At 50.0% G+C, this 138,447-nt stretch overlaps 4 protein-coding genes and 1 pseudogene across 11 annotated transcripts; 1 reads left to right on the top strand and 4 right to left on the bottom strand.

Moving 5' to 3' along the window:
• Positions 1–1,699: 1,699 nt before the first annotated feature.
• On the bottom strand, positions 1,700–2,402 carry LOC142467228 (solute carrier family 25 member 53-like; annotated as a pseudogene).
• A 13,010-nt stretch (positions 2,403–15,412) lies between these two features.
• PRPS1 (phosphoribosyl pyrophosphate synthetase 1) lies at positions 15,413–21,488 on the bottom strand. 2 transcript variants are annotated; one of them, XM_075573043.1, is made up of 7 exons: positions 20,967–21,488; positions 17,400–17,583; positions 17,193–17,291; positions 16,589–16,713; positions 16,319–16,492; positions 16,026–16,185; positions 15,413–15,864 (listed from the first exon to the last, which is right to left on the bottom strand). In XM_075573043.1, the coding sequence occupies exons 1-7, from the start codon at positions 21,086–21,088 to the stop codon at positions 15,772–15,774; spliced, it is 957 nt and encodes a 318-aa protein (XP_075429158.1). In that variant the 5' UTR covers positions 21,089–21,488; the 3' UTR covers positions 15,413–15,771. The 2 variants fall into 2 exon arrangements, with proteins under 2 accessions (XP_075429158.1, XP_075429159.1); XM_075573044.1 differs by having other exon boundaries at positions 20,957–21,095.
• Positions 21,489–40,771: 19,283 nt separating this feature from the next.
• FRMPD3 (FERM and PDZ domain containing 3) lies at positions 40,772–73,862 on the bottom strand. 3 transcript variants are annotated; one of them, XM_075573042.1, is made up of 17 exons: positions 73,388–73,862; positions 64,740–64,854; positions 64,514–64,628; positions 63,438–63,625; positions 60,172–60,274; positions 56,734–56,779; positions 55,428–55,532; positions 54,459–54,575; positions 51,738–51,869; positions 49,362–49,481; positions 49,062–49,198; positions 48,316–48,439; positions 47,707–47,796; positions 47,305–47,484; positions 46,952–47,096; positions 44,852–45,727; positions 40,772–44,596 (listed from the first exon to the last, which is right to left on the bottom strand). In XM_075573042.1, the coding sequence occupies exons 4-17, from the start codon at positions 63,574–63,576 to the stop codon at positions 42,057–42,059; spliced, it is 4,854 nt and encodes a 1,617-aa protein (XP_075429157.1). In that variant the 5' UTR covers positions 63,577–63,625; positions 64,514–64,628; positions 64,740–64,854; positions 73,388–73,862; the 3' UTR covers positions 40,772–42,056. The 3 variants fall into 3 exon arrangements, with proteins under 3 accessions (XP_075429157.1, XP_075429154.1, XP_075429156.1); XM_075573039.1 differs by lacking the exons at positions 56,734–56,779; positions 60,172–60,274; positions 63,438–63,625; ... (1 more) ...; positions 64,740–64,854; positions 73,388–73,862 and having other exon boundaries at positions 40,772–44,611; positions 55,428–55,712; XM_075573041.1 differs by lacking the exons at positions 54,459–54,575; positions 55,428–55,532; positions 56,734–56,779; ... (3 more) ...; positions 64,740–64,854; positions 73,388–73,862 and having other exon boundaries at positions 40,772–44,611; positions 49,362–49,500; positions 51,738–51,825.
• An 18,391-nt stretch (positions 73,863–92,253) lies between these two features.
• On the bottom strand, positions 92,254–113,614 carry LOC142467397 (cleavage stimulation factor subunit 2-like). Of its 2 annotated transcripts, none has more exons than XM_075573033.1 (15): positions 113,258–113,614; positions 111,733–111,811; positions 111,445–111,614; positions 110,698–110,834; positions 109,128–109,247; positions 108,686–108,805; positions 108,379–108,490; positions 108,170–108,219; positions 106,849–106,909; positions 106,363–106,504; positions 105,689–105,861; positions 101,788–101,990; positions 101,583–101,663; positions 101,257–101,382; positions 92,254–94,094 (listed from the first exon to the last, which is right to left on the bottom strand). In XM_075573033.1, the coding sequence occupies exons 1-14, from the start codon at positions 113,313–113,315 to the stop codon at positions 101,260–101,262; spliced, it is 1,629 nt and encodes a 542-aa protein (XP_075429148.1). In that variant the 5' UTR covers positions 113,316–113,614; the 3' UTR covers positions 92,254–94,094; positions 101,257–101,259. The 2 variants fall into 2 exon arrangements, with proteins under 2 accessions (XP_075429148.1, XP_075429149.1); XM_075573034.1 differs by having other exon boundaries at positions 106,849–106,905; positions 108,169–108,219; positions 113,258–113,613.
• Positions 113,449–127,451, top strand: TYW2 (tRNA wybutosine-synthesizing protein 2). Of its 4 annotated transcripts, none has more exons than XM_075573036.1 (8): positions 113,449–113,605; positions 114,283–114,387; positions 123,482–123,650; positions 123,835–124,033; positions 124,481–124,631; positions 124,745–124,854; positions 125,094–125,251; positions 126,400–127,446. In XM_075573036.1, the coding sequence occupies exons 2-8, from the start codon at positions 114,314–114,316 to the stop codon at positions 126,781–126,783; spliced, it is 1,245 nt and encodes a 414-aa protein (XP_075429151.1). In that variant the 5' UTR covers positions 113,449–113,605; positions 114,283–114,313; the 3' UTR covers positions 126,784–127,446. The 4 variants fall into 4 exon arrangements, with proteins under 4 accessions (XP_075429151.1, XP_075429150.1, XP_075429152.1 ...); XM_075573035.1 differs by lacking the exon at positions 113,449–113,605 and adding an exon at positions 113,674–113,972; XM_075573037.1 differs by lacking the exon at positions 113,449–113,605 and adding an exon at positions 122,005–122,094 and having other exon boundaries at positions 126,400–127,451.
• Positions 127,452–138,447: the final 10,996 nt, after the last annotated feature.

The raw sequence follows: 138,447 nt of genomic DNA, 5'->3' as shown, positions 1-138,447 counted from the left end.
GCTGCCGGCATAAGTGCAAGGACCACGTGGTCAGTGCGCTTAATTTCTCGCCTCTGCTTCTCCCCGCTCCACCATAATCAGCGCTGGGGGACACCGCTGTTCAGGGTAAGGCTGGGGCCATGGTATCGGAGACCGGTGCGGACGCGGGCCGCACGCTGAGCGAACAGGCTGCCGCCATAAGGCAATGGTTCGCGTCCATGCGGCTTGCGGCGCGCGGAATTGGGAGGGGGCGCGCGTTGCGCAAGAAATCAGTTGAAACTGATATCTTGGCGCGACAGGCTGGTCACGTGAGCGGTTCGCCCAATGAGGGTGAACCAGCTCTGTGATTGTCAATGGCACCGCCCTAGACACGCCCACGGACGGCGCACATTACTTGGCCGTAAAACGCACCCGAGTGAAGTCACGGACGCGCGCACCTCCGCACGGGCGAAGGCACAATGGGCCCAGCCTAAGAGAGAGAGAGGGGGGAGGTGTTGGTGGTAAGAGGGAGAGGGGGAGGTAAGGTGAAGGGGGGGAGGTAAGGTGGAAGGGGGGCAGGGAGGATAAAAGAGGAAAATGGGGGGGTAAGAGAGAGGGAGGGGGAGACAGAAGGAGGGGAGAGAGAGAGGGGAGAGGGGAGGAGGGAATAAGAGAGAGAGGAGGGGGTAGTAAGGAGAGGGAGGGGGGCTAGAGAAGGAAGAGTGAGAGAGAAGATGGGGAAGAGTGAGAGAGAAGGGGGGGGGGGGTATGTACAGGAGAATCCGGCGAGATGTTATGTTAAGGAAAAGCAGGTGAGAAGAAGAGTATTTGGGGGAGACTGGTGAGTATGGGAGTGCGAGGGTGAGGTGGTGATGGGGGATGTTGCTGGGAACTGAAGCGGAGCTGTGGTGCGAGGAGTAGACGTGTGGGTGGGGGGATATGTGGGGGAGAGAGATGTGGGGAGTGAGTGGGAGAGAGATGAGATGTGAGGGGGAGCATGTGGGGGAGTAGCTGAGGAGGTGCATGTGGGGGAGGGAACAGGCGAGGAGGGGACATGTGAGGGAGAAGCAGATGAGGAGGGGAGCATGTGGGGGAGAAGTGGTGAGAAGGGGAAGAAGTGGGGGTGAAGGCTGGCGAGGAGGTGAAAGTGGGGGAGAAGCTGGTGAGGAGGGATAATGTGGGGGAGAGTTGGGTGAGGAGGGGAGTATGTGGGGGAGAAGTGGTAAGGAAGGCATGTGGGGTGAGCAGTGTTGAGGGGGGAAGTGGGGGGAGAAGCTGTTGAGGAGGGGGTGACATGTGGTGGTGAAGAGGTGAGGAGGGGGGCATGTGAAATGAAATATTTGGTTTATTTGCGTATTGTAAACTTTGTGGTACGTACAGCCAAATGAAGTACAATGAATCTAATCAGGTCCCGCATATGAGTGAGTTTGACACCCCTGGTTTAACCCATTAACAAGTCCCTGTTATTAGGTCACTTTGCTCTTATGTGACTGTCCTGTAGTGTAACCCATTAAACAAGTCACTGTCATTAGGTCACTTTGCTCCTGTAAGGACCCATTTGTAATGATTCCTCATCCTCCAGGACCCTCGATGCCATTGCACTTCACAAGCTGGTCCTCGCTCGGCTTGGTCGAACCCGTTGTCGCTGACGCAGTGCGTGAGGTGCACCCCCCGGTAAGACATGAGGCCTCGCCCCCGGACCCCCGCAATGCGCCCTGCCACAACCACGCCGCACCATCCCTTACCCGCTGGCACACACCCTGCCAACCTCCGCCTGCATGTGGACACCAGGACACTGAGCGGGGACTAGCGCCAGTGAGGTGAGAGCCCCATTGACTGCACCAGACCCCAGAGCTGGCATCCAGGTCCGGCAGCCCCACGGACGCTCAGGGCGTCTCTTAGAGGGTCCTTTGAGAGAAGAGTAGAGAGCGCTGCCCAGTGTGTTGCGGGCGAGGATGGGGGGTGAAGCCTCTGTAGATTACCATGCCTCAACCAGGCGTGGGCCACGGTAGGACCAGAACTTCCCTCAGGGATGGAGCTGGCAGAGGGAACGGATATTCTTACGCCCGTCCTGCAGGACATTCTGTACTCGCTCAAGGGTAGTGTCAGTAGGGTGGCCTCCAACGCCCCTGAGAGGAGGCCAGAGAGGCAGCGATGCTTGGGCCTTGGGTTCCCACCGGAGAGGCGATGCTGGATGGTCCCCCTGTGTCGCGAAGAGCAGGGTGCCTTGCACCGTCTTAGCCAGGAGAGGAGGTCCCAGCCGCGATAGAGGTGGGTGATACCCTCTGTGCCCAGTTGGCGGGTGGCCTCTCTAATGGTCATTGTGTGAAGCTGCTGCCGGAGATAGTCTTGTAGATGGGGAAGGTGAGGACCGTGGAGAGGAAGGTGGAGACTGCTCCCACCGAGTAACCCCCAACTCTCCAACCACCCCTCGCAAGGGGCATCTTTGTCCTCCATACCAGACTGCCCCACCCGGGGCTTCTGCCTTCCAACCAAGGCAATTGTTGTCGGACCTTCAGATTAGTCACTATGTCCCTGTGACTCAGACAATTAGATCGCCAGCTCTGCAAGCTAGGAGAACTGTGTATTCAGCTGCCCCGCACACACTGCTCAGATAAGATTGTCAGCTCTTCAGCACTGTCTACAGACCTGCAAGCAAGGGGAAGAGAGGGATTGAGGGAGTGAGTCTTTGCAGAGAGTGGTGGGTGCAGCGGTCCAGCAGAGGGGTTGGCACAGATATTGTCAGTGTGAATGTATACAGCGCCCGGAATGATACTGATTTAAACATTGCTGGAAGGATATTTCTGTCTGGCAGAGCTTACAATTAAAGGAGTTGAAAACAAGATATAAAAACCCAGGGATCCACAAGAAACCCCTATATAGTGATGGTGAAATGATTAGGATTGCGGCTGGATACTGAATGTTCTAGTTTATAGATATAAATGTGTTTTTTCCCTGCTTAGTTATCGGATACCATTATAATATACACAATTACCTTTGTCTGTCTATATCTATCTATCTATCTATCTATCTATCTAACTATATCTATCTATCTATCTATATATATCTGTCTATATATCTGTCTGTCTATAGCTATATGTCTATATCTATCTGTAACCCCTCTTTATTTCCTTAGATGTATTAACATGTATATAGTAGGGAAGGGGCCCGAGTCCTCCTCCCCTGTACCTGAGAGAGAATATTCAGAGCATATTCAGAAGGTTCTGATGGTGACACCATCTCCGGGGGACGGGTCACAGACGGATGCTCCTCACTGGTTCTGTATGCTTTTAATGATTTTTCCCTATGTAAGGGTACATCTGTTTTCTATATCTTGAGTAAACACATTTATACGTACTTCACCATGGCAGCTTGCGCTTCTCTTTTGTGGATATATTAATCATTCTGTTTATAATTGTTGTAGAGTAGCTCCGCGGATACTCGTAGTCTTTGTATTCAGGAATAAAGTGTGCGTGTAGGTTATAGTGACTATTTCTTTCGTTCCGCCCCTCGGATGATGCGGTGCTAGTCTTACAGTCAGATTTAAGAATTGGCTGCCAACCTATTCTGAGTTTCACAGGCCTGCCCAGACCCTACAGCCCCTTCTAACTATCGCCCTGTCTCCCTCCTGCCTTTTGCTACTAAACGCCTGGAACATTCAGTATTCAGAGCTTCAAGTATTTTTGGCCTACTTATTTCCCGCAACCTAATTGACCCCCATCCGCACAGCATACGCTACAGAAATTGCACTCACCAAATAGCTAGTGACCTCAATATTGCCAAATCTAAAGGAAACTACTCCATTCTGAGTCTTCTTGATCTCTCCTCAGCTTCTGATATTCCTTCACATTCTTCACTCGCTTGGCATCCGTGGCACTGCCCTCTCCCGGTTTTCCTCCTACCTCTCTCACCGTTCCTTCTTTGTTTCTTACGCCAACCCTTCCTCGACCTCCGTGGAACTCTCTGTAGGTGTCCCTCAAGGCTCAGTTTTAGGCCCCTTACTCTTCTCTCGATATACCCTCCCACTTGGTGACCTAATTGACGCCTTTGGATTCAACTATCATCTCTATGCCGATGATACACAATTATATTCATCTAGGCCTGACTTTACACCCGCAGTCCAATCAAAAATTACAGATTGCCTAACAGCTGTCCCTGATTGGATGGCCCTCGTCGCCTCATGCTTAACATGGCTAAGACAGAACTTCTCATAGTCCCTCCTAAACCAGGTCCCATTCTCTGTTACAGTCAATAACACGACTATCCACCCAGTCTCGCACGCACGCTGCCTAGAGGTTGCACTCAACACCTCTCTTTCCTTTTCCCCCACATATAAACACTGGTGCTAAATCTTGCCGCTTCCTTCGCAGTATTGCTAAGAGACGCCCCTTCCCATGTTCCACTACCACTAAAACACGAATGCACGCCCTTGTTCTCTCCCGTATTGATTACTGTAACATTTATTTTTCTGGCCTTCCTGCCTCACGCCGCTCTCCTTTACAATCCAATCAAAATGCTGCAGCCCGAATCATCTCCTGCTCTTCTAGGCGTGAATCAGCTTCCGATCTCCTGAACTACCTCTGCTGCTTCCTATTAATTTCCATAGAAACTGCACAATCTTCCTCCTTACTTTTAAGGCGCTACACTGCACCTCCATATATCTCAACTCTGATCTCTCTTTACACCCCTTTGCACCTCCATATATTTCAACCCTGATCTTTCGTTACACCTCTTTGCACCTCCATATATCTCAACTCTGATCTCTCTTTACACCCCTTTGCACCTCCATATATTTCAACCCTGATCTTTCGTTACACACCTACTTGTCTCTTACGCTCAACCCAAGGTTGTCTCATCGTTTTGTCCATACAATCCTAAAAAGAGCGCTAGTCTGCAGCGATACTGGACAACCAAGACAAGTCTATTTCCCCCACCTCTTACGGATAGGGGCATGTGATGTGCGTCTCACTTGTCCTACGTTCCAGGTCTCAGTACCACTCACCTGTTCTATACACTGCACTAGTGGTCCCACAATTGGCTTACTGGTTGTCTCTCCGATCTTCTCGAACAACCGCCCACGATGATCTCACCAGAATCAATTCACCAGGACCAGCTCTCCAGTCAGCTCCTCTTCCTAAAGAGCGATCGGAGAGCGAACCAGTCACAAGAGCCAGAGTAAATAGATGCGATTTGGAGAACGCCTAAGCGTAGACGCCACGATTACATAAAAAACTGCAGTTTAAAGTACCGGGGTCTACTGCCCAGCATATTCACCTGAAACGCCAATGGAGAAGCCCGCGACTCCACAAGCCTCTTCATTGCCATGCTTCTTATTCAAGTTTCTTTGAGAGTGATCAAGATACCGTTCTTGCTACCAATATATATTTCATATTTTAGTATTACACTATTGGTCTCCCTTTTTTGTTCCCCCTTTTCTCCCCATTTGTAGTTTTCTCATGTTATTTGTAGGTTGTTATATGTTGTGTCTCTGTTGGGTCGGTCTTGTTTGTCCACTATTGGTGCAGGGTAGCGCCGGGGTGCGCAAAGTTTCTGCGCTGCAACCCCCTGCCTGCCCTAGGGCCCCCCTCCCCTTCCTGTGAACTGGCGTCATATGATGTCGTGGGTCATGTGACGTTACGTGACCCCGCGGCGTCATTTGATGCGCGTTACCATGGCGACGCGTCACATGACCCTGCTGTGTCATTTGACGTGCGTTACCATGGCGCCACGCACGTCACATGACCCCCTCGGCGTTGCCATAGCAATGCATCCAGAAGCCAGCTGAATACCGGTAAGTTGAGGTTGCGGAGGCCTCGAGCGGTTCCCCCGGCATTTATTTAAATGCCTCGGGGAAGAGAACTGGGCTTCTGCAACTGCCGCGCACCCCAAAAAAATCCCCCCCCAGTTTGCGCACCCCTGGAGTAGCGCACACTCATTAGGATTATATGGACATTGGACGCTCTTTTGCTCACCTGGAGGGCAGATCAGAGTGCTGCACCTGTGGTGTGGTGCAGATTTAGATGTAATGGTTGTATATTTTGATAGTGATTGCTTTATATTGTTTTATTATTGTGTTATTTCGGCAGTCAGCAACTTGTCGATAGTGGCTGTAGAGTAGTGCTATGAATACTTCTTGTGTCTCATCTTTTTCCCCTTTACCTCTAGACCCCTCACCCATCTTAAACCTTTCCCCCTAATCCCTCCCTACCTATGGAACTCTCTTCCGCTCAATATTTGACCAGTAACCTTCACCTCCCACATTCAAATCCAAATCTTAAAAGAAGCTTCTCATTAAACGATTTGCGCGCTCGCTGGCGCGTCACGTGAGCGGCTCGCCCAACGGGCCCGAACCAGCTCCGTGACGTCATGGCGCGCCCCCCCCCCCCCCCCCCCCGATGACCCCCCTTTGCACGCACCTAGCCGGCCACAAATTGCCCGGCCGAGCAGAACGCGTGACGTCACCGCGCAAGAGCGTCAGCGCGCTCGCTCCCTGCCTGGCCACAGCCATCGATTGTAAGCCCCTTGGAGCAGGGTCTCCTTTAGCCTTATGTAAAACAAATATATATATTTGCCGCCCTTCCTCGTGCAGGGAGCCTGCAGCTGGCAAAAGAATTGGCCGTACGTATGTGGAAAACAGAAAGTGAATCCCTGCGCCTCTCCCATTGAGCGAATAATATATGGTGAAAAATATACATTTTAAACCTAAGTCTGTATGACAAAGGACTTTTGGTTTTGGCAAATTAACTTTTTATGTCACTTTTTATGTCACTTTCCACATCACAAGTAGTGAGTGTCCTAAAACTTGCCTATATGTGAGTGTTGTTACTGATATACCAGTTTTGAATTGCACAAAGTCACAGAAGCATATGCTTTAGTATTTCACATAATTCAGTAGAATTTGTATGCAGGGACCTGCTATTGAGACTTACCTTGACGTTGGTTAGCAGGCTCGTCATTATTTGATCAAAATATGCAACCAAAAGTCTCCTTTGTCTTACAGACTTAGGTGTAAAATGTGTATTTTTACCTTCCCTCCCCCCCCCCCTTTTTTTTGTATTTTTTTTTTTGTATTTATTTTCTTTGTCAATATCATTTTATTACTTTATTATTTATACCATACACAAGATTGTTCAGTTAACTTTCCAGTTCAAAGTGAGTCGCCCGGCCCATTAGGGCCCGAAAAGCCGTGCGATCTCACCAAACCTGTTTCATATGTTTAAATATCTATCAGTCACACAATGAATTATATTTTATGTTATGTTGTACTATATATCTGCAAAACGCAATAAAAAATTTAAGTTATAAAAAAAAATGTGTATTTTTCACCATATATTGTTAGCTCAATGGGAGAAGTGCAGGGATTCACTTTCTGTTCTCCTTTAGCCGTATGTTGTCATTTTCCTGTTGCACTTATTCCCATTGTGTGTAATGCACAGTATATACCAGCTATAGTAATGCACAGTATATACCAGCTATAGTAATGTACAGTATATACCTGCTATAGTAATGTACAGTATATACCTGCTATAGTAATGTTGCAATGCCCTGCACACATGGTTGGTTCTGTATACAATTATAAATACATACACCTATTCTTGTCCCCCCCCCCTCCCCTCCGCCCACCCTCCCCTCCTCCCTCCCCGTCCCCGGCTATGGGTGGGTTCTGCTGCTGGGAATGTACTCAGGGTGACAGTGACAGGGTAACAAAGTGACAGACACCACCACTGACAGGAAACTGACATTTTGATGTTAAACTGGGGTATTTTGTTTCTCAGTGTAACAGATTCGCTTCCCCCCTCCCAACCCCCGGTTAACTGCTTCACTGCCAGAGCCTGCTGAGCTGCAGGAAGCAGCAGTCTCGTTGCGTTTCAAGTGGATTTTCTCGTAGCTTTTTTGCACATGGCACTTCTTAGGCTGAGTCCAGGGTCAGCGCTTACCCGCTGACCCGCGCTGAGGCGCGCTCTCGCTTACCAGTGAGCCCCGGCAGCCGCAATGAGAGCGGCTTTAGCAGGGGCTCATGCACGCTTACGCAAACGTGCGGAAGCGTAGGTCTTATAACATTTTTAGGGAGCGCAGCGCCGGTCACGTGAGCGGTTAGCCCAATGAGGGCGAACCAGCTCCGTGACGTCACTGGCCCACGCCCCCGGACGGCGCACGAACCAAGGCCAGGGAAAGCACCCGCTTTCCCTCAGCGCGCCTCCGCACGGCTGCTGTAACCCTGGTCGCAGCCTTAGATTGTTAGCTCTAGGGTTTAGGAGCATTTTCTGTGTGTGCGTGTTGCACTATGCAGGTAGACATTATTTTACTTGGTCACTTTGTCCCTCTGTGACCCTTTAAATCATTAAACACATCACTGTCACAAGGTCCCTTTGCTCTTCTGTGGGACTGACCCGTTAACCCACTAAACATGTCACTGTCATTAGGTCACTTGCTCCTACGTGGGACTGACCCATTAACCCATTAATCATGTAACTGTCATTAGGTTGCTTTGATCCTACGTGGGACTGACCCTTTAACCCATTCAGTACGTCCCTGTTATTAGGTCTCTTTGATCCTACGTGGGACTGACACTTCAACCCATTCAGTACGTCCCTGTTATTAGGTCACTTTGCTCCTACGTGGACCTGACCCTTTCATTTTGTCCCTATTATGTACAACCATCTTGGTTGTCAAAATCTCCCATCTGCGCAACGGCAACAGATTTAGCAAAGGGGAAAAGAAATCCCATTCAAACATAAAGCATTTTCTCCCGTGTCTAGATAAAATAAATAAAGACCGCGTGGTGTCACCTCTGTGCAGTGTCCCGCAGCGTCTCTCGTCTGCTGCTGCATCCTTCCTAGAAATAGCTTTTATTCTAAGGCTCCCCCCTCTTTGTTCTGATTGGTCGAGGGTTTCAGCATCCTTCCCGGGGGGAATAAAACTGAGCTATTGTTCTCATCGCATAACGGGGTGGGGTCTGTGTGATATGTGGGGAATCCTACCAATACAGATATAGGATTATTCATTATCCAAGGCCTGTAACACCTTATCTAGCATTATTTTTTTTTCTTTTATTATGGCAGCCTGTTTAAGGCATCAGTCTCTCCGACCAAAGTGTACTAATGGCAGCGACATGTTTTATTTTTTTTAAATATTTTTTTATTGAGAAAAAGATATACATGAAGCACACAAAATATATACGTAACTAGCACAGTATATAGCACAAGCAATCACATTGTTATCCAGATAGGCAGTGACATGTTTGTACGGGGTCATTCCCACCTAGGAACAAAACGTACTAAGGGCAGGGACATGTTTAAAGCAGCAAAACATGTGCAATCTTCTGTGTTTTTTATTTTTTATTTAAATAAACCAGTTTTGTAGTATTAGATAATAGTGACTATTTTTTTTAAATTATTATTTATGGCTATTTTTAATGAGTTTTAATATACAGAGCATCCTTTGATATCTATAGCACGTTTTAGCACACCTCCCAAGCAGTGCGAGATCTTTGTAACTTTCCTGTTTGTGATAATTTGTCGCCAATTTTCCCAGCAGTTTGAGCTGCAAAACTGTAACAATAGATCATGTTACCTTTGTAATATTAGGATACATTGTAGCTGCTGAGTGACACTGGCTAACGTATTGATTGAAACTGAAAGGCAGCCATTACGTTAGGCACACAATCAGGATTTTGATAGATTTATAACAGGAGCACCAAGCGATTTCCAGTTTAGGTAAGAATGTAGAATAATACATTGCCACCTGCTTTACATATACAGAGAAGAAAAAAAAGTGGAAATGTAGTATTGCTGCTTTAAGGGGTCAGCCATGTTTAAGGGGTTATTCTCTGCAGTTTCTCCGATTTGTGCTAATTTTGTGGTATATCCCAGTAACCCATACAACATTTTCAGAATAAATGACACTTATTAGGTGTTGGTCTGTGCCTATTAGGGCATGTGACTTCAGCAATCTCACTAACATGCAACAATGATTGTGACTTGTTTTATTCTTCGTGAAGCAGCATGTAATATGACTATCCAAATTGTGTCTGACCGGACCATATTGCAGTAGTAAGGGGTCGAGTGCCTCGTCAGATAAGTACTCTGAAGTACTAATCAGGGAGGACACACCCTGAACAGGCACTGGTGAATAAATGATTGTTTATTAAATAGCCAAAGTTTCAGCCTCCCCACGGGCCTTCGTCAAGATAATCGGCGCCGTGTGACCGCTCAAATAAGCACATTTATAGGGAGCTGAAAGACGCCACGTACAAATGGTGGCCGGCGTCAAACTCGTGGCCATAGTGCGGAAAAGAAACCATGAACATGAACGCGTGCATCAACATCATCACTAATGTACCGTTAAAATGTATCCATCAACATGTCAGGTAGTGAGTGATAACGTAGAAAAAAAGATAAGGGGAGGAAACATCTATAGGGGACAAGTCCAAAATGTGTGACCAACACAGTATGCATCAAAAACCAGAAAAGATGGTCCATTTCCCCCAAAATAAACTAGGGCTCTACAGTTTTCGGGTTGCCAGATGTCCAGTATTGACCCAGACTGTCCTGTATTTCGACACTGTCCAGTAAAAAATGAGAGGAAATACTGGACATGTATGTATATATCGGTATTACCTCTCTGGACAGTGATCTGACCGGCTTGGGTGGGGGGGGGGGGGGGGGGGAGGGGAGAGAGGGGCGCAGAATTTCACAGAGCAAAAAGAGAGCAGGGCTGTTGCTAGGGGGCTGGCAGCTTCCTTCATCATCATTGGCTTGTGCTGGGTAATGCAGCCAATCAGGCAGAGGTGTCAGGAGCCTGGGGGTGGGGTCAAGGAGAGGAAACAGCATGGAGCAGTGGTAGGTGAGAGAGTGTGTGTATGTGTGTGAGCACGTCACACCTTTCACCTTTGTGTCCAGTATATGTGTCCAAGTCACCTGGCAACCCTAGCTCTATTTACAATTTATTTGACAACAGTTTAAATTTATTTTAGAAATAAAAGAGACCAACGTTTCAGGTCCACACAGGAACTTTCATCAGATACCGTGTGACAACTGTCTCAAGAAAAGGATACGTCAGATGTACCTGCATTACATAGGTCAAAAGCCCCGATACATCCCTTCACGCGGTTTGGGCTGCCTGTGAGAGTGGGACGACGTGAGATCCGGTCGCCAGAAGGGAAGGGGCAAGTGTTCCAGGCTGAGACGCGGGATTCACGCGTCCTGCTGATGTCGCCGACACTGTGATGTGTACTATACGGGAGCTGCAGCAGCAGCAGCATTGACGTACGAGGACCCGTGGGATCATCAGTACTATCCCTTTTTGGGTGATCCTTTCTTTTACACCATTTTCATTTGTTCCTCTCTGCAGACTATATGCTTATTTCAGGGGTGCACAAAGTGTAGAACAGGCGCTCCTAGTAGAATAGTGCTAAAAAGTACAATATTTAAATGCTAAATCATCTGTGACTTTAGTGAATTTAAGCGATATTGTTTTACATAATACCCTTTTTCAGAATTTGTTCCCAAACTCAACAAATGTAGAGATCTTCAGAAAACCTGGGGAGCGCAGGTACCGAAAGGGGAACGCAGAATAGAGACACAAAAGTGTCTCTTCAATATTGATGAATTGGATGTAGCAGTGTAGGAATTGCACTCACATTTTTCAGTTTGAAAACTACCACCGCACAACCAGAAATTGCGACGGACGTGCGCACGTCACAACACGTCCTGTCTGAGCGAGGCCTAAGAGACAGAGAACATGGGAGAAGATGAAACCACAGCAGGACTGGCTGCACACTATATCAGCACCTGCACAGGCTGAGACTCCACTAACCCCCACATCCCAGTGTGTAACTTACCCACGTACTGTGTAATCATTATACCCTACCCCCCGTTATTCATGTACTGTGTAATCATTATACCCTACCCCCTGTTACCCATGTACTGTGTAATCATTATACCCTAACCCGTTATTCATGTACTGTGTAATCATTATACCCTACCCCGTTATCCATGTACTGTGTAATCATTATACCCTACCCCGTTATTCATGTACTGTGTAATCATTATACCCTACCCCTGTTATTCATGTACTGTGTAATCATTATACCCTACCCCTGTTATTCATGTACTGTGTAATCATTATACCCTACCCCGTTATCCATGTACTGTGTAATCATTATACCCTACCCCGTTATACATGTACTGTGTAATCATTATACCCTACCCCGTTACCCATGTACTGTGTAATCATTATACCCTAACCCGTTATTCATGTACCGTGTAATCATTATACCCTAACCCCTGTTATTCATGTACTGTGTAATCATTATACCCTAACCCCCGTTATACATGTACTGTGTAATCATTATACCCTAACCCGTTATACATGTCCTGTGTAATCATTATACCCTACCCCGTTATTCATGTACCGTGTAATTATTATATCCTACCCGTTATTCATGTACTGTGTAACCATTATACCCTACCCCGTTATTCATGTACTGTGTAACCATTATACCCTACCCCGTTATTCATGTACTGTGTAATCATTATACCCTACCCGTTATTCCTGTACTGGGTAATAATTTTACCCTACCCCGTTATTCATGTCATGCTTTGGCAATACTGAAATGTTCTTTTGTCATGCCAATAAAGCTTATTTGATTTGATCAAACTATAGTGCAGGTGGTTAAAAGGTAAGATTTATGTATCAATAAAAATACTAACACTCTCCCAGATAAAAGTGTTTATAGACCGCTATCTAAGAAGGGAAAGCAGGGAGATGTAGAAGGGGACAGCGTCTCATCGATCCCACCCCCTCGCTGGCCTGTGTCTCGACGTCACTCCCGAATTCTGTTCTATTTCCCTTTATGCTCCCCCTGGATTGCAGTTGGAGAGTGATTCTGTTTTATTTCCCTTTATGCTCCCCCTGGATTGCAGTTGGAGAGTGAAGATTTGTGGGACTAGTGAAACCAGTCCCCACCAGCTGGGTTTTGAGCAGGGGGTTTGAACTCATTTATATTGTTTTGCACGTTATTGAATCACGTCACAAAGTTTTATAATCATTTGATTTTATTATTAACTCACTGTATAACACAAGTGCACACTAATAGAGCTAGCGCCGTTTCTTTCACCTTCACTCCGCACACCCCGTCACTCCTGGCAGGAAACAGCACGAGAACTTAAAAGCCAGTGAGTGCCCTTCTCTTAATGTGTCCAGAAATCACCACTCTACATGTTTCACATATAGCCTCGTTTCCAAAAGCAAGGTGAAAACGAACCAAACCCCGGCAAGAACCAGGTCAAGCGTCGTCTTCTAGGCATTCCGCTTGAAAGAGGCAATAGTGAGGTATGAAATAGCCATGGTAGGGTATCTTCCCACTAACAGTGGGTCCTGCTAATTTAGTGATTGGGGTTGGTGATTTTGGGGTTGGTGACGCGTCTCCAAGGGGTTCACCAAAAGAAATCTGTAATGACGGATCCCAGACAGTTGATAACCAAAGGACCATTGTGGGATCTTGAGCCCATGTGGGGACAGCACCTTAGCGTGGGTGGTATAGCTGGGACTCACCGCAGGAGGTCCCAAAGTCGCTCAACCACAATAGCAAGGCATTATGGGGCGTGACTTTGGAAGCTCACGGTGTGAGTTATACCCTCTATGTGATCGGCCCACACTGAGGTGCAGTTTGGGGGCTTATTAAGCGTGTGCTCCCCTCACGAGCTCAGGACACTATACTGCCTGAGATCAGTCACTAAGGTTTATTAGCAATATTCTGATGTTCAGCAATAAGATTTATTAACTAGGCGTTTGCAGGACAAATATTTTCTAGCAAGGGGAGCGCAGTGTAACAATAAATTGGGGACCACTGAGCTCATTGGATTTATCTTGTTGGAAACTTCAGAATATTGGATAGCATCAAGCCCCCCTCCACCCCTTTTGAGCACAGCAAGGGGGCTGCCGGATTTCCCCCTCCCGATTCTCAGAGCACGCAAGAAACTATGTGGGGGCCAAATCTCAGGCTAACCAGAAGCTGCAGCATCATCGGTCTGCAGCTCCCTAATGGACGTCCATTTAACCCCCCAGAAAGTAATACCAGTAACTTCACCAGTATGCCGTGAACCAAGGGGTTCCCGGAGCTGAAAATAGTGGTCAGTCAGTGTGGATCGCTTCGTCTAGTAATAACTCATATTGCCCTTAGTGACCCGTTATTATTTCTTCTCGGAATTCCCTGAACACCCGGGGGAGCAAGCGGCAAAATCAGAGCCTCCCGCCCCCAAATGCAAGTTAGTAAAAGGGGTTATGGGGATCCCATCCAGGCGACTGACACATTTGTTTAACCTAAAACCTGACACCTAGAAGTATTAATAAATAATTGTGATTTCCTCTGGCTGCTTACATTAAATACAGATATTGTGTATAGAAAATGCAGGTGGCTCCCAGCACTCAGAAGGTAAGTTTAAACATAACGATCACAAAGGCAGGCATCAATAAGGGAAAAAGTATTTTTTTTTTTTTTATTACCCTAGAGCCGGGGATACCAACTCCCGTCTTCAAGACAACCCCAACAGGTCAGGTTTTCAAAATATCCCTGCTTTAGCGCAGGCGGCTCAGGCCGTGCTTATAGTGCTGGCGACGCAACCGATGACTTCACCCGTCAACGTTATCATTTAAACTGCTAGCGACGGAGACATTGATTGGTTCAGAGACCGTCACGTGGCGACAATCTCTGAAAAATGAAATTTACCCGCTTTCCAAATTTTTGGTCGCTGTCGCCCTTACTATAAGCGCTCGCGACGCAGTCAATTGTTTTGCAGCGACGTCACGTCGCCGGCACTATAAGCGCAGCCATAGACTGAGCCACCTGCACTGAAGGAGGGATATTCTGAAAACCTGACCTGTTGGAGGCAACTAGAGTCAAGAACCCCAGGCCTAGAGGGAATCGGATTCCCACTAAACCCTTTATATGTTTAAATAGATCTCCAACTATTCAGAGAGTGCAGTCTGATCTCGTACATGGTTTACAAATACTGCGTTATTCGTGTAAGTAAACAGAAATTATTATTGTAATGTTATTTATTATTGCCGTACAGTGAAAAGGATCGTTTTAATCTATATACTGTACATGGTAAGTATCTGGAATAACCAAACCTCATGCTCGGGATAGATCCGAAATATGAACGAAAGGCAACGGACAAATAGGGGCTTAATCTCTATTAATGTTAACACTTTGTGGACCAGCTCCCATAGACTGCCCCATCCAATGCGTATTATTAATGGGGGTTGACGGTGGAATCTCTGTATTTTTCGTCCTCTCGGCCTCAGAATTACTTTGTGAAAACAGAAACTGTAGAGCGGACACCCCTTTAGCGGTTTCTGACCGCAATTGGAATTAAAATGGATGCTCTATGCAAGAACCAATAGCCCCTCCCCCAGCAGTGTCAGAGAGACCCCACAGATTGTGTCACCGTTGAGAAACTGCTAACTTTATTTAAAAAATAACACAAAAAAAAAAACAGTCATGTTGACCACTTCACTTTCTCTTACCCTCCACTAGAGGGGGTAACATCATGATCAAGGACATAAAAACGCATAACACTAAATAAAATAATGGATGGACGCTGTCCCTCTGTCACTGGGCAATCTGGGGTTCACTCAAGCAAATAAATAGCCCCCTTGGGGTGGGAGCGACACCCCCTACTGGTCAGAGCGCACAGATTTGGGTATGACAGGGGAGAATGCCCAGCACTGACTCAACTGGCTTCCCTAGGGCGGAGAATGGGGGTCGGATGATTAAGAGGGAGGCAGGGCTTCTTCCAGCGGGGGACGCTATAAGGGGACGTGGCTAAAGAGATAGGAGACCGATTCCCCGTTGTGCGTCCGACGGATAGCTTCTGCCAGGATCATAGAGATGTCGATGACCTGTTGAGAGATGGGAAACTGCGTGAGAGGGACATGGACGGGTCAGGAAGGTAAAGGGCCTCTAACTGGTGTGGGCAGAAGCTATCCCATAAACCCTTCACTAGAGGCGCTAGAACCGCAATGTAAGCGATTTTACCAACACGCACGCGCTGCTCTTGTACCTGGATTTTGGGACAGTGTCTCATCTTCTCCTCCTGGGGGATGGTATTCGTCACTACGACTGCTTCGAAGCATGCGTTATTAATGCGGGAAATGGCCGGGCCCGAGAAAATGCCGTGTGTCAGGATGGCGTAAACCTTGGTGGCTCCAGCAGATAGGAGTCTGACAAGAGGGAGACAGAGTCAAACACACATTCCCGCCCTGTCATGTCCCACAGGCCCTGTGTATAACCTTACGGGGGAGAATCAGACCACACGAGTCACAGCTCCCTTCTGTCTGTTCCACAGCCACTCACTTGTCTGCAGCGTGACAGATGGTCCCACATGTGTCTGCCATGTCGTCCACGAGAATGGCCACTTTCTCCTTCACGTCACCCACCAGCACCATACGGTCAACCTCATTTGCCTTCTTACGCTCCTTGTGGATCAGAGCGAAGTCGACATTCAGACGGTCAGCAATAGAGGTCACCCTGCGAGAGAAACAGAGTATATTACACCATGAAGATGAGACCCATAGCTGGGTGCCCACCCACCTAACACCCCATATTTTATTCTATATTGTCCACCTCTTGGCCCCGCCGGCATCAGGCGAGACGATCGTGCAGGTTTTCCACTCAGCGATGTTCTCTCTGATCCACTTCATGACAGCTGGCTCAGCATATAGATTATCCACAGGGATGTCAAAGAAACCCTGCGAGGGGAGACGAGCCGAGCTGAAGACAGAACACACCTTACCCCAGAGGTGACGGCGCTTTTAGGCTCCCCCACCAGGGAGGCGGTGGTGCTAATGTCAGGATCCCACCCCAGAGGTGGCTGCAGTCAGGCTCCCCCATCCCGGCGGTGGCGCCAATGTCACGCTCCCACACCCCAGAGGCGGCTGTGCTCATGTCAGGCTCCCACACCCCAGAGGCGGCTGTGCTCATGTCAGGCTCCCACACCCCAGAGGCGGCTGTGCTCATGTCAGGCTCCCACCCCAGAGGCGGCTGTGCTCATGTCAGGCTCCCACCCCAGAGGCGGCTGTGCTCATGTCAGGCTCCCACCCAAGAGGCGGCTGTGCTCATGTCAGGCTCCCACCCCAGAGGCGGCTGTGCTCATGTCAGGCTCCCACCCCAGAGGCGGCTGTGCTCATGTCAGGCTCCCACCCCAGAGGCTGTGATGCGCAGTCCTTACCTGGATCTGGGACGCATGCAGGTCCATCGTGATGATGTGATCAGCGCCAGCTACGGACAGCATGTTGGCAACGAGCTTAGCAGAGATTGGAGCCCGAGACTGTGGGAGAAAAAATTAGTGATACAGAAGGGATATGGAGCCTGTCCCTTCCTCAACAGGGTGATAAAGATAGAAGGAAGCTATGGGGCATGGCGTGGCATCCGTCACCTTGTCCTTCTTGTCCTGCCGTGCGTAGGGGAAGCAGGGGATGACCGCAGAGACACGGCAGGCCGAGGCGATCTTGCACGCATTGATCATGATGAGCAGTTCCATTAGGTTGTCGTTGATCTCCCCGCACCCGCTCTGCACGATGTACACATCCTCGCCCCGCACGCTCTCCCCGATCTCCACGCTGGGAAAAAGCAGGGGGCGTGTTACGGAGGCTACCATTCCCAAATATCCCCTCCTCCCCCCACCCAGAATAACCACACCAGGACAAAGGAACAGCACAGGGATTGAAAACAGACACGTGGGATCTGGAAAAATATTAACAATATCACTCCTCATTCACATCCTCTACAACCTTTTTCTACTCACCCCTCCACATCCTCTACTCTGTGTGGATTACCCACTATATACACACACACACTTTTTTTTTTTTTATATACAAACAAAATAATAAATTTTTAATTATATATGTTGTATATATTTTCTTGATATTGCTTGAATACATTTTGTATTTTTTGGACATACTAGAGTGCTGTTTTGAGGGATTCTGTTTGTTTCTTGTTGAGAGAGAGATGGATAGAGATCTATCTATCCATCTATCTATCTATCACACGGCTAAACAAGAGAATGAATCTGCATCGCCACAGCCTCACATGTGGAACAAGGGAGTCCTGTCGGCGAACATTTCTGACTCTGGACACAAGATGAACGATCTGAAGGTGGCTATACTCATAGGTAATCTTAGAACACTGAATGAGAGACTGTTGCATGAATACAAATTTATGCAACTGTTAGTGACACTTAGCGGTGGCCTAAACCAAGACCGCAGTTTCACGAGTCACTACTGACACAAGAGAACTCTTCCAATGAGTGCTAAAGGCCATGTCTATACATACTGCGCTATATGCATGCACACACAGCTGTCTCCTACACATACAAACACTCTACGTAATTCCATCCCTATATACCAATAGGGACCACATAGTATCTACACACACACTTTTAGTAATATATTTACATACATACATACACACACACTTACATCACCAACATTCAAGGACTATTTAACACTTCAAGTCATAAATCGCATTCTACAGGGGGGGTGGTAGGTTTCAGTCACAGGTAACATTCCTATATGCACTGTTTTAAAGTTAAACCCTTGCTTATTCAAGGTACCATCGCCGGAAGCGGAGATCAGTGCATCTCAAAAGCACGCACAAATAAAAAAAATTTGTTAGCCACAGAACGGTATCGTCTATTCGTGATAGAGATAGATAGATAGATATATATATATATATATATATATATATATATAAATAATCGAAAAATAAATAGATGATACCGTTCTGTGGCTAACGAAATGCTTTTATTTGTGCCGAGCTTTCGAGATACACTGATCTCTTCTTCCGGCAATGTTACAATGAATGAAGTAAGGGTATACTTAAAAACAGTGTCTCTTGGAATGTTATCTGTGCTGGACCTTCCCCCGGTGTGGATGTGATATATGGCTGGAGGTGTCAAAAGGTTCCTGAAAGCAAGTGATGAAAGAGTGTGTATGTGTATCAGTGTGAATTAACATGAATGGAGAGCCCACAGTATATACAGTGCTTTACAAAAGGTGTGTGTGGAGTGGGAGCGGATATAAATGGTGTGGGTGGGTGTGGAAATGTGAGAGTTAGTAGCATAACTAAAAGTGTGTGTGGATACTATGTGGTCCCTATTGGTGTATAGGGATGGAAAAACAAGGAGTATAAGTATGTGTGAGAGACAGCTGTGTGTGCATACATATAGCACAGTATGTACAGACATGGCCTATAGCGCTCATGGGAAGAGAGTTCACTTGTGTCAGTAATGACTCATAAAATTTTGATCTCTGTTTAGGCCACTGCTAAGTGTCCCGAACAGTTGCATAAATTTGTATTTATTGAATGAAGCAAGGGTATACTTAAAAACAGTGTCTCTTGGAATGTTATCTGTGCTGGTCCTTCCCCCGGTGTGGATGTGGGGGAAGGACCAGCACAGATAACATTCCAAGAGACACTGTTTTTAAGTATACCCTTGCTTCATTCATTGTAACATCGCCGGAAGAAGAGATCAGTGTATCTCGAAAGCTCGCACAAATAAAAGCATTTCGTTAGCCACATAACGGTATCATCTATTTATTTTTCGATTATTGAAGCTCGGCTAACACGGTACTGATACCTCTACATACATACATACATATATATATACACACACACACACTTTTTTCCATATAAAAAGATCACTTGTGAGCACATTCACATGTCTTAGACAGGTCTGCAACCCTGCTTTTCGCCATTATCCCCTAGCACAGGGGGGCGCAAACTTTTTTCCCTGCGCCCCCCTGCCGGCTGTCCCCTCACTCCCGCGCCCCCCTCCCAACCCCAACTTACCCACGCTCCGGCGTAATGACGTCACGTTGCCATAGCAACGTGACGTCACATGACCTCGCAGCGTCATTTTGACGCCGCGTTGCCATGGCGACACAGGGAGGAAGCCGCCGGAGCCACGGTAAGTTAGGTTTACAGAGGCCCTGCAGCTCCCCCGGCACTTAATTTATGTGCCTTCGGGAAGCGCGCAGGGCCTCTGTAAACCCCGCGCCCCCCGTCGGCAGTCTCGCGCCCCCCCAGGGGGTCGCGCCCCACAGTTTGCGCACCGCTGCCCTAGCATACAGAGCTTCCACTGCAGCAAGGGATTCTGGGAAATGAAATGCAAATGTTTGTCTCAAGACCACATTACATGGAACACCCTTAAGCCAATGCATGCTGCTTTAAACACAGCTTTTAAACACAGCCTGGGATGAGATGAAAAGCCAATAAACCCACTCACAGACTGTTTCGACCTCGTGGGCCTTAGTGTGAGGTTGGTTGTACTGGCTTTGCAAATTATTTAAGTTATGGTCAGTGAAAAGGTGACTAAAACCCTCCAAAGTATAGCATATAAAAATATTACTTGTGAGCACACACACACACACATACATATATATATATATATATATATATATATATATATATATATATATATATATATATATATATATAAAGGAGGCATTGTAATGTAACTGGCAAACGTATGCATCATATAGGCAGAGCGGGGATTATAAATACTGTTCTATTTGGAACTATTTAAGGGTTATTCTGATGGGCTAGCAAGCACCAGGACTGTATGCATAACATACATGTCCCAGGCTGGGGAGAAGCCCTTTGGATAACCTGTGAGATCTACACCCACGTGTTCCCCTCACACTCCGAGCGGGCGCCAAAGTGAACGCCGGGACTTGTAGTCCCCGCCCTAGGCCCTGAGGCAGCGCCCAAACCCCCGCTGTCCCCCCGCGAACTACATCTCCCGGCAGCCACCGCGACATAACGGGTTACTCCTGCCCCCACCTCCTCTCACACGCCGAGCGGGCGCTAAGGTGAACGCCGGGACTTGTAGTCCATCGCCCTAGGCCCTGAGGCAGCGCCCAAAGCCCCCGCGAACTACATCTCCCGGCAGCCCCCAGCGACATAACGGGTCACTCCTGCCCCACCACCCACCTCCTCTCACCAGGTCTCCTGGTTGCTGAATTTCTTGGTGACCACCTTGCCCAGCTCCAGGCCGAGCCGCTCCGCTATCTTCTGGGACAGGTCCTGGTGGGAGCTCCCGCTGAAGATCTTGATGTTCGGCATCTTTGCGGGGGGGGTCAGGTGTCTCCAGCGCGCACGGGGAAGAGAGAGAAAAGCCGCGAGAGACAAGAGGCAGAACACACACGCGCGCGCCTGAATCAAGGGGGAGTGGTCCCGTGCCGGTCTCGCGGCTTCCACCGCGCCTCGGCCAATCGGGGGTGAGAGGAAGCAGCTGGCCACGCCTACACCATCCCTCCTCTATATTTAGGCACCGCTCAACTCCCCTGCTCGTTGCCTGGGAGATGAGGCGCGACGGCCATGTTGGGTGCTGGCAGGTGCCCTCCTCACTTTTGCGGTATGTTGAAGCGCGGACATAGAGTCGGTAGTTAAAAGACATGAGCCCGGTAACTCATGCCTAACATTTTTCACAAGGCCCGGGTGCAACTCTGCACGCACTCCCTCAACGTTATTCTGCGTGGTGCCCACATCCAAGATGGCCGTCGGCGTCAACACGCATAGTGACGTAAAACACCAGGCCCTCCTCCATAGGGTAGCACGGGCTAGATCCAGGAAGTGATTAGTGACTGGCGTTGATAGATTGGTTTTGACTATAACCACCTGCTGCACATAACTTCTATGTTATTTGTGGGTATCACATAAAGCCCTATCTATTTTCAGTATTCTACAATTTTGGAAAACAAAAGGTTACTTTGAGTTACAAGTTATACCTTAAAATGGCATGTCTTTAATCCATCATGATTTAATATCTAATCACCTGCAATTTAAGCATAACAAGAATACATGTACATAGCTAAGAGTGTTTATATGATTATTCTATAGTATGTCATTCCTACTCATTATACGAGAATGTTCGCTCAGGAGTATTGTTGGAGCTCCGATGTCTGATTTGTACTATACGGAAACTAATAAAACAATTTGAAATAAAAAAATCACATGTCTTTGGTTTATTAAATGTAACACTATTTTCGGGGTCAGGCTAGAATGGCTGTAGTGTGTTTTATGTGTTGTCTAAATGGGGGGTTATCTAAGAGCACTTTGACCTGTAAATTGTCAACCAGAACGTGACTCTGGGGTTATCATAGGAACAATCTACCGGAGACTCTCACAGCCACCAGTCTAACTTCTTTCAAGACTGAAAAGTAAGAAAAGAGAACCCTCTCGAAAGCACTCAATGTGTAAGGTAATGAAAAAATGAATTTATATTAAAATCAATTTATTAATAAAGCCTAAAAATCTATATTGGTAGCAAGAATCCATGACCAATAAGTGTAGGGTGACCAGATTTTGAAAATGAAAAACCGGGACATTTTTTTTTTTTTTTTTATTGTAGTACACTTATACTTTACTACCATTAGTCCTTGTTACGTGCGTGTGCGTGGACCTCACTAATCGAACCAACAAAACACCCAGATGTGAATGGTTCTGTACCCATTAACCAGTGTCAGGATGCCCCCTCTTCACAATTTCTAAGCAGCAATCCCGCCTGGGATCTTACCTGATCCGCAGACCCTCAAGGTAATACATTGGAGGGGATGTCTCCCGAGTGAAACTTGAGTCAGATCTGGAGAAAGCAGGGTAGGTTACTTCGGTGTAGGTATACGGCAGTTAAGATCAGAGAGAGAGACGGGGAGGGAGAGAGAGACAGGGAGGGAGAGAGAGAGAGAGAGACGGGAGGGAGGAGAGGGAGGGAGAGAGAGACGGGGAGGGAGAGGGAGAGAGAGACGGGGAGGGAGGAGAGACGGGGAGGGAGGGAGAGAGAGACGGGGAGGGAGGGAGAGAGAGACGGGGAGGGAGGGACGGGGAGGGAGGGATAGAGAGAGACGGGGAGGGAGGGAGAGACGGGGAGGGAGGGAGAGAGAGAGACGGGGGGGGAGGGAGAGAGACAGGGAGGGAGGGAGAGAGAGAGAGAGAGGGGGGAGGGAGGGTTAGGGTAGGGAGAGGGAGGGAGAGAGACGGGGAGGAGGGAGAGAGACGGGGAGGGAGGGAGAGAGACAAGGAGGGAGAGAGACGGGGGAGGGAGGGAGAGGGAGGGGGAGGGAGGGAGAGGGGGAGGGAGGGGGAGAGAAGTGGAGACACACTGGTACACACACACATACTGGTACACACACACACTGGTATACACACACACACACACACTGGTGCACACACTGGTATACACACACACACACACACTGGTACACATACTGGTACACACACACTGGTACACATACTGGTACACACACAAACTGGGTAACACACACACTGGTACACACACACACACACTGGTACACACACACACTGGTACACACACACACACTGGTACACACACACACACACACACTGGTACACACACACACACTGGTACACACACACACACACACACACATGTACACACACATACACACACACACAGGTACACAGACACACACACAGGTACACACACACACACACACTGGTACACACACACACACTGGTACACACACACTGGTACACACACACTGGTACACACACTGGTACACACACACACACTGGTACACACACACTGGTACACACACACACACACTGGTACACACACACACACACACTGGTACACACACACACACACACAGGTACACACACACACACACACACACACACACACACACACACACACACACACACACACACTGGTACACACACACACACACTGGTACACACACACACACACACACACTGGTACACACACAGGTACACACACAACACAGTGGAATACTGACAAAGGCAGCCACGAGCAGGCGGCTCCCCGCCTCCCCCCTGCACCCACCCCCGCGCCTGCACTCATCTCCCGCACCAAGGGGGGGGGGGGTAGATGGGAGCGCCGGGCCCGGGACGCAAAGGTACAAACTGCCGCCCACCCCCCTCCTCCCCTCCCCCGGCGGGCAACCACGGGATCCCTGGGCAGAATGGGGGGACACCACGCAGCCACCACGTACCAACGTACGTTTCGCGCCTCTGGCCCATTACCCTGACGAGAAGCCAGCGGCGCGAAACGTACGTCGGTACGTGGTACGTGATGACGTCGATTCTGTGACGTCACCAGAGAGCGCGGGAACGTGGGTAACGAGCGGCGTGAGACTGGCGTCCTGAACAATCCGAGATAACCAGGTCGTATGTCTCCATCAGCTATATAGCTGAAGCTGAACCAGTAAATCGTACATAGTGGCACAATCAGTATAAACTGGATAACATATCGTGGTTTTATCTGAGTACTATTTAGGTGTATATATATGAGTGATATTGAAACCGTTGGACAGTGAAATACAGCTATACGGAAATAACGCTGCGTAGTCAGCGAAATCACTGTGATCACATGTAAATAAGCACTATACGATTTAGGCATGTATAGGTATACTAATACCTGAAATATTGAAAATATTAAATACACATGCAGAGTAAAATACTTATGCGGTGATATATGCCATAATAGAATAAAGGAGACACACTAAGTATCCACTAGCATTTCAGGAGTAATGTACTAACTACGCATGAGTAGGGGATATAGTGTATACTCTAGACCCTGAACCTTTGGAGACAATATCCTGGTCTACTTACTAGGCGTATCAGGTCCTACACCACTCTGGTAAATATACCTACACCCCCTTCCTCCCACCCCCCGCAGCTCAAACCCCTTTTCCCCCTTTCCGTTTTAGCCACATAGTGGTTGTCCTATTATTTTTTCTTATTTTGTAATAGATGTGTTTAATAAATCTGGTTTTAAACATTTTAATGTATGGCTATGGGGGAAACCCGAAGGATTGAATCTTTCCTAGCCGATCATTCTGGAAACAGTGAGTGCAAATAGGAGTCTTTTTGATCACACCTGTGACCATTTCCCGTACTCTGGTATACCTTATTCCCGTATGCACCCTATTTCCTATATATACACCTATACATTTCCATACAGCCGGAGAGTGGTAGACATCCTTCTATTTGTTGAATAGTGGTTACCCTGATCTCTCCAGTCCTGACCCTGGCTTGTCCACTGATGATGCTGCCTTCTCCAGTCCCGACCCTGCTACGTACGACTACGAACTGCGCAATCCGGATCAGCCTGCGCGGTCTAAGGTCGGTGCTTATACAACCCCATCTCAGCCACGCGGTCCGACCCAGGTTTGTGGTGAGCACAACCGTGACAGGTGGAAACAGGAGAGAGATTCCTTAGCTCACAATTGGGCTGACATAAGGAGAAGGAGGACTGACCAGAGTTTTTCCTGAGCATACAACTATGCTGACAGATGAAAGACCCGACTGTTATTCCTGGGAGTGGTTGGACTGCAAAAGCCTACAGTGGAGAACCAGATAAGACTTTCTTATACATTGCTCCCTGAGAATATGATATATGTTTTTGGGGACTGGAACTGGCTTATCCAGCCAGCCACAGATAGTTAGGGCATATACTGTCTAGTTATTCTCCAAAGTGGAACAGGTTTTTCTTTTATGTTTTGTGTTTACATTGTTTAAAGGAACAGGCAATACAGCCTTAGGTTAATTTCACTCTAAACGGTCTCCATTAGCATTCTTCTGCACACATCTCTTACAGTATCTGGGGGAATTCTAAAAATAAAATGGAATATTCACTTTTGTAACGACAGTCTTCATTGGTGCGTCATCTAGAAGTACTTTTAGTTCCTGTATGAATTCTACTGTTGGATCAGTACTCAATTTGCTATAGAGAACAATATCATTCAAAATTCTGTGTGCCTCAGCGTCATAGTCAATTCTGTTAAGGATACAGCTCCCCTCCATTGTCCGTCTGTCTAATTATAATGTTTCTATTCTCTTGTAGACTTTGAAGAGCTTGGTTTTCTTCTCTATGTTTTAGATCATACGTGTTATGACTATGTTTTAGATCATACGTGTTATGACCTTTCACCATGTCCGTGAACTCATTATCAACTACATTAAAAAATGTGTCAATAAAACACCCTTTTGGCTGGATAAACATTTGACTGTGGTTTAACATTCGTATGTGGACATGATGCTGAATCATTTCTTTTTGACGATGCCTCACCTATATGCAGCCCTGTTTCCTTCTGAATACAGTATGCTACCAATGCTGTATAACCTATTGGCTCGCAGGGCCTAAGCCTCCGCCACGGAGAGCCTGGGGCAATATATATATATATAGGGATAATCTCTTACCAGGTGCAGCGCCTCCACCTGTGACGGCTCCCAGCAGAGCGGGAGTTGTTCCTCACAGGACAATATTACAATACTACGCACACAACATATAAAAGAAACAGTAGCTTTACTAGCGGTAACCATAACCATGCATGTCATTCCAGTCAATGTCACTCTTCAAGGAGACACAATAACTAACGCGTCTCGCAGGACACGACCCTTCACCGTGTTCCCACACCGTGTCCAATACCCCACACCATAATCCCTCAAAGTGAGTGTAAGTGTGTGTGTGACTGCGCAGCGACAAATATGAATGATAATATAGTTGGTGCACTTAATGGATGTTACCTGCCGAGCGCTCCTGCGCTCGGGCCCGCAACAGACTTCGCAAAGGATCCGACGACGCAGAGCTGCCTGTGGTACCTTCCGGGGCGATCCCACCCGGATGGCTGATGATATGCCTGAAGAGGTCTGGTCCCAAACCTCAGGGGTGGTATCTTGACAGTCTCTGGGTCTTTAATAACTTCTCTTACTAATGTGACATGTTCCTATTCTAGGGCCTGTCCCTATATTAAGTCTGACTGACTGTGATTCAGGGCCTATCTGGGCCTGGGGGTATTCGGGCCTAGTGTAGAGGCTACTTGCCTCTCTACACACACGGAGCTCCTACCTCTTCCCCTTCCCGATCTTCTCTGACCAGCGTGCTCCCCTGCGCAACCTCCTATATCTTCCTGCCAAGATCCTGTCACCCTATTGGCTCCCTGGCGTCACCTGGTCTGGCTGAGGCTCATGGGACTTGTAGTCCCATGCTCTAAACCTCCTCTGGTTGGTCCGTGCTTTGCGCGCTACCACAACCACTTCCTGCGCATGCGCGATCTCTCTTCTGTTGCCGTCGCCTACGGGACTCACTGCCCATGCGCGAGTACCAAAATGGCGGCGCCCTGAACACTCGGGCCACAGTGGAGCCTCCGGTGCACCGGAGCGCTCCCTGCACGCCTTGCAACCTTCCCTTACTCTCCCATTGCAACGAAGATAAGGGTGAACCTGGGGGACCTGGGCTACATATAATAACTAGAATTGATGTTACAGGACAGGCTTCATTTCTTAGAAAATGTTGCTTGAGTGTCAAATTTCTGATAAATTTGTGTAGATCAGAAAAGAGTTGAAACCCATGCGGGCCACATGTCTTAGAAAAGGAAAGACCTCTCTGTTCCTCAGTGAGTGTAACTGTAGATACATGCAAATAATCCTACTTTGTTTGGGAGTGTGCAGTTTATATTTTAATCCAGAACCATATACATTTTGTAAACCTTACTACACTATGAGTGCGCCTTTTTTTTGTTTGTCTTTTTTCTAGATATATATAAAATATATATATATTTATATATATAAATTTGAAATCTTGGTTGTGAGTGTCTGTAGATCATTTGATTTGTCCGTCGGTCGCCGGCCCTCCCACGGCTCTCATTGATCAGTGTGTCTCGCCCCCCCCCTGTGTGTCCCGCCCCCCACGGCTCTCATTGGCCGGTGCGCTCTAACCCAGGGGTCCCCAACCCCCGGCCACACTGCTACTGCTGCCTGAGGAAATGCTCCCTGGTGGTGGTGGTGTCAGCTGTTGCTTCTGGGGGAGGCTTAACTGAGACGTGTGAGTATTTGCCCCAGCTCCGTTTTTTACCCCCCCCCCCCCCCAGGTCCGTTTTTTAACCCCCCAGCTCTGTTTTTTGACCCCCGAGCTCCGTATTTGACCTCCCCCCAGCTCCATTTTTGACCCCCCCAGCTCCGTTTTTGCCCCCCCAGCTCCGTTTTTGACCCTCCCAGCTCCGTTTTTGACCCCCCCAACTCCGTTTTTTCACCACCCCCAGCTCAGTTTTTCACCCCCAGCTCCGTTTTGGAGCATCCCAGCTCCGTTTTTGACACCCCCCAGCTCTGTTTTTGACACCCTCCCGCTCCGTTTTTTGAACCCCAGCTCAGTTTTTGACCCCCCAAGCTCCATTTTTGACCTCCCCAAGCTCCGTTTTTGACCCCCCAGCTCTGTTTTTGACCCCCCCGCTCCGTTTTTGACCCACCCAGCTTCGTTTTTGACCCCCCTGACACACACAGTTACACACACACACACAGTGACTGACACACACAGTGACAGACACACTGACAGACACAGTGACACCCTCCCTTCCGCCCTGCCTTCCCCCTCCTGCCCCTGCCTTCCTCCCGCCCTGCCTCCCCCCCCTGCCTTCCCCCCCGCCCCTGCCCTCCCCCCTCTGCCTTCCCCCCCACCCCTGCCTTCCCCGCCCACCCCTGCCTTCCGCCCGCCTTCCCCCCCACCCCTGCCTTCCCCCCCCACCCCTCCCTTCCCCCCCACCCCTGCCTTCCCCCTCCACCCCTGCCTTCCCCCCCACCCCACCCCTGCATTCCCCCCACCCCAACCCTGTCTCCCCCACCCCACCCCTGCCTTCCCCCCTGCCTCCCCCCAAACCCTGCTTTCCCCCCCCACCCCTGCCTTCCCCCACCCACCTTCCCCTCAACCCCTGCCTTCCCCCCCTGCTTTCCCCCTCACCCACCCCTGCCTCCCCCCCCCCACCCCTGCCTTCCCCCTCCGCCTTCCCCCCCACCCCTGCCTTGCCCCCCACTTTCCCCCCCACCCCTGCCCCCCCCAGCCTTCTTCCCCCCCGCCTTCCCCCCCACTCCTGCCTCCCCCCCACCCCTGCCTTCCCCCCGCCCCTGTCATCCCCCTGCCTTCCCCCCCCACCCCTTCCTTCCCCCTGCATTCTCCCCCCCACCCCTGCCTTCTCCCCCCCCCACCCCTGCCTTCTCCCCCCCACCCCTGCCTCCCCCCCCCACCCACCCACCCCTGCCTTCCCCCCACCCCTGCCTCCCCTCCCACCCCCCCTGCCTTCCCCCCACCCCTGCCTCCCCTCCCACCCCCCCTGCCTTCCCCCCACCCCTGCATTCCCCCCCCCCCCCCCCCCCCACCCACCCCTGCCTTCCCCTCCCCCAAACACACCTGCCTTCCCCCCCCGCCTTCCCCCCCCCAACCACCCCTGGTTTCCCCTCCCCCTGCCTCCCCCTCCCCCACCCATACCCCTGCCTTCCCCCACACCCCTGCCTTCCCCCCACACCCCTGCCTTCCCCCCCACACCCCTGCCTTCCCCCCCACCCCTGCCTCCCCCCCCCACACCCCTGCCTACCCCCCACCCCTGCCTTCCCCCCCACACCTCTGCCTCCCCCCCCCACACTAACAACAGATGCTAGATGGCGCTCTACTAAACCCAATAAAACAGTGAAGTGAATCAATAAATCAATAAAACAATATAGTGATATAATAAAGTGAATAAACAAATCAAATAGTGATAAATAATCAATATGTATAAATCGTGAATACAAAGGTAAAAGAACCACTTATCACTCGACCCTGCAGAAAAGACTGTTTCAAAAGTCTGAAGATGCACTGTAGATCGAATTCCAGGGGAGCGTCGTGGATACCCAAAAAAGAAAAATATATAATAGTGTAATACAGTAACACAGTGGTAATCAAAATATAAGGGGTTGCCAAATCACTACTCACAAACGAAGTAGATTTAAAAGTTTTCCCAACATATTGTAGCCCACATGGGCACTCAATGAGATACATAATATAGCTGGTTCTACAAGTTATGTGTTTATTAATAGTGTACTTTCTTTTAGTTACATTCGAAACAAATTCATATTTATCCTGGGCTCGATGAGCACTAGTCTTGCACGTAGTGCATCCAAAAAAGCCTTTGATATTCGGCAACCATCTACTGGTTGTAACATTATTTTTAGACAATGCACTTGGTGCAAGGTGATCTTTTAGTGTTCTTGCCCTTTTAAATATAATCACTGGCTTATCTGGAACCATATCTCCTATAATTTTTAATTATATGCCAGTTTTTATTTACAATGTTAATAATGCTACCGGCTTGTCTGTTGTAATTAGTGATAAAAGAAAAATTAAAATAATTTTTATCTTGTTTTTGTTTCTTTACTACATCTTTTAATAAATCATCTCTGTCTATATCTTCTACCATTTTAATTGCTTGCTGAACAATATGCCTATCATAATTTTTATCATAAAATCTTTCCTCAAGAAATTTGGTTTGAAGCTTAAAATTGACGTCATCTGTACAATTTCTTTTTAATCTCCTAAATTGCCCATATGGCACATTCTGAAGCCAGTTTGGATGGTGACAACTAGTTTGTAATATATAATTGTTCTTATCAACGTCCTTGAAATGTGTCATAGTTTTAATGGTACTTTCTTCAATGTAGATCACCAAAACAAGAAAATTAATTTTATTTTTGCTGTAATTACAGGTGAATTTCAAATTTAAATCATTATCATTAATATATGAAATGAATTTTAAAAGGCTCCCTTCATCTCCTCTCCAAATAAAAATGACGTCGTCGATAAATCTCCGCCATAGGACCAAATTCGCACCCAGCTCCGCAATCGACCAAATATGGTTCTCTTCCCATACTGACATGAAAAGATTTGCGTAGCTGGGGGCGAATTTAGTGCCCATGGCGGTACCACATTTTTTTAGATAAAAACTTTGTTCAAACCAAAAATAATTATGTTTTAATATAAACAAAATGCTGTCTAAAATAAAATTGGATTGTTCATGGGTCATATTAAAATCCTGTGATAATATCTTATCAATTGCCTCAAAACCTTGCTGATGGCTGATGGATGTATACAAGGATGTAACATCACCTGTAACGAGATAAAAAATCATCTTCCCATATCTGTCCTTTGTGTTCTTAAAATATCTGTGGTATCTTTTATATAGGATTTTTGAATCTTAACGTATTTCTGAAGGAAAATATCTACATAGGCTGATAAATTAGAGGTAAGGGAATTTATACCTGCTATGCTGTAGGATCTTTAGGGAGTTTGCAATATGTAACTGTATCTCCCAAGATTCTTTCAGATTCTTTAATATAATCTTCTCTATTTAGTACGACTACCCCTCCCCCTTTATCAGCTTGTTTTAAAACTATTTGTCTTTCTTCAGTTAATACCTTTAAAGCTTCTCTTTCTGGTTTTGTTAAATTATTAGAAAAGGGAGAATTTTTTGACATTAGTTTTTCAAAGTCCTTCACAACCAGATCAGAGAAGACCTCCAAATTTCTACCCTTACAATGACTAGGATAGAATTTAGATGGCATTTTAAGACCTGAGTGGATCACTTTTTCATTTCTTTCTAGATTAGAAACACCTCTGATATTTTCATCGGTTCTAATTTCCACCTCTGTAGATTTAAAAAATCGTTTTAAAGTCAATATCCTCCAAAAATTTTGAGCATCAACAAACAGGCCAAAATTATTTGTACCTGCTGTTGGTGCGAATTTTAATCCTTTGGAGATAATCTCTTTTTCTGGTGTGGTTAAAACCTTTGAACTTAAGTTAAAAATATTATGTGCCTTTCATTTTCTGGGGATTTTCCTTTTTTCCTTTTCTTCTCTTTCCTCGTTTTCCTCGTTTCTTTCTCGCTTTTTTGTGTACTTTTTGTTCAAAGGGGGTTCTTTCTCCCTCAATGGATAAAATCGATTGGAGGACCCCCCTTCCCCTAAAAAATTATTAGTATCATTTTTAGAGTATTTGGAGAAAATGTGTTCTCTTTTTTCCTCTCTTGTTGTGACTCTGTGTGTATCAGTTCTTTCAAAATCTGAATCTTCACTGTCACTCCTCCTTCTCATTTTTTCACTGTGGGGGTTGGATCTTGGAGGTACTTCCGCGGGTCTTGGGGGAGACTTTCTGCGTTCGGACCTCCAATTCCCCCCCCCCCCCCACACCCCTGCCTTCCCCCCCACACCCCTGCCTTCCCCCCACCCCTGCCTTCCCCCCACCCCCCTGCCTTCCCCCACCCACACCCCTGCTTTCCCCCCACACACCCCTGCCTTCCCCCTACACACCCCCACACCCCTGCCTTCCCCCCCCCCACCCCTGCCTCCCCTCCACCCCCCACCTTCCCCCCCCCACCCCTGTCTCCCCCCCCACCCCTGCCCCCCCCCCCCCCACCCCTGCCTTCCCCCCCCCACCCCTGCCTTCCCCCACCCCTGCCTTTTTAAGTTTGCTGCACGTTTAAAACCATTTGTTTTGTTATTTACACAGTTAAAGAGAGTGCTGGCTCTTCTATACCCCTGGCATCATTTTGTTTGTGCCATTCACCTCGGACTTTGCTATTAGTTTGGAGTGCGATTCGTTCCTCACCCCGTGTGTGCGTATGTATGTCTGTATGTATGTATGTATGTGTGCATGTATGTATGTATGTGTGTATGTATGTATGTATGTGTGTGTGTGTGTGTGTGTGTGTGTGTGTGTGTGTGTGTGTGTGTGTGTGTGTGTGTGTGTGTGTATGTATGTATGTGTGTATGTATGTGTGTGTGTGTGTGTGTATGTATGTGTGTGTGTGTGTGTGTGTGTGTGTGTGTATGTATGTATGTATGTATGTGTGTGTGTGTGTATGTATGTATGTATGTATGTATGTATGTATGTACAGTATAAACAACACAGAAAGGACGAAACATAGGAAAACACAGTGAAGCAGGCTGCATCTTTGAGGAGCTGCTGTAAATACAAGCAGAATATTTGGAGGTTAGTGAAGAGGTTAGCCCCAAATAGGAGAGGTCCTCTTGAGAGCGCACCTAGCTGTCATAACTGATACAACTTAACCTTTAATGGTCTAATAAAATAAGCCAAACTGTTAAAATAATTACTGGTGAGATGATGAAGTAATTAATTAAAAGTGTGTGTGGGGAGATGGCAGGGGAGTATAAATTGCATAAATCAAGCAGGGAGCCTTTTTTTGTAGCAGCAGCATGAAATATAATCAACTTGCCGCAGTAAATAAAGACGTTCAAATTCACTCAATAGAGATATCCCCCTGTGTGGCGTGAGGGAGTGCTGGACTCTCTCACCGCTAGGTTACTCTCTGGATTCACAGTGGTAATGTGGAAATAATACATGAAAGCTGAATGAGATCAGTGCTGTGGGTAAGTGCTATTTAATTCTGAAACTTAGTAGTTGCAGTTAATTGGAGTCCCCTCAGCATTAACCCAGTAAACGATTAGTCTGGAAGCTAGTTCTACTGCTTTCCATAATTGACCAAAGATAACGAGCTCAACATTACGGTCGTTAGTACAGTCTGAAAGGAGATCGGTCATGTATAGGTGGGTACGGCAGATACTGTAGCGATGTGAGCTGAGGTCTGGAAGGCAGCGAGTGTACTGTAGCTAAACCTGCAGTTGCTGTTCTAATAGCCGGTTTAATGCCTCATGTCATCACAGTTTCATAGCGAAGTTCTCTGAAAGTTAAAAGTTAGAGATAACGCCTGTATCGACATCCAGCAGCCTGGGGGAGAGCGGTGCTGAGGGAGAGGCAATGGCTGATTGAATGTGAAACTTTGTTGCTGCAGTTGATTAGAACCGTTCCAATAGAAATACTAATGACTAATGTATCAATTCCCTCTTTTTTTTCAACCTTTTTTTTAGTAAAGGAACCCTAGCATTAGATTGTGAAATTCTGGGAAACCCTCTCCCCACCTCCCCCTTCCCATCCAACCTGCCTCCTCCCCCGCCATCCAACCCTCCCTCCCCCCAACTCCCCGCCATCCAACCCTCCCTCCCCCCAACTCCCCGCCATCCATTTCTCCCTTCCCCCCGTTTCGTCCATCTCTTCTCCCTCCCCTCTGTTCCCCTTTACAATCCCTCCCTCTTCCCCCCTTACACTCTCCCTCTTCCCCCCCCCATTCTCTCTCTCCATCCTCCTTACGCTCTCCCCCCCCATATGCTCTCTGCCCCTTACACTCTCTCCTTCGCTCTTTACCCAGAACTCTCCTCCCCTCATTCTCCCCCTCTCTCTTCTACCCTTACACTCTCCCCCTTTCTTTTCTACCTTTTTTCTTCCCTGAGGGGCAGCCTGTTCTCCAAGGTCACGGCGACCTTCCCTTTATCTTGCCTGGAAAGTATTTCTGATCAGGTAGCCACAATTTTATTTTCAGGGCCTCAAGCGCGAAGTATACAGATAATATCTTTAAAAAAAAATATATATATATAATATAGGAACCAGCACACGTGAAATTGAATAAATGTCAAATACCTTATTATTGGACCAAGAAATACTTGATATGTTACAAGATTTACGACCTCAGAGGGTTCTTCAGAGGCTATTATACTGTATACAGTTTCCTAGTGAGATATCTAGTTACAATGGATATGGGGAGGAAGTGAGATGAAATGATAATGATGCTGGCAGCTAGTGTGAAAATGAACCGAGAAGGCCTAAGAAGCCACACTAATGTAATGTAATGGGGACCTGGACAATCAGGAGACACAAGAGTAAGATGTGTGTGTGTGTGTATAATCAGGGATGGGAAAATCCTAGGCGCTTAAACTGTATCCCCAGGCGCCTGTGCTCTTACCTATCAGTAACCACCGCGACCGGCAACAGCGATCCCAGCATGAGCGGTACATAAGAATAATATCCCTGGCACACATTTCCTTTCCCCAAAGTCAGGGGTTTGCAAATGCCATGGATGCACTCATCACAACAGCTTGATTTGTCGGGACACGTTTCATACATCCCCACTGTGGCAAAAACCATGTGATTAAACAGACTGAGCTGATCTTGAAAATCAGTTGTATATCTCAATACGCGTCCCTGTGGTAAAAACGACGTGGGGAAGAGCGATCGCTGACTAAAGGAAAGACGGGCATTGCAGCGTTCCAGCACCGGGACTGCTATCGGGCAAAAGCTCACACCAACCTGTGGCTAGCCAGTTTGTGGGCTACAATCCATTGCAAGCCAGCGATGCATGCCTACAGAGTGAGTGAGATGTCCTCCGAGAGGAGGTGACATGTCTTTACTACTGCTCAGATGCAAAGCATTTTGGATATATACCTTAGACACCATGTAGTCTTAAGCCAGGGGTGAGCAAACTTTTTACACCGAACCAAATTTATATGACCTTTTTTTATTAATCGGTATAACATTTTTGAAACAGTAAAATATGACAAATGTTATTGGTTTGTTTTTAAATAAATCAGCATAGTGGTATAAGATAATACCGACTGCAATTTTTTTCTCCCTTCCCCCATCCTCTCCCTGATCCGTTCTCCCCTCCTCTTCCTCATCTCGTCTTCGTCTCATCTCCTCTCACCCCTCCTCCTCATCATCTCAGTTCTCTCCATCTCTTCCTCTTCATCTCAGCTCTCTCGCCCTCCTCCTCCTCCTCATCATCAATTCTCTCATCAGCTCTTCCCCCCTCATCATCAGCACTCCCTTTCTTCATCAGCTGTCTCCCCCTCCTCCATGCCTACCTTTAAAGCAAGGTGGTGATAGAGGCGGGCTTCGGGAGATAACGGCGATGGGCTTCCAGACTTAAGCAGAGGAGCAGCTGGTAGAGGAATTAGGAGTTGCACAGAGGCAGAGCAGGACCGCCGGAGAGGAGCGCGCCCCAGTGGTCCGATCCTGAAGTATTTCTTACTTCCGGTGTTGATGCTGCTAGAGCGTGCTCTTCCCCGGCTGTCCTGCTCTGCCTACATGCAAATCCTAACTCCTCTGCCGGCTGCTCCTCTGCTTGAGGCCACGCTAAAGGTGGCGGTGTCGCTACATGCGCGCGCACTTCCGGGACTCTTACCTGATTCCCTATTGTAGTTGCTCAAGTGCCCGCGGCGCTGTAGCGCGTCGACGCTGCTACATTTTGGCCCGACAAGTAAATCTGTGATTTCGGGCTGCAGTCGCGTGACGTCAGCGTCATGTGAGCAGGTTCAGCCAATGAGGGCGAACCACCTCCGTGATGCGTCCATGACCCATTCTCCAAGACCCCGCCATGCCCCCGATCGCCTCCCCAATCTCCTGCAGCCTAGTGCACATATCACTGGGGCTGTAGGAGTGCGCGCGGGGCACGCACAGTAGTGCGCGCCCACGCTGCCACCATGAGTTCGGCCTAACTCTGGCGGCCTGCCGCCGCTATCAGCTCACGCCTCTATCACCACCCTGCTACACTCTGCACCCCCCCCACCTACGAAATGTTGCGCCACCCCATTTCGCGGTCTAAGCAACGTAATGTTAACCTATCGCTATCTTTACTGCTACACTATTTATAAAAGGAACAAATGAGGTGCAATCCGTTGATCCTAGAGATATTTTCAAGGTACCGGTGGTGTGTGAGAGATGCACGCCCACCAGTAAACGGATAATGCAGAAATAAATGGTGGGTATTTATAATACTTAGGACGGAGTGTGGGAGTACAGAGAATTCAGAATTACATAAATAAACCATTGGCAGAATTGTGTATGTGTGTTGTGTATATGTGTGTATGTATGTATATCTTTATTTATATAGCGCCAACAATGTACTCAGCCCTTCACAAAGACAATACAGAGAATTATAATAATACAATAAGTGAGACAATAGAAAAGGAAATCCCTGCCCCGGAGAGCTTACAATCGAAGTGGGATCTTGGGAGACAGTTACAGCAGGTGAGGGAATAAGTGCAGTAGATGGCAGTGCTTGGCCACAATGGTTGGTAGGAGTGACTGTGTGTGTGGGACAATAGCCATGAGTGCAGGCTGTTGGGAGGCTTCTTTTACGATGTGCGTTTTAAGGCTGGTCGGTATTAAATTAGATGGGTTAACACCATTAGCAGGGAAAGAGGTGGCAGGGAGGTGTGGGTGAGAGCAGGTGTGTATATGGCTGGGTCTAGGATTAGGAGAGATATCCCCCGCAGCAAGAAAGAGGAGGTAGACAGAGGAGAATAGAGGATTTGTGGGGGTGCTTTTTATTTAGGGGTGTAGAAGTTGTTGGGAAAGAGATGTGTAAATAGTGGTGCAGTGTATGGGCACAGGCATAGATGGAGGGGAGGAGCGATGAAGAAATGTGGTCAGAGGGGAGTGGGGAAGTTGGTGAGAAGAGAAAAGTTTACAAAGGAGTGAGTGAAAAGACAGCAAATCGGGATGGCATAATTAGAGGCCGGGAGAGAGGCAGGAGGTGAGAGTTCCCAGGTATTGAGATATCCGACGGGTCGGGGGAACAGTTGCTGGGTCCCAGCCCCGTAGGCGCTGTTCTGATTGGGCGGTTTGAAGTTCCCACTCTAGTCTTAACCCGCCCCTGTCACACCTCCAACTCTGATCGGCCATCACAGGTGAGTCCTCGCTCTGCTGTCATCTTGATAAAGGTCCAATCGGGAACCAAAACCTTGACTCAATTACTATGCTTTAATTAAGAAATATCCAAGTGTGTAGAATATTTATTATTGTGTGTGCTTGTTTGTGTGTGTGTGTGTGTGTGTGTACATATACACTGTCTTGTTCTATTCTGCACCTTACTCGTGTCCCTGATTGTCTACATTCCCATAACATTACATCAGTGTCAGCTCTGTTCATTTTCACACTAGCTGTCAGCATCCTTAACATCTCATGTCACTTCCTCCCCATATCCATTGTAACGAAATATCTTTCTACAAAACTGTATGTAATATCCTCTATTTCTATATTTCTGCCACGCCTGATGAAGAACCTCGAGAGGTTCGAAAGCTTGTCACAGATCAACTATTTGTTGGTCCAATAAAAAGTATCACACTATCTACTCCTTCTCCGTGCTTTGTCATTTCACCATATGGAAGAAAGGACCAGCACGGCGCCCCACCTATCTTTACCCGAACCATGTACTGGAATGGATCGACGTTTTGGTCCCCAATGGACTTTTCTCAAGATCAAGTCAATAGTCAGCTGATTGCACCTAATATATTATAATCCCCAATGACCAAAATGATAGCATTGGTGCCAAATGGCGTCAGACTGGTTGATGAACATAGGTGAGAACAATAAAGTGGTCCAAAAAATCAATAACTTCCCTTTATTATTCTCAACAGATCTTCACCGACCCGTCTGACGTCATTTGGCGCTAATTTTACCATTTTTTCCCCACTGACAATTATTGTATATTTTGTGTTATCAGCTCACTGTTTGCTTGGTCTAGGGCAGGGGTGCGCAAACTGCGGGGCGAGGCGCTTACAGAGGCCTCGCGCTGTTCCCCAAAGCATTTAAATTTAATGCTGGGGGAATGCGCGAGGCCTCTGTAAGTCCTCTTACCTTGTCTCCGAAGGCGCATCGCTATAGCAATGCGTGGCATCGTGTTTCCATGGCAGCGCGACATCACATGGCCCTGCTGTGTCATTTGACGCTGGAGACAAGGTAAGAGGGAGGGGAAAAAGTTTACGCACCCCATGTGTAGGGAATGGTTCCCCTGGGGACCTAAACGTCGGGCTAAATGTTTGCTTGTTGGACTTAATAAATAAAAAAAAATTCTACTACTGTGCTGGTATTTTGGATCATAGCTGTGATCCTTATAGACTCAGTTACCCTCTTTTTACCGTGCACCACATCTGCCTGTACAGGCACCCTACCTAGTGTGTGCGGCCATCTTGCCTCGCTATATATAAAATAGCAGTGGACTGGACATACCGCAAGTAGAATTGACCATCGTTGGAACAAGATAATAACTCGACTGGAATCCAAGAGAGATTAAAAGACCAAGACAACAACTGGTCTATTATCCACACCCCCAAGTCACTATTTATACCTATATGCAGTAGCTTGTGGCCACACCTAGTGCACCCCAATTGCACTTAGGTGCATGTGCATTTGCACATTTTTTTCAATTAACCAAAAGTAAGATGGGAGGATGAAATCAGAAAATGTGTTGGAGCGACGTGGAGATGTGACGCTTGTTACTGCTGTACCTGGGAGTTCATTGGCGATGCCTTCATCCAGCAGTGGATCGACATAGGAGATAATGATAATATGATATATATATATATATATGTTTAATATGTATTAAAAATGCCCTTTCTCTTGGAGTTCTTAAAGCATAATTCAGCATAAACCTTATTAAATACCAATTTAAAATAATATAAGAGTGGTTGGTGCTAAATACACTCCGACACATATAATATTTAGTTTTTTTGCCTAAGAATTCTGATAAAAGGTAAAAATTGGATGCCACATTTTTTAAATGTTAGAACGTGGAGTATAATAGACAGTGGTGTGAACCTTAATGATGTTGGCGTCTGTCCTGTCATTATTCCCAGGCCTGTGATCCATCCGTCCATCCATAATGTGCTTTTTATTCCATTTTAATGCCTCTTTGCCTGGGCTCCGGCTTCACCCCGCTGTGTATAAACAAGGCTAATTTCTATATAATGTGTTTCATTTAAATGTAAATGAGGGTCACAGCCAGGCGCTACCTCCGGACTTAATCACTTAATTGGGTACCCAGGCCAGGGCCCTGCCAACCGGTATGCCATCTGTGTGCCCAGCTGCAGAGGAAAAAAGGTCACCTAGTTGTTGAGCTGCTGGTCTTAGAGGTGGGAAAGGCAGAGCCAGCTCTCAGTCTGAAGCAGGACACTTCATCTCCGCTTCCTGGGCACCAGAGATTAGATTGCAAGCTCTTGTGAGAGAGGACATAAATAAGACAGTCCTGAGCAGAGAGAGAGAGCAGACCTGAGATAGAAGGACAGCAATGAGACAGCTCCGAGCAGAGAAAGAGAGAGAGCAGAACTCATATAAATAGCACATACACGAGACAGCTGTGAGCAGAATGGAGCTCATATAAATAGAGCAGGGAGGAGGGAGGCAGATACATATTGGAGATTACCCCTAGAGCAGAGTACAGGCATACCCTGCATTAACGTACGCAATGGGACCGGAGCATGTATGTAACTATGTAACACAGGCATACCCCGCATTAACGTACGCAATGGGACCGGAGCATGTATGTAACTATGTAACACAGACATACCCTGCATTAACGTACGCAATGGGACCGGAGCATGTATGTAACTATGTAACACAGGCATACCCTGCATTAACGTACGCAATGGGACCGGAGCATGTATGTAACTATGTAACACAGGCATACCCCGCATTAACGTACGCAATGGGACCGGAGCATGTATGTAACTATGTAACACAGGCATACCCCGCATTAACGTACGCAATGGGACCGGAGCATGTATGTAACTATGTAACACAGGCATACCCTGCATTAACGTACGCAATGGGACCGGAGCATGTATGTAACTATGTAACACAGGCATACCCCGCATTAACGTACGCAATGGGACCGGAGCATATATGTAAAGTGAAAATGTACTTAAAGTGAAGCACTACCTTTTTTCCACTTATCGATGCATGTACTGTACTGCAATCGTCATATACGTGCATAACTAATGTAAATAACACAATTGTAACAGGCTCTACAGTCTCCCCGCTTGCGCACAGCTTCGGTACAGGTAGGGAGCCGGTATTGCTGTGCAGGACGTGCTGACAGGCGCATGCGCGAGCTGCCATTTGCCTATTGGGCGATATGTCCTTACTCGCGAGTGTACTTAAAGTGACTGTCCTTAAACTGGGGTATGCCTGTACTGTAAGAGAGCTGTGATGCTAGATAGTGGAAGGTTACAGACATCCAGGCGGGAAAGGAAAAGGGCATATCTCAGATAGGAAAGTACTTAGCACTCTGTAGTAATTAAGTATTCACAATAACCAGCAGACAGGGCAGATTTTGGATAACAACAGATTGACACCTTTTAATCTTTTTCCAGTCAGTGGAACAAGAAATAAAGTCTCTATATAACTGAAATATATATCTATATATATGTATATTTATATATATATCTTGGTATTTATACTTTGTGTTTCTATACATACAATTTACACAGGATGCCCCAAATATTCAGGTGGGGGGGCACGGTTTTCTGTAGCAGGATCACAGAGCTCGTGTCTATAGGGGAATTAGTTTTTTGGGGAAGATTTAACCTTATCCATGCCAGAGGGGCCAGCGACCCATTGGTTAATGCAGCAGTTGTCCCTACTCCCTATAACATAATTCTAAAGCCTTTATGATACCCCATATAACCTCTCCCTATAACTCTCCCTATTGCCCAATATAACCTGTCCCTATAACATCTCCATTGCCCCATATAACTCCTCCAATTGCCCATATAACCGCTTGTTATAGCTCCTCCCATTGCACCATATAAACGCCCCCTATTGCCCCATATACCTGCTCTCTATAACTCCTATTATTACCCCATATAACCATTCCCTACAGCTCCGTCCTAAATATCTGGCTGACTCCCTTTAATCTATAGCAGAACACATAACCTTATAAATGTATACATGCCTTCAATGACCCTATTAAAATCATATTAACTTCATAACTAAAAAGATAACACTATAATGTAATGACACCTCGGGGGCGCCTCTGCTGCATTAACACCTTTTTTCCTGCCACGTATCGCTACGCACATCACAGATACGAAGCGCTCATCAAGACCCTCTTCCACCTAAGGAGAGTTTACTGGGCTCACTGGCACTCTCTCTTCTCTCTTTTGAGGGGGATTATCCTGCGGGTTGGTGGAAGGGTACGGGAACCCCCCTACCCCCAATTTTTGGGGCACCTCAAACCCTTGGCTGCTAGAAGGGGTTAGGTAAGGAGCACAGCGTGTCACAGTGGGACTGGTAGCAGAATAGTTTTATACAGTAGGTAACCCTACTCCTGCAGCTCATTAAGGACCTGTCTTTCAGCTGATGCCTCTCACATGAAAGAGTGTCTTTGTATGGTGTCCCATTCACCAGGCAGCATCAACTGCATTCAGGTATACAAGTGTGCAGGTCGTAGTATTTATTGTATTGTCCCTTTTTACCCCCTGGAGGTTTCTGTCCAGAGCAAAGGCCAGAAATGTGCAGCTTCCATCCCAGAGGCAGCAGTACTAATGTCCAGATCTCTTCCTCCAGCTGTATACCGGGTGTGAGATTTAATCTCCCTGGGCTCTCCCGGCACTTCTACTTGCTCATTAGGGTCTTCATTGAGCGGGAGAAGGTGCTGACTGCTGTGGCTACTGTAGCCGACTGCTTGGCCAGATGCCCCACCACTGTCCGGCTCTGTCCCAGTGTCCGGGCGCTGGATTCCTCGGCTGCCCTCAGCAGGAAGGTGTAATTCCTGACCACCTCCTCCACCTTCCCCAGAAGTTCCTGCCGCTGAGCGTCTGACCGCACTACAAACACCAGTCCCACAAAGGTCTCAATCAGGCCGCACAGCACCTGAAAGCTGCAGGTTACTGCAGTCAGCATGTGGTCTGGGCTCTTGTCCACCCCAGCCACCCTCCTGCAGGATGCCCGGAACTCCTTGAAGCGCAGTGTCAGCTCCTGCTTGCGCTGGGCCAGCTGTGCAGTGCCTGGTTTTGGTTCCCCGATCTCAGGGCTGACCAGGCACTGGCGCAGGACGGTCAGCAGCTCACTGGTGTCCAGCTGCACAGACAGGAAGCCATCAGGCAGGGAGTAGGAACGGCCACGAAGTGCGTTGACCTTAGCCAGGCTGCCTTCATAGGAGGAGATGCGCAGGTCAATCTCCTGCGTTTGACTATCATCCGGGCCACTGCTCACGGTAGCGTCCAGCACCTGCAGGGTCCGGCTCACCACAGGGGTTGCCTCCACGTCCAACCTCATGCCAGGCAGGATCTGCATGGGGATGGAGTAGGACAACTCGTCCCTCTCACTCCCGTCATCTTCAGATGTGCACCTCCGGCAGTTGAAGCAGTGACGAAGGGGGCAGCACCTCTCCCCCGATGCTGCCCCCTCCTCCTCTGGGGGCTTTGCCTGGGACAAAAACCTCTCCTCTGGCCGTGGGAGGACCACCGGAGCCTTCCGGTCTTCCCTGGTGCCCAGAGCCTCGGGTGTTCTGTTCTTCAGTGCTGTCTGGTCACCATCTTTCTTCTGGGCCCTAACGGGTGGGAGTATGGTGGGCGGGTCTTTTGCAGGGGGCACCTCGGTTTTCTCCCCATCTCCGATGCTGTATCTCCGTGCCAATTTGGTGCACTGGGCGGTGCCCTCTAACCGCATGGTGCAGGTTGCTAGGCACGAAGTCACTTTGTCGGGGCCCCGGGACTCCAAGCTCGATGAGCGCACAAGCCTATGGCCTGGGTGGCCTATATTCCCCACCTGCAGCCTGGCCCTGGGTTCTGGCTCCAGGGGAGGGTTGGGGGGAATCCGGATGCCACGTATAATGCGTTTGCAGTCGCAGCTACGTCGTTGCTCGCGGGACATGCCAGGTACCTTCTGCAGGGGACTACTGCGCACCTTGCAGGAGCAACGGTTGGGCACCAGAGGACAGGGCATCTCCTTGTTCTGGCTGCCCGTCTTGCTCCGTGGCTTCAGCAGCTCCTCCAGGAACTCCATCTCATACTGCTTCACCTTGCGCAACTGAGCCTGCCTTTCATCAGTCTCCCGCCTCATGCGGGTTGGGAAGGTGGCAGAGAAGAGGCTTCGCAGCCTGAAGGGGGCACGGGCCCTGGGCTTGGCTGGGACATCGTTCTCCTGTGGCTGAATCGGAGCAAGCATCTTCTCTGGGTCCCTTGTGGTTGCGACCGGAGTGGTATCTGGTTTGACTTTGGTGCTCTCTACGTTGAGCATTATGCTGCTGAGCACCATGGGTATCTCTTCTGCCTTGGTGCTCTTGCCAGGTGCCTCCTGTCCTGTGCTAAGCTTGGGAGAGGCAGGAGAGTCCACGTGAGGTTTGGGCATCTCCTGATTCTCTGGGCGCTCCCGACTCAGATGCTGCTCTTCCAGGCTTCGGGCCGAGCAGGCCTTGGCATGGAGCCTCTCGTCATCTGTCGGGGACAGGTGAAAGACATAATTTCCACGGCTGTGAGCCTCCTCCTGCCGATTAAGAGGTGGTTCACCCTGTGTGAGCCGGCAGCCACATGGAGATGAGCTGACCGGGGACTCTGTGGCTTCTCCAACCTCTTTGTCCTTCTGGGGTGGAGCACAGGTGCTGGGCATTTTGAGGGCAGAAGCAGATGAGACTGGCATGGGAGACCCCTCACTAAAGCTCATGGTGGGTCTGTGGATCATCTTTGTTGGGTTGGGTGACTGCTTCGGGGTTACTGGGATGGGTGCACCAGTTGGGATATCTATGGGATTTGCAGGAGATGCCATGGGCTTGGCAGGAGATGCTAGTCTGGAGATGCCATTGTTCAGCAGCGAGCCCATGTTGGGGAGGGCTGCAGGCAACTCCTGCTTGGGCCCGCCACCCTCGGGGCTTTGCCTCAGGAGGTCAGGTTTGAGGAGGGGGCTGGTCTCCCGACACCCCAAGGCATAAGGGGAGGTTAATACAGTCTGGGCGGCACAGGTCTGGATGCGAAATGGAAGGTCCTTGCGTGAGAGAAGGGTCTCCTTGTTGAGGTGGTGGGCCAGGAAATAGGCGGCATTGTGATGCTGCTTCATGGCCATCACCATCTCTGACACATCTGTCAGCTCTGAGGAGTTGGTCTCGTGGCCGGAGTCCAGGGAGGAGTCGGGGGTGATAGCTGCGAGGACGATGAGGCCTGTAAGAGAAAAGACTGCAGGGTGACACAGACAAAGGGAAGTTAATGGACATGGTGTCTGTCCCTCCCCTCTCATGGTGCCACAGACAGATGGGAGTTAATGGACATGGGGTCTGTACCTCCTCTCGCAGGGTGACATTGATGCAGACAGATGGGACCTATGGGACTTGGAGTATGTACCACAGGGTGACACCATGACACAGATGGGGAGGAGCTGTAAGACATGGAGTGATATTTTGGGTGTGCCATGGTTACCTGTTGTAGGTTGTGGCGCTGGGTTGGGAAAGTCCTCAGATGCTGCTAGAGCCTCCAGGGCCTGCAGAGTGGACACCAGAGCATCATCCAGCTCCCGTGCGTGGTCCCTAACCGTCCGAGTCTGCACGTTGTCTATCAGGGTGACAGGCAGCTCCTCGTACACGCGTCCCGGCACCACAATGCCCTTATCCTGCACCCTGACCTTCTCCTGCTGCCTCCTCTTGGGCTCCTCCTCATCCGAGCTGTTGTCCCCAAATCCTGGGGGAGGGGGGGCTGTGGCAGGCTGAAGGGTCGCCCTGTCCCCTACCTCCTTTTCCCCTTCCCTCACCACAACCTCCTCCTCCCTTTCTTCCTCCTCCTCCTCCTCCTCCTCCCCCTTCGTGTTCTCAGGAGGCGGCAGGGACATGAGGTCCACTGCATTGTCCTTGCAGGTGGAAGATACGCATGGGTTCCTGCACCTTCCCCCCCCGTAACCCCCCAGCCGGCTCTTTATCTTGGCCTTGCAGGAGTCGCAGTAAAACTGGGTGCTCTCCAGCTTCACCTGTGCGTCCATTGTGAAGGAGCGGGACCTGCTGACCTCGGGCGGACCCCCATGCCCGGCCGGGCTAGGCTGACTGGAAGACCCCTTGGGTGTGGGGTCAGACTTTGTCCTGGGTCGGGCCTCCTCCACGATGAGATTCTGGTTGATATCTCGCCCCTCCTTGCCCCGAAGGTGGAGGTAGCACAGGCCGACAGGCTCCGAATCCTTGGCGGGGGCAGAGGGAGTGGGGGCCAGGCCCCTCGAAAGGGCGGAGTCTGAGGCAAGGCTGGGCGGGGTTGCCGCCTTGGTGCTGGTGGGTCCGGGTGTGCGTGGCACTGTGGGCACACTGATGTAATCTATGGGAGGGACAGAGAAGGCACCCAGTGAATAAATGATTGCTTGTTAAAACCCCCATCACATGCTCTTGAAACATTCACAATGGTGCCCATATTTTAAGATGCCACAGAGACAAATTAATTTGCGGTGGTATTTCTCTGGGGCTTGAAACCCTAATCTAATCTAATTTAGTGAAGGGCAGGCTCAGTCATTGGGAGGGCAGGCTCAGATATTGGGAGGGCAGGCTCACTCATTGGGAGGGCAGACGCACTCATTGTGAGGGCAGACTCACTCATTGGGAGGGCAGGCTCACTCATTGGGAGGGCAGGCTCACTCATTGTGAGGGCAGACTCACTCATTGGGAGGGCAGGCTCACTCATTGGGAGGGAAGACTCACTCATTGTGAGGACAGACTCACTCATTGGGAGGGCAGCCTCACTCATTGGGAGGGCAGCCTCACTCATTGGGAGGGCAGACTTACTCATTGGGAGGGCAGACGCACTCATTGGGAGGGCAGACACACTCATTGTGAGGGCAGACTCACTCATTGGGAGGGCAGGCTCACTCATTGGGAGGGCAGGCTCACTCATTGTGAGGGCAGACTCACTCATTGGGAGGGCAGGCTCACTCATTGGGAGGGAAGACTCACTCATTGTGAGGACAGACTCACTCATTGTGAGGGCAGACTCACTCATTGGGAGGGCAGACTCACTCATTGGGAGGGCAGACTCACTCATTGGGAGGGCAGACTCACTCATTGGGAGGGCAGACTCACTCATTGGGAGGGCAGACTCACTCATTGTGAGGAGAGACTCACTCATTGGGAGGGCAGGCTCACTCATTGTGAAGACAGACTTACTCATTGTGAAGACAGACTCACTCATTGTGAGGACAGACTCACTCATTGGGAGGACAGGCTCACTAGCATGACTGGCCCAATCTACTTCCAGGGAGTATCACCGCTAGGGGCAAAATTATTGGGGTCTGTCTGAGGGGTGGGGAGGACATGGGGGGTTTCAAATGTACAGGGGTCCTGTCTGCCTGAGGGGGGAACATAGGGACTCTTGACTGAGGGGGGGCATGGGGGGTTCCTCTGGAGAGGGGGGGATACAAGACGGGATCTGTTTGATGAGGGTGGACATGAATGGATCTGTCTGACTTGGAAAGCGGTGCACGGGTCTGTCTGTCTGAGGGGGGATAAGCGGGGTCCGTCTGTCTGAGGAAGGGGGAGATGGGAACCATACCTGCCTTGATAATCTGAGGGGGGGGCAGTTGGCCTGCGGCTCGGTAGAAGATTGCTTTCTTGGGGTCCACCAGGAGCCTGTAATATCCGGCAACAAGACAGGCGAAGCTGGTAGCCTCAGGCCACTCCATGAGCAGGACCAGAGGCTGGGGAGAGAGAGGACAGGGTTAAATGGAATATATAACCCCATAACTGTCTTTAGGTCACTTTGCTGCTATGTGGGACCAACCCGTTAACCCATTAAAACACATCACTGTCATTAGGTCACTTTGCTCCTACGTGGGACTGACCCTATATCCCAAAACACACATCCCTGCCATTAGGTCACTTTGTAGCTCCGATGTTTCCCTTCACCTTGCTGTCGGTGACACCGGTCTCCACTCGTGCCACTCCCAGGGACTCCCGGAACAGCTGGACCTTTGTCACCTGGCTGAATTCGAACAGGACCGTGGTCAGGTTAGTTTTCAGGTCGATGACGTGGCTGATGCCGTGGCGGGGACCCACCAGAAGTGTGGTAGCTGGAGTCTTCTCATCCTGAGAGAGGGTGGCACAGTGACACAGATAGGGGACCTACAGGAATTGGAGGATGTCCCTCCCACCTCAGGGTGACATTGACACAGACAGAGGGGAGCTATGGGACATGGAGTGTGTCCCTCCCCCTGCAGGGTGACACAGACAGAAGGGAACTATGTGACATGGAGTCTGTCCCTGCCCCCGCAGGGTGACACAGAGGGGGACACTGAGAGGTGACATTACCATGGCCACAGTATTGAACAGGATGCCTGCGAAGGTTGGCAGCTCGTTAAGAATGCGCAGGTAACGAAGTTTGGCCTGAATCACCGACACCTGCAGGGACAGCAAGGGACATTTCAGCGAGGTGAGGAATCTGTGCACAGAACAGCCGCGCAGACACCGGGCGCAGCCGCGCAGACACCGGGCGCAGCCGCGCTGACACCGGGCGCAGACGCAGGGCGCAGCCGCGCTGACACCGGGCGCAGCCGCGCAGACACCGGGCGCAGCCGCGCTGACACCGGGCGCAGACGCGCAGACACCGGGCGCAGACGCAGGGCGCAGCCGCGCTGACACCGGGCGCAGACGCGCAGACACCGGGCGCAGACGCGCAGACACCGGGCGCAGCCGCGCTGACACCGGGCGCAGACGCGCAGACACCGGGCGCAGACGCAGGGCGCAGCCGCGCTGACACCGGGCGCAGACGCGCAGACGCGCAGACACCGGGCGCAGACGCGCAGACACCGGGCGCAGACGCAGGGCGCAGCCGCGCTGACACCGGGCGCAGCCGCGCAGACACCGGGCGCAGCCGCGCTGACCCCGGGCGCAGACGCGCAGACACCGGGCTCATCTCACCTTGTTCCCAGACACCTGGTTCTGGTGAGCTTTGAGGTGTTGGGCCAGGGCCTTCCGCAGAGACTTCTCCTTATAACCCTGCAGGAGGGAGGGAGGGAGGAACGGGTCCAGACCCCATTCCTTCCTACAGAGAGAGGAGGGGGTACGTGGGAGGGCGTCTGGGGTACGTGGGAGAGCATCTGGGGTACGTGGCAGGATGTCTGGGGTGCGTGGCAGGATGTCTGTGGTACGTGGGAGGACGTCTGGGGTACGTGGGAGGACGTCTGGGTTACGTGGGAGGACGTCTGGGGTACGTGGGAGGGTGTCTGGAGTACGTGGGAGGACGTCTGGGGTACGTAGGAGGGTGTCTGGGGTACGTGGGAGGACGTCTGGGGTACGTGGGAGGGCGTCTGGGGTACGTGGGAGGGCGTCTGGGGTACGTGGGAGGGCGTCTGGGGTACGTGGGAGGACGTCTGGGGTACGTGGGAGGACGTCTGGGGTACGTGGGAGGACGTCTGGGGTACGTGGGAGGACGTCTGGGGTACGTGGGAGGACGTCTGGGGTACGTGGGAGGACGTCTGGGGTACGTGGGAGGACGTCTGGGTTACGTGGGAGGACGTCTGGGGTACGTGTCAGGACATCTGGGGTACGTGGCAGGACGTCTGGGGTACGTGGGAGGACGTCTGGCGTACGTGGGAGGATGTTGGGGGGGGGGGCGTACGTGGATAGATGTCGGGGATACGTGGGTGAATGCAGGTTGCCCTTACTCCACTCCCCGCAGTGAGATCTTCTGCCCGGGGCGGGCGGCGCTGACGCTGATGAAGATGTGCAGGGCGCTGAGACCCAGGAGCAGCTCCGGCTTCAGATCCACCCCCAGTCGCTCCCTGATTACATCATTGCGGCTCTGACGCGGGAGAGAGGCGGAGTCAGGCCAAGCCCCTCCCACCATGGGGTGACAAAGGTGACCTGTGACTCACCCGGTCTTTCCCACTCCTGCTCTCCACAGTACCCGTATATAGGGACATTACCTTTATATAGACACATCACCTGTACACAGAGAACATTACCTGTATATAAAGGTACTCGAAGGCCGCTGGGTCCGAACGCAGTACTTCCGCTGGATCTTTGGGGAAGTAACAGACTCGGAAGAGACATTTCATCCCCTGATAGTGAGTCCTGTGTACGACCTGCAGTTAGAGACATTACCTGGATATAACGATATTACCTGTATATAGAGACATTACTTGTATATAGTGACATTACCTGTATATAGAGACAACACGTTAGGTTATAAATTCTCTGGGGGCAGGGATTTCCTTTCCTATTTTAGCAATATATTAGAAATCCCTGAAATCTATTGTCTCTTCTTTACTGTATATAGTGGTGACCCTATATATACTGTATATTTAAAAAAAAAGAAACAAAAGTGTGACATCATAACAAAGGTGAAGAAACTAAAATGGCGGTGGGCCGGACATGTCGCAAGAAGAAGAGATTAAAAGACAAAGACGACGACCAAAACTAAGATGGGAGGATGAAATCATTACATTTGTTGGAGCAACCAGGAGAAGAGAAGCTTGCACCGGGAGGACCTGGGAGATTAATGGGGGGGCCTTCATCCATGAATGGGTCGACAAAGGGCTGAGTATGTAACTCACACAGCTCGGCCAGCACACAATGAGGACTTGGGCTGGAATCTAATTTGGGTTAGGTGAAATGCTGGGGAGCACTGGGGAAGTGGGGAAGAGCGAGGGCTCAGGTCGGGGTAACATGTACTCCAAAAGTGGAGCCATTGTTCATCTCCGACACAGAGGCGCCCATCTCTGAGGTAGATATCAGGCTGAAACTGGGAACCGAGGCCTGGGTCCTATCCCCACCAGTTCAAGTCCCATTTGGGCAGTTTGAATTTCCCTCTCTCTTCTTAAGCCCACCCCTCTGGGCTGTCCTAAAGTGCTGTCACCTCCCATGGCCCTGGTCTGTCTCAAGTGAGACCTCCCACTCTGATTGGCCAGAGAAGACAATCTCTTTGCTGATTGGTCGGCACCTGGTCTTCCATGGTTTCAGATGGAGACTGGGAAAGTATGTAAATCAATCAGAGCTCCACAGTTATTCCGCGGTTCGTAGCTTGGTGTCGGAGACTAGAGGGAAATTGAAACCTGCAAGCGAGTGGCTATAACCCCAAGGTACTGAGAAGCTCTGAGGCGGACGGATCGTTGAAGATATCATTGTGTTGATTCTATTGGTTCCGGCCTACATAAACACTGTTTATTTAACTCCTTCGTTCTGTCTGATGCTTGCGATCTCGGTGTAATCGCCTGGTCTTCCGTTACAGATTTTCTTTGGTGTCAGCGGTGGGATCACTTGGCTCAACACTGAATTTTTTGCCGGCATTTCAGGACTGAGTTGATCTCAAGTTAGAGATTGCAGAACAAGATGTTTCAAGGGCACTGTACTAAGTAACGCCGCGGAGGAGCCGCGTTGGTGCCACAGGGGGGGAGGGGGGAGAGATCTGGGCGTCTGTACTGCAGACCCCGAGCGCAAATGCTTTTTTCTACGCGCTGTTTTTGAGTGTATCGGTTTTATTTTATACTATAAAGAACCTTACAGAATGATGCTATGTTCTTGTTCCATTTCCTCTGTTCCAGAACCATGTGAAGATCACCACTATTTTAAAAGAGCCGGAAAATGCCCTTCTTCCTGTGAGTGCATACTGTGTTTCACCAGATCACTGGGATAGTTTTACAGTAGGGCCCCGCTCATACGGCGGGTTCCGTTCCAGGGCGCCGCAAAGCGGAACCGGCGATTTTTGGTGTTACCTACCCTGCGCATGAGCAGATTCAGCAGTCCCCCTTCTGCGCATGCGCGAACTCGACAGCTCCCCCTTCTGCGCATGTGCGAACTCGACAGTTCCCCCTTCTGCGCATGCACGAACTCTGCCATCTCACTTCTGCACATGCGCGAACATGGCGGCCCCCTTCTAGGTACCGCTTAGTACCGCCGTATTGGCTGATCGCCGAGAAGCGAAACGCCAAGAAGCGGGGCCCTCCGGTATTGTGTTCCAAACGTGTTGCACTGTTTTCTGTTTTTAATTTGGGGGTTGTGCTCCAACTTGGCTCAAGATATATATTTATATATATATCAGCGCAAGAAATAGGAAAGTGTGTGCTCTCCCTCCCTCTCTCTTATGTTCCCCCTCCCACACTATCCTTCTCTCTGTCTCTAACTCTCTCACCCCCACTCCCTGTCTCCCCTCTCTTCTGTTCTCCCCTCCCTCTCTTTCCCTGCTCTATCATCCTCCCCTTCTCTCCTCGCTCTCTCATCTTGTCCTCCTCATCTCCCCCTCCACCACCTATCTTCCTCTACTCCCTCTCCCTCATCTTTCTCCCCCCTCCCTCCAACCACCACACCCTATCTCCCTTTACCTCCCCCCCCCCCCTTCTCACATGTGCCAGCGGTTGCTTATCCTGAAGCAGTAGAAGTTTCTGGGTCTGATCCGACGCAGAATATTCCAGGACCAGAGCAAAGTGTTCCCGGTGCCTCAGGGAGAGGCGGTCCTGCAGGGTTACCATCACATCCTGTATACAGAGAGATAGGTATATATATATATATATAATCAAAAAATAAATAGATGATACCGTTCTGTGGCTAACGAAATGCTTTTATTTGTGCGAGCTTTCGAGATACACTGATCTCTTCTTCCGGCGATGTTACAATGAATGAAGCAAGCAAAAGCTATACTATAAACAGTGTCTATTGGAATGTTATCTGTGCTGGTCCTTCCCCCGGTGTGGATGTGTTATATGGCTGGAGGTGTCAAAAGGTTCCTGAAAGCAAGTGATGAAAGAGTGTGTATGTGTATCAGTGTGAATTAACATGAATGGAGAGCCCACAGTATATACAGTGCTTTACAAAAGGTGTGTGTGGAGTGGGAGCGGATATAAATGGTGTGGGTGGGTTTGGAAATGTGAGAGTTAGTAGCATAACTAAAAGTGTGTGTGGATACTATGTGGTCCCTATTGGTGTATAGGGATGGAAAAACAAGGAGTATAAGTATGTGTGAGAGACAGCTGTGTGTGCATACATGTAGCACAGTATGTACAGACATGGCCTATAGCGCTCATGGGAAGAGAGTTCACTTGTGTCAGTAATGACTCATAAAATGTCGATCTCTGTTTAGGCCACTGCTAAGTGTCCTGAACAGTTGCATAAATTTGTATTCATGCAACCGTCTCTCTTTCGGTGTTTTAACATTACCTTTGAGTATGGCAACCCTCAGATCGTTCATCTTATGGCCAGAGTCAGAGAAATGTTCGCCAACAGGACTGTCCTTGTTCCGCGTGTGATGCTGTGGTAGCAGCCCTACATAGGTGAGACAGGGCAGGGGCTAAACAAGAGAATGAACCTGCACCGCCACAGCATCACACGCGGAACAAGAGACAGTCCTGTTGGCGAACATTTCTCTGACTCTGGCCATAAGATGAACGATCTGAGGGTTGCCATACTCAAAGGTAATGTTAAAACACCGAAAGAGAGACGGTTGCATGAATACAAATGTATGCAACTGTTCGGGACACTTAGCTGTGGCCTAAACAGAGATCGAAATTTTATGAGTCATTACTGACACAAGTGAACTCTCTTCCCATGAGCGCTATAGGCCATGTCTGTACATACTGTGCTATATGTATGCACACACAGCTGTCTCTCACACATACTTATACTCCTTGTTTTTCCATCCCTATACACCAATAGGGACCACATAGTATCCACACACACTTTTAGTTATGCTACTAACTCTCACATTTCCACACCCACCCACACCATTTATATCCAGTCCCACTCCACACACACCTTTTGTAAAGCACTGTATATACTGTGGGCTCTCCATTCATGTTAATTCACACTGATACACATACACACTCTTTCATCACTTGCTTTCAGGAACCTTTTGACACCTCCAGCCATAAAACACATCCACACCGGGGGAAGGACCAGCACAGATAACATTCCAATAGACACTGTTTATAGTATAGCTTTTGCTTCATTCATTGTAACATCGCCGGAAGAAGAGATCAGTGTATCTCGAAAGCTCGCACAAATAAAAGCATTTCGTTAGCCACAGAACGGTATCATCTATTTATTTTTTGATTATTGAAGCTCGGCTAACACGGTACTGATACCTCTGTATGTGTGTGTGTGTGTGTGTGTGTGTGTGTGTGTACAGGCAGTCCTCGGTTATCCAACGGAATCCGTTCTGGAAGTAGCGTTGGATAGTGAAACCATTGTAAAGTGAGTTCCATGTTAATTAGGAGCGGTGAGCGTCGGATAACGCATTCCGGCGTCGAAAAACGGCCCATAGGGAGGCATTGTGTCATGGAACAGGAATACCCCTGTCTGCATTTCTGTCTCACCCCCCCTTGTCCTTGCAGCCCTGCTTGTCAGCATGCTTAGTGGCAGCTGTATGTATTTGGTTCTACATGCAACTCCAATGCTTGTGTGATAAGACAGAGCCATTTCCCCCTTCCCAGCAGTTTGCTGCATTAAGATGCTACATTTTGCTACATGTTGCAGCTTCTCCAGGCACTCCTGTGAGTTGCCATGGCAGCCCCAGCCTTTCTCCCAAATGGGTTAGTCTGCTGTCTCCCCCTCTGTTCTGCCCACAGATGGTCTGTCCCCAGACTATCTTACACCCAGCATACACTGCTTCATCCTTTCCACCATTTTCCCTGGATTCGTGAGTACCTCTCTGTAAACCCTGTAATGGTGCTGAAGGAGAATCTTTTCACCTCCCTTGATCACTGAGCACACACAGAGACACCTACACCTCTACACAAGAGACTGTACCTTATCCTGTTTTCCCTCAATAAAACCAAGAAAAGAAACAGATCTTGTCGTGCTTAGGAAAGAGGGCTAGTTGGCACTATCTGAGCTAAGACATAACCACGTGATCCTCTAGCTTCCAGAATACATTGTAAAGCGTTGGATATGCCATTCGTTGTAAAGTGAAACGTTGGATAACGAGGACTACCTGTATATATATTCAGTATATACAGATAGGGTGTATATATAGAGATAAAGAGATACACACACACCAAAAGTGTGTGTGTATATATATGTACAAACAAAGAGGGGGGTGTATATAGGGGTTCTGGAGTCACGTGACTGGCCTTGACGGTGGTTCGTCCATCGAAGGTGAAGGATTTGATCTGCCCGTTTTCCAGGAAAACCTTCAGCACGTTGGGGATGAGGAGGAGGGGAGGGGAGTCCTTCATCTTCAGCATGTCCTAAAGGGGTTGGTGGGGAGGTGGGGAGATGGAGAGTGGTGGGGAGAGATAGGGGTGAGGTGGGGAGGGAGGGTGAGGGGGGAGAGAGAGAGGTGTGGACAGGGAGAGAGAAGAGAAAGGCGGAGAGATAGAGAGAAAGAAAGGCAGAGGTCACAAAAATGGGGCCGTCGCTCACATAAGGGCCGCTGTGCCTCCACAGGGTGGGAGCTGTGGCTGGCTCTCCTCCCCCCTCCCCCTCACCACGAGAGTTCATAGATTTCGCGCCAACGGGGGAGGGGAAGGGGTGACTCGCGTCGGCTATTTAAACCCTGCGCACGCTCAACCCCAGCATTGATTTTGTTTTTTCCCACCCCCCCATCCCATTGAGAATGTAATGTCGTGTCTAACCATGTCTTATGAATCTGTTATCAGATCCATCGTCACAGCTTCGGCGGTCAGCCGTCAGGCCAGTCACCGTAGGGACACCGTGAAAACCCGAAATGAGGCTCTACCCGATGCGCATGGGCCCCAGATAGCGTCCCCCTGAAAAAGATCGTGCGGGCCGGAGGCGCCGACGCAGGAAGTCGGGCGCTGTACCCCTGGCACCAATCTTAGGAAGCTGGGCTCTCTCCTATGCGGGTAGGCCCAGGCGGCCATGATAAGGGGGAGGGAGAGGAAAGAGAGCAATGGAAAGGTAAACAGAGAGGGAGACAGAGGAGGAAGGTAGTGAGAGAGGAAGAGAGGTATAGAGAGAAAAAGGGGGAGTTGGAGAGAGGGGAAGATGCACAGTGGGAGGCGTTATATAGCGCAGTGGGAGGAGTTATATAGCGCAGTGGGAGGAGTTACACCCTCTGAGACGGGGGTGCTACTCACGGCGTTGGGCTGTCCCACGGAGACGAGCTCAGAGAACCGCACCCTGCCCGGGTTGGATCGCAGCTGCTCCTTCTTGGCAGCGCTGATAAACGCAGACTTGGGCGACTGGAACAGGATGGGGGAGGGGGCCTGGGTCAGACTGGGGGGTCACAAGAAGCCTAAACAACCCCCTCCCCCCCTCCCCTCCCCCCCACACAGTGCATAAACAGCACAGAGATTCACAGTGGGGCAGAATTTAAAAGCCCCAATATAAAACCTACAGGATACACTAAAACCAGTGCTGTTTTATTTCCAGATCCTGCGGGGGCGAGGGGGTGTGGAAGGGGAGGGGGCGAGGAAGGGAGATGGGGGGGTAAGGGGGTGAGATAAGGGCGAGGAAGGGGCGAGGGGGTGAGGAAGGGGGGAGGAGGACCGAGGGGTGGGAAAAGGGGCGAGGAAGTGAGGAAAGGGGAGGGGTGAGGAAGGGTGAGGGGGTGGGAAAAGGGGCGAGGTGGAGGAAGGGGATAGGAGGTGAGGAAGAAGGCGGTGAGGAAGGGGCGGGGTAAGGAAGGGAGAAAGGGGTGAGGAAAGGGTGAGGGGGTGAAGAAGGGGGTGAGGAAGGGAGAAGGGGGTGAGGGAAGAAGGTGGTGAGGAAAGGGCGAGGGGGTGAGGGGAATAGGTGGTGAGGAAGGGCGAGGGGGTGAGGGGAATAGGTGGTGAGGAAGGGGCGAGGGGGTGAGAAAGGGCAGAGGGAATGATGAACGGGGAGGGTTGAGGAAGGGAGGAGGAGAGGAGGGGGTGAGTAGGAAGAGAGGAAGGTGCGAGAGAGGGAAAGGGGCGAGGGGTGAGGAAGGAGCGAGGGGTGAGGAAGGAGCGAGGGGTGAGGAAGGAGGGTGGGGGGGACTCTGTTCTTCTTCAAACATGGGGATGGGGGGTCTGTTGCTAAATTAAAACAGCAAAAAAACAGCATCAGATTTAGCACAGGGATCCTATTAAAAAATGTTTTTACCAGGATGTTTTATTTGCTGCTGAATCTGGTGCTGCTATGTCCCCCCTTCGCACACCGCCAGCCTCGGACCGATCGGCCGCACTGCCGGATTTGGAAGCAGCACCAGATTTATGCTCAGGGGAAAATCCCGTTGTTTTGTGCTGTAGGATTTCCTAATCTGGTGCCGTTTTTCTTGGAGCCTTCTTAATGATAAAGCTCATGAGGGTCGGCCATTTTTAAAGTCAACTGCTACTATGATGGTAACCCATCATCTGGGTGCCTTACTGCTGCCAGGGCCCTAATACCCCTGATACCAACATATTTAGGGCTCGTGCTTGCCTGGTGGGGATGGAGCACGGTCAAAGTGATTGATTCTCCCGCATTCCTGCAGCAGTGGGAGAAAAAAAGATGGCGGGCACCTCATTATCCCTCTGTACAGGGTATATACATAGAACAAGGCTGCAGGTCCTTCTGTCTGTGTCACCTGTGTCACCCTGCTGTGGGAGGGGCAGTCTCCGCTCTGTCTGTGTCACCTGTGTCACCCTGCTGTGGGAGGGGCAGTCTCCGCTCTGTCTGTGTCACCTGTGTCACCCTGCTGTGGGAGGAGCAGTCTCCCCCCTCTGTGTCCCTGTGTCACCCTGCTGTGGGAGGGGCAGTCTCCCCTCTCTGTGTCACCCTGCTGTGGGAGGGGCAGTCTCCCCTCTCTGTGTCACCCTGCTGTGGGAGGGGCAGTCTCCCCTCTCTGTGTCCCTGTGTCACCCTGCTGTGGGAGGGGCAGTCTCCCCTCTCTGTGTCCCTGTGTCACCCTGCTGTGGGAGGGGCCGTCTCTCCTCTCTGTGTCCCTGTGTCACCCTGCTGTGGGAGGAGCAGTCTCCCCCCTCTGTGTCCCTGTGTCACCCTGCTGTGGGAGGGGCAGTCTCCCCTCTCTGTGTCCCTGTGTCACCCTGCTGTGGGAGGGGCCGTCTCTCCTCTGTCTGTGTCACCCTGCTGTGGGAGGGGCCGTCTCTCCTCTGTCTGTGTCACCCTGCTGTGGGAGGGGCCGTCTCTCCTCTCTGTGTCCCTGTGTCACCCTGCTGTGGGAGGGGCAGTCTCTCCTCTCTGTGTCCCTGTGTCACCCTGCTGTGGGAGGGGCAGTCTCCCCTCTCTGTGTCCCTATGTCACCCTGCTGTGGGAGGGGCAGTCTCCCCTCTCTGTGTCCCTGTGTCACCCTGCTGTGGGAGGGGCAGTCTCCCCTCTCTGTGTCCCTGTGTCACCCTGCTGTGGGAGGGGCAGTCTCCCCTCTCTGTGTCCCTGTGTCACCCTGCTGTGGGAGGGGCAGTCTCCCCTCTCTGTGTCCCTGTGTCACCCTGCTGTGGGAGGGGCAGTCTCCCCTCTCTGTGTCCCTGTGTCACCCTGCTGTGGGAGGGGCAGTCTCCCCTCTCTGTGTCCCTGTGTCACCCTGCTGTGGAAGGGGTCGTCTCTCCTCTCTGTGTCCCTGTGTCACCCTGCTGTGGGAGGGGCAGTCTCCCCTCTCTGTGTCCCTTGTCACCCTGCTGTGGGAGGGGCAGTCTCCCCTCTCTGTGTCCCTGTGTCACCCTGCTGTGGGAGGGGCAGTCTCCCCTCTCTGTGTCCCTGAGTCACCCTGCTGTGGGAGGGGCCGTCTCTCCTCTGTCTGTGTCACCCTGCTGTGGGAGGGGCAGTCTCCCCTCTCTGTGTCCCTGTGTCACCCTGCTGTGGGAGGGGCAGTCTCCCCTCTCTGTGTCCCTGTGTCACCCTGCTGTGGGAGGGGCAGTCTCCCCTCTCTGTGTCCCTGTGTCACCCTGCTGTGGGAGGGGCAGTCTCCCCTCTCTGTGTCCCTGTGTCATCCCGATGTGAAAGGGGCAGTCTCCCCTCTCTGTGTCCCTGTGTCATCCCGATGTGGGAGGGGCAGTCTCCCCTCTGTCACCGTGTCACCCTGCTGTGGGAGGGGCAGTCTCCCCTCTGTCACCGTGTCACCCTGCTGTGGGAGGGGCCGTCTCTCCTCTCTGTGTCCCTGTGTCACCCTGCTGTGGGAGGGGCAGTCTCTCCTCTCTGTGTCCCTGTGTCACCCTGCTGTGGGAGGGGCAGTCTCCCCTCTCTGTGTCCCTGTGTCATCCCGATGTGGGAGGGGCAGTCTCCCCTCTGTCCCTGTGTCACCCTGCTGTGGGAGGGGCCGTCTCTCCTCTCTGTGTCCCTGTGTCACCCTGCTGTGGGAGGAGCAGTCTCCCCCCTCTGTGTCCCTGTGTCACCCTGCTGTGGGAGGGGCCGTCTCTCCTCTGTCTGTGTCACCCTGCTGTGGGAGGGGCCGTCTCTCCTCTGTCTGTGTCACCCTGCTGTGGGAGGGGCCGTCTCTCCTCTCTGTGTCCCTGTGTCACCCTGCTGTGGGAGGGGCAGTCTCTCCTCTCTGTGTCCCTGTGTCACCCTGCTGTGGGAGGGGCAGTCTCCCCTCTCTGTGTCCCTATGTCACCCTGCTGTGGGAGGGGCAGTCTCCCCTCTCTGTGTCCCTGTGTCACCCTGCTGTGGGAGGGGCAGTCTCCCCTCTCTGTGTCCCTGTGTCACCCTGCTGTGGGAGGGGCAGTCTCCCCTCTCTGTGTCCCTGTGTCACCCTGCTGTGGGAGGGGCAGTCTCCCCTCTCTGTGTCCCTGTGTCACCCTGCTGTGGGAGGGGCAGTCTCCCCTCTCTGTGTCCCTGTGTCACCCTGCTGTGGGAGGGGCAGTCTCCCCTCTCTGTGTCCCTGTGTCACCCTGCTGTGGAAGGGGTCGTCTCTCCTCTCTGTGTCCCTGTGTCACCCTGCTGTGGGAGGGGCAGTCTCCCCTCTCTGTGTCCCTTGTCACCCTGCTGTGGGAGGGGCAGTCTCCCCTCTCTGTGTCCCTGTGTCACCCTGCTGTGGGAGGGGCAGTCTCCCCTCTCTGTGTCCCTGTGTCACCCTGCTGTGGGACGGGCCGTCTCTCCTCTGTCTGTGTCACCCTGCTGTGGGAGGGGCAGTCTCCCCTCTCTGTGTCCCTGTGTCACCCTGCTGTGGGAGGGGCAGTCTCCCCTCTCTGTGTCCCTGTGTCACCCTGCTGTGGGAGGGGCAGTCTCCCCTCTCTGTGTCCCTGTGTCACCCTGCTGTGGGAGGGGCAGTCTCCCCTCTCTGTGTCCCTGTGTCATCCCGATGTGAAAGGGGCAGTCTCCCCTCTCTGTGTCCCTGTGTCATCCCGATGTGGGAGGGGCAGTCTCCCCTCTGTCACCGTGTCACCCTGCTGTGGGAGGGGCAGTCTCCCCTCTGTCACCGTGTCACCCTGCTGTGGGAGAGGCAGTCTCCCCTCTGTCACCGTGTCACCCTGCTGTGGGAGGGGCAGTCTCCCCTCTGTCTGTCACCCTGCTGTGGGAGGGGCAGTCTCCCCTCTGTCTGTCACCCTGCTGTGGGAGGGGCAGTCTCCCCTCTGTCACCGTGTCACCCTGCTGTGGGAGGGGCAGTCTCCCCTCTGTCACCGTGTCACCCTGCTGTGGGAGGGGCAGTCTTCCCTCTGTCATGTGTCACCCTACTGTGGGAGGGGCAGTCTTCCCTCTGTCATGTGTCACCCTACTGTGGGAGGGGCAGTCTCCCCTCTGTCACTGTGTCACCCTGCTGTGGGAGGGGCACTCTCCCCTCTGTCACTGTGTCACCCTGCTGTGTGAGGGGCAGTCTCCCCTCTGTCACCGTGTCACCCTGCTGTGGGAGGGGCAGTCTCCCCTCTGTCATGTGTCACCCTACTGTGGGAGGGGCCGTCTCCCCTTTGTCGCCCTGTCACTTGTTACCTGACCAGCTCTATGAACCTCTCCCTCGATGCGTCGCTCACATCCTCCTGGTTAATGGCCAAGATCTGATCTCCAGAGATGAGCTTATTCTCAGAGGGTCCTCCTGCAGCGACGGAGGGAGCAAGCACTCACACCGAGGAGGGGAGAGAGTGGAGGAGAGGGAGAGACAGTGAGAGGGAGAGACAGTGAGGGAGAGAGTGAAGGAGGGGGGACAGTGAGATGGAGAGAGGGAGACAGTGAGAGGGAGACAGTGAGGGAGAGAGTGAGACAGTGAGGGGGAGACAGTGAGGGAGAGAGTGAAGGAGAGGGAGAGACAGTGAGGGAGAGAGTGAGACAGTGAGAGGCAGACAGTGAGGGAGAGAGTGAAGGAGGGGGGGGGACAGTGAGAGGGAGACAGTGAGGGAGAGAGTGAAGGAGAGGGGGGACAGTGAGAGGGAGACAGTGAGGGAGAGAGTGGAGGAGAGGGAGACAGTGAGAGGGAGACAGTGAGGGAGAGAGTGAAGGAAGGAGGGGGACAGTGAGGGAGAGAGTGAAGGAGGGAGGGGGGACAGTGAGAGGGAGACAGTGAGAGGGAGACAGTGAGGGAGAGCATGAAGGAGAGGGAGAGACAGTGAGAGGGAGACAGTGAAGGAGAGAGTGAAAGAGAGAGACCGTGACGGAGAGAGTGACGGTGAGGGGCAGACAGAGAGAGGGAGAGACAGTGAGGGAGAGACAGTGAGGGAGAGCGTGAAGGAGAGAGACCGTGACAGAGAGAGTGACGGTGAGGGGCAGACAGAGAGAGGGAGAGAGTGACAGAGAGGGGGAGACACTGAGAGAGAGAGTGACGGAGAGGGGGAGACACTGAGAGAGAGAGTGAAGGCGAGGGAGAGACAATGAGGGAAAGAGAGTGACCGCAAGGGCGAGAGAGACAGTGAGGGAGGGGGAGACAGTGAGGGAGACAGTGAGGGAGAGAGTGAGACCGTGACGGAGAGAGTGACGGTGAGGGGCAGACAGAGAGAGGGACGGAGAGGGGGAGACACTGAGAGAAAGAGAGTGACCGCAAGGGAGGGAGAGACAGTGAGGGAGAGAGTGAAGGCGAGGGAGAGACAGTGAGGGAAAGAGAGTGACCGCAAGGGAGGGAGAAACAGTGAGGGAGAGAGTGAAGGCGAGGGAGAGACAGTGAGGGAGGGGGAGACAGTGAGGGAGAGAGTGAAGGCGAGGGAGAGACAATGAGGGAAAGAGAGTGACCGCAAAGGAGGGAGAGACAGTGAGGGAGGGGGAGACAGTGAGGGAGGGGGAGACAGTGAGGGAGAGAGTGAAGGCGAGGGAGAGACAGTGAGAGGGAGACAGTGAAGGAGGGAGAGACAGTGAGGGAGACAGTGAGGGAGAGAGTGAAGGCGAGGGAGAGACAATGAGGGAAAGAGAGTGACCGCAAGGGAGAGAGAGACAGTGAGGGAGGGAGAGACAGTGAGGGAGGGGGAGACAGTGAGGGAGGGGGAGACAGTGAGGGAGAGACAGTGAGGGAGGGGGAGAAAGTGAGGGAGAGACTGTGAGGGAGGGGGAGACAGTGAGGGAGAGACAGTGAGGCAGGGGGAGACAGTGAGGGAGAGACAGTGAGGGAGGGGGAGACAGTGAGGGAGAGAGTGAAGGCGAGGGAGAGACAGTGAGGGAAAGAGAGTGACCACAAGGGAGGGAGAGACAGTGAGGGAGAGAGTGAAGGAGAGAGACCGTGACGGAGAGAGTGACGGAGAGGGAGAGACAGTGAGAGGGAGACAGTGAAGGAGAGGGAGAGACAGTGAGGGAAAGAGAGAGACCGCAAGGGAGGGAGAGAAGGAGAGGGAGAGACAGTGACGGAGAGAGTGAAGGAGAGAGAGACAGTGAGAGAGGGAGACAGTGAGGGAGAGGGAGAGACAGAGTAAGGGATGGAGAGAGAGATCGCAAGGGAGGGAGAGACAGTGAGGGAGGGGGAGACACTGTGAGGAATGGAGTGAGAGATAGTGAGAGACAAGAGTGAGGGAGGGAGAGAGAGAGAGAGAAAGGAAGAAAGAGAGGGAGGGAGGGAGGGAAAGACTCACAGAGGGAGAGAGTGAAGGAGGGGAGAGACAGTGTGAATGGATGAGTGAGTATGGAACAAATTAATGTGAGTGGATGAGTGAGTGCATGAATGAGAAAGTATGTAATGAGGGATGAATGTGAGTGGATGCATGACTGAGTGTGAGTGGATTAGTGAGTGTATATTTGATGAATGTGATTGGACACATGTGTGTGGAATGAGTGTCAGTGGAGGCGTGAGTGTGAGTGAGCATGGAATGACTCTGAATTGATGAGTAAGTGTGGAATTAATTCATTTGAGTGGATGACTGAGTGCAATGGATGAGTGTGAGTGGATGAGTGAGTGTAGATGACTGCATATCGAATTAATGAATGTGGGTGAGTGAGTGTGAGTAAAGAGTGGATATGGAATTAATATGAGTGAATAAGTACGTGTGGAAAAAATGAGTGTTAGAGTGTGAGTAAGGGTGAATTAAAGAGTGAGTATATGATGAGTGATTGAGTGAGTGTGCAAAGAATGAATGTGAGTGGGCACGCACATGCGGAATGAATAAATGTGAGTGAAAGGGTGAGTGTGGAATGAATAACTGAGTGGATGAGTAAACAAATGATTAAATTAACAAATTATTGAGTTAGTGTGAATGAAAAAGTGTGTGAGTGGATGAATAGGTTAGAGAATAAATTAGTGTGAGTATGGTATGAAGTATTGTGAGAAAATGAGTGAGTGTGAGTGAAATTAGTGTAAATGAAAGATTGAATGAGTGCAAGTAAAGGAGTTAGTGAACGAGTGAGTGTGTAAGAGTGAATGAATACATTTGGCATGAGTGTGTGTGAGTGGATGAGTTAGTAAAACAGTGAGGATTGAGTGAGTAAATGAATGTGATTGAATGAGTAAAAGTGAATGGGAGTGAAGAAGTGTGTGTGACTGAATATGTGTGAGGGAATGCATGTAAGTGAATTAATGTGTGACTGCATGAGTGGGTGTGAGTGAATGTTTGAGTCTGAGTGGGTGGGTGAATGAGTGTGAGTGAGAGTAAATGAGTGAATTAATTAATGAGTACGGGTGAATGGATGAGTGTGAGTGAATGTGTGTGTGTGTGAGTGAGTGAATTAATGAGTAAGAGTGAGTGGATGAGTATGAGTGAACTAGTGAATGTACCTGGATAAGTGCGTGGATGAGTGAGTGTGGGTGGATGCATGAGTGCGAGTGTATTAGTGAGTGTCCCTGGAGTTACCTGCAATGACGGACCGCACCACGACCGGCCGCGTGCTGCCCGCTACAAACCCGAAACCGCAGCCGGGATGGCGCAGAATGATCACCTGACGCAGAGACTCGGAGATCAGCTGACCACATTCCATAGCACCCCCCCGCATCACATGACTGCGCAGAGAGAGGGACAGGAGCCACTGTCACTGTGTCACCCTGTGGGGGAAGGGACAGACTCCATGTCACATAGGTACCCATTCTGTGTCACTGTGTCACCCTGCGGGGAGGGACAGACTCCATGTCCCATAGGTACCCATTCTGTGTCACTGTGTCACCCTGCGGGGAGGGACAGACTCCATGTCCCATAGGTACCCGTTCTGTGTCACTGTGTCACCCTGTGGGGGAGGGACAGAGTCCATGTCACATAGGTACCCATTCTGCGTCACTGTGTCACCCTGCGGGGAGGGACAGACTCCATGTCCCATAGGTACCCGTTCTGTGTCACTGTGTCACCCTGCGGGGGAGGGACAGAGTCCATGTCACATAGGTACCCATTCTGTGTCACTGTGTCACCCTGCGGGGAGGGACAGACTCCATGTCCCATAGGTCCCCTCTGCGTCACTGTGTCACCCTGCGCAGGAGGGACAGACCATGTCCTACAGTTCCCCACTTCCCCTCTGTCACTATGCGGGGGGAGGGACCGGCTCCATGTCCCATACAGTAGCTCCCCTCTGTCTGTGTCACTGTGTCACCCTGCGGGGGAGAGGGACCGACTCTACGTGACATAGTTCCTTTCCTTCTGTTTCACTATGTAACCCTGCATGGGGGGGAGGGCAGGGGGACAGACTCCATGTCACATAGCTCCCCTCTGTCTGTGTCACTGTGTCACCCTGCGGGGGGAGGGACAGACTCCATGTCCCATAGCTCCCCTCTGTCTGTGTCACTGTGTCACTCTGCGGGGGAAGGGACAGACCCCATGTCCCATAGCTCCCCTTCTGTCTGTGTCACTGTGTCACCCTGCGGGGGGAGGGACAGACTCCATGTCCCATAGCTCCCCTTCTGTCTGTGTCACTGTGTCACCCTGCGTTGTGACATTATCCGTACCTGGACAGCGGGAGGATCGGCTCACTCTATGCTTCTTTCACAGGACATTCGGGATACATGTCCGAAATGCGTCCCTGTGTGACACGCCTGGTCCCCCGCGTGTGATGTCTCAGCGCTGTGTGTACAGTATATATATATATATATATATAAATATATACAGTATATACTTATCCCAAACAGCATCAGCAATCTGCACACTCCCTGCATGTCAGTACAAGGCCTGTACCTGCTCAGGGTCGTTCCTCCACGTCCATCGCGGGCCATTCCTAGACCCATGGGACACCCCAAAGGCAATCTCCGCCTACTTCAGGGCGACCCGCATATTACAAGGAGCTGAGGGGCTGTGAATGAGAGAACATCATACATTTAGATATATACACACACATATATATACATACATACATATATATATATATATAAACCATACGATACCGTTTGAAGCACGAGATCAGGAGACAGCACTCTGGTAAGTTTGATCACAAGTTTAGTATTGAACAAGACACATAACCCGACGTTTCGGTCCCCCAGTGGGACCTTTCTCAAGGTGGTGACACCAGGGGGACCGAAACGTCGGGTTATGTGTCTTGTTCAATACTAAACTTGTGATCAAACTTACCAGAGTGCTGTCTCCTGATCTCGTGCTTCAAACGGTATCGTATGGTTTATTATTGCTTTATGGGACAAGCACCCAATTTTTTCTACTTGCAAGTGGAGTGCCGGCTGCTTCTGTGGATTATATATATATATATATATATATATATATATATATATATATATATATATAATCCAAAGATATAGTATATATATATATATATATATGTGTGTGTGTGTGCTCATTTGCATGTCATTTCCCAGAATCCCTTGCTGCAGTGGAAGTGCTGTGTGCTGGGTGATAATGGTGAAAGGTGGGGTTGCAGATCTGCCTAAGACATGCAGATAAGCATACAGTTGTATTTACATTTATATATATATATATATATACACACTATATATATACCTTCCTCAAATTCTTATCTGACTACCTCAAAGTGGCGGGAAGGTGGAAATCAATACCCGGCTAAAGTGAGGCCGGTATGGAAGTTAAGGCCTCAACCCCCAAATATGGAACACCCCAAAGAGCAATGGCCCGCATTCTCCGGGGGCTGGAATGTCCCTGGATCTGATAGTGTTCAGGAAGAAGGCAGAGGGGGCCAAGAATCCCTGGAGGAAAAACAAAAGCTGTCATTCAAACCTAAACCTGGCTACCGACAACAGCCGGACTCTCTCCAGTGAGCAGAACTGGGAGGTGAACTTGTAAAGGTTAAATGGGATATAAGAGTCTGCTTCAACATCAAGTCACACAGACAATGACTGAAGTGGAAGACTTCTACCAAGAAATCAACCAACTTAGCAACAAAGGAAATTGTAAGTATGGTTACGGTAACAGGAGTGAACGTGGGGACAGATTGGGAGAATTTGCAGAACGTGAAAACACATCACGAATTCATTCTTCAAGAGGAATCCAAATAGTAAATGGCCACGGGATGGACCCAATAGAGTCAGGAATGAAATGGGCTACATTCTAACTAATAAGAAACAGGTGATTGAAGACTGCACAGTCCTTAACCGTTTTGACACAAGGAGAGACCACAGATTGGTTCGCTGCCGATTACATCTAAATGTGAAGTTGTAAAGAAGAAAACTGAAAAAAAAAAAGACAAAAATAATCATCAATAACCGCAAGAAAAACAGCAGAGAATTTCAACAAGGACTGAAAAAATGGCTTCAGCGTGCTCAAAATGCACGGGGATACTTAAACAATTATCAAGAACTTATGAAGATTGTATTTGAAAGCGCAGAAAAAACTGGAGGAATCACGGACAAAAAAAAGGATAAGACAATATCCGATGAGACAAAACGATTAATGAGGAGACGACAAGGAATGAAGCAATCGCAAGACGCAAGAATAAGAATTGGACATGCAGAGCCGTGCGAGGCGATCCGCAAACGTATAACTGAAGATGTAAGGAACCGTAACTGTGATGCGGTGAGGAAGACAACTGAAGATAACAAATGCTTGAAGAAGACAGAGCGGCAAGTTACGATTGGGAAGAAGTAAATCATTCCACTCACACAGGTGGATGGGTCAACAATAAAAGATTGTGCACTTATCATAAAGAAGGTTGAGGACTTCAATCTGAAATTGTACGTGAACACAGATAATACCGGGCGAAATCCAGCAGAGGACAAGCAAGTAGAAGCCACTGATGAACCACGCGTCCTTCTAGAAGTGGCCAAAACAATCAAATCCATGAAGAATGAGAATGCTTCTGGGGCAGATGGAATTACAACTAGGGCCGGTGTAAGGGTATTCGGCACCCTAGGGCGAACCTACAGCCCTGCCCCCCCCGCCCGCCCCCCAGACCTTTCAGATAAAAAAAACATTATTATAGCTCCATTCTCTCTCACCCCCCCCTCCTCATCCTCTCTCGTCTCACCCCCCTCCCACTCCTCCTCTCTCACCCCCTCTCACCCAATCACCCCCCTCCTCCTCTTCCTCACACCCTGCCTCTTCTTCCTCACACCCCTCCTCCACCTCCTCTCTCGTCTCACCCCCCACTACTCCTCTCTCACCCCCTCCTCTTTCATTGCACCCCCTCCCACTCCACCTCAATCACCCCTTCCCCCTCCTCTCTCACCCATCCTCCTCTTCCTTTCTCACTCCCCTCTTTCTCCTCTTCCTCTCCCCCCTCCTCTTATTCTCATCCCCCTCCTGCTCTACTCTCTCACCCCCTCCTTCTCTTGTGTTGTGTCCACTGCGTAATCCTGCTTGTTCTCTCGGTTGGACAAAATCAAGGATCTGTTGTAGCCAATTAGTGAGTGTATATATATATATAAAAAAAGTGACAAAAACCCTCCAAAGCAAAGCATGTAGCTGTGGAGGCTTTTTGTCACTTTTTTTACTCACCATGACTTAACTAAGTATGGTAAACCCCATCCTCATTGCTTCAGCTTTGCATAGCCAGTAATCAACCCCACACTGATGAGACCCATTAAGGTCGAAACAGCTGTCTGTGGGTGGGTTTATGCATCTAAACCCTGGCTGTGCTTAAAGCTGTGACCATGCAGCAAGCTTAAGCCTATAGAGAACCATGTTTAAAATGGTTTTGAAGCAAAAAGTGGCACTGTGTGCTCATTTGCATGTCATTTCCCAGAATCACACACACACACACACACACACACACACACACACACACACACACACACACACACACACACACACACACACTGAAATGGCGGTGTGCAGGACAAATCGCAAGAAGAAATGACCATCGTTGGACAAAGATGAAACTCAACTGGATTCCAATAGAGATTAAACGACCATGACGATCAAAAGTAAGATGGGAGGATGAAATCAGAAAATGTGTTGGAGGAGAAGAGAGGCTGTAACTGCAGTAATTGGGAGATCATTGGGGAATTGGGGAAGCCTTCATCCATGAGTGGAGAGACAAGGGCTGAAGATGATATATATATAAATATATATATATATATATAAAAATATTACACATTTTAACTTATGGTGGGTGAAAAAGGCGTCAAGAAATCTCCACCGTATAGCATCTAGCAAATAAAAAGATCACTTGTGAGCACATTCACATGTCTTAGACAAGTCTGCAACCCTGCCTTTCACCATTATCACCCAGCATACAGCGCTTCCACTGCAGCAAGGGATTCTGGGAAATGACATGCAAATGAGCACACCGTGTCACCTTTTGCCTGAAATCCATTTTTACATGGAACCCTTATAAGCTAATGCTCGCTGTTAGCAAAACTTTTACACACAGCATGGGAATCAGATGCAAAGCCAGAGAAACCACTCACAGACATTTTTTTTTTTTAATTCCCTCCCCCGTGAACCCAAGCCCAGCTTGGGTGCTCTTGCATGAGACTGTCCTCCCGAAGTCGAACAAGTCCTGTTATTGCTCCCAAGGCTCTTCAGCCCGATGGCCAAGACATCCCGAGGGCTTCTTGATGACATCCTCCTCTTCTTTTCTTCGGCCAGAAGGACCGCAAGAAAGTCCAAGACTTTAGTTTTCGGTCGGAGCCGACTCACCCAGGTCATTTTCTCTCCGAAGAGAGACGGTGACTAGCCGTGCATCACTGCATCTCCTTTCGCGCACACACACACACACACACACACACACACACACACACACACACACACACACACACACACACACACACACACACACACACACACACACACACACACAGTAAGTGCTATGTGTAAAGTGGGTGCACTGCTACAGCGACCATAGCAGGACACCAAGTGCTGTGTGACGGTGCCTGAGCACCCCAGCTCTGATGGGCCGTTTCAACCTTAATGGGTCTCATCAGTGGCGAAAAAAGTCAGCTGCAGACCGCGTGCAGCGGGTCCTCAGCCTTAGACAGGTCTGCAACCCTGCCTTTCACCATTATCACCTAGCATACAGTGCTTCCACTGCAGCAAGGGATTCTGGGAAATGACATGCAAATGAGCACACCGTGTCACCTTTTGCCTGAAATCCATTCTTACACAGAAACATATATATACCATCCACTCAAATACATTTAACTTCAATTTTTATGAAGGATTCTATGGGCAGAGGAGCACAGGGTGTGAAACTCAGCCTCTCCTAACCTCGCCTCACCTAGTCTCGCTTCTCCTCGCCTCTCCTCGCCTCTCCTCATCTCGCCTCTCTCTGCCTATCTTCTCCTCGCCTCTCCATGCCTAGCCTCGCCTCTTTTCACCTCTCCTAGCCTAGTCTCTCCTCATCTCGCCTCTCCTAGCCTCTATCGCCTCTCCTCACCTCTCCTATCCTTGCCTCTCCTAGGCTACCCTCTCCTCTCCTCTTTTGCTGCCTCTCCTCGCCTATCCTCTCCTAGCCTCCTCTCTCCTCACCTCTCCTAGCCTCCTCACTCCTCCCTCTCCTAGCCTCCCTCTCCTATCCTCCTCTCTCCTAGCCTCCTCTCTCCTCCCTCGCTGCCTCTCCTCGCCTATCCTCCCCTCCTCTCTCCTATCCTCCCCTCGCCTCTCCTATCCTCCCCTCTCCTAGCCTCCTCTCTCCTACCTCTCCTATCCTCCCCTCTCCTGCCTCCTATCCTCCCCTCTCCTATCCTCCTCTCTCCTCGCCTCTCCTCATCTCGCCTCTCTCTGCCTATCTTCTCCTCGCCTCTCCATGCCTAGCCTCGCCTCTCCTCACCTCTCCTAGCCTAGTTTCTCCTCATCTCGCCTCTCCTAGCCTCTATCGCCTCTCCTCACCTCTCCTATCCTTGCCTCTCCTAGGCTACCCTCTCCTCTCCTCTTTTGCTGCCTCTCCTCGCCTATCCTCCCCTCTCCTAGCCTCCCCTCTCCTAGCCTCCTCTCTCCTCCTCTCTCCTAGCCTCCTCTCTCCTCCCTCGCTGCCTCTCCTCGCCTATCCTCCCCTCCTCTCTCCTATCCTCCCCTCGCCTCTCCTAGCCTCGCCTCTCCTATCCTCCCCTCTCCTAGCCTCCTCTTTCCTCCCTCTCCTATCCTCCCCTCTCCTGCCTCTCCTATCCTCCCCTCTCCTATCCTCCTCCTCGACTCCACTCTCCTCTCCTCTCCTAGCCTCCTCTCCTCCCTCTCCTATCCTCCCCTCGCCTCCTCTCTCCTCCCACTCCTAGCCTCGCCTCGCCTCACTGACTTCTCCAGGCCTCTTGGAAATGAATGCAGAATGGAAGTGATAAGCATACAAAGTGCAGGTAATTTAGCAACTTTTAGAGGAAGATTATGAAAACAGAATAAACTGTCAGGAATGAATTGAAAGGGTCGAATTAGATTAACACTTTCTATCAAATGTTGCTTTGGTAATATTGGAAGACACGTAAAAGTCTATTAATTGAGTAAAATTAAACTTACAAGCCTGCAGGAGATATTTTGTTTTGAATTTTGTATATACCACGCACACTACTTTTTACTGTTGTATACATATAGTACTACTATATACAAATTATATATATGTATATTTACACATACACAATATATACAGGTGCCTATCCCCCTTCTCTCTGCCTCTCTCCCTCATATCCCCCTTCTCTCTCCCCCACCTCCCCCCACACCTCTCTCCTATGTCCCCCCTCCCTCTCTCTTCCTTGGGTCCCAAATACACACACACACATAGATATACACCCGCACACAAACACACACACACACACACACACAGATATACACACACATGCAGAGGTACTGTATACACATAGATACACACGCAGAGATACACATGCGTACACACACCAGCGGTGTCCAGTATTGAACTGCACTGTCCTGTATTTGGACACTGTCCAGTAAAAAAGAATGGAGGTAATACTGGATGTATGTGAGAGAGCCGGGCTGTTGCTAGGGGGCTGGGCAGCTTCCTCCATCCTGATTGGCTGCTGCTGAGTAATGCAGCCAATCAGGGGAGGTGTCAGGAGCCTGAGGGTGGGACCAAGGAGAGGAGGAAACTGCATGGAGCAGAGAGGTGTGTGTGTCTCAAGCACGTCACACCTTTCACCATTGTGTCCAGCATTTTTGGAGATGCCAACTGGCAACCTTACATACACACAGATGTACACACACAGAGAGATAGAAAACACACACACACACACACACACACACACACACACACACACACACACACACACACACACACACACACACACACACACACACACACACACACACAGAGATATGCACTCAGATATATACACACACAGAGATATGCACTCAGATATATACACATAGAGATAGACAACAGATACAGACACACACAGAGATATACACACAAAGAAACACAAAGATAGAAAACACACACACGTCCTTACACACAGAGTAATACACACAGATAAATAAATATAGAAATACACAGATACGCACACACACACACAAAATATTCACACACACACACATATATATATATATATATATATATATATATATATATATATATATATATATATATTATATATATACACAAAATTAAACACACATAGCTTACTACACAAAGACTTAAGTAACATTTTGCAGCAGTAAACCAGCTCCTGAGTGCCTTATTGTACCTGTAACATCTTATTGTGGTAACCCACCTCCTGAGTGTCTTATTACCCCCTCTAACATCTTATTGCAGTAACCCAGCTGCTGAGTCCCTTATTGACCCTGTAACATGTCATTGCTGTAACCCAGCTCCTGAGTGCCTTATTACCCCTGTAACATCTCATTGCAGTAACCCAACTCCTGAGTGCCTTATTACCCCAGTAACACCTCATTGCAGTAACCCTGCTCCTGAGTGCCTTATTACCTCTGTAACACCTCATTGCAGTAACCCAGCTCCCGAGTGCCTTATTGCCCCTGTAACATGTCACTGTAGTAACCCAGCGCCTGAGTGCCTTATTACCCCTGTAACACCTCATTGCAGTAACTCAGCTCCCGAGTGCCTTATTGCCCCTGTAACACCTCATTGCAGTAACCCAGCTCCCGAGTGCCTTATTGCCCCTGTAACACCTCATTGCAGTAACCCAGCTCCTGAGTGCCTTATTGCCCCTGTAACACCTCATTGCAGTAACCCAGCTCCTGAGTGCCTTATTGCCCCTGTAACACCTCATTGCAGTAACCCAGCTCCTGAGTGCCTTATTACCCCTGTAACATCTCATTGCAGTAACCCAGCTCCTGAGTGCCTTATTGCCCCAGTAACACCTCATTGCAGTAACGCTGCTCCTGAGTGCCTTATTGCCCCTGTAACACCTGATTGCAGTAACCCAGCTCCTGAGTGCCGTATTGCCCCTGTAACACCTCATTGCAGTAACCCTGCTCCTGAGTGCCTTATTGCCCCTGTAACACCTCATTGCAGTAACCCAGCTCCTGAGTGCCTTATTGCCCCTGTAACACCTCATTGCAGTAACCCAGCTCCTGAGTGCCTTATTGCCCCTGTAACACTTCATTGCAGTAACCCAGCTCCTGAGTGCATTATTGCCCCTGTAACACCTCATTGCAGTAACCCAGCTCCTGAGTGTCTTATTGCCCCTGTAACAGCTCATTGCAGTAACCCAGCTCCTGAGTGCCTTATTGCCCCTGTAACACCTCATTGCAGTAACCCAGCTCCTGAGTGCCTTATTGCCCATGTAACACCTCATTGCAGTAACCCAGCTCCTGAGTGCCTTATTGCCCCTGTAACACCTCATTGCAGTAACCCAGCTCCTGAGTGCCTTATTGCCCCTGTAACACCTCATTGCAGTAACCCAGCTCCTGAGTGCCTTATTGCCCATGTAACACCTCATTGCAGTAACCCAGCTCCTGAGTGCCTTATTGCCCCTGTAACACCTCATTGCAGTAACCCAGCTCCTGAGTGCCTTATTGCCCCTGTAACACCTCATTGCAGTAACCCAGCTCCTGAGTGCCTTATTGCCCCTGTAACATCTCATTGCAGTAACCCAGCTCCTGAATGCCTTATTGCCCCTGTAACACCTCATTGCAGTAACCCAGCTCCTGAGTGCCTTATTGCCCCTGTAACACCTCATTGCAGTAACCCAGCTCCTGAGTGCCTTATTGCCCATGTAACACCTCATTGCAGTAACCCAGCTCCTGGGTGCCTTTCTGCCACCAGAGCCGCTTAATAAAAGAATATTGTCTCGTCAGTCTACATTAAATGCAGGCAGTGGTTCTAGAGTGCGGGGGGGGGAGGGTGTATTGGGGTCTTAACACCTTCCAGCAACGCATGGGGTTAAAGGCACAGTATTATGGGTTAAATGACATTTTACCCTTTAAATATGCAGCTGTCAATACAAAATACAATACAACATACATAAATACACACACATACACACACACAATATATATTTATACACACAAACAGTATTTACCTGTCAGGTGCTGGGTGCAGGGTAGGGGTCCCACTGTCTTCTGTGGTGAGTAGGGAAACCCTTTAATATGTAACAAGGGTCATCCTAATATATGGCTTGTGGATGCAAAGGGAGACAGTGCAGGGGAGAGAGGAAGGGAGGGAGGGAGAGGGATAGAGGGAAAAAAGGAGAATGGGGGGTGGGGAGAGGGGAGAAATAAAAGGAGGGTGAGATGGGGAAAGGAAGAAAGGAGAGAAAGAGGTGGAAGATGGTGAAAGAGAGGAGGAGAGAGGGAGAGGGAGGGAGTCATTCATTCGTTTCTCAGAAACAGAATATAGAGAGAGAGGCAGACAGAGGGAGGAGGGGAGATGGGGAGAGGGAGGGAGGAGGAGGGGGGATTGAGACTCTCGTGTGCACTGGTTTGAGAGGGGAGGGTGAGACAGGGAGGGGGGAAGAGAGGGATGAGAAAAGGAAATAGATTAAAAAAACAAGAAAGGGATAGGGAAGGGGGGATGTATAGAGAAGGGGGGAGGAGATGGAGAGAGAATGGGGGGGGGGAGGAATGAGGGAGGGGAGAGAGATGGAGGGTGGGGAGGACTGATATGGGTGTAATTCCTTCAGGGGCTGTCTGTGGATATGTCAATACTGTGCAGAGAGGTGATAGATGAGGGGGGGGAGAGAGACGGAGAGATAAAGAGAGAGGGAGATGGAAAAAGAGAGTGTGTCTGTGTAGATATGTCTGCATGTATGAGTCCCTGTAAATCTGTATGTACAAGTCTGCATGTATATAATTATCTGTATGTATATACCTGTGTACATCTGTGTATGGGTATGTGTATGTATATGAAATGGGTGAAAAATCAGTGATATTAATATATATTTGCAGGTGAGATCGTTATTTATGTCCCAATGAGACCTTTATCCATATGTGTGTGTATATATGTAGGTGTCTATATACGTGTATGTCTATATAGATATATGTATGTGTGCGCGTGTATATATCTCTTGACCTTTGTACCCTTCGATTTCTTGCCCCTTCCTTAGAACCCGCGACACCCCAATAACTGCCGACACCTTAGCTAGGTTCAAATGGCCACAGCTTTTATTAACCGTAACAATCATCACATATGCATCTTCCCTGGACCTGGTCAGCATGTATCCCCAAAACATGTAGACGCAATCATCCTTTCCGCCGTTCGTGACCCACCCAGTGAGCACTCCCGGGTCTAAACCCCAGGGGTTCTAAAACTGTCTCCCTCAAACCCCATTTGCATTCAACCCAACTGGGCAAAAAGCAGTTCACATCCTTCCACCACCGAGGCCATTTGCGCCCTCAAACTTGTCTCTCCACCCCACCAGCAGCATAGCCATCTTTAACCCATCCTAACATCCCATATTAAAACTATCCAGAATTATCTCTGAGAGATGAACTCCATCCTCTCGATATATATAGACCAACCTCCTCGCCCTGGATTGATCTCAAGAGATCTGCCACCCCGGGGTTGAGTTTCCTCCTGCTCCTATCAACAGTGTTCCGAACCCGAACCCCCCTGCAGATCAGAAAACCCGACAGCTTTCCATATGGCCTCAGCTCTCTACTTGTCACAATGGACATGAGTCCTACACAGGTCCATGCACTCACAGAACAGCCACCTCAGTCAACAAAGACATCATGAGAAGCAACCTGTTCAAGCCCTACTCACATCCCAACTTAATCAAATCCTCCTAACGTAACTCCTAAACTGCCCTGATGCCTATCTCCCTATCTTCTTGATAATCTCCTGCACCCTGCCCAAATGGGCAGCCACAATCCAAAAAATGAGATCCAAACAAAATTGGATCCAACCCCGCTACCCTCAGACAGCTTTTGAATACCCTGACAATTTGAAATCTCGTCAGTTTCATGAATCAGCGATGGGGGGCTGCCCTCAAGGCTGAACTTCTAAATGGTCTGTCGGCAGCCTTAAAGATCACATTATACTCCCTTCCAGCCAGGTTCCTTTTCCCTTCTGGCCGGTTTTAGAACTCCTAATTAAAAAAAACAGGTAACCACCTTCCATACCAAGATGTCCTCTGCTCTTAGACCCCTTGGCCAGCTTTTAGTCATGCTCTCCCACACGAAGCGCCCCCAAAAATGCCAAAGCAGATGCTGCTCTAATCAGCCCCCCTCAAATTCCAAAACACAAACTTTTTTGGGTCGCTTTCAAAATAACACAAAGAACTCCAGGTTAAACCAGTCTCCTGAAATCCACTCTCCGGTTCCTTTCCTTCCCCCTGCCAACTTCCTCACCAGAAAGTCCTCTGTGTGATCCTTCCAGCGTAATAAACCAAGAATGAATGATATCCCGGCTAGTTGTTGCTCCACCAAACTGGCTGACGTATTTTCACTGAACCTGGCCTGGAAGGAAACCTGCAGTCTAGTAGTCCAAAACAATCCTCTACGAAATACACCACCCCTCCCCCCTCCCCCCGACTCTTCTACAAATTCCTGCCACGCCAACCAGGCCCTTGCGTTCGCCGTCCAAGTCGCAAGCATCAAGGACTTCTTTACTACCTCCATCAGCCCCCCAAACCCATTTGCCAGTGCAAGCATGGATAATCCAATCCCACCAAAGCGGCTCCCAGAAGCAGCTGCCAAAATAAAGAAAATATCTGTTTATACAAAGCATCCACTATTGTGTTTTCCACCCCTGGAACATGACATGCCCTGAACAAAACTTTCCCTTTCGGACACCTAAGCACCAAGTGCCTCAACGGTCTTACCACTGGCGGTGAATTTGCTAATCACGGCCTCCACCACCTCCAGATTGTCAAACCGAAACATAAACTTTGAGTCTTGTAGCTCCTCACCCAAAGTTTAACAACCACCAGGAACAACTCTAGAATGTCAGGCTCCTTATCAACCTTGTCTCTTGTACTGGTGGGGGCACTGGCGGGGAATAGTAATGTAAGTGGAGCAGTATCGGGGCGACATGAGTCGTTGGGGCAGCCAAAGCAAGCAGAGCAGGTGGCTGGAGATGCTGTGGAGAAAGTAGTTTCGGATAGGAGTTTTAAGGAAACTTACTTGTGTCTAGCGAGTGCCCCTAGGTTTTCATCTTCCTGTGACAACAAAAGAAAAATGTTGGCTGGTGAAATGTGAAAGTTTGGACATTGTTGCTGGGGTATAAAGAGTTGTTGGAAAAAGAAAAAGTGGTAAAGAAAGGATGAGGAGAAGGAGAAGCGTTCTTGGTCTTAACGAGCGTAGTGGTGGTGAAAGCTTTGCAGAGTTGTTTTAAATATCTGGACACAATCTGGGAGGCTTCTAAAGTTTACGGGGCAGTCGCCTGGTGGATGTATAATGAGGGTTTTAGGCAGAGAATGGCGGGTCGGAAACACGGGAGGTGGAATTTGAAGGACATGGACCTGTGGCTGTTGCGTATGATGCCACAGGATCCGTCTTCCTTTCAGGGCTGGGCCGGCAGTCGCCGCTCTTAAGCAGGGAGTGTGTTGGGTGTTTAACGAGGGAAAATACAAGTGGGGAGCATCCTGCCGTTTCAAGCACGAGTGCTTATCATGTGGAGGGGGCGGCAAGTTCAGATGCTTCAGGAAGTGGAAGGTTAATTGTGGAGGAATGGTAGGAATGGAGGCTCTAATGGAGGCTGCTAGGAAGGGCAACAACTCTGGTGAGGCTAGGCACGATGGGTTAATGGCGTGACCGCTATCCTAGTAGGGCATTGGCTGAGCTCTTTTCAAACGGGTTTTGAATTCTGAAAGCAAACAGATTTCCCTGAGGAATTTGAGATCAGTGAGGAAGCAGCCGGGGGTAGTCAGGGCTTAGGTGGGGAAGGAGGCGGCAATCAGGCGTATGGTAGGCCCCTTTAAATCTCCCTGGCCAGGGCTGAGGGTGGTCCCCAAGAAGGAATCATTTCATTGATCCACCACCTGTCTTACCTGAAGGGAACGTCCGCAAATAACGCCACTGACATGGATCTGCCTCAGGTGACCTACGTGTCCTCCTCAGGTGACCTACGCATCCTCCTCAGGTGACCTACGCGTCCTCCTCAGGTGACCTACGCATCCTCCTCAGGTGACCTACGCATCCTCCTCAGGTTACCTACACATCCTCCTCAGGTGACTTACGCACCCACCACAGGTGACCTACACATCCTCCTCAGGTGACCTACACATCCTCAGGTGACCTACGCATCCTCCTCAGGTGACCTACGCTTCCTCCTCAGGTGACCTACGCATCCTCAGGTGACCTACGCATCCTCCTCAGGGGACCTACACATCCTCCTCAGGTGACCTACGCATCCTCAGGTGACCTACGCATCCTCCTCAGGTGACCTACGCATCCTCCTCAGGTGACCTACGCATCCTCCTCAGGTGACCTACCCATCCACCTCAGGTGACCTACCCATCCTCCTCAGGTGACCTACGCATCCTCAGGTGACCTACGCGTCCTCAGGTGACCTACGCATCCTCAGGTGACCTACGCATCCTCCTCAGGTGACCTACGCATCCTCCTCAGGTGACCTACGCATCCTCCTCAGGTGACCTACTCATCCTCCTCAGGTGACCTACGCATCCTCCTCAGGTGACCTACCCATCCTCCTCAGGTGACCTACGCATCCTCCTCAGGTGACCTACCCATCCTCCTCAGGTGACCTACGCTTCATCCTCAGGTGACCTACCCATCCTCCTCAGGTGACCTACGCATCCTCAGGTGACCTACGCGTCCTCAGGTGACCTACGCATCCTCAGGTGACCTACTCATCCTCCTCAGGTGACCTACGCATCCTCCTCAGGTGACCTACGCTTCCTCCTCAGGTGACCTACCCATCCTCCTCAGGTGACCTACGCTTCCTCCTCAGGTGACCTACCCATCCTCCTCAGGTGACCTACGCATCCTTTGCTAAGGCGGTGGATGTGGATATGGATTGTGGTCCCGGCTCCTTGATGGCAGAGGCTGTTACCGGTGCACCGTCTGTTTTCATCTACTGGGTTGTTATTTTCTTCTTTGTTTTGTTTTCTAAAATATATTTGTAGTGAGTTTTCTTCCCAGGCTTTATACATAACAGAGCAATACATTGTAATTTTGCATTGCATACTATAGTTATAGTCGTTACAATTGTTCATTGACATATATTCACATTTATCACCACACAATTGGCTTTTGTACACCCCTTATATAATTACGCATTTACTATTTCTCCAGGCATTTTCAGTTGCTTGTCACTGTGTTGTTTTATTGGGGTTGGCGCCAGATTATATAGTATTCATGTAATATTTGTAAACATTTTTGGTTGTAACTTTGAACATGAAAATGAAACATTCAATTGTTAAACTGTCTCCTAGAAGTCTCTCTGTCTGCTGTTTATGAGTTTATCTTAAAGTTATTTTCCCAATCCTCCCATGAACGTTTTGGCAGGCCCATGAATGTTTTGGCAGGCCCATGAACATTTTGGCAGGCCCATGAACATCTTGGCAGGCCCATGAATGTTTTGGCAGGCTCATGAACGTTTTGGCAGACCCATGAACGTTTTGGCAGGCCCATGAACGTTTTGGCAGGCCCATGAACGTTTTGGCAGGCCCATGAACGTTTTGGCAGGCCCATGAACGTTTTGGCAGGCCCATGAACGTTTTGGCAGGCCCATGAACGTTTTGGCAGGCCCATGAACGTTCTGGCAGGCCCAAGAACAGTGAGGAGCACGGCCACGGGAGACCAGGTTATTTACACCTTTTTACCAGGATCATTCATTAAGCAAAACATGGTAGAGAAATAAATTGTAATTTATTCGGCATAAATTCGAAATGACGAAAAGACACACTTACTGGGGGGTCTGGGGTCGAAAACGAGACTTTCCTAGGTGCAGGGAACTCTATGGGAGAGTTTTACAATGACCGGGACTTAGCCCGGAATCTTTTGGAACTCAAATCGGCATAAAATCTCAGCCACGGCTGCTACGTTCGTTTCTGAGAACTTGGTCCCTCGTGACCGCGAGTCAGCCCAAATCTCCTGGAACTCAAATCAGCATAAAATCCCAACCGCGACTGCTACGGTTGTTTCTGAGAACTTGGGCGCAGAAGTCGGGACTTAGTCTCCGGTGGGCAGGCTTCTCAGGTTTGAAATCGAAGCCGGTTGCTTTGCTATTACAAACAAAGCATCTTTGAAAAGCCCGCCCGCGCTCTTTCGGCTCTGACTCAAGGAGAACACACAATCTGATTGGCTCCCGGCTTCTTATAGTATTCCCTGCTTCATTCACAAAATAGTAGCAGACCGGACAGCCAATCAGCTCGTGGGAACTTTCTCAAGCAGCCAATCAGAGCCAAGCCGGGTAGAAAAGCCGGGTTAGCAGGAAAATTGAAATAGCTAACAGACATGCGCAAGCTGCCACATACACGCCCCCCCCCCCCCCCCAGCTATCCCAATGCCACCCGCTGGGCAGGCGCCCCTAAGTCTGGCAGAACAAGTGGAATCCCGGAGGACTGCCATTGATCTCCGGACCCAGTGCTCCGCCTTTCCCCGCTAACCAAATGCTGTTCGCACCTCTGGGCATCCTCTGGCTGCTTTGAACTCCGATGTCCAGCAGCCATACTGGCGCCTATGGGTTTGGACAGGCGGCCTATTTGGACAACGGTTCCGAATGTTTAAACACATTAAAACTACATTTTAATACACTCTGAGCCTCTGGGTACAGGGAACAGAAAAGGGAAACATGTTCTCTTTATATTTCTGTCTACATGATGTCCCCTCCATGCTTTCCCTCTGACTCAGGTTGGACTCTCAGTCCCCCCAACCTTATATACGGTTGGGTACCCACAAACCATATATTGTTTGTGGGTCACCTTGGCACTAGCTGGGGTACCCCCATTAACCTAGGGATTCCCTCAGCGACAGGGATACATGTTTTATCCCTGTGCCTCATTCTCCTTTCCGAGTTATGCTGAAGCAGGGCGCCCTAGTGGTGAGTGGCGCTTACGTTTTCAAGGGAAGGTATTGCCGGGACAATGTGCCTACATGTATCCGAGAATCAGACATGATTCCCGGGTACATTTATTGTGGACCCGAGACAGAACATAAAACACAGACAAAGCTCAGTTTTAGCACATCCAGTGAAACTCATACACGGTACAGTGCCTAAATATATATGTATAAATATCTATTAAGTAAAATGGTCTTTTAGTAAGCCCCTGAGCCAACTGCACGGCAGACCACAATTCAGGGGTCCCTAACGCTAATATAAATTCTTAATAACCTATGTAATAACAGGAAGAATGATTTTCTGATTTTCTGCGTGCTTGCAGTATGGTTGTGACAACTCTAATACATAGTGCTTTTCCTGGTAATGTACAGGTTAATAAAAGCTTCAATCAGACTTAGAACTTTGCAACTAATATTGACAGATTTACTATAAATCATTCTTCCTGTTATTACACAGGTTATTAAGAATTTATATTAGCGTTAGGGACCCCTGAATTGTGGTCTGCCGTGCAGTTGGCTCAGGGGCTTACAACAATTTTGGCCAAAAATGTTAAACTAAAAGACCATTTTACTTAATAGATATTTATACATATATATTTAGGCACTGTACCGTGTATGAGTTTCACTGGATGTGCTAAAACTGAGCTTTGTCTGTGTTTTATGTTCTGTCTCTGGTTTTAAATATATATTGCCATGCCCAGTAGCACTCCTCTGTGACACTCATATGCTTATATATATGTTGTGGTTATTTTGGGGGTTCAATAGGAGCTTGTTAGGTGTCCAGTATGTTTTACATTTATTGTGGACCCGGTAACTCCGGACCCCAACCTCCTAGGCACATTCTGTCAACAGTTCCTCTGCAAACCCCCCCTTGAAACTCATACCCTAGCAATCCCTGCTTGATTGCTCGCCCAGAAAGGGAAAAACACAAAAACAAGTTTTTATTACACGCAGTATAATGCAGTAATACAATGTTACTGGGCTCAGGAGCTAACTCTCTTGGACCCTTATACAGGGAGCAGGGGTAACCAAATGGGCTTGACCTTTATTATATGGCCTGGTTACCCCTCCTGTCACAAACCCCTCACAACAAATTTGGCTCTAAGCTTCTCGTTGCCTACAATGGCATCCAATCCATCTATTTTGAAAAATTCTACTAATCTTGGATTCCAGGATTGAGATGTTTGAAGTCGTTTTTTTATCCAAAGGTTTGTGATACATTTTCTTGTGGCCATTAAGATTATTTCCACACGTTCGGGTATTATTTTTTTAGTCTTTTCCCCCTGCTGCCACTTTGCCATATTGCCCAATAGTAATGGGATAGGGTGTGACTTTAAGTCTATTCCCAACCTGACATTTATACATTGCCTTACTGTTTCACAGAAAACTTGACTAACTTTACATGTCCAAAAATTGTGCCCGATACCTGCTTTATGATGTTGGCACTTAGGGCGTGGAGAGGGGGACTTGTTAAACTTGCCTCTTATACACTCTGACATGAATGCTCTATGTACTATTTATAATTGGGTTTCTCTCCGTGTTATGGATTGGACGCGTTTATATACCCTGTTTAATCCTTCGTGGATTTTGTTTCGTTCACTATGTCTGGTACATCTTTTGTCCATCTCCTCCTGGCTACCTCCTCTGTTATTTTGTCCCTGTTAACGCTACAGTTCAAGCTGCCGTTTAAATTTTTTTTTTCATTTGTCTTCATTCAATATGTGCATCAATACAGTCTGCACCCTGAGAAGTGATTAGCTAAGTTGCCGATCGATCCGTTCTCCTGTAATCGATCGCTGAAGATTCGGCTCGTTTTTTTTTATATATCACTGTTAGGGCTGCAGAAGATTACCCAAGATGCAAAGTTCTGTGTGGGAGATCATGTGACCAGGCAGGCACTAGATACAATTGGTGCACTGCAAGAGAGGGCAAAAGGGGTGTGCCACAGCCTGTTCCAGAGCCTGTTTCAGAAGAGGAAGGGGATGTGACTTTGTAAATGGTTGCTATAGAAACAAAAAATGCTTGTTACATTAGAATACATGAAAATGTCATTAAAATAGTTTGTTTAAAAAAAAATGCTACAAGTATTTTCTCATAGTGCAGAACTGATTTATTTAAAAGAAAAGAACATGTAGGATATTGCTTTAACTGCAGCTTTAAGCATATATGGGTCCTATGGAGAATTTATTTTGTTTTGGGGCTCGTATCAGTTGATCTAGTTTACTTTCATTAAAAGTTAAAGGGTCTATTTTTTGTAGCGTGTTGAAGAAAAGCCTGGTCTGTAGTTACGCAAAGAAGTTCGGTTTAGGAATGTGAAACCCTGCGCGTATTCCTTCAAATGATTTGACACACTGGTGGGTAGTGTCTGAAATGTGTGTTGAGGGTAATTATTCCCGTTTCTTTCCATTGTAGAAAGGTGCTTCCCATGCTCCCGGCTGGGTGTTCTGGGTTATTACAGAGGGGCACAAATACTGTTGTAGATTTACTATGCTTGCACTTATTCCTTCCTGTTCTCCAAGCTATTCCCGTAGCTTTCAATAAGAGAGGGGACGCTAGGTGTTTCGGGATCGTTTGTTCCCCAGCGTGGACTAACGCAGTTGGGATCCATTTATCCATGTATTGTTTTTCCATTTCGGGAATTTTAAAATTGCTGGTATTGGCCATCCAGTCTCTTATATATCTAAACAAACATGCTGTTATAATATTTTATATTTGGTAGTGCTGCGCCTCCATCCCTAATGCCCAACTGCAGTTTATTGAAGCTAATTTTTGATTTCTTCTTATTCCATACAAAACTGGTAAAAGATCTATGCATTTCCTGGATATCTCTACTTTTGATGGATATCGGTAGCATCAGTAGTGGATATAGCAGTTTTGGAAATGCCATCATCTTGATCAGGTTAGCCCTACCCCAAAACGATAGAAATAAGTTCTCCCATTTTTTCATTTTACTCTTCACCTTTTCTATGATTGAAGTTATATTTAGTTTATATAGATTATTTAGGTCATTTGGGATGTGTATTGCCAAGTATTTGATTGGGGTATGTGCCCATTCGAACGGTTTTATGTCTATTTTCTTTTTTTATATCTGGATCATTCTTTATCACCGGGAGTACTTCAGACAAATTAAAGTTGATTGTGTAGCCAGAGAAGCTTCTGAACTGGTCAATAGCTTTGACTATTGTGGGTATGGATGTTTTTGGATCTGATACAAATAGCAGCATATTATCCGCAAACAGGGATATCTTTGATTCCCATGTGCCAATTTGGATACCTTTAAACTCCTTCATCTGGTTCAAGAACGCTGATAAGGGCTCCAAGGCCATGATAAAGAGTAAAGGGGACAGTGGGCATTCTTGCCTCGTACCTCTTCCAAGTGTAAAATAGTCTAATTGTTGATTGTTTACCATTAATGGCGCTTCTGGTTTGTTATAACTTTGTCTAATTGTGTTCAGAAAATTCCCTTCACTTCCAAAAAAATTTAATTTATGGAAGAGATGTATCCATGAGATTTGGTCAAAGGCTTTCTCTGCATCAAGTCCTAGGATTAGTTCGTCCTTTCTCTAATTTTCCCTTTTCTCATCTAGCGGGTGGTTGTTATAATAGTCAATGATAGCTAATACCTTTCTGACATTCGTGACTGAATGTCTGCCAGGAGCAAATCCCTTTTGGCTCTCGGATATCAATATTGGTATTTTTTTAAATCAATTCGCTAATAGTTTGGTCAGTAATTTAAATCTTGTTTCAAGAGGGATATGAGTCGGTACAAGGCAGGACCTTCACAGTCTCTTCCCTTTTTTGTATATCACCTTGCTAATAGCCCCGTTAAACGTTTCAGGTACAGGATTACCACATAAGACATCATTGAATACTTTTTTTTGTGGATTTATCAGATCCTAATTCATTCTTTCCCTCATATACATGTGCTTTCTACTCTTTTTCTTTCACAAATACAATTTTTATATATATTACATAACATTCACATAACATTACAAGTTTACAATACAACATTTACACATACTTATTCACGCTTCACATCCCGGGCAACGCCGGGTCTCTCAGCTAGTTCTCTTATAAAACCCTGGAGAGTAACCATCTGGTCCAAGTGCTTTACCCTTCCCTAGGGAGCTTATAGCTATGTATATCGCTCCAGACTTAATCTGTTCATTTAATGTTTGAATATCTTTCTCTGCTATCTTTGGTAGGCTTAGATGCTGCCAGAACGAGTTTCTATTATCTATGTTACCTTCTCTAGCTTCGTAATGTTGCTCGTAGAAATTCTCACATTCTTGTAATATCTGTGGGGTTTTTATGAATCTGTTTCCCTGTTTGTCTTTAATAGCTGGCACAATGGTAGGGATATATGACGGTTCAGTTAAATTAGCGAATAGTTTTCCGGATTTATTCTCAAATTTTAAGGATTTCAAATTATTAAATGATCCTGAATTCCATTTTCATGCTCCAGCCGTGATTTCACGTATTTAGCTTTGTTGGAGCCTGATGGGTATCCTCTGAATATATGGAAAGCTCTGGTTAGTGCGTTTGCCGTGGTTACTCTCGGTTAATTCGTTTTGCGTTTATGGTAAGCAGTGCAATGTATTATTTGTCCTCGCCGAACCACTTTCCCTGTTTCCCAAAACAGCTTGGGCTGGGATTCGTGGCCTTTGTTGTCTACTACGGTTATCCCATGTTTTCTCCCTAAAAACCTGAAACTCCCTATTTGTTGCTAAGGTTGCCGGAAATTTCCATGCACGGTTTGCTTGAGACCGCCGGGTTCCAATCTGATGTCAGGGGTACTGGTGGGTGGTCAGAGAACGCAATCTCTCCAATTTGTACTGTTAATCAGTTCTACCATTTTCCTGTCCACCAGGATATAGTCTATCCTAGAGAATACTTGATGTGGGTAAGAGTAAAATGTGAATTCGCTGTCCATGGGATGGAAGTGTCTCCAGCTTTCGATTATATCTAATGAGTCATACATGTGTTGGAAACTCTTGTTTCCTACTGGTTTTGACGATCTAGATTCTTTAGCACCAGATTTGTCCATTAGATTATCACGGTATATATTCAGATCTCCTCCGAGAAGAGTTGGGGCCGGTTTGAATCCTATAGTCTTGCTCACTAAATCTGTGAAGAATTTAGGGGAGTGCTCATTACTATCCTTCTACCCGCCACCGTTATATCAATCATGACCATTTTACCCTCCTCATCTTTATGTGTTGAGTACAGAATATATTACAATCCTGTCTGGAGCAGTATAGCTACCCCTTTTCTCTTTCCGTCATAGGACAAGGCCCAGCATTTATCTATCCATGACCTCTCTAATTTTGCATGTTCTAGGTCACTTAGATGAGTCTCTTGCATGACGGCTACGTCTACTTTGTTGATTTGCAGCTGGCAGAGTATTTTTGCTCTCTTTGTTGGGGAATGAATGCCTTTTACATTCCATGTAGAGATCTTTCAATTACTCGTGGTACCTTTCTCTGGAGGATGGTAAACCATTGCAACCTCTGACCTTCTTGCAGATGTTTCCAGGCCACTTATCTCATGATGTAATGCTCCTTATAGGGAAGAAGACACATCAAGTCACCATGTCAAATCACCATATTAAGAAGGGCACATAATAGAAAGAAGACATTTTAGATTATCCCATTGGCATTCTTTCCGCATGGGCCCTCATATTTTCTTCTGCCCACCCCACCCTCCTCCCCCAAAAGGAGCTCCACCCACAAATGTATGTAATAATTCAATGCCATATTCAATGTGTTGGTTCAACTTTTCCTTACTAATAGACACTGTAACATCCCTTGGGGTTAATCCCCCATGCCCTCTGGCACCTAGAGAAGAGACGAGGGGAGGAACGGGCACTGGAATCAGGTCTCATCCTCTCCTCTTGTTGGTTTGTCAAGTGACTCCAAAGTCTTTAGTGCCAGAATTGGGTCTTCAAAATTTCTTTCCCCCTGCTCCATTTGGACTCTCCGCCTTGCAGGATACATCAAGGCAAACTTAATGCCTTTATGCCATCGATAATGAGAAATCCTGGAAGATTAGGATGTTAGTTCCACCCAGTTCCAACTTTGTTTTGGATTTGTAAGCCATGAAGATCTGGTTTCTTTCTGAGAAATCTTAGGAAACGGGCAAATCGCTGGTCTTGGCCTTTCACCCCTTTTCTCGGGGGGCCGATGCAGTGATATCTTTCAATTAGAATTCCTTTTTGTCCTGTGGAGATTTCTAGGATACTTGGTCTGGTTTGTGAAATGATTCTGAATAGTTGTTCCCCCAATTTCTCCTCCGGTATTCCAATGAATCGGAGGTTGTTCTTTCGTTGCTTATTTTCTTGATCCTCCAACTGCCCGGTTAGGCTAGATATCTTTTTATCCATTATTTCTTTGTCTTTCTGTGCCTTATGTAATTTATCCTTCGAATCGCCGCTTCTTTGCGCCAGCTCTTGACGTCTGTGTTTGTGCAATCCCAGCTGTTGTTGTATACCTTCCAATGTTTTCTGGATCGGTTCTAGTTTAGAGTCCAGTAAACTTGCTTGTCTGGTGATTGCTTCGCAATGAGACACACTTCGATCATCTGGATGCTCAGCCATATTTTCCGCTTGTCCTCCTTTTTTGTCACTTGTCCTCCCTTCCTCCGTCCCCTTCCCCTGTTTATCGTTTTGTGTGGATCTCATTGTACTCGGGTATTTGGTGACAAATTGGTCCATATACACGTGTTTTGGAGGGTTAGAGCCGTTTATGGTGTACAGTACTTTATCAGATCTATCTCCTTCCCCGTATCAGTTTGTAGGTCATCTCAAGGTTGCATGGCTTCACTGTGTGGCATTATCTACCTCCTTTGGTTAGGCGTTGCAAGTTTTTATTGAGATTTATTGTCCTCCACATTTCGGTGACCCCTCCCCGTCCCCACACCTCCTTGTTGTTTGTGTGTGTGTCTTGATGTGTCTCTTGATGTATACAGGTTCTGGCGTTGTGCTTTTTTAAAAATCTTCTTTAAATTCTCACTGTGGTAATCTGGTCTGTCCCCAGTGACCGACTTTCCCTGCTGCAGCTCAAGTTACCCTCACATTGTATTGCAGGCCTTAGCTGCGTGTGTTCAGCAGCCATTTTGAGTTCACTGCCTTCAGTTTAGCAGAGCTGGAGTGAAATGAGAGCCGAGGAGGAGGGAGAGAAGAAAAGGATCGGGGGTGGGGCGGGGGAGAGGGTTTCGGGACCTACTAGCGTTTTACTGATTTATTCTTTACAGAGATGCAGGCTGTTTCTGCACACTGGAGGGCCCATGGGAACACGGGGGGCAGGACTGCCACAGGCATGGTCCTCCTGCCGCTGCGATCCGCTCCCTCACCGCCACAGCCCCCTCTGTCTCAACCACCCCTCCCCAGTCGCAGTTCAATAATTTAGTTCCATGTTTCCCCCGCTCTTGGGGGGGTGGGTCCCAGAGCTACAGGTTAGGGCTGGGATTCTCCCTGCTCCACGGGACCGGGCCTATCTCTGGGTGCGAGCCATTTTATTTAATATGGTGCTTGAGCGCGGGGCGGCAGCGCATGGCTGACCCTGCTCTGATGGCCGTGGTCTGCTGGCACCCACCTGACCCGCCAGCACCTCCTCTCACCTCAGTCCGGGTAGCATTCCACTTGATTCAGGGCTTTCCTCACCCCAGCGCCGGCTGGCTAACTCTGTTCACCCAGCTGCTCGGTCCCACATGCTCGGCTGCTAGGCCTCACTGCCGTGCCGATACTCAGCACTGTTAATTATTTCCCTTCCTCCGAATAGTTGGTTTGTTTTGTTCCCCAGGTATTCCTCCTCAATACTCTGCGTCTCCTTCCAGTTTTATTTACCTATTCTAAAGGATGGCAGCTGGTGGGGGATTCCGGCCCTGAGGAGCTCCTGTCCCATGCGGCCATCGTGCCCGACTCCAGAACGGAAGTCGCATTGGTTTTTTTTTAGGTTTAATTTTTTTGTTGGTTTGTTTTTGCCTATGGGTTGCTCGTATTTCTATTTGGAAACTTTTAGCACGTTGCTAGAATAGGTGGTGAAGGAGTGGGGGAGTCATTACCTGGATTACTTTCTGTTTGTAGGGTACCAGCAGGTACTTGGGGTATGTGGGGTGTTGCGGGCGCAGGAAATTACGGAGTGATTTTGGGTCCTCTTAGCGACAGAAAAAACAGAAGGTCCAGTCTTGGAGTTTTTGGGGGATAGAGGTTGATTTGGTGCAGATAATTTTCCAGCTGCTGAAAGGGAAGCTCAAGGTAAGAGTATGGAAGGCTTTGCTTTGAGGGCTAAAAAAACCCAACAATCAGGCAGCTTCAGTCTTTGTTGGGTCATTTGCCTGTTGGGTAATACCAATGGGTCAGGTGTTTTACCAGTGTCTGGTAGGAGCAATGGCAAGGCTGAAGAGTCTGCATCACTTCAGTAGGGTGTCGCAGGACATGCGGGATGATTTGCAGGTATGGGGAGAGGTGTTCAATCTGGACCTAGAGCTCTTCAAGGACGCGGCAGGGTCAATAAGTTTCAGCGCAATATTTGGGGACAGGTGGTAACCACTGTGCTCATGTATGGATGTGATCCTAAGTTTGAAGATAATTCAGAAGCTTCAGACAATGTGATGTCGTATGTATAGATGTATGCCGAGTATTACCCAAAGAGACAAGGAAAATAGTGAATGGGGTTGAACCCAAGCAAAAAAGTCTGTGACGTGATCACAAGGGTGACAAAATTAAAATGGCGGTGGGCTGGACATATCGCAAGAAGAAATGACCATCGTTGGCCAAAGATGGTACTCAACTGGATTCTGAGAGATTAAAAGACCAAGAAGACGACGACCAAAAGTAAGATGGGAGGATGAAATCAGAAAATGTGTGCGAGCAATGTGGAGAAGAGACACTTGTAACCGCAGTAGCTGTAAAACCATTGGTGAGAATTTCATTCAGCAGTGGATCGACGAGGGCTGAAGACACCTGCTGTCTCAAAGTCTCCCACTTACATTCTAAGATCTCCAGGGCAGGAACTTCCTTCCCTATTGTCCGATTTTGTTTGTTGCATTGATTGTATGATAATATATTAAGCCGGTTAATGCAGTAGTATGTTACAGGGTAATAAGGCACTCGGGAGCTGGGTTACTGCAATGAGATGTTACAGGGGCAATAAAGCACTCGGGAGCTGGGTTACTGCAATGAAATGTTACAGGGACAATAAGGCACTCAGGAGCTGGGTTACTGCAATGAGATGTTACAGGGGTAATAAGGCACTCAGGAGCTGGGTTACTGCAATGAGATGTTACAGGGGCAATAAGGCACTCAGGAGCTGGGTTACTGCAATGAGATGTTACAGGGGCAATAAGGCACTCAGGAGCTGGGTTACTGCAATGAGATGTTACAGGGGCAATAAGGCACTCGGGAGCTAGGTTACTGCAATGAGATGTTACAGGGGCAATAAGGCACTCGGGAGCTGGGTTACTACAATGAGATGTTACATGGGCAATAAGGCACTCAGGAGCTGGGTTACTGCAATGAGGTGTTACAGGGGCAATAAGGCACTCAGGAGCTGGGTTACTGCAATGAGGTGTTACTGGGGCAATAAGGCACTCGGGAGCTGGGTTACTGCAATGAGATGTTACAGGGGCAATAAGGCACTCGGGAGCTGGGTTACTGCAATGAGATGTTACATGGGCAATAAGGCACTCAGGAGCTGGGTTACTGCAATGAGATGTTACAGGGGCAATAAGGCACTCAGGAGCTGGGTTACTGCAATGAGGTGTTACAGGGGCAATAAGGCACTCAGGATCTGGGTTACTGCAATTAAGTTTTACAGGGGCAATAAGGCACTCAGGAGTTGGGTTACTGCAATGAGGTGTTACAGGGGCAATAAGGCACCCAGGAGCTGGGTTACTGCAATGAGGTGTTACAGGGGCAATAAGACACTCAGGAGCTGGGTTACTGCAATGAGGTGTTACAGGGGCAATAAGGCACTCAGGATCTGGGTTACTGCAATTAAGTTTTACAGGGGCAATAAGGCACTCAGGAGTTGGGTTACTGCAATGAGGTGTTACAGGGGCAATAAGGCACCCAGGAGCTGGGTTACTGCAATGAGGTGTTACAGGGGCAATAAGACACTCAGGAGCTGGGTTACTGCAATGAGGTGTTACAGGGGCAATAAGGCACCCAGGAGCTGGGTTACTGCAATGAGGTGTTACAGGGGTAATAAGGCACTCAGGAGCTGGGTTACTGCAATGAGGTGTTACTGGGGCAATAAGGCACTCAGGAGCTGGGAAACTGCAATGAGGTGTTACAGGGGCAATAAGGCACTCAGGAGCTGGGTTACTGCAATGAGGTGTTACAGGGGCAATAAGGCACCCAGGAGCTGGGTTACTGCAATGAGGTGTTACAAGGGTAATAAGGCACTCGGGAGCTGGGTTACTGCAATGAGGTGTTACTGGGGCAATAAGACACTCGGGAGCTGGGTTACTGCAATGAGATGTTACAGGGGCAATAAGGCACTCAGGAGCTGGGTTACTGCAATGAGATGTTACAGGGGCAATAAGGCACTCAGGAGCTGGGTTACTGCAATGAGGTGTCACAGGGGCAATAAGGCACTCAGGAGCTGGGTTACTGCAATTAAAATGTTAGAGGCAGCAAGGAGCCAGGTTTCTATATGAATAACTATTACTATAATCTTACAATACTACAGGTATTTACGCTCTCGCTGGGTGAGTTCTTCTCCTGGAAGGTTTGGGAAGGAGGGGTTACAGTCCCCAGTGATTACAGGTGACAGGTCTTAGTGGATGTGACAGCTTTGGGCTCAGCTGGAGCAGCCTCAGCATAATAAACAAGTTTATTTGCAGCTTGATCTGCTATCTCCTCTCTCTCCCCCCCCCCCACCCCTTATCTCCCTCTCTATCTCCCATGTCTCTCATCTCGCACTGTACTCTCACTCCCATTATCCTCACCCTCCCTCTTTCTCCTAGACCCCCATACTGTATATAACGTGCCGACACACAGTAAAGATTGTTACTTACAGCTGGTTAAGACTCCAAGAATATAACCATTTATCAATAACAAAATGCACATATCTAAAGAATAGCAAGAGGAAAAAAAAACACATATACTGCCTTATAATAACAGTAATACAGAGATAATAACAGGGATACTGTCCACGTTATAAATAACAACACATACTAATATTAACTGGCCACATGCTATAAATAAGAACACAGAGATTAAAAGTATTCATTGACTACAGTAAATAAGCCACAATAACATTCACCACCGACAGGTTGCCAGGCTCCCTCTGGTGGTTGTTCCTGCTATTGCAGGTCTCACTTCTTGCTACCCTGTCTAGAAGTCTAGATCCTGATTCCCCCTCCCCCCACCCCCCTCTCCCAGGCAGCAGTCACAATGAGAAGGTTGGTGCTGAGTATTGTAGAATACTAATGTACCTGAGTTGGATATCACCTGTACAGCGCAGAGTGTCAGCGAGTCCGTGTCTGTATTACACAGTGTCAGTGAATCCATCTATCACGCACATTAGTGTCAGCTCCTTGGTTCAGTGAGTCCCTCTGTATTAAATACATTTGGGAGCCCCCAGATCTGGAGACCAAATGTGAGAAGAAGCTCAGATCCCTGCTCCAGAGCGTCGCTGGCAGGACGAGAGACGCTCTGTACCACTATACAACACAGAAAGTGAAGGGCACGGGACGCACCGCCGGAGCAGAACTAGACCGGAGAGAGGGTAACTTACAAAAATAGACTTTATTCACTCATTTGAACAAGTGACCGGCAAAAAACCAGAGCCGACATGTTTCGTGCCCACAAACTTTATCAGGGCTCATCAAGGGAGCACGAAACATGTCGGCTGTTTTTTTGCCGGTCACTTGTTCAAATGAGTGAATAAAGTCTATTTTTGTAAGTTACCCTCTCTCCGGTCTAGTTCTGCTCCGGCGGTGGGTCCCGCGCCCTTCACTTTCTATACAGCAAACCAGCCGATCAGCACACCGGATCAGCACACCGGCGGCTCCCTGCAGCAAACCAGAACTGGAGTTATTCACCCTCCATAACCGCGAGTCTCTTCTTATCTATAAAGATACAGTCTAGGATATAGGGCGACGGGGAAGGCTACAGTTATGGACTCAAAGTTATCTAGGTGCCATTTCTATTTGTCGCTGGTTTGGGAAGGCTCTCGATAGAGCAGAACCAGCCAGGCACCATCTTTTCTGTTTATAAACAAACTGTAACCCCAAGACTGATACTTACATCATCTCTATGGGAAGCTGACAGGGATAACTTTTTATCAAGAAATACAAGCACTTAGGAATAAACATTGTTTCTTGTTTATATGAAGTTTTCCAACAGAACTGTTGTGATCATCTTTTGAGTCCCATGTCTGGTCTTTTTCCCCACTATACAAAACAGCCTGTTCGTGATCAGTGTATAGATACGCTGCATCATTATACCGCACCGCCTGTGCATGATCAGTGTATAGATACGCTGCATCATTATACCGCACCGCCTGTGCATGATCGGTGTATAGATACGCTGCATCATTATACCGCACCGCCTGTGCATGATCGGTGTATAGATACGCTGCATCATTATACCGCACAGCCTGTGCATGATCGGTGTATAGATACGCTGCATCATTATACCGCACCGCCTGTGCATGATCGGTGTATAGATACGCTGCATCATTATACCGCACCGCCTGTGCATGATCGGTGTATAGATACGCTGCATCATTATACCGCACCGCCTGTGCATGATCGGTGTATAGATACGCTGCATCATTATACCGCACCGCCTGTGCATGATCGGTGTATAGATACGCTGCATCATTATACCGCACCGCCTGTGCATGATCAGTGTATAGATACGCTGCATCATTATACCGCACAGCCTGTTAATGATCATTATATAGCTACTCTCCATCATTATACTGTACGGCTTGCTCATGATCAGCGTATAGCTACTCCGTATCATTGCTCATGACATCTTTCTGTGTCCCCTCCTGGTCACCATCACTTCTCCCTGTCACTGTCACATCTAAATCCAGCAGCGTGGCCGCCCGTCCCTGGTCACCATGAGAAGGTGTTAAATGGACCAGAGCTTTATATTAACACATCAGGTTAAAAGGAAGTAACTGCAGTAATAAAAGCAGCGTGTGCTGGGGAACACATTACTGCGCTTTGAGGCCATACTGTAGTACGGTATGAGACCGCTGTTAGAAACAGTACAGAAGATGTTATTTTGCCGAGTGCTTCTCTGCCACAGCAATCTGTTCTTGTGCAGCCGCCTCTGGGGTGGGATCCTGACATTAGCACTGCCCCCTCAGTTCAGCACAATGAAGTCCTGATCTGCGATACAGCAGCTGTTACAAAATTAGCAATAGCAGCCATTTTTAAGGAACGCACAGAAATGTCAACATTCCCCCGAAACAGAAAGCTGTAAACACAACGAAGTACGTGGTCAGGGGTGAAATAAAAACAAACCGTGGCCACATTGAATAAACACTTCTAAACTAGTGCCTGTAGCGTTAAGAAGAGCCACACTTGTTATAGTGACGCCCAAAGTTTATTGCGAACCACTGAATACGTCCAAAGTAAAACACGGAACATGTTGACAACGGGGACCGGAGGTGGTGATACGTGCATGCGTGCTAAACCCGATGCTTTGCCAGAAAGGTTTAACGGCAGAGAGTTGGGGGATCGGGGAGTGATGCTGGCCGGCTGGGTTAGTCTGTATCGAGGTCTCCAGCTCCCGCCAAGGACCTGAAAGGGGAGATGCAGGAGGAAGTGGGGTTAGTGGTATGTCTTCAACTCCTCCCCATCCTCTGGCACATTTCTACCATACTTTAAGCATGCGGTGGTCATACCTAGTCTCACAAACAGCACCTTTTTGACCCAACATGCCTTATGGACCACCCCCTGGTCTCCCGATTGCTAGAACGTCTCTCCTCCAGCAATCAACTTTCCTAGTTCCCATGCCCTGCTGGGCCCTCTGCAGTCTGGCTTACAGCTCACTCACTCAGACTGTCCTCACCGACGTGGCCAATGATCTCCATGAAGCAGAAGCCCAAAGAAATGTCCCCTTACTTATCCTGCTCGATCTCTCTGCTGCTTGCCATATTGTTTACCACTCACTCTGTACTCTCACGAGCCAAAACAAAGCTCTATCCTGGTTCTCCTCATACCTCTCCCACCGCTCTTTTTCAGTTTCGTTTGCCAACAGGTCCTTGTCCCCTGTTCTTCTCTTCCACTTTCTCCCAGAACAGTATCCACTTTTCTTAAATAACTCTCCACTCTTCCCATCAAATTGCAGATCCCATACAAAGTTCTCCTCCTCACCTTGAGGTGACGCGTGTGTATGGTATATGACACCACAGCACGCATGTATAGTGTTAATGACTTTATAAAAGGAACAAGTCCCAAATACCTCACTATGGAGTCAAAAGTAAATCTCGTGTTATGGTAAGGTGGTTGTCTCCCTGTGTGGTCAAACTTCATATACATAGAATAGAGCAGTAGAGACGCAGCTCTCTACCCCGGTTTCAGTAACGCTCCTGGTTTGTGGGATATCCAGGTTCCCGTCACACAGGACCCCGCACACTGGGATAGCGAAGAAGAGTTACCTATATAAAGGAACAGCCCACGGAGCGGCGTTTCGGGCCGTACACGGCCACTTATCAGGAAGGTGTGTCGTGCAGTTTACATAGCCCCCGGATCAACCGGAAGTGACCTCATAGCTATCGGAATGGGATGACATCGCATCGCTTGGTAACCCCGGCAATGGCGTACCTACTCCACTCCGTGATATCTTCTATATACCCCCGAGGGGTCCCAGGTGCAGAGGCGCCATGAAAACAGGGACCTGTATATAATCCATTCCAAACGTGTAAAAAGCGTATGGCAGACATGACTAATTGTGGTTGCAGTCTTATAGAGAGACTACCACCGCACAGATATAACACACACACACAAACCGAGTATACTATAACGGAGTGCAATCTAACTGCGCAGAACCGGTGAATCAACATCCAATAAATGATCATATAATCCTCCCATTTTGATCTCTTCAGAGGTATGTAGTAAATGATCTTCAAACGATGGTGCAACAAGGAAAATCCTATATCCCAATAACAACAACAACTATTATCATACCACAATTAGAAAATCTCAATCATTGGTTAAGATTCATATCCATAATTCAGAAAGTTATTTATCTAAAACGTATATCATCTATGGGAGAAATATATCCCTCCAGTTTAATAGCACGCCATCATTTGTAATTATTTTACATGTACGTATGGTACACCTGAATGAAAAATAAGGCTCCAAGCTGGGATTTTATCCCCAATTATAACACACACAGTTTTTTAAAATATTTATTATACCGGAAATACCAATATGTAAAACAATCCTCTAGAGGCGAACATTAAATCATTTACTTGAAATCAATATTCGACATGGAATATTTGGGGGGAAAACAACCCTTTGAGCACATTTCTTTTAGAGGGGTCGGATAAAAATGTAATTTCTAAAACCTGTGTATAAAGGGGGAGCGAGCGTTGGTCCTGATGGACTACGCCCAATATAGGGGTGAAATTATGAGACAATTTACCAATACCGAACATTATCAGCCTCTGACTCTGGATCCTACAGTCCAAACCAAGGACGAGATAGATAAGGTGATTCATGATGCGTCTATGGATAATCTGATAGATGAGAAATTGAAATATTTTTGACTACCAAGTGCCCAGTTAGAGCAGTACTACATACCCTCCCGAAAGGTGCAAAAGGATCCCGTTAATCCTCCGGGTAGAGCCATAGTGGCTGGTACGGACTCTGTCTTGCAGGCATTGTCGGTCTACCTGGATATAATCCTTAGACCGTATGTCGAAAGGAGTGAACCATTCTTGAAGGATACCGTGCATTTTATGAGATGCCTTAAAGATTTTGGTAAAATTGAGGAACAATTTTGGTCACGATGGATGAACAAAGTCTATACATCTCAATCCCCCAAAATGGGGGATTGAATGCGGCTGATGAAATTATAGGTGATACTGATAAACCAGGATTTAACAAATTATCCTCAAAAAGGAACTACTTTACGTTTGAAAGTACTTTTTACGTACAAAAGCAGCGAACTGCTGGTTGGAACATAGCCCCCCCCGAGTATGCCAATAGATTGGCCATGTTCGAAGACCATATGGTCTATAGAAACTGGGACTTCATGCTGCACTGCCTCATGTGGATGAGGTACATCGATGACGTCTTCCTCCTTTGGCAGGGCAGGATGCAATCCCAAGTTGGTTTTGTGAATTCCATCAACGTTTCTTACCCCATGACCAAGTTTACAACGGTAGCAGACTACAAAAAAAATGAATTTTTGGGTTGTTTCGATTAACAAAAAGGCTGGACACTTGGTGACATATCTATGTAAAAGAAACAGATAGCTAATGCCCAGCAAAAAATTATTTCTTTCATACACGGTCCATCAAGGAAGATCTACCACGGATTAAAAGAATGGTCAGATCCTACTATTTTAGAGATCAGATTACAACAGATTGCAAAACAAATTCATAGATAGGGGACATAAGCAACAGACGATAGTGAAATGAAAAAAATAGAACAGTTAGAGACATTATTAATATCAATAAATCGAATTAACGACAGAATGGGGGTAAAATTCAATTTGTGTCCAAATATATTTCTAATAAGCTTCAATCAGACTTAGAACTTTTGCAACTTATATTGACAGATTTATTATAAATCATTCTTCCTGGCAATGCACAGGTTATTAAGAATCTATATTAGTGTTAGGAACCCTTGAAACGTGGTCTGCCGTGAAGTTTGGCTCAAGGGCTTACAACAATTTGGCCAAAATGTTAAACTAAAAGACCATTTTATTTATTAGTTATTTATACATGTATATTTAGGCACTGTACCGTATATAAGTTTTTCTGGATGTGCACTGAGCTTTGTCTGTGTTTTATGTTATGTCTCTGGTTTTACAAATATATTTCTGCATCAAGATAAATAAAAAAATTCCATCTTGAAACATTGGAAAATAATTGATAAGTGACCCAATGCTACGCAGTATCCTTCAACATCCCCTCTTTTCTTACAGTGGAGGGAAGAATTTGAGAGACCAACGATGGGTAAGACCAGTGACGGATAATACACAAAGTTCTCACACTCACAAAAGTAAGGGCACATTTCCATGCCTCAATTGCGCCCATTGAATTCTGTGATCAAGGGAGATACATTTAGACACCCCCCCCCTAGATTGGGGAAACCATATACATTTAAGAATTTCTGTGATTCTGTTTGTATCATTTATTTACGGTGGTGCTCATGTGGGGAATGTTATGTGGGGAAGAACATTCGACCCATTCAGGGACGCATATCAGAACACAAATGTAACAGACAAGCCCCGACGACAGACTGTGGTACCATTGATTCTCCAGTGGCCAGATACTCTCGAGATATGACACATGGAGTCAGTCCATTAAAATGTCAAGTCATCGATGGGGTATTGCCACCCAAGAGGGGAGGAGATAGGAAAATGACTCCGTAGAAAAGAGTCCCAAATGGATATTTGAGCTGGACTGCCTATTCCCAAGTGAGTCACTGGATTTAATGTTGTTCCTATAAAAGAAATGTGCTCCGAGGGTTATTTCTCTCCCACATATTCCATGTCTAACAGCGATTCCAAGTAAATGATTTCATGTTCGCCTCTAGAGGATTATTTTACATATTGGTTGTTAGTGGAGGAATTTCCTGTAAAATATATATATATATATATATATATATATATATATATATATATATATATATATATATATATATATATATATATATATTACATATCAAATAGAAATATATATATATATATATATATATATATATATATTACAATTTGATATGTAATGTTGGGTAGTGTGGGGATAAAATTCCAACTTAAACCCTCATTTTTCATTTCAGGTGCACCATATATACATGTAAAATAATGAATAACGAAGGAGTGTATTACAAAAAACTGGAGGGCTTTATTTCTCCTTTCGATGATATTATACGTTTCTGAATTATAGATGTGAGTTTTAACCAATGAGATAATGAAATAGAAATATATATATATATATATCTCTATCTCTATGTCACAGACTAAAATGTTCTAATTGTGGCATGATAATATTTGATGTTGTTATTGGGATATAGGATTTTCCTTGTTGCACCATCGTTTGAAGATCATTTACTACATACCTATGAAGAGATCAAAATGGGAGGATTATATGATCATTTATTGGATGTTGCTTCACCGGTTCTGCGCAGTTAGATTGCACTCCGTTATAGTATACTCGGTTTTTGTGTGTGTTATATCTGTGCGGTGGTAGTCTCTCTATATAAGACTGCAACCACAATTAGTCATGTCTGTCATACGCTTTTTACACGTTTGGAATGGATTATATAAAGGTCCCTGTTTTCATGGCGCCTCTACTGGGACCGCACGGGGGTATATAGAAGCTATCACGGAGTGGAGTAGGTACGCCATTGCCGGGGTTACCAAGCGATGTGATGTCATCCCATTCCGATAGCTATGAGGTCACTTCCGGTTGATCCGGGCACTCCGAGGGCTACGTAAACTGCACGACACACCTTCCTGATAAGTGGCCGTGTACGGGCCCCAAACGCCGCTCCGTGGGCTGTTCCTTTATATAGGTAACTCTTCTTCGCTATCCCAGTGTGCGGGGTCCTGTGTGACGGGAACCTGGATATCCCACAAATCAGGAGCGGTACTGAAACCGGGGTAGAGAGCTGCGTCTCTCCTGCTCTATTCTATGGTATAAATGACCCCCGTGGCGCGCGTGGGATTGTAGTTTCATGCTGTGGTCCTGGGTGTTGGACGTTGGGACGTGGCCCCCGTTCTTACCCCTCACGCTGGCCCCGTAGATTTCTGTGGCCCCTGGGACGTGTGCCCCATTCTTACCCCTCACGCTGGCCCCGTAGATTTCTGTGGCCCCCGGGACGTGTCCCCCGTTCTTACCCCTCACGCCGGCCCCTTAGATGTGGCCCCCGGGACGTGTCCCCTGTTCTTACCCCTCACGCCGGCCCGTAGATTTCTGTGGCCCCCATTCTTACCCCTCACATCGACCCCATAGATTTGTGGCTCCCGTTCTTACCCCTCATGCTGGCCCCGTAGATTTCTTTGGCCCCGGGACGTGTCCCACGTTCTTACCCCCCACGCCGGCCCCATAGATTTGTGGCCCCTGGGACGTGTCTGACGGGGGAGGGGTGCCACGCGAGTAATAAAGGGGTCAGCCCCATTAGGCTCCCCCTTCCACCGTCTGGGAAGTGAGGGGTTAACCAGAAATGTACTGATAATACATATGTTCCCCTGCTTCACAACCAAAAGGTGCTTCCCTTGGTTATCCTATTCCCACATTTAGAGGGAATTCCTGTTTTTTTATTCCCCTGCCTCAGGGCAAACTGTGTTCTGTGTGATAGAAATGTATATGGGTACAATTATTGGTGTTTGTGCCTTTGCAGTGTATGTACCAACCACATACACTGGGATCAGGCCCGGAGGGAAAGGGTTAATTGCATTTGCAGGTTTATGGCCCTTTGTCCCCTTTCCCGCCTTTTCAGGCTCCATTTTGCAGCTCGTCCATAGGCCGCCATTAAAGCCCCATGCAAGTCAATGGGAATTTCAGTGGTTTGGGCCCGATATCATAGAAGACCTGCAGGTGGCGCCCGAGAGGAGGAGAGGTGGTTCCCCATAGAAAGTGAATGGAGTAATGCATTCCAAAGGGGATTCCTTGAAGCCGACCTCCGGCGACAAGCTGGCAGCCAACCAGATCGCAAAACCGCAAGAGCGGAAACAATGTCTAAAAGAGTGTTTCCCATTGAGTTCAATGGCGGAGTTGCTCCATGAAAAGCCTATAGCGGCGGAGCCCATTGATTTCAATTGAAGAGTGAAATGCAGGGATTTCTTCTAGCATAGCGGAGAATCCTGCATTAAAGTTAATAGGGGATTTTAACTTGGTTTTGGTATCTACGGTTCTGGGGGTCGTGGAGGGCTGATATTTGGCCACTATAGCAAGGGTCCTCCGGCATGAGGACCTGGCAAATTTCAGCCCGCTCAGACCCACAGAACGGATTATTTTAATATAAGTATGATTGTGAAAATGTACTATGTTTTTGGTCTAGGGTAAAGCCCGGGAAAGCTAGAGGGCCATATGGTATGTTAATGCTCAGGGGGCGACAAGTGGTCTACAATAAGCCCCCTGATCAAAGGCTCCCCCACCCTGCTTGTGTATGCTAGCAGGACTTGGGTACGTGTGTAAAGTGTTGTGTTTCACACCTCGAGACAAAAGGTTTTCCTGTTAAGGGACCCAAAAGGCAGACTGGGTGACGCCAGGCTTTTGGGAGGGGGGCTAGGAAAATGAGCCCCAGATTAGAATAATGCCCACCCCTGTGGGCAGGTATTACCTTGCTTCTCACGTGAGGTGGCGGTAATTGATAACCAATGCCTGGCACCCAATGTTACGGGATAGGGCTGAAACCCCTTATAAACGAGTGTAATCCCTATGCCCAGTGTCTTCGTTTCAACATCTGAAAGAATCCCGATTACCTTGATGAATTGCTAATCCTGTCTTTGATTACTTCATTGCCCCATCCCACGTAAGTGCCATATTCTGTATGTTATTTGTGCAATCTTGTGTGTTCACCTTCTTTAGGGAATAAACTTAATTTATCATATCTTAGTCGTGTTCAATTTAACCCAGTGATATCTGTGTATATTATAACCCTTCACAAGTTACCGTGACAGTTTCCCCCGTTCTTACCCCTCACGCCGGCCCCGTAGATTTGTGTGGCACCCGTTCTTACCCCTCACGGCGGCCCCGTAGATTTCTGTGGCCCCCGTTCTTACCCCTCACGCCGGCCCCGTAGATTTCTGTATCTGCTCTTTCAGGATGAGGATGCTCTGTCTCTGCTCGGGGGGCAGCATGGCGATCTGATCCGGGGTGAGCTGCAGCACCTGCATAATCAGGGCGGCCTGGGGGGAGGGGGGGTACGGGGACAGGAGGGGGACACTCAGTACGTTATCCAAACTAAAATCTGACCGGTCACACGACTTCTATCCAACCTACAGGTCAGGTCAGTGTGCCCTACGTGGGACTAACCCTTTAACCCATTAAATAAGTCCCTGTCACTAACCCTTTTAGCGGTTACACGGACGTCTACTTCAATTCTCACCTTCTCGTGGTCCTGATTGGTGACCTGGTTCTGTCCGGGGCTGAATCCCCCCTGTGCCGATGCTCCCTGGATGCCAGGGATCTGAGGAAATGAGAGAAGGTGACAGTCCTGTGACCTATTTCAAAGAGGTGTGCACAGGGTGACACAGTAACAGAGGGGAGCTGTGTGACATTGAGTCTGTCCCTCTCCCTGTTCGTTTCCAGACCTGTCTGGGTGCTTGTGGTCCCATCGGCCCCTGTGGTCCCATCGGCCCCTGTGGTCCCATCGGTCCTGGACCCTGCGATCCCATCGGTCCTGGACCCTGCGATCCCATCGGCCCTGGACCCTGCATTCCGGACATTGGGCCCCTAGGAGCAGGGCCCCTGGAGTCCATGGGTCGGGGCTCCATCGCTCTGGGGTGTCTGCCACCTAAAGAAAGAGAATGAGCTGAATGACATGAATACAGCACAGGCAACGACCAGTGCCAGCCTCCCCCTCACACATAGCAGCACCACTCACACAGCGGCAGTGCCAGCCTCCCCCTCACACAGCGGCAGTGCCAGCCTCCCCCTCACACAGCGGCAGTGCCAGCCTCCCCCTCGCACATAGCAGCACCACTCACACAGCGGCAGTGCCAGCCCCCCCCCCCCCTCACACAGCGGCAGTGCCAGCCTCCCCCTCACACATAGCAGCACCACTCACACAGCGGCAGTGCCAGCCTCCCCCTCACACATAGCAGCACCACTCACACAGCGGCAGTGCCAGCCTCCCCCTCACACATAGCAGCACCACTCACACAGCGGCAGTGCCAGCCTCCCCCTCACACATAGCAGCACCACTCACACAGCGGCAGTGCCAGCCTCCCCCTCACACATAGCAGCACCACTCACACAGCGGCAGTGCCAGCCTCCCCCTCACACATAGCAGCACCAATCACACAGCGGCAGTGCCAGCCTCCCCCTCACACATAGCAGCACCACTCACACAGCGGCAGTGCCATCCTCCCCCTCACACAGCGGCAGTGCCAGCCTCCCCCTCACACAGCGGCAGTGCCAGCCTCCCCCTCGCACATAGCAGCACCACTCACACAGCGGCAGTGCCAGCCTCCCCCTCACACAGCGGCAGTGCCAGCCTCCCCCTCACACAGCGGCAGTGCCAGCCTCCCCCTCACACATAGCAGCACCACTCACACAGCGTCAGTGCCAGCCTCCCTCTCACACAGCGGCAGTGCCAGCCTCCCCCTCACACAGCGGCAGTGCCATCCTCCCCCTCGCACATAGCAGCACCACTCACACAGCGGCAGTGCCAGCCCCCCCCCCCCCTCACACAGCGGCAGTGCCAGCCTCCCCCTCACACATAGCAGCACCACTCACACAGCGGCAGTGCCAGCCTCCCCCTCACACATAGCAGCACCACTCACACAGCGGCAGTGCCAGCCTCCCCCTCACACATAGCAGCACCACTCACACAGCGGCAGTGCCAGCCTCCCCCTCACACATAGCAGCACCACTCACACAGCGGCAGTGCCAGCCTCCCCCTCACACATAGCAGCACCACTCACACAGCGGCAGTGCCAGCCTCCCCCTCACACATAGCAGCACCAATCACACAGCGGCAGTGCCAGCCTCCCCCTCACACATAGCAGCACCACTCACACAGCGGCAGTGCCAGCCTCCCCCTCACACAGCGGCAGTGCCAGCCTCCCCCTCACACAGCGGCAGTGCCAGCCTCCCCCTCACACAGCGGCAGTGCCAGCCTCCCCCTCACACAGCGGCAGTGCCAGCCTCCCCCTCGCACATAGCAGCACCACTCACACAGCGGCAGTGCCAGCCTCCCCCTCACACAGCGGCAGTGCCAGCCTCCCCCTCACACAGCGGCAGTGCCAGCCTCCCCCTCACACATAGCAGCACCACTCACACAGCGGCAGTGCCAGCCTCCCCCTCACACAGCGGCAGTGCCAGCCTCCCCCTCACACAGCGGCAGTGCCAGCCTCCCCCTCACACAGCGGCAGTGCCAGCCTCCCCCTCGCACATAGCAGCACCACTCACACAGCGGCAGTGCCAGCCCCCCCCCCCTCACACAGCGGCAGTGCCAGCCTCCCCCTCACACATAGCAGCACCACTCACACAGCGGCAGTGCCAGCCTCCCCCTCACACATAGCAGCACCACTCACACAGCGGCAGTGCCAGCCTCCCCCTCATACATAGCAGCACCACTCACACAGCGGCAGTGCCAGCCTCCCCCTCACACATAGCAGCACCACTCACACAGCGGCAGTGCCAGCCTCCCCCTCACACATAGCAGCACCACTCACACAGCGGCAGTGCCAGCCTCCCCCTCACACATAGCAGCACCAATCACACAGCGGCAGTGCCAGCCTCCCCCTCACACATAGCAGCACCACTCACACAGCGGCAGTGCCAGCCTCCCCCTCACACATAGCAGCACCACTCACACAGCGGCAGTGCCAGCCTCCCCCTCACACATAGCAGCACCAATCACACAGCGGCAGTGCCAGCCTCCCCCTCGCACATAGCAGCACCACTCACACAGCGGCAGTGCCAGCCTCCCCCTCGCACATAGCAGCACCACTCACACAGCGGCAGTGCCAGCCTCCCCCTCACACATAGCAGCACCACTCACACAGCGGCAGTGCCAGCCTCCCCCTCACACATAGCAGCACCACTCACACAGCGGCAGTGCCAGCCTCCCCCTCACACATAGCAGCACCACTCACACAGCGGCAGTGCCAGCCTCCCCCTCGCACATAGCAGCACCAATCACACAGCGGCAGTGCCAGCCTCCCCCTCACACATAGCAGCACCCCTCACACAGCGGCAGTGCCAGCCTCCCCCTCGCACATAGCAGCACCACTCACACAGCGGCAGTGCCAGCCTCCCCCTCGCACATAGCAGCACCACTCACAAAGCGGCAGTGCCAGCCTCCCCCTCACACATAGCAGCACCACTCACACAGCGGCAGTGCCAGCCTCCCCCTCACACATAGCAGCATCACTCGCACAGCGGCAGTGCCAGCCTCCCCCTCACACATAGCAGCACCACTCACACAGCGGCAGTGCCAGCCTCCCACATAGCAGCACCACTCACACAGCGGCAGTGCCAGCCTCCCCCTCACACATAGCAGCACTACTCACACAGCGGCAGTGCCAGCCTCCCCCTCACACATAGCAGCACCACTCACACAGCGGCAGTGCCAGCCTCCCCCTCGCACATAGCAGCACCACTCACACAGCGGCAGTGCCAGCCTCCCACATAGCAGCACCACTCACACAGCGGCAGTGCCAGCCTCCCCCTCACACATAGCAGCACCACTCACACAGCGGCAGTGCCAGCCTCCCCCTCACACATAGCAGCACCACTCACACAGCGGCAGTGCCAGCCTCCCCCTCACACATAACAGCACCACTCACACAGCGGCAGTGCCAGCCTCCCCCTCACACATAGCAGCACCACTCACACAGCGGCAGTGCCAGCCTCCCCCTCACACAGCGGCAGTGCCAGCCTCCCCCTCACACAGCGGCAGTGCCAGCCTCCCCCTCACACAGCGGCAGTGCCAGCCTCCCCCTCACACAGCGGCAGTGCCAGCCTCCCCCTCACACAGCGGCAGTGCCAGCCTCCCCCTCACACAGCGGCAGTGCCAGCCTCCCCCTCACACAGCGGAAGTGCCAGCCTCCCCCTCACACAGCGGAAGTGCCAGCCTCCCCCTCACACATGGAAGCAGTGCCAGCCTACTCCTCCCCCCAAACACACACACGGCTGCAGTGCCAGCCTCCCCCTCACACATAGCAGCACCACTCACACAGCGGCAGTGCCAGCCTCCCCCTCACACATAGCAGCACCACTCACACAGCGGCAGTGCCAGCCTCCCCCTCACACATAGCAGCACCACTCACACAGCGGCAGTGCCAGCCTCCACCTCACACATAGCAGCACCACTCACACAGCGGCAGTGCCAGCCTCCCCCTCACACAGCGGCAGTGCCAGCCTCCCCCTCACACAGCGGCAGTGCCAGCCTCCCCCCTCGCGTGAGCACCGCGGCAGTGCCAGCCTCCCCCTCTCAGTCTGACAGCGGGGGAGAGATCAGTAATTAAGCGGAGACCTCCTCACCTCGTCCGTCCAGGGGGGGCCCCCGCGGGTCCATAATTGGAGTCCCTCTCGCCTCTCCCATCATAGCACGGGGCGGGTCCCCCATCGGACCCCCTCTTATCTCATGAGGGTCTGGGCCTCGCTCGTAGTGTAACGGCGGCCCACCCTGCATGGGGGGAGCCATGTAACCACGGCTGAAGGGGGGGGAGCGAAAGAGAAAGAGAGGGAGAGAGGGGGGAGAGCGCAATACTTTATAGGGTCTCAGTTTATAGGACGGCGCCTCCCATCATATATTCCATTTAAACAATAGGAATTTGTTAATAGGGTGTGTCTCAGTTAATAGGGTGTCTGAGTTTATAGGACGGAGCCTTCAGTATAATATTATATAATAAAGATATTGAATCTTCCCAGATCCCTTAACGAGACCCTAACAAGCGCTTAAACAGACAATATGGCCACAGTGGGTAAACGTGGGTTCAATCCCCGTGTTCTCTCTCCCCTTATGACTTTGGGTAAACCCCTTTATCTTCCTGCGCGTCTGGCACCTAAATTAGAGTGTAAGCTCCGTGGGGCAGGAACTGTACGTACAGCGCTATAACCACTGTCAGTGCCATAGAACACGTATTCCGGGCAGGGTAACATGCAATATTGGGAGGGGGTTAGGGGGGCAGGAGTGGGGCCCTGCCACCTCTTACCTGGGGGGCTGCTCATCGCCTGTCACTGTGATCAGTGTCCCTCCACGGCTGTCGTTGGGACCATCTCCCAGCAGGCCGCGAGGCGGGATGCTGGAGGCCGGGGGGCCGCGCTGAACTTGGGCACGGGGGTCAGGGGCGGGCACTGCAAGGGGAGCGAGAGACAGCCTGGGTTACCGGGTAAATCCCTCAAGGCGTCCCAAGGACCTCAAGCTACTGTTTGTTAAAGGGGCTTTTATAGGGTCTGTGTGTCAGTTTATAGGATGGAGCCTCCATTGAATATCCCATTTACACAATGGGACGTTTATAGGGGCTGCATCTCGCCTTATAGGACGGAGCCCCTGCTGTATATTCGGTTTCCCCAATAGGACTTTTGTGGGATCTGTCTCTCAATTTATAAGCCGGAGCCTCCATCGTATATTTCTGTTAATGTAACAGGGCTGTATAGGTGTTGAACTGCTGAGCGCTTTCAGCATGCAGAGCAGGTACCTGTTACTCTCTCTATGAGAGTCAGTCCAGGGGGGGCCGCGGGAGAGTGCAGGCTCCCTCCGATAGGCAGCGTGGAGAGAAAGAGAGAGAAATTAGTCAGGTACAGCACGCATCGGAACCCATTTTATATTAGATTGTCAGCTCTTCTCCCTGTATTGCAGCGGTATCCCTCTGGATATTAGAGTGTACGTTCTCTGGGGCAGATCTCCCCACCCCCTGTATTGTAGCTGTAAGCCTCTGTATATAGCCTGCAGCTGCCTATGCTGGACACAGACCTACATTGCAGCACATAATATACAGATAGATGCCATTAACCCTTTCCCACCAAGAGGGAGAAGAACCGTCACCTCCTGTGATGTCATTTGTCCCTCTGTGACCCTTTGGGGACAGAACCAGGGGGGGGGGGGGGGTGACAGAAGTAGGGTGGTAATAGGAAGTCTCCCTTTCTTGAACAGTGAGGTATCCCCAGAAAGATCTCTGCTGCTGGATCACTTCGTTCCGTTGCATCCCGCTCATATATAGGATGAGCGCAACGTTATGGGACAGGACATCAATGTCCGACACCTAGAACGTCCTGTCCAGAAGTGACCCCACCAATGTGCCGGCCCCATCACGGTACCTTCCTGTCCGGCTTTTATTAGTGGGAATTAAACACATACAGGGAATAAGCAAACCCAAGATCCAACATGTGGTAGACGAGCCACGGACGGGAGAAGCAGTGGCGGACGTGGAAGATACCCCGGGGAGAGAAGCTGGAGGCCCCAAACAGAGGGGTGGAGGTCTCAGCGTTGTCCGGTGTATGGCTGTCAGTGTGAGGAAAGGGATCAGCGGGTATACATGGCACAGGGAGAGGCTGGCACTGCCCGGCGATCTAATGCCACTTAACCACCAGACCTACTGATGCCACCTTCACAACGGCCAACATAATGCAGGCTGACCTTCACCAAGGCTTCCGGGAACATTTAAAATGGCGGAAGCAAAGTGGTAAGAGCGTTAACGGGTTCAAGTCCCAGTGTCCACGCTCCTTCCTTTTGTAGGGTCTGTGTCTCCGTTTATAGGACAGAGCCTCCATCTTACATCCTATTTATCCAATGGGACTTCTGTAGGGTCTGTGCCTCCGTTTGTAGGAGGCGGCCTCCAGATGTTTACAGGATCTGTGTCTCAACCGATATAATGGAACCCTTAATACGGCAGCAGATGGGTAAGAAGGAAACACAACCGCCGAAGTGTCTGCACCTGAGAGCTTCTGGCTCCACCCACTTTGCGGGCTGATGATGTCAGTGAGGGTCAGACACATTACCTTTCTAAATAGGTTTTTACCTTGGGCTCGGTCCATAGGAAGAGGGATCCCAAGTTGAGGCTGCAGTGCTCCTATGGGGGAGGAGAAGGGGGTTAGGACCTTCCCTACGATGGGATAAGAGGGCGCCTCACGGGGGATCCCCATCATTTAATAGGGTCAGTGACTCCTCCCTACAATGGGATAAGAGGGAATCTCATAGGATACCTATGAAAGGTAATAGCGTCACTCACCTAGTATGTGGGGCCCTGGGCCGGGGTTCCCCATAGGTGCTGGTGCTGGGCCCCCTCCCTGCATGGAGAGCGACTGCAGCATTGGGGGGGCTCCGTTCACATGCAGCGCACTCTGAAAACAGGACAGAGAAGGGATAAAACCTCAACACGTGATCTGTCATAAAGAGAGAGCGCTCAGCCAGGTTACCGCTGTATAATGATGCAGAGTATCTCCCTACACTGAATGAACACGCAGCGCTGTATAATGATGCAGAGTATCTATACACTGATTATTATAGTGCATCTACCCCAGGACACAGGCACTTACCCCGGGCTGTGACTGGGCTCCTGGGGCATTCTGCTGGTTGAGAGGCTGGTTGGGGCCCTCTACGGCCTGCAGGTTCCCGGGCATGAGATGAGGCAGCAGGGTGGGACGGTGCAGAATCTTCTGCAAATCGAAGGCAAATATATTCAAGAAACATGAAGTCTGCCCACACCCACAGGGTGACCGTGAGACAGGGGGGAGCTATGTGACACAGGGTCTGTCCCTCCCCCGCAGGATGCACAGTGACACAGACAGAGGGGAGCTATGTGACACGGAGTCTGCCCCTCCCCCCGCAGGGTGACACAGTGACACAGACAGAGGGGAGCTATGTGACACGGAGTCTGCCCCTCCCCCGCAGGGTGACACAGTGACACAGACAGAGGGGAGCTATGTGACATGGAGTCTGTCCCTCCCCCCGCAGGGTGACACAGTGACAGGTTCTCACCACAGCGATTTCGGGGTCCACGATCCTCATGACTACCTGCGCCTGTAGCAGGGCGTACGCCAGCTGAGGGTTCTGCAGCAGCATGTTCCGAGCCTCCTGGGGACTGTTCTGCACACACAGCTAAGGGCAAAGCAGGAAAACTTTCATCATACAGACGGCACACACAGGGGGTACACCCTAACCCCACAAACTACGGCTCATCCAGAGGGACAGGTGCTAACAGACAGTCCTGGTTTTGCCGGTTTATGAGTTGGTAGACAGTAGGGGGAGCGCAAAACATTGAATCGTATATGTAAAAATAAATAAAAAGCAAATATAGTGCAATAGAATCTATACAAAAATGGTGTTAAATCTGTGCTGGAGAGGTCTCTGAATTCACAACTCGCATTCTTTCAAGTAATTAAGAGCATTTCCCACCAGTGGGAATAGAAGAAAATGAGGTGTTCTGCAGATCAATTCCTCCTTTGATAAGGTGTAGTCACTCGGGGCGATATGTAGATGGTATGTCAAAGGTGGGGCGAGAAACCAAGCAGTGCAAACCAATAGGATATAAACTTGATCTAATCCAAAAAACAATTGGAAATTCACCTACATTTAAAAAAAAACAAAATACGGGCACATAAAAAAAAAAAAAGTGAGTGCTGCTCTTGGGCTCTCACCTACGCGTTTCGCATAGATTGCTTCGTCAGGCGTCTCCCGACGAAACAATCTATGTGAAACGTGTAGTCCCCGAGAGCAGTCTGCTGCTCTCACCTGTCGCATCCGAGATCCGCCAGTATCAGAAGCCCCACATACCGGAAGTGACGCGACGGCGGAGAGACCCGAGTGAAGGAGGGTGGCGAGAGCCCGAGAGTAGCGCTCGCTTTTTTTTATGTGCCCGGATTTGTTTTTTAAAATGTAAGTGTATTTCCAATTGTTTTTGGATTAGATAAAGTTTATATCGTATTGGTTTGCACTGCTTAGTTTCTCACCCCACCTCCTTTATGACGTACCATCTACATATCGCCCCGAGCGACTACATCTTATCTAAGGAGGAATTGATCTGCAGGACACCTCATTTTCTTCTACTCCCACTGTGGTGGGAAATGCTCTTGATTACGTGAAAGAATGTGAGCTCTGAATTCAGAGACCTCTCCAGCACAGATTTAACACCATTTTTGTATAGACTATACACTATATTTGCTTTTTTATTTTTTTTCACATATACGATTAACCGTTCTGCGCTCCCCCTACTGTCTACCAACTCTCCACCAAGAGGGAACACTGTGGCCCGTTCCCAAGAAAGGGGGTTTTGAGCAGCATTTTTGTTCCTATCTTTTCACTATCTACACAAACCACTGTCCCCATTTGTTTATTAGTCATTCACGTTTGATCATTATCACTGGTTATTATCACTTTATTCACGTTCTCTGTGGAGCGCGGTTTTAGTTTTTCTCTTGCTCTGCAGGTTTATACCTGGGATAAAAAAATGGCCGCATGAAAGCCGGCGGAGGCGCGGTACGGGGGATGAGGATAGGGGAGGCTCCGCCGGGGGGCAGGGGGGATAAAGGCTCCGTGGGCCTCTTCTCACCTTCATCTGTTTCATGAGTTCAAACATCTGCTCAGGGGGCAGACTGGCCACTGCGCGGCTGATAGATTCAGGGGCGTCCTCAGGGGACATGGCGTCACCAAACGGGGACTCGATAATGGGAGCGCACGTTCCCAAACCTGCCGGGGGGAGAGTGAGAGACGGATACTGAAAACTTATTTCAAAGAACTAAACTCCCCGGTCCCACATACATTTACCCGGTTAGAAATATTTTCCCTGTAGCTCCAGTCACTATAGAAAACCTCACTTCCTCTATTGTCCTAGTCCAGGGGTCTCCAAACTCAGTCCTCAAGAACCGCACACAGGCCAGCTTTTATGGATATCCCTGTTTCAGCACAGGTGGCTCAATCAGTGGCCCAGTCAAGCACTGAGCCACCGATTGACCCACCTGTGCTGAAACAGGTATATCCATAAAAGATGGCCTGTGTGCGGCTCTTGAGGACTGAGTTTGTAGACCCCTGTCCTAGTCCCTATAGAAATCCTGTTTACTTCCTCAATAGCCCCAGTCCTTTAAGAAATTCCCCTTCAGTTAAGGGGAGGGGGGGGGGGGGGGAGTAAGAATTAGTTTTCATACAAGGGATGCCTTATAGGACATGGGGCATCAGGGCCCTATTAATTCCTTTGCTGACCCAAACTACTCCTCTGCTGCCAGAGTGTCCGGCACCTAGAGCAGCAGAGGGGTTAGGACCCATTAAAAGTCCCCATTATATTTAAAAGTGAGAGACTGACTCTTGAGCTCCTCCTTGTTCTTCTCGCTGGCTGCGTTGTCCACTCGCAGGGCTCGCCCGCTGAACTCCCGCCCGTTGAGGTTCCGCATGGCGCTGAGCGCCGTCTCCTGGTCCTGATACTCACAGAACCCATAACCTTTGGGCTTTCCCGTCTCTCTGTCATACACGAGCCTGGGGGGACAAAGACATGAGGAGGTGACACTTGTCACCCTTCGGGGGGAGGGACAGACACCATGTCCCATAGCTCCCCTCCGTCTGTCATATTTCGGGAGGAGAGGGAGGATCTCACCTAAAACTGACCACAGGTCCCACCTCGGAGAATATATCTTTCAGTTGCTCCTCTGTGGCCTCGTACGGAATGTTCCCCACTGAGAGAAGAGTAAAGGGTTAATGTGCCCATACGCTCTGCTGATACCCCCCCATAAACTCCCTGCTCATAACCCTTCATCACAGATACTCCCTGCTCATAACCCCCCCAATCCCAGATACTCCCTGCTCATAACCCCCCCAATACCAGATACTCCCTGCTCATAAACCCCCCATCCCAGATACTCCCTGCTCATAACCCTCCCATCCCAGATACTCCCTGCTCATAACCCCCCCATCCCAGATACTCCCTGCGTATATCACCTCCATCCCAGATACTCCCTGCTCATAACCCCCATCCCAGATACTCCCTGCTCATAACCCCCCCATCCCAGATACTCCCTGCTCATAACCCCCCACATCCCAGATACTCCCTGCTCATAACCTCCCCATCCCAGATACTCCCTGCCCATAACTCCCCATCCCAGATACTCCCTGCTCATAACCCCCTCATCCCAGATACTCCCTGCTCATAACCTCCCCATCCCAGATACTCCCTGCTCATAACCCCCCCATCCCAGATACTCCCTGCTCATAACCCCCTATCCCAGATACTCCCTGCTCATAACCCCCCCCCCCATCCCAGATACTCCCTGCTCATAACCCCCCCATCCCAGATACTCCCTGCTCATAACCCCCATCTCAGATACTCACTGCTCATAACCCCCATCTCAGATACTCCCTGCTCATAACCCCCATCTCAGATACTCCCTGCTCATAACCCCCATCTCAGATACTCCCTGCTCATAACCCCCCATCTCAGATACTCCCTGCTCATAACCCCCCATCTCAGATACTCCCTGCTCATAATCCCCCCCCCATCCCAGATACTCCCTGCACATAACTCCCCATCCCAGATACTCCCTGCTCATAACCCCCTCATCCCAGATACTCCCTGCTCATAACCTCCCCATCCCAGATACTCCCTGCTCATAACCCCCCCATCCCAGATACTCCCTGCTCATAACCCCCTATCCCAGATACTCCCTGCTCATAACCCCCCCCCCCATCCCAGATACTCCCTGCTCATAACCCCCCCATCCCAGATACTCCCTGCTCATAACCCCCATCTCAGATACTCACTGCTCATAACCCCCATCTCAGATACTCCCTGCTCATAACCCCCATCTCAGATACTCCCTGCTCATAACCCCCATCTCAGATACTCCCTGCTCATAACCCCCCATCTCAGATACTCCCTGCTCATAACCCCCCATCTCAGATACTCCATGCTCATAACCCCCCCCCCCCATCCCAGATACTCCCTGCTCATAACCCCTTTCCCCCCCCCCCATCCCAGATACTCCCTGCTCATAACCCCCCATCCCAGATACTCCTTGCTCACAACCCCCCCATCCCAGATACTCCCTGCTCATAACCCCCCACATCCCAGATACTCCCTGCTCATAACCCCCCAGATATTCCGAGGGGGGGGGGGTGTCTCTCACCAAACACGGAGCGCAGGGATCTGTCCACCGCCGGGTCCCGCACACACAGCCCAGCCATCCTTCCTAACTCACAGGGACACTTCCGGTCTGTCAGAGAAACCTTTCCCCCGGGAACAGCGGCCACTTCTCTTTTCTAACGGTACTACTTCCGGTCGGACTCCGTTTTGACTTCACTTGCGCTTCCTGTCCGTTCTCTTATCCCTTCCCATGGATTTTTCCGGCCCGTTACCTTATCTCTTCCCACCGGGGTTTCCTGGCAATCGCTTTATGCCTTCACCCCAGAGATTCCGGTCAGCGCGTTTACTCCTTACCCCGGGGATTCCGCTTACCCCTTCTCCTGGGTTTCCGGTCAGTTCCCTTATCCCTTTGGGTTTTCGGTCTCTCCTCTTATCCCTTCCCCCGGGATTTGCGGTCTCTCTCTTGTGGTTCCAGGTTCCTGAGAGTATGTAACGTGACCTGTCCTTAGGGGCAAGAAGGAACCTGAGAGAGAGTGAAGGGTGACAGTGGATCCCATTGGAGGGCAGTCTCACTCACACTGGAGGGTAGTTTCACTGAGGGGCAGTCTGACTCATTGGAGGGACAGACTCATAGGAGCGACTGGCTCTCTCATTGGAGGGACTCGCTCACTCATTGGAGGGACTCGCTCACTCATTGGAGGGACAGACTCACTTATTGTGAAGGCAGTCTCCCTGCGGGACAGTCTCACTCTTTAGAGGTCAGTCATATAGGAGGGCAGTGACACTCATTGAAGGGCACACACATTGTGGGGCAGTCACTCTTTGGAGGGCACACACATTGGAGGGCAGTCACTCTTTGGAGGGCAGTCACACTCATATTGAGGTCACTCAATGGAGAACGGTCTGACTTGTCAAAAGGCAGTCTCACTCACACTGGAGGCCAGTCTCACTCATTTATAGTCTGCTTTTCTAGTGTGGTCCCCTGACATCTCTGTCCTACAGACTGGGGACATCTTGGAGAATATCAGCCGGGTTCCATATAATTCTGCGTTTTATACCCTTACTCAGATTGGGCCCGCAGCATCTACTCACCCTGAAGATGGAGCCGGGAGAAGATAGAGCTCCAGGGATCCCAGCACTCCTCACTGAGTCCTCCTTCTCGCAGAGATACAGGTACCCACAGGAGGGAACTGCGTTTTAGGGGGATAATCCATTGGAAAGACAGAACCATGTAGAGTGCACTCAAAGAAAAGATCTCCTGATTAATTACATCAAAATTATAAAAACTTTTTATTTTATCTAAGACTCATAATAAAATCAATGGAAAAGAAACAAACTGAGTGTAAACTCACTGTAAGTAAAATGTCCCTAATGGTGATTGTGACATAAGGGGCAAAGTGGCTCTTCTAAATAAAGGGAAAGCTCAGCTATTGCCCCATCATCTGGATGGATATACAGGGTAGCCCTGTATATTCCTCCTATCGTGACTTATCTAGCCAAGTGTGTGATAATGATTGCACCGTTAATTATTGCTGAACTATTGGTGTTGGTGTATAACTTCATGTTCTGGATGCCCTTGGCCTGCTAGACAGGTAATACACTTACTAAGCCTACACACCCAGGGATCCAGGTGCAGAGGGTCAACAAGGAGATTGTGGACAATGGAGGGTGGTGATGGGCAGTCCTCTTGTCTGGGAGCCGTTGGTCTGATTAACAGGACCATTGTCTGCCCAGACAGAGAGGAGCCTATCTCATCAGGAGATAGTGAGCCGGCATTTGGAATAGGAGGAAGTAGGCGCTGCTCCCATTTGCTAGTTCGTAATTCCCACCCTATAAGATTTGCAGCCGATTTCAGTACCGGTGTGGTTGCTGCCCCAGTCGGACAGATCGACTAAGTACGGTTCTCCGAGGTTGTGTCGGAGCGACCCAAAAGTAAGACTGTGTGCTCTGCTGCAGCGGAAAATTTTAACTTTCTGCTCCAGGAATTGCAGCCAGTGATGCCTCCGGACTTTAAGTTTATACAAGAGTGGAAGCTGCACCAGAAATTTTATTTGACTTCAGTGTCCTGTCTGGTGCTTGATCCCATGAAAGAGTCCTGGTCTCCTGTGACAGGCTTTTCTTCTCGCCTTTTAAGCCAAGATCTCTGGTGAACCATCCTGAGCAGGTTGTACCCCAGGATCGAGGCCACGGGTGGTAATCAGCCAAGGCCGGGATCCTGTACCCCCATCTCCCCACATCAGTTTATACAGGGTAGAGGGTCCTTGTGTCGGCAGCTGCCCCTCGACACAGGTTTGTAGGGTGATTACTGCCCCAATTACAGCCTGGCATCCTTGCTGGGCATAGGTGACCCCCCCCCCCTCCCCGGCTCAGCTGCATCTTCCTATTGGGTGGGGATGATCCATAGGTGGGGATCTCTTGGGTTACAGGGGCAAGGGATGCCGGAATCATGGTAGGCAGAGTAGGGGTTCTTGTACCAGACTCCCCACCATGAACCTCATGGCCATTAAGGTGGCCCGTCCGTGTCTGACTTGTTCGAGTTTGAGGACCCAGAGAGCAGAGCCGATCTCCTTGAATCAGGGCTGCGGGATACAGCTCTTAACTCTGTGCCCAGGACATACTTGAAAACGAGAGGTAACTCTCAATGTATTACTTCCTGGTAAAATATTTTATAAATTAATACAGCAGCGGTCGGTGCCATCAGGGATTTGTCGTAGTCACATACAAAGTTCACCAAATCACAACCCAACAAAATGTCTATATCCAGGCCAGGGAGCACCCCATGGTTTCTGATCCTGCTCCCCAATAGTGGTGCACACGGGCAATTTGCAAGCTTTACCTGGATGCCGTGTTTGGGCAGAATATGCTCCGGGTTTACCATGTCCAGGTGAACCAGGGAAATTGTGGCTCTAGTATCCATCAAGCCGGCATATTTTCTATTCCCGATGGTCACTGGACGGATGTACCGCTACCGGGAATCGTTGAAGTCCATACGAACGGTGGCTACTCTGTACACCCTGTCAGTCACAGTACCCATCTGGGTTATGTAGCCTGGGTCGGGTGTCGCCTGGGCGCCCGGTACAGGTGCGTCCGGTTGGTCCTGCAGGTGGGGCCCGGTCCCCTCGTAAGCAATCGACTGTGCTGGCGTGGTGCGGGTACCGGAAGTTGGGAGCATCAGAACAGTCCAACCATAGGTGTCCCGTGCAGTTTCACCTGAAGCACCACCTTTCCTGGGCAAAATCGGACGTCCGGGATTGGGTGTTGGTACTAACCGAGCTAGGTCGCCGTGCAGGGGCAGCAGTCCTGGGAGCGGCCACTGGCGTAAGGAGGGGGGGTCTGGTGTGGCCAGCTGCAGGTTTCCGCCAGAGTTGAGGCCGGGCCATCATGAAGTCATCCGCTAGTTTGACCGCTTGAGTAAAGGTGGTAGGTTTCTGGTCTGTTACCCATTCCCTGACCTCAGGGATGCAGCGTAGCAAAAACGGTTCTTTCACGATCCGGTCCAACAGACTCGTAAAAGAGCTCACTTCACAGCCCGTGACCCATTTTTTTGGTGTGGTGAGCTTGGGCTGCAACGTCCATGTGAGAGTCCTGGGATCGCTTCTCCAGTGCTCGGAACTGAACATGGAAAATCTCTGGGGTAATCTCGTATTGGGCGAGCAAACGATCCTTCACCATGGCGTAATCGTCAGCCTCCTCCCGGTCCATCTCTCATGCGCCACCACCCCTTTCCCACTCAGCTAGGGTCCCAAATACTTGATCCAGTCCGCCTCCGGGAGTTGATGCAGGGCGCACATATGCTCTAGGGACCAGAGGAAGCCATCAATGTCATCCTTGTCCTCGTTGAACAAGACAAAGCTGCTGTGTCAGGCATGGTGGCCGGCTGGACTGAGAGCTGCGATCTGACCCAGGACTTCATAGAGATACCGGCGATCAGGGTCGGGTCTTTGCTTGAGCCGCCAGGTACAGAATGGTGGCCAGCTGGAGTTCCGGGGAAGCCTATTCTCTAGAGCGGCCAGTGCCTTGGTGAGCTGGTTGTCTGACTGTTTCGGTGAACCGCCTTGTTATCTCATGTACCGCCTCATCATCAGAGCTGGAGTTCGAAGAGTCTTCTTGTCTTTCTTGGTGCGATCCTCAGTCCGCAGTCCATAACCCTCACCATAAGCAATTCCTTAGACCAGGATTTGTAGGTCGAAGCCATCATCTGGATCGGGTCGTCCTCACATCTAGGAAGGCTCTGGCGGGAGATAACTGAAGTGACCAGAGTGTCGGGGACTCGTAGCCCTGCGATCTCAAGAGTTTAAGACCTACTTAGTCCGAATTACCTGCAAGTAATTCAGCCTTCGATCCCACTACTGCCACCAGAAAAGCCTGTCACAGGACACCAGCACTTTTTCACAGGATCAAGCACCAGACAGGATAGCGAAGTCAAATAAAAGTGTTTTTATTCTGGCGAGAGACAGCAGACCCTCCACAAATCACAATAGAGCTCTATTCCGTCTCTGGTCCATACAAGGGGAATCCTAAACAGTCTAGTTGTCCGGCGACAGCGAAATGCCTTTCCCGGTGCAGCTTCCCCTCTTGTATCAGCTTAAAGTCTGTAAGTATTGCTGGCTGCAATTCGTGGAGCAGCAAGTTTCAATTTCCCGCTGTAGCAGAGCACACAGCCTCGCTTTCAGGTCACTCTGGCACAACCTCGGAGAACCGAACTTAGTCAATCAATACAAATGGGTCAGCAACCACACCGGTACTGAAATTGGCTGCCAATCTTATAGCTGCCCCGTCTCCATAGCCAAACATGTAGAACGGGGTAGCGACCAATCACCACACAGATGCTAGGTGGTGGGCCAATCACAAGACGAGGGCTCGTTTGGGTTGGCCAATGGGAACAGGCAGTGTGACATAGAGGCAGAGGCAAGGAGGGTGGGAATTACGAACCAGCCAATGGGAACAGCGCCTACCTCCTCCTGTTCCCAATGCTGGCTCACTATCTCTTGATGCAATAGGTGCCTCTCTGTCTGGATAGACGATGGTCCTTTTAATCAAAAAACGGCTCCCAGACAAGAGGACTGCCCATCACCACCCTCTATTGTCCACAACCTCCTCATGGGACCCTCTGCACCCGGATACCTGGGCGTGCAGGCGGAGTAAGTGTATTATCAGTCTAGCAGGCCCAGGGCATCCAGAACACAAAGTTATACACCAACACCAATAGTTCAGCAATAATAAACGGTACAATCATTATACAAATGCACACTTGGCTAGATAAACCACGATAGGAGGAATATACAGGGCTACCCAATATATCCATCCAGACGATGGGGCGATGGCTGGGCTTTCACTTTATTTAGAAGAGCCACATTGCCCCTAATGTCACAGTGATGACCTTATAGGTCATATAGAGCCCGAGTCTCTAATATGGTTACCGTTGTTAGGCTTACTCAGTGTTGTCTTTGTCTCATTATAATATTGTATCTAGAATTGTAATATCTGTGTAATTCAAGCCCTCTTACTAAATTATTTAAACCCTAAAAGTCTGTGTCTCAAATCATTGAAAGACAGAAATGCCCAGTGGTTTGGGGGTGTTTTGGGGTTTTGTGTGTCTCAAATCATTGGCCATCGTTTTCTCGCTCTCTCAATTCTCAGTCCTGTTTAAAATAGTGCAGTGAAAGTAAGCCCCAAGTGGGGTAAAACAGAGTGATTTAAGTCACATTTGCGCGTGACAAACAGCAACCACAGAGATAAGAATAATTCATTAAACATTAAAAAAAAGAGGGAGAAAGGAGAGAGATTTCGAATCACTTGCGTGAAGTTTTGAGCTACCGATGATCCTACTGTACGTTTGTCAATTCGCCGTATCCACGGTAGCAAAGCCTACTGTGTTACTAAAAACCAGACACTTTGCACCTATATTGTCGCTACAACTTGGCTGAATATGAACATTGGGATAGCTAGCTAGAGGCGACACACAGCAGACTGATTCTTCATTACTAATTTGCTGCTATGTTGTGGTTAAATCCTAACTCTAGCAGCATACATATTAGTACATATCCCTAGGCTCCTATCAACCCCTTCATCATTTTGTGTAGTATCTAAGAGAGAGACAGAGCTGGCGTTTGGAACCTAACCACCCCTGCCTCCCTGCCCTCAAGCAAGACAACACTATGACCCGATGCGCGTTTCAGTCCTGACTGGAGAGAATATTTAAAACCAGAGACAGAACATGAAACACAGACAGAGCTCAGTGCACATCCAGTGAAACCTATACACGGTACAGTGCCTAAATATATATGTATAGATATCTATTAAATCAAATGGTCTTTTAGTTTAACATTTTGGCCAAAGTGTTGTAAGCCCCTGAGCCACTACACGGCAGACCACATCTCAAGGGTTATTTTGGGGGTTTAATATGAGCTTGCAGGTGTCCTGTATGTCTGACTGGAGAGAAGTCAATCACAAGACCATTGTTTTTTTTACCTCAGATCCTCTTTTCTAAATATAAAATCTATGATGCTACAGACTAGCCGATATATTGGTAATGCAGGGTATAGTTTAACATACCTCCTTACTGTATTATAGTATGTAGTGGCAGCGTTCTTTATATTCATACCCATTTACATAACTGTGTGTGTTTCTCAATTCTCATTATTCAAGCGATCATTATATTATTACACTCGTGTATGTATTAAAAACACATCAACAAGCCTATTAATCTCAAAATGCTCTATCTACTTTATCTACACGTTTGATTATATGTAGGTATTAGTTATTGATATATATATATATATATCAATCAATCAATATCTATCTATATATATATATATATATCAATCAATCAATATCTATCTATATATATATATATATATAGATATATAGATATATATCTATATATATATATATATATCCCACGCAGAGTGGGGGAAAACGCAGTCAATCTTAGTCTCACCGTGTGTCTTTATTGCATTAAAAAGGAGAGCAAGAGATATATTCGTCTAACCTTTCATGATACAGATTTACACTATTGGTATCCCCAATCCTATTGGTTGATATTGAGACTCAATTGATCTGATTCATTGTCCTGTGAAAGCTGTATACAGGATCCCTTCATTCATCCCTTGCGGGGAAAGGGCTCACAGTGTGTATATCCACCTAGATTCAGAGCAAAGTATTATCCCAATCGCCGCTCCAAATCCCTAAAGGGATGTGATCTATGGCATAGAACAGGGGTGGGCTACACCAGTCCTCAAACGCCACCAACAGGGCAGGTTTTAAGGAAGACTGAGCCATTGATTGAGCAACCTGTGCTAATGCAAGGATATCCTTAAATGTGACCGGTTGGTGGCCCTTGAGGACTGGAGTTGCCCACCCCTGCCATAGAAGGTCAGATAATCTGAATTACCAATGTGACCTCATTGATATGTTTGACAACTGGTGTATCTGTCCATTTTGAATTGGCCTTATGTGTTCTAGCGCCCGTCTGCGTGATTCACGTCTCGTCTTCCCTACGTATTTTAACCCAAATCTGCACTCGGCCGTGTACATTATTCCAGTAGATTTGCAATGTATTACATTGCGAATCTCAAAACTTCTGCTGCTGTTCCAGATCCTAATTGCTGTGGAGGGGGCCATATAGTACCGGCCTTGCAAGCTCCACATCTGTTGGACCTCTGTGTTTTAGTTTGTAGCCATGTTCCATTTTTAGATTGAGTACAGTGGCTATGGACCAGACGATCCTTCAGGTTTTTGGCACATCTGCTGGTCATTGTTGGTGTCTCGTTAAGGACCTCTGTCAGGTCAGTGTCCTCCACGAGGATGTGCCAGTGTTTGGCTAGTATGGTCCTATTCCATTGGTTGTTATATGTACCACCTTTCTAGTGTCTTTGGTTACTGTTTTGTTGTAGAGCAAAGTACTTTTGGGGATTGCTCTTGCCTTTGTATATTCCCTTGTAATGCAGCCGTTTGTCTACCTCCTGGTTAGGAACCTTTCAGTCATTAGTTTTGCTTGAGTTTAGAACTATTGTTCCGTGGAACAGCTCCTCCTAGGACCTGGCCTACAGGGATTCGGTGGATAAGGGAAGGCAGGTGATGGCTGCTCGCCTTCAGAAAGCTTGTTGGTGGCTGTTTCCTTTCTATATGTAGAGGTATGTAAGAGACAAACATTATTCTTCACCATCTTGAGATCTAGAAACCTAATTTGTTGGGGATTGATCTCTGAGGTCAGTCTTAAATTGTGATTTGTTTTTATTCATTGCTGTCACAAACTCCTGAAAGAGATCCACAGTACCACTCCAGAAGATGAACACATCGTCAATATATATCTCAATAACTGATATCTATGTATAATCAAACTTGTAGATGAAGTAGATACAGAGCATCGTGCGATTAATATGCTTACTGATGTGCTTTTAATACAAACACAGGAGAGTAATTGCCCAATCTGGGGCTTACTTTCACTGCAGTATTTTAAACGGGATTGAGAATTGAGAGATAACTCGATGGTCAATGATTTGAGACACAGACCTTTAGGGTTTAATCATTTAATAGGAGGGCTGGAATGACACATATTACACTTCTAGATACAATATTATAATGAGACCAAGACAACACTGAGTAGCCCTAACACGGGTAACCATATTACATAGACATGGGCTCTATATGACTTATAAGGTCACCACCATTAGTTACATTTTACTTGCAGTGAGTTTGCACGCCGTTCGTTTCTTTTTAATTGATTTTATTATGAGTCTTGGATAAAATCAAATATTTTTTTCATGTGTACCCCCTCTATTTCCACAGTCTATATGTGCCGTGACGTGGCTTGAGTCCTTCCTCCCACAGAACACCATCATTGGAGCCCTTGAATGAAACCAGAGAAGATAATTACTGGTGATTTATGACCCATGAGCAACCTTAATCCAGCTGCCCTTATTCCTTATACAAAACAATATATATATATATATATATATATATATATATATATATATATATATATATATACACACAGTGGTTGACAAATCACCAAAAAATCTACTCGCCACACAAAAAAATCTACTCGCCACCTAGTACCAAACGTGTGCTGCTTGGGCCAATATTTACTCGCCCGGGGGTTAAATCCACTCGCCCGGGGCGAGCAAATGTATAGGTTTGTCGAACACTGTATATATATATGCAACGCACACTATGCAAGGACGGGATGCGAGGAGCCTTTGGGAAGCCCCAGGGCACAGTGGCTCAAGTGACCATCGGACAGGTCCTCATGTCCATCCACACTAAGACTCAAAACCAGGAGCACGTTATCCATTTTATTAGACCCAGTGTCTGATGTGGTTGTCACTTAGGTCAACATTGTTGCCAGCACTGCGTTGGAGCTCTTATCTCACGTATTGGCGTGTTAAGGGTTAAACATTTGAGAGGTGCGTGGGTAATTTGTAAAGGATACTCAAGTTACAGGAAAAGACCTCCCGGCTGTCTGTTAACCAGCCGGTGTTAAACAGCCCAGCAAGTATCCGGAGCTCTCTTACTGTGGACTCTTCTCGTAACTTCTCTCTGTGTGTATGAGATGTGTTTTTGCTCCTGTCTCTCACTTTTTCTCTCCTTGGCTAGCCTCCTCTTTTACCATCTGTGAGTGTCAGGCTGTCTGTCTCTGAAGCACCTCACTGTCACCTGGGATGTCTCTCTGTGTGCCTCTTAGGCTGTCACTACCTATCTCCGTGTCTCTCAGACAGTTGGTCTCCATCACTTTCTCTCAAACGGACAGTTTCTTTCAACATTCTTTCTTTTTGTCTTATCCAATCCCATTTCTCCTGTCGTGTTACCAGGCAGAACAGGGACAATGTCTCTTGTTCTTTATCGCATGATGTGATAGGTGGAGCAGATTAATTATGTATTGTCCACAGTATACATATATATTCGTAGCAGGGGCTACACATGTAAATAATCAGAAGGCAATTTGAGTGCACTATATAGGGTTCTGTTATTCTTGTGCATATGCCCTGAGTTGAACCCCTCCTTTACTAAAATATACTGAGAAGTTAACCAAGTGGAGCAGGGCATCTTTATAGTTTATATGGATAATCCTTTGGCCAGTGCGATTGAACAGTGAAGAGATGCAATTGGTCAATGGCTTCTTGGGACTGGCCAATGAAGAAACAATTGGCCAATGGAGAGATGTGGTTATCCATTGGATCAGTGTTATTGGCAATGGAGTGATGGTGATTTGTTAGTGGAGTGTTCTGATTAGACGATAGTTCCTGACTCTTCCTCCTCCCTTCAGGGAGTACCTGGAGAGGCTGGGTGTTCTGGACGGGCGTTACCGAGCGCAAAAGCTCCCGGAGGGGACAGTGGCTCTGCCTGTGCTTGAGGACAAGCTCAGCCCATCCCTTATGGAGGAGCTGATGAGAAGTGTGGTCCCAGGGAGTTTCTGCAGGGAGACCCAGATAACGGTGAGCATGGTGGTGGTGAGGAGAACGGCCTACAACTGCTGTTACATCACAGGCATGGACCAATCCTGCTTGCAGCTCATAACATATTGAGGTCAGGGGCACCTTCCTCTGATGGGATAAGAGAGCGTCTCACACACGGGATTCCTATAAATTATTAGTCAGTGGCCACAATTTTATTTCCCAGAATCCCGTGCTCTCCAAGCGTGCCCGGGTCCAGTCTCCATCCCAGAAGTTGCGTCAGGACCTGTATGAGCTGGTGGAGCAGCACGGCATTGTTTGGGGAAGGGACTTAGAGCGTGACCTCCCCCACACGTGGCAACGTCATGGGGACCTCATCATGCTCAGCGAGGACTGCTTCAGGGACCCCGCGTGGAGGAAGCTAGGTGCGTATGAAATGGATGAAGTGATGAGCAACCACAGGGGGGGTTGACAGTGAAGTTTGGGGTTCGAGTGAGGAAATTGAAGTTAAGGCGATTTCTGTAGGGTCTGGGGCTATAGGGGATTAAAGGTTGTTTCTTTAAGATCTATGACTACAGGAGGAGTAGCAGGGAGTTATTTAGGGTCTGGCGCTACAGGGGAAGTAAATAGGACTTCTATAGGATCTGGGGCTACAGGGGACATAAAGAGAATTTCCATAGGGTCTACGGCTACAGGGGACATGAATGCGATATATATATATGACTGGGAAGTAAATGGGATTTCTTTAACAGTGAATTGCTAGCGCCTCTGGCAGAGAAAGGGTTAAGCCTGTCCGACCACTTTTGTACACTTCTGTCCCTATTATTGTACGAGTCCCTGTCCCTACTGTTCCTATTTCTGACTCCCTGCAGGTCCTGAGCTTTGGTGTGCCGTGGCCTCCTCGATGGGTTGCAGACGTTTGGCGAAGCAAGGCAGGGTGCGTGGTGACGGGGAGCGGTCCCCCAGTGTCATTCTGCTACTCGGGGACAGCAGCTGGGTGGAGCACGTGGACAATGGCATCAGGTGGGATATCTGTGGCCGAGTAAGTGAGCGTTATAGGCAGGCTTTAATCAACCTCTCCACTGCACCACATGGCTCTCTGTGTCCTCTCTGATGGTCTGCGTCACTGTCCCCAGATACAGCTTTGATGTCACCAAATGCATGTTCTCAGCAGGGAACGTAGCAGAGAAGCAGAGGGTGGCGTCACTCTGCTGTTCCGGGGAGGTAGTGGTGGATCTGTATGCAGGTGAGAAGTGTCCTGTGCCCCGTGGAGTCTGTTCCTGCCCCACGCAGAGTGACATACACAGAATAGGGAAGGAGAGAGAACGTGGGATTGAGTGACTGAGGGAGTGTGCTGGTGTGAGAGAGGAGCGGAAAGGATGAGAGAGAGAGATGGGAAAGAGAGAGAAGACAGTGAGAGGAATGGAGAGAGAAGCCTCTCGGGATAATAATTACATGGGACCATATATATGATTTGTGTCTCAGGCATCGGATACTTCACTCTGCCGTTCCTGGTCCACGCCGGCGCCTCCTTTGTCCACGCCTGTGAGTGGAACCCCCACGCCATTACAGCGCTGCGGCAAAACCTGGAGCTTAACGGGGTGTCAGAGAAGTGCCAGATCCACGAGGGCGATAACAGACAGGTAACAAACTCCCATTGGCCCATGTTTACTAAACTGTGCTCTGCCCCAAGGCACCTTCCGGCGCTGGAAGACATTCTAGACTTGAACATGAAGGTATCATCTAGCAAAGGCAGATGTATTACGGCAAACACTTTAAGACTTTGGTAAATCTGGGCCATAGTGTTTATACCACGCATCATGACACGCAGCCACCTCTGGGGTGGAATGCTGCAAGATTTCTAACAGTAGAACAGGAAGTCACCCTGATGGCCAGGAAGGGACAAAGACATCAGTCATGTCACACATCTGTCAGCTCTCTGTATATAGCAGAAAGATGTCACCAAATGATCCAGCAGTAGAGATACTTCCAACACTGGGGACACTACTGCTTAAGAAGCTCAGTCTGAAAGGGAGAGTTCATTGGGAAATCCAGCTTCTTACACCCCATCCTGCTGTGACCAACTGGTCCTTATCACAAGTTTACAATGTAATTTTGGTGGCTAAGGCACATGGAGATAAAGTGACTCAGGTCACAAGGAGAGCCGATGCTGAGATTCAGACTTTAAAGGCAGTGATCTTACCCTTCCAGACCATATAAACTCAATAATAGTATTGGAATTATAAAATGGGACAAGATCGGGTCGGTGGTGCGTGTGGATTGGAGGACAGTAAGAAAACAAAGCACTACTTCCAAGCAGAGAGATGAAGTCAAGCCAGGTCAAATAGAGTGTGTACCCATAGAAAAAAATGTATCAATTTATTGGATCTATTTAAAAAGCAACATAATGGGGCAAACAGACCCCCACCACGGTGGTGCGTGTGGCCTTGTCAGGGGGCCTTGTTCCTCCTATTTGTTTAGAAAGAATCAGAATGCTCCCTTCAGCAAAGCTACAGTACTGGCTACTCTAAGTGATGGAACTCTGACACAGGCTGACGTCACTAGTACACCGGCCCCACCCTCTCAGCTCTCAAATGTCCCATTGACTTGCAGTCCGTGGGGGAGATTGGGCAACAGCCTGAGCCAATCAGAACTCATGGTTCCGTGAGGAAGGCTGGTCTGTAAGGATGGAGAGATGTGATCTGTTGGGTGGAGGTGCCATCAGAAGCCACTGATGGACCCCTGAGTCTGTTGGGTGGAGGGACATAATGTCATTTTTTTTTCTCCCCAGCTGCCGCTCCGAGACGTGGCTGACAGGGTGAACCTGGGCCTGATCCCCACCTCGGAGCCGGGGTATCCTGTAGCCTGCAAGGTCCTGAGGAAGGACACAGGAGGGGTGCTGCATATCCACCATAATGTAGACTGCTTCCATGGCAGGCGGGGCTCTGCGGCGGGAGGAGGGGGCGAGGAGGAGACAGTAGAGGATTCTGGGAGGAGGGCGGCATGGAAGGAGTGGGCAGAGTCAACGCAACGGAGGTTCCATGCCACACTGGAGGAGGTCCATGGGAATCCGTGGCAGACTGAAATCATGCGGGTGGAAAGGGTGAAATCCTATGCCCCCCACGTGGACCACGTGGTCCTCGACTTGGACTGTCGGCCGAAGCCAGCGCCGTGAGGTGCGACCATATTTATTTCTCCCCAGTGCCTCCTGGCTCTTTAGCACCTCCAGCATTGAACTCGTTAAGAACAGCAGCCTCAGTTAACAATATATATACACAGTATACATAGCAACTGCAATAAAAGAGAAAGCGCTCAGCCATGTAACCACTTCCCTGCCATGTGTATTGTCCGTTTCATAGTATTAAATGTTTTAAAGAATTCCTGTCCCAAATTTCAAGCGCCCACAAATACATTCCTCCCAAATACACACACCCCGCGCCCCTGCCAAATACACACACCCCGCGCTCCTCCGGCCGCTCCTCCTTCTCTTACCGTGCACCCCAAAACTGGAACAACCTACCGGAGACTCTCACATCCACCACCAGTGTAAGTTCTTTCAAAACTAAGGCTGTCTCACATTTTAATCTGGTCTGTAACTGTTTCATTCACCCATCTTATACTATATTAGTGAAAGCACTGTATGTTTGCCTGCCTGTCTGGATGTCCGGTGTCCCTAGCGGCAATCTCATTGGTCCCTTGGGCCGCCCGCCCCCGCACACCTCTCATTGGCCTCACACACTCACACCACCCCCTTGGCCCGCCCCCCACACCTCTCATTGGCCTGAGGCGGAGTGACGGGCCAAAGGTCCAAAAAAATAAATAAAACACACACACACACACACACCTCTCTCCCCGCTCCAAATCACCTCTCCCCCCTCCCCAAATCACCTCTCCCCCCTCCCCAAATCACCTCTCCCCCCTCCCCAGCGGCATCACCTCTCCCCCTCCCCAAATCACCTCTCCCCCCTCCCCAGCGGCATCACCTCTCCCCCCTCACCGCTCCAAATCACCTCTCCCCACTCCAAATCACCTTTCCCCGCTCCAAATCACCTTTCCCCGCTCCAAATCACCTTTCCCCGCTCCAAATCACCTCTCCCCGCTCCCCAGCGGCATCACCTCTTCCCCCTCCCCAGCGGCATCACCTCTTCCCCCTCCCCAGCGGCATCACCTCTCCCCCCTCCCCAGCGGCATCACCTCTCCCCCTCCCCAGCGGCATCACCTCTTCCCCCTCCCCAGCGGCATCACCTCTTCCCCCTCCCCAGCGGCATCACCTCTTCCCCCTCCCCAGCGGCATCACCTCTTCCCCCTCCCCAGCGGCATCACCTCTTCCCCCTCCCCAGCGGCATCACCTCTCCCCCTCCCCAGCGGCATCACCTCTTCCCCCTCCCCAGCGGCATCACCTCTTCCCCCTCCCCAGCGGCATCACCTCTTCCCCCTCCCCAGCGGCATCACCTCTTCCCCCTCCCCAGCGGCATCACCTCTTCCCCCTCCCCAGCGGCATCACCTCTCCCCCTCCCCAGCGGCATCACCTCTCCCCCTCCCCGCTCCAAATCACCTCTCCCCCTCCCCAGCGGCATCACCTCTCCCCCCTCACCGCTCCAAATCACCTCTCCCCCTCACCGCTCCAAATCACCTCTCCCCGCTCCAAATCACCTCTCCCCGCTCCAAATCACCTCTCCCCCCTCCCCGCTCCAAATCACCTCTCCCCCCTCCCCGCTCCAAATCACCTCGCCCCCCTCCCCGCTCCAAATCACCTCGCTTCCCGCAGCTGCCACGCGGCGCGTAAGATGGCGGCTCCCCTTCCTCCCTCGCGGCGCCGAGTCAGACGGTGGCGGCGCCCGGAAGTACAGGTAGGTGTCGCTCCCCACCTCCGGCGCCAAACGGAACTGAGAAAGGGCGCATCAACTGAGGTGTGTGTGTGTGTGTTTGTGTGTGTGTGTTTGTGTGTGTGTGTGTGTGTGTGTGTGTGTGTGTGTGTGTGACACTGTCCACTGCCCCCCCCTCCTGTCCACTGCCCCCCCCTCCTATCCACTGCCCCCCCCCTCCTATCCACTGCCCCCCCCTCCTATCCACTGCCCCCCCCCTCCTATCCACTGCCCCCCCCTCCTATCCACTGCCCCCCCCTCCTATCCACTGCCCCCCCTCCTGTCCACTGCGTCCCCCCTCCTGTCCCCCCTCCTGTCCACTGCCCCCCCCCTCCTGTCCACTGCCCCCCCCTCCTGTCCACTGCCCCCCCCCTCCTGTCCACTGCCCCCCCCCCTCCTGTCCACTGCCCCCCCCTCCTGTCCACTGCCCCCCCCCTCCTGTCCACTGCCCCCCCCCCTCCTGTCCACTGCCCCCCCCTCCTGTCCACTGCCCCCCCCTCCTGTCCACTGCCCCCCCCCCTCCTGTCCACTGCCCCCCCCTCCTGTCCACTGCCCCCCCCTCCTGTCCACTGCCCCCCCCTCCTGTCCACTGCCCCCCCCCTCCTGTCCACTGCCCCCCCCCTCCTGTCCACTGCCCCCCCCTCCTGTCCACTGCCCCCCCTCCTGTCCACTGCCCCCCCCCTCCTGTCCACTGCCCCCCCTCCTGTCCACTGGCCCCCCCCTCCTGTCCACTGCCCCCCCCCTCCTGTCCACTGCCCCCCCCCTCCTGTCCACTGCCCCCCCCCTCCTGTCCACTGCCCCCCCCTCCTGTCCACTGCCCCCCCCCTCCTGTCCACTGCCCCCCCCTCCTGTCCACTGCCCCTCCCCTCCTGTCCACTGCCCCCCCCCCTCCTGTCCACTGCCCCCCCCCTCCTGTCCACTGCCCCCCCCCTCCTGTCCACTGCCCCCCCCTCCTGTCCACTGCCCCCCCCCCTCCTGTCCACTGCCCCCCCCCCCTCCTGTCCACTGCCCCCCCTCCTGTCCACTGCCCCCTCCCTCCTGTCCACTGCCCCCCCCCTCCTGTCCACTGCCCCCCCCCCTCCTGTCCACTGCCCCCCCCCCTCCTGTCCACTGCCCCCCCCCTCCTGTCCACTGCCCCCCCCCTCCTGTCCACTGCCCCCCCCTCCTGTCCACTGCCCCCCCCCTCCTGTCCACTGCCCCCCCCTCCTGTCCACTGCCCCCCCCCTCCTGTCCACTGCCCCCCCCTCCTGTCCACTGCCCCCCCCCTCCTGTCCACTGCCCCCCCCTCCTGTCCACTGCAGGAAATGCAGGGGGAGGAATCCATGCCTTTGAGGCGCCTCCCCCTCCCTTTGACGCCCCCCCCTCCCTTTGACGCCCCCCCCCCCTCCCTTTGACGCCCCCCCCCCTCCCTTTGACGCCCCCCCCCCCTCCCTTTGACGCCCCCCCCCCTCCCTTTGACGCCCCCCCCCTCCCTTTGACGCCCCCCCCCCTCCCTTTGACGCCCCCCCCCCTCCCTTTGACGCCCCCCCCCCTCCCTTTGACGCCCCCCCCCTCCCTTTGACGCCCCCCCCCCTCCCTTTGACGCCCCCCCCCCTCCCTTTGACGCCCCCCCCCTCCCTTTGACGCCCCCCCCCTCCCTTTGACGCCCCCCCCCTCCCTTTGACGCCCCCCCCCTCCCTTTGACGCCCCCCCCCTCCCTTTGACGCCCCCCCCCTCCCTTTGACGCCCCCCCCTCCCTTTGACGCCCCCCCCTCCCTTTGACGCGCCCCCCCCCTCCCTTTGACGCCCCCCCCTCCCTTTGACGCCCCCCCCCTCCCTTTGACGCGCCCCCCCCTCCCTTTGACGCCCCCCCTCCCTTTGACGCCCCCCCCTCCCTTTGACGCCCCCCCCTCCCTTTGACGCCCCCCCCCTCCCTTTGACGCCCCCCCCTCCCTTTGACGCCCCCCCCTCCCTTTGACGCCCCCCCCCTCCCTTTGACGCCCCCCCCCTCCCTTTGACGCCCCCCCCCTCCCTTTGACGCCCCCCCCTCCCTTTGACGCCCCCCCCCTCCCTTTGACGCCCCCCCTCCCTTTGATGCCCCCCCCTCCCTTTGACGCCCCCCCCCTCCCTTTGACGCCCCCCCCTCCCTTTGACGCCCCCCCCCCTCCCTTTGACGCCCCCCCCTCCCTTTGACGCCCCCCCCCTCCCTTTGACGCCCCCCCCCTCCCTTTGACGCCCCCCCCCCCTCCCTTTGACGCCCCCCCCCCTCCCTTTGACGCCCCCCCCCCTCCCTTTGACGCCCCCCCCCCTCCCTTTGACGCCCCCCCCCTCCCTTTGACGCCCCCCCCCTCCCTTTGACGCCCCCCCCCCTCCCTTTGACGCCCCCCCCTCCCTTTGACGCCCCCCCCCCTCCCTTTGACGCCCCCCCCCTCCCTTTGACGCCCCCCCCCCTCCCTTTGACGCCCCCCCCCCTCCCTTTGACGCCCCCCCCCCCTCCCTTTGACGCCCCCCCCCCCCCTCCCTTTGACGCCCCCCCCCCTCCCTTTGACGCCCCCCCCTGCCTTTGACGCCCCCCCTTGCCTTTGACGCCCCGCGCGCACACACTGACTGACTGCCGCACGCACGCACACACTGACTGACGCGCACACAAACCCTGACTGACGCACGCACACACTGACTGAGGCACACACTGACTGTGTGTGCGTCAGTCAGTCTGTGTGTGTTTGTGTTTCTGCCTCAGACTCACTGACGCGCGAGCAAACACACAGTGACTGACGCACACACGCTACATGAAGCTGTAAAGGAGGGAGGGAGGGGGGGGACTGGATTGATGTGAATGGGGGACAAACAGAGAGAGGGGGGAGGAGAGAGAGGAACGGGAACATTACATCCCGGGCAACGCCGGGTCTCTCAGCTAGTAATATATATTTTCTCTAACTGTGCATGCAATGTCTTGTATATAATGAATACCCTGCTCATTTATGTAACTGTATTTGGAACCATGTATTATTTGTCATATGTGCAGGACATACTTGAAAACGAGAGGTAACTCTCAATGTATTGCTTCCTGGTAAAACATTTTATAAATAAATAAATACACACCCCGCGCTCCTCCCAAATACACACACCCCGCGTTCCTCCCAAATACATTCCTTCCAAATACACGCACCCCGAGCTCCTCCCAAATACACACACCCCACGCGCCTCCCAAATACACACCCCCCGCGCTCCTCCCAAATACACACCCTGCGCTCCTCCCAAATACACACATTTTATTATGGTACACCTGTGAGCATCTGACTTGCATATGGGATAATATTCATTTGTTACTCTTATGAATTGCTGTCAGGCCCATAATTTCCTATATTTAATATAGCCCTCCAACAAAGTGGTGACCTGTTTGTCACCTCTCTGATGCACAGGAGATATCTTAACAATGTTACAATTTTATTTGAGGCTGACAGCTCAGGATCTGGCTATCGTCCCCAGCCTTCTAAACTACACACATTTCACTGTTAGTGGGCCATCAGTGATACCCACTTCCCCCCAATTTAAGCCCTCTTTGTAGATCAGCATAGACACAGGAATGATCTTGACCTGCCATAAATTATTTCTTGTATTTTTAAGACAAACTGTAACCACATTAACCCCTGAAGCACCAGATTAACATACTTAATATTTTCCGCCATTTTTATTACATATACGTACACTCCTCTCTCCTGTTTATGTCACTATTATGTAGATTCCAGTAGTTTCCCTAGACCGCCATTGAGGTACGTGATCTCATACACATAGGAATCCTCTTTCCGAGCACCTCTCAGGATCCAGCTGCCACTGGATGTGTTCATCTGAAGTCTGTGCCTATCTTTATTATTGAAGTTTGTGTGACAATCAGAGCACATCATCTCTAGCAGAGAGGACCCAGGTCTGCAATCAGAAGTCAGAGCCCCCCTGTGTGAGGACATTTCATATCACAGATACATATGTCTGGTCCAACCAGCACATAACGAGTTCCTGTGGCAGCTGACGTTGAGTTAATATTGTCAGTGGTCGACAAATCACCAAAAAATCTACTCGACGAACAAAAAAAAATCTACTCGCCACCTAGTACCACACGTGTGCTGCTTGGGCCAATAGGAGCTCGCCACGATGTCAAATCCACTCGCCCGGGGCGTGCAAATGTATAGGTTTGTCGAACACTGAATATTGTGATATAAAGGTCCCCTTGGACCTTGTGACGGTAAAAGGGTTGAGCTCCAGCCTACTCCCCACTACTGTCAGTCTCAGCCCTATCCTTTTCCATATGTCTTTGCAGGCCAGCTCTGATTGGCCCAAATTTTGAAACCTCCCAGTGTCCAAACTCCTTGATTGGTCCAAAAGCCACAATACATTTTAATGGGAAAGAAATGTTTAAATGTCCCTGCTAGGTAGACTTGTTTGGGGTAACAGCTTGTCCTCTATTACGCCCTGCACCAAGGAACCCTTACGATCCCCACAGGACCATAACCCTCTGCATAGAGGCACCAAGCTGAGTGCAGTCACCGTCTCAGTTGGTTGTAGTAACTTTTTATGAACTTGCTTTATTTACTGCTGCTACATGCATGTTATTAATTTTGTGTTCTGTACCTATTATATTAAACCCTTTAGATTAATAGCTCTACTGTCTGACTGAGTATTAGCCCACGTGGTTCGAGCTGCTATTGTTTTATTTGTACTATTTTTAGGTGTGCTATTGCTGTGCTTTCACTGAGTTGGGGGATGTCCCATTTCCCCAGAAAATACTGGATACTAGTGAGTCAGTCTGTGTGTGTGTGTCAGTCAGTATGCGTGCATGTGTGTGTCAGTCAGTGTGTGTGTCTGTGTGCAGTCAGTGTGACTGTTTCAGTCAGTCAGTGTGTCTGTCTGTGAGCGTGTCAGTCAGTGTGTGTCAGTGTGAATGTCCGTCAGTCAGTGTGTGTCAGTGTGAATGTCCGTCAGTGTGTGTGTGTGTCTTTGTGTCAGTCAGTGTGTATGTGAGTGTGTCAGTCAGTATGTGTGCGAGTGCCAGTGTCTTTGTGTGCGTGACAGTCAGTCAGTGTGTGGTCTCTGTGTCCTGCTGCAGGTGCGCCGGTGCCTTCTGCGCAGGTAACAGGGCCTTTGTAAGGCATAAGGCCCCGCTGCCTCAAACCACGCGAACGCACTGCAGACAGGCGGTGCGTGGAGAGGCACTTGATCGCTATATGCGGTCTGTAGGGAGCGGCAGCCAGGGGGCATGGTTTGAGCGGAGGGACCCCCCACATGCCCTCTGCTGCTCTCCGTGCTACTCCCTCCACATGCCCTCTGCTGCTCCCGTCCGACCTTCCTATCCCACTCCAGCGGGGGTCAGTCTCCCGGGCTGCAGGAGGGAGCTGCTGCCGGCTGTATGCTGGAAGGTAAGCAGCTCCTCCCCCCACAAATGCCCTCCTCTCCGTGCTGATACCTACGGACAGACACACCACCCCCCCCCCCCCCCACCTTGTGGAGGAAGCTCTCTGACAGCTCTAGCTCCCGCCGCTGATAGGCTCATCCGCGCACCACGTGACGCGTCAACGCTCGGGATTGCAATTTTCATGCATCCCGTCGGCTGACGCGTCACAGCGCATTGTGAGCCGTGCAGCGAGGGGGGACTGGGACCAGCTCGGAAGGATACCCCTGCTGGTGAGGAACGCGCATGCGGCCGCTCGCAGCGGGACAAAAGCCTAAGGATGCAGTGTAAACCTTCTGCAACCAACTCTATGCACAGATCATATTACCAAGAACGTGTACTTTGGGGGACACGCATTCATCTCCCAGCTGTTTTAATTAGCTGAATGTTCCAAGCATCGCCAGAAACAGGTACAGCCAATTTTAACACACAGGACATAACAGAATCGGTAACTGCTGCTAAATAGGTATGTCATTAAATGTCGCGGCACTCTCTGCTCCCCCCGCTGCGCATGCAGGTGTTACCCCAGTAAGGATTATCTGAATGTGTTAGAACGGTCAGTTAGTGAGATGCCAAGGCAGATGAGAGGAAGAGGGACAAAGTGGGAAATAAATTATGAATAAAAGTAAACGTGAGGAGGATCAGAAAGTAGATATTACTAGAGCAGAGAAATTGTTTTTTTTTTTTTTTTTTAAATTTGGGAGAGATGGTAAAAAAAAGCCGCCCGAGAAGGAAAAAATCACGAGTGACTGAGGGGGGAGAGAGCACAAGAGAATCAGGAAAAGGATAAGAGACAGGGAGAACAGGTAATAGACGACAGGGAGAGCAGGTAAGAGACAAAGGCTTAGGCGCCGACCACTCAAATTAGACACCTAAGGCTTCGTTCAGGATGTCAGCTGCAGGACTCGGAGGGAGGGCGTGAGGGAGGCAGTGCTGCAGTTTGCTGGGCGATCTGTGTTTATCCCCCAGCAGACTTTTCAGCGTTGGGGAGGGGGCGAGGTTACACACGGCAGGGTAAGTATACAAGTTGCAGTCTTGAAATCATTCTGAAGAATGATTTCATTGGCTGCCTTGGTCCCTGTGACGCTGCTGCAGCTCCAAAAAACGAAATTTTCGTTTATTGAAACTGTAGTCAGCTTCAACTCCTGGCTTCGGAGACAGGGCAGTTGCTACCCTGAAAACCAGTATTCAAATTGAATACTTTGTTTCTCACGGCAGCACGCACGGCAGCACGCCCTCCCTCCGAAGCCAGCACCCTGAACGAGGCCTAAATAGAGACGAAACACAATTGCAGTGGAATAAAAATTAGGTAACAGCTTTATTAAATTGTTACAATTTGTAACCCCCAAAAATACCCGCCAGCCAGAGAAACACGTAAACAGCAACCAGTGTGTTCTGAAAAAAAGTGTATGGTGAAGATCCTCTCCAACCCCACCCAGGGGTACTTCGCCAAACAGTGGCTCCCTGTGGCTGCTTAGGGCCAACCCCACAGCTGGCACACAGATTTTCCACCTGTGATTTGGGTCACGTCGGCCAAACTGCAGTCTGCGCCTCCCACCTGTAAAATCGATTCTTGGCCCGACTGTAAAGTCAGTGCCTTCAGAGTGGTATTTCCCAGCATCCATAGTGTGGCTGGCGTGACAATTAAGCTGATGCGGTGACAATGCAACCTGTAGTGACATAACTGAAATGAATTGTTAGACAGGACAGGAAATTGCAGGTGGGTATGAAGTTTCCTGCTTTGCGGTCCCCTCTCCCCCTCCAAACCCCGACTCCCGATGTGCCTGGCTACAGGCCCCATGGGCTACTTTTGCCAATCCCTCAAATTAGATGCCCCCCCTGAATAATAATAGGAACGAACAGTTGTAGTGGAATAAAAATAAAGATCTTATTTTGGCTATGAAACACTCCTCTGTAGAGAAGGAGATCTACACAACATTAGACACTGGGGGACAGATTTAAGTGAAACTCATGAACCCCAAGACTGGGTGGAAATACGTAACAAGACAATCGGCATTCATTAGCTCAGCAATCAAAGAATGGTTACAACGTCCTCTACCGGTGGTACATGACTCCCCCAGAGCCTTTAAGAAGATGGTCAACAAGAGGTTTCTGGGAGGCACTATGGTGCATATATAGTGGAGCGTAAATGTAGCACTCATTCTAGTGGCCACCAGGTGCGGTGAAGGCGAACCAGCTCCATGACGCCCCCCACTGTGACGGGCGCTGCAGGGACAAGAGCCGCCCCACAATGGGGCCGGGTCCACTGCGAGGGGGGGGGGCGCCACGCTGCACCGACAGTTTCTCCTGCTCTGAAGAGAATTGAGATCAGGACTCGCGACGGAGCACCAGGCCACGCCCCCCAGCGGTTCAGCCAATGAGGGCAAACCTGTCGGGTGACATCACGACCGCGCCCCCCCCTTTCCCCTTGAAGCTCACTGCACACCAGTGACTCGGCTGAACGCACCGCCAGCCTCACAGGCGCGCGTGCAGCGAGGCCATAGCCTGCCTTTAAACAGCAGCTGAGGGCTGCCTGACTGCTTAACCAGTGCAGCTTCTGGGCAGCAGGTGGCGCTGCAGAACACTCAATAGATACTCCTCTCCAGATCTCCCGGTTCCTGTACGTTTTGTGAAAGTGTGTGTGGTACGCGAGTCAGCCAATGGGGAGGGGAGGAGCTAGATGGGAGGAGCCTTGGGCGGGGAGCAGGGAAGGAGCTGCAGGTTAAAGTGTGTGTGTGTGTGTGTAGGGGGGTGGACGGCACCACAATCAGATCCCGCCCCCCTCCCTACAGACCGCATATCGCGGTCTGTGTCTGTCAGCGCCCCGCCTGTCTGCAGTGCGGGCGCGCTGACTGAGGGAGCTGGGCCTTAGGCCTCGTTCAGGGTGTCATCTGCAGGACTCGGAGGGAGGGCGTGAGGGAGGCAGTGCTGCAGTTTGCTGGGCGACATGTGTTTATCCCCCAGCAGACTTTTCAGCGTTGGGGAGGGGGCGGGGTTACACACGGCAAGGTAAGTATCCAAGTTGCAGTCATGAAATCATTCTGAAGAATGATTTCATTGGCTGCCTAGGTCCCTGTGACGCTGCTGCAGCTCCAAAAAACGAAATTTTCGTTTATTGAAACTGTAGTCAGCTTCAACTCCTGGCTTCGGAGACAGGGCGGTTGCTACCCTGAAAACCAGTATTCAAATTGAATACTTTGTTTCTCACAGCAGCATGCACGGCAGCACGCCCTCCCTCCGAAGCCAGCACCCTGAACGAGGCCTTAGCCTTAGTACAACTTCACACCCGAAACTCTGCCGAAAAAAAATAAAAAAGGTCAACACCCAATATAGAGACTATATTGAGTTTTCTCTATGAGTTTTAAACTTGAGTTTTCCATAAACTCCATGAACTGAAATTTACAAACATTCTTCTGGGTTCTGAAAATAAATCACTCAAATTTCCCCTTGTTACGCCACAACTAGCACCTTGGATGTGTGTGTCTGTGTTGGTGTGTGACCTCTGTAACTTTGACCACCGGTCTCAGTGGGTGCTTGGCACTGCGTTGCATGGGTTAACGATGCCTGTATGTGCACTCGCTCCCCAGTAAGTGGGCAGGATCTGGGCTGGGCGCTCACAGTTTCTGCAAACCCTTCCCAAATCGCAAGGGTAACACATGCTTAGCATGATATAGTGACACTACCGCAGGGGTGTGCAACTCCAGTCCTCAAGGGCCACCACCAGGTCTTCAGGATATCCCTGGTTCAGCACAGGTTTGTTGAGCCACCTGTGCTGAAGCAGGGATATCCCAAAAACCTGACCTGGTGGTGGCCCTTGAGGACTGGTGTTGCCCACTGCTGCTCTAAGGGGTATATGCATCAATATACAGAAAACGTGTGTTTTGACACCCTGCTCCGGATTTTTTTCTGAGAGCTGCGGCGTGTGCAAGAACAGTTTCATACGTCCGATGCAGAATTGTAGACTTGTGCCACTACAGATGCGGCAGATTGTTTTGGGAAAATAAAATGGAAAAAGAATGGTGCAGAGACACAGAATTTCTCTTTAGGAATTTATTCAATTTTTCTTAAAATGGGGGACGGGGCCAGGGGGCGAGTAGCTTTTTGGCTAATTTATCAAGCCCTGCCCATAACACTCATCCTTCCCTTTTTCCTAATTTCTGTAGCCATTACACAAAAAAATAAAAAGTTTAGGGGGGGGGGGGGGGGGAATATCAGTTACCTAGCTTTTGAGAACAGCGTGTTTCAGGGTGGGGCCCCCCACAATAACTGCAGCTGTGACTGAACCGGCACCTAGCCCCTCGTGTGCAACGCTCATCGTTGTAAGCCCAGCATTCATCTGATCGCCGGTCACCCGGCCCTCCTGAAGAGGCGCGGTCGCGGGCCTGTTGTTGCATAACCAACTCCACCCATAACTCCATGTCCCTCAGCCCAAAATGTAGCGCGGCGTTCGTCTCCATGCTGCGCCGGAATTTCTCGTCATACTCAAGCCAGGCCGACCCCCCATGTACCCTGTACGTCCTGTGTATCAGCTCCATGTATTTCATTAGGTTGA

Source organism: Ascaphus truei, chromosome 16 (genome assembly GCF_040206685.1).
Source record: "Ascaphus truei isolate aAscTru1 chromosome 16, aAscTru1.hap1, whole genome shotgun sequence".
Classification (NCBI taxonomy): domain Eukaryota; kingdom Metazoa; phylum Chordata; class Amphibia; order Anura; family Ascaphidae; genus Ascaphus; species Ascaphus truei.
Note: the sequence above shows the minus strand (reverse complement) of the source record. Positions and strands in the feature narration are given on the sequence as shown.

Bases quoted from the DNA above. Each gene is read 5' to 3' on its own strand.
- PRPS1 (XM_075573043.1), bottom strand. From the start codon at position 21,088: ATGCCGAACATCAAGATCTTCAGCGGGAGCTCCCACCAGGACCTGTCC. The intron at 16,186-16,318 runs GTGAGTGGCTGT...CCCTCTTGTCAG, and splicing joins ATCTGTCACGCTGCAGACAA to ACTCCTATCTGCTGGAGCCA. The intron at 15,865-16,025 runs GTACAAGAGCAG...ATCTCTCAACAG, and splicing joins GACACTGTCCCAAAATCCAG to GTCATCGACATCTCTATGAT.
- FRMPD3 (XM_075573042.1), bottom strand. From the start codon at position 63,576: ATGCGGGGGGGTGCTATGGAATGTGGTCAGCTGATCTCCGAGTCTCTG. The intron at 60,275-63,437 runs GTAACTCCAGGG...CCGTCGCTGCAG, and splicing joins GGTGCGGTCCGTCATTGCAG to GAGGACCCTCTGAGAATAAG. The intron at 54,576-55,427 runs GTGAGTAGCACC...CAACCCCTTTAG, and splicing joins CCGTGGGACAGCCCAACGCC to GACATGCTGAAGATGAAGGA.
- LOC142467397 (XM_075573033.1), bottom strand. From the start codon at position 113,315: ATGGCTGGGCTGTGTGTGCGGGACCCGGCGGTGGACAGATCCCTGCGC. The intron at 108,491-108,685 runs GTAAGTGCCTGT...TCCTGTTTTCAG, and splicing joins GAGCCCAGTCACAGCCCGGG to AGTGCGCTGCATGTGAACGG. The intron at 108,220-108,378 runs GTGAGTGACGCT...CCTCCCCCATAG, and splicing joins CCCAGGGCCCCACATACTAG to GAGCACTGCAGCCTCAACTT.
- TYW2 (XM_075573036.1), top strand. From the start codon at position 114,314: ATGGAGCCGGGAGAAGATAGAGCTCCAGGGATCCCAGCACTCCTCACT. The intron at 124,034-124,480 runs GTGCGTATGAAA...GACTCCCTGCAG, and splicing joins CCCCGCGTGGAGGAAGCTAG to GTCCTGAGCTTTGGTGTGCC. The intron at 125,252-126,399 runs GTAACAAACTCC...TTTTCTCCCCAG, and splicing joins ACGAGGGCGATAACAGACAG to CTGCCGCTCCGAGACGTGGC.